Genomic DNA, 108,289 nt, shown 5'->3' on the forward strand with positions numbered 1-108,289 from the left:
TATAAAATAGTTTTTATTGTATTAAAGTGCCAAAACATAAAAAATATAAATGAAGCATCGCTGTAATTGTATTTACCCAAAGAATAAAGCAGTTACCAATTTTACCACACGCGGAACGGAATAAAAAAACAAAAAGTAATTCCTGAATTCCTTGTTTTTGTTCATTCGGTCTCACAAAAATCAGAATAGAAAGCGATCAAAAAAGGTCATGTGCCTGAAAATGGCACCAATAAAAACATCAGTCCGTCCTGCAAAAAATAAATAAAACCAATTCTTCACATGCACATGTTGATTGTTTTTCATCCTGCCTACCAAGATCACAGTAAGGCTCGGCGCACATTTATCCTGTGCTCTATGCTGAGTTCTTACACCGGGGTTTCTGTGTAAATCTCTGAAATACATGATTCAGACAGATCCCCTGGTGGAAAATTCCCTATATTGAGGCTGATGGAGGCACTGTGGGCGACATAGGACCTCTGATCTAGCGATGTCCATCTTTTTCAGATTGCATAAAAGTGCCGTTGGCCACAGTTTTGTACACTTCTGAAAAGGACTCAGCTGAACAGAGGCCACTATATATCCATTCACTATAATGAGGCAGCAGAGTAAATCTGCTGCCTCATTATAGTGAATAGATCTTTCAGGGGTTTCATCTGAATCAGGGCCTCCATCAGGGCATTACTGCCCTGACTGTTGTATGGGGCCCGATGACCAGAGGGGGCCCGATGACCAGAGGGGGCCCGCATCAGGCCCCGCCTCTTCTGGTCATTGGGCCCCAGCGGCAGGATTCTGCCGGTGCAGAAACTGAACCTGCGTCCGATACACAGGTTCAGTTAAACTCTATTGCAGTGCAGGCCCGGGTCTGCACGGCAATAGTTAAAAGCCGCCAGCCAATCAGAGGCTGGCAGCTGACATCAGCGTGCATGTCGCTGGCGTATGGTGTAATTGTCATTCGCCGGCGAGTGCACGCTTCAACTGCATTTAGGGAACATCGCCAAAGGAGTGTGGCAAGGTAGGGGGAAAGGGTTTTTTTTGTTTTTATTGAAAGCAGCAGGGGGGCAGGATGGGAGACACAGGGGGCAAGAATGAAGACATGGGGCAGGATGGAGACACGGGGCAGGATTATGGGATAGGATGGAGGCAGATGGGGCAGGATGGAGACTGATAGGGCAGGATCATGGGGCAGTATGGAGTCACATGTTTCAGGATCATGGGGCAGAATGGAGACATGGGGCAGGATGGAGACGCATGGTGCAGTATGGAGACATGGGACAGATGGAGCAGGATCATGGGACATCACATGGGGCAGAATGGATACTAATGAGGGCAGGATGGGAGAACATATGGGGCCAGGATGGGAGAACATATGGCTGAAGCCAGGAATGAGACACACTGGGGCCTGTATGGGTAATGTTATTACTATAGGGGCTAATTAAGGGATATTATTACTGCAGTTGTATATTTATTTTATTTTTTGAGGATAATGTTTTAAATGAGGGGTGGTTGTGTTACTGTGCAGAGCGACACTGTCACCTTTTTTTTCTTCATCTGATGTGTAGAATTTGGGGAAAAAATTAAGTAATGTGTTCTGCAAGCGGTGCTCTAGATAACTGTGTTATTTCCTGCAGAGATGAGCCCTGGCTGGAAGAAGTGATGGCTGTCTGTGCTGGATGAAGATGAAAAGCAAAGATGAAGGACTTTACCTAGAGACGTCACTGGTGAGTCAGTGTGTTACCTGTACACTGACACTATACACTGTATACTATATACAGTGATCATGTGTACAATGTCACCAGTGATCACTGTATTACCTTTACACTGACACTATATACAGAGCTCCTGTAACAATTATAGTGGAACACGCAGGATTCTCTTGGCTTGAGACAAATAAGCAGCAGACCCAAATATAGTGATAAGTCTGTATTATTCAAAACAAACACTGGTGCAAAGCGTGAGCAAATTCAAAACACAGCAAATAAGGTGAAATCAGGATAAGTTCCTTGCAGCTCGGCTGCAGGCAGAGTCAATATTCAAACGCACAAACGTGGGTGCAGCATGTGCACAACAGTTCAAGTGGACGGCAAACTGGGTCCTTCTTAGGAATGGTTTGTTTGCAGCTTTACTGCAGGCAACGTCTTATGAGCGTAGCACTTTCTGGGGAAATGCAGATCATAAGACACAGTTCATACCAGGGCTGGCAGTATTAGGAAAGAGTTCGGAAGCAGTGCAGAGCTTTGAGTCCAGAAACAGTCAAATAAACTAGCAGTGGAAATCAAACAAGATTAGCTGTAGCAGGATGAGCTTACATGTCCAGCAGGCAGGAGAAGAATGGGGAGTAATGCAGGAGAACCTCTGAGAGCTGAGAAGGTTAGCTGAATAGGCGGAGTCGGAGTATCTGGAGAGGGGAAGTCTCTTGCAGCACAAACCAGGGATTCAGGCAGATTACACAAGTAAGGAGTATGAAGCAAGCCAGGCTTATAAAGACAGGGAAGTCAGATCACATGAGCAGATTTGAGGCAGCAGACGCCATCTTGGAAAATGGCAATAAAACACCACAGATAAACAAGGAATCCAGAGTCCTTACAGCTCCTGTGTATAATGTCATTGATCACTGTATAATCTGTACAATATATACAGCGCTCGTGTGTATAATGTCCCTGTTGTTTACTGTATAACATGTGCACTGATACTGTATACACTGACACTCTACACTGTATACTTTATACACTGATCCTGTGTACAATGTCACCAGTGATCACTATTACCTTTACACTGACACTATATACAGAGCTCCTGTGTATAATGTCATTGATCACTGTATAACCTGTACACTATATACAGAGCTCCTGGGTATAATGTCACCGGTAATCACTGCATTACCTGTACACAGACACTGCATACTAAGTACAGATCTCTTGTGTATAATGGCACTTATGGTGATAGTATTGGTTTTTTTTTATTAATGATCAGTATTGTAGTATTCAGTCACTATGTGGTGGTAATATGTCATCCAGCCATGGTGTGGTGGTATTTGTTCCTTGTATGTGCTGTTATTTGGTCACTATGTGGTGGTAATATGTAGTCTGGTCATGGTGTGGTAGTATTTGCTCCTTGTATGTGCTATCATTTGGTCACAATGTGGTAGTAATATGTGGTCTTACTCTAAAGGCCCTTAGAGAAAGCCTGTTCCCCCGGCGAAACGCGTGTCAGGGACCTATCCCCAATGATAATAATCACAGAACATATGGCACTTAATCATTAGCCACTGCACGCTGTCATCAACCGCTAGTTCTCTGTCTGAGACTCTGGGTCAGAACAACAGGGATCGTGTGCGTATTTTCATTGCCGCATGGTCTCTGCAATGTGAGATGTGCAGTGAATGGAATTAAGTGTGGAATGCCAGCACACTCTGCCTCTAATTAAACACACTTACTGAGAGCGGTGGTTAATGATCCGCTTTATTGTGTGTTAGCACAATCAACATACTGCTCCCAGACAAATTACCTGATGGTCTCTCTCATCTATATCTTCCAGCTGATCTTAGACCTCCGGTAGTGTACATACAGTGTCTCTGTTTAGGGCAGTTAACACTCCATTTAGTGGCTATGCTACAATTATATGGCTGTATTGCCAATGCTCTTCCTATATGCAATAATCTATGAGGAGGAGATTACCGGCAATTAATTTTGTTACAGCCTATATTCACACTTGCAAACTGTTGTGTGTTAATAGGAGTGCATGAGTTGCATCCCAATTGCCCATATAAAATAAGGGGACAAATAATATGATAGTCACTTTTAGTGCATATAATAAATCTAAATCCAGCATATCATTTAGGGTCAAAGCTGTGATATCATTTATAATATTTCTCTGTGACTTATCATTGGGGAATCAGTGGATCATGGTGGTGTTTATAGTATAGCTCATCACACACTATGATCCAGTATACATCGATGTATGTATGTACCATATATTTCATTTAAATAATAATTTTATACATGATTCATAAAGATGAATTTTGGGCACCACATTTTAAAAAAGACATCAACAAACTGAGCAAATTCAGAGTAGAGTGACCAGAATGGTGACCGGTCCGCAAACCCTGTCCTAATGAGGAACGGTTACAGGATTTGGGAATGTTTAGCTGGCAAAAGAGAAGATTGAGAGGAGACTTAATAGCTGTCTACAAATATCTCAAGGGCTATCACATTGTAGAAGGATCATCTTTATTCTCATTTGCACAAGGAAACACTAGAAGCAATGGGATGAAACTGAATGGGAGGAGACACAGATTAGAAATTAGAAAAAACTTTTTGACAGTGAGGGTGATCAATGAGTGGAACAGGCTGCCAGGAGAGGTGGTGACTGGTGAGGTCTCCTTCAATGGAAGTCTTCAAGCAGAGGCTGGACAAACATCTGTCCTGCTTTGAGCAGGGGGTGGACCAGATGACCCAGGAGGTACCTTCCCACTCTAACATTCTATGATCCTATTATTAAATTTTATATTCACTTTCCCTTTCCCCTTCCCTCCCTAAATTATTTTTTCTTCATTGCCCAATGGTATAAAAGTCTGTGACACATGTGGTGTTAATATAATCACTGCACCCCTATATGAATTGATTGAGATGTTTAATTGGTAAAATGGGGTCACTTATGGGGGGTTCGGATGTTCTGGCACCTCAGGGGCTCTACCAATGTAGCATAGCACCCTCAAACAAGTGCAGCAAAATCTGCACTGTAATATGGCACTAGTTCCCTTCTGAGCACTCGGGACAGCTGCATAGAAATACATGCAGCCGCATGCTCTGCTCCCGAGTGGCGGGTATTGAAGCGAGAGACTTGTGTGAGTTTCTCGCAAGTGTGACCTCGGCCTAACACAGATTTTGTGTGTGTGTGTCTTTATTTAAGGCCAGGATCACACATGCGAAAAACTCGGACGAGTCTCGCATCTTAATACCCGACACTGGCGCCGGCACTCAGGAGCGGAGCGTGCAGCTGCATGTATTTCTATGCAGCTGCATGCTCCGCTCCCGAGTGCCAGTTGCAGTGCCGGGTATTAAGATGCGAGACTCGTCCGAGTTTCTCGCTTGTGTGATCCATGTATCTATTATCTATTTATCTATCGATATATCTATCGATATATCTATCTAGCTATCTATCTATATATAGATAGATATATCGATAGATAGATACCATAGATAAATATGATAGATGGATACGATAGATCCATAGATAGATATGATAAGATAGATGGATACGATAGATAGATAGATAGATAGATAGATAGATACGATAGATATCTATCGTATCTATCTAGCTGTGTGTGTATATTCTTTAATGGAGTATGTAAATGAAGAGGTTGGACAAGAAATGACATCACAATTCTTTTTTCTGTATATATTTAGCTTACAAAAACAAATCCGCATGAAAAACGCATCAAAAACACAGGTGACCTACCAGTGACCTCAGGTGCAGATTTGGTGCAGATTTTACCTGCGTCAAATCCTGATGCAATCCAGACTGTGGAAACGTACCCTAACCCTTGTGAAAGTAAAAAAAAAAAAAAAAAAAAAAAAAAGGTCTAAAGGAAAGTTTTTGTGAAAGGAAAGTAAATGCTTTTCCTCCCACATTAGAACAATTCCTGTGAAGCATCTGAAGGGTTAATAAACTTGTTGAATGTGGTTTTGAGTACCTTGAGGGGTGCAGGTTTTAGAATGGTGTCACTTTGGGGTATTTTCTGTCATATAGGCCCCTCAAAGTCACTTCAAATGTGAGGTGGTCCCCCCAAAAAATGGTTTTGCAAATTTTGTTGTAAAAATGAGAAATCGTTGGTCAACTTTTAAACGTTATAACTTCCCACAACCATGACTGAAACGGGAATGGTGGCAGGGAGAATAAAGATCATTTTCTTCCCGGTGCATTTGGATGCGTGCAGGCGCCGGATAGCATCATAATGCTGTTAACCTGCAGATTACCCGCATATCTGCAGGTGACAGGTTCCCTTTAAGGAGGAACAATAAGAGGAGAAGAATAATAGAAACATATGCACCTCTTCTGCATTCTTAACTCCCCTCTGGTTTGGGCTTATAAAGTGCCATGTAAAAGTTTGGGCACCCCTGGTCAAAATTACTGCTATTGTGAACAATGAAGAAAGTTGAAGATGAAATGATCTCGGGTATGTGCACACGTTGCAGATTTGCCTGTGGAATTTTCTGTGCAGATTCTGCATCTCTTGGCAGAAAACGCAGGTAAAAATCCACGTGGATTTGATGAGTTATTGATGCAAATTTTCACTGACAGATTTCAGTGACGGCAGAGTAGCGGTTGAAGCTGGGGAGTGAGGACCCGCCTCCCTGGCTAAAGACAGGTATTTTGGCTAAGTTTCAAAGCGCTTTATTTTGGGAATACTTGAACCAAAAACTAAAAGAGCCACCTTGTTAGAATGCAGTATTACTCCTGCACAAAGTGGCTCTTTTAGCTTATAACGGCTGGAGGGGGTGACAGTGGCCCTTTAAAGATATCAAATGTAAATTTTTGGTGAAGAATTAACAACAAGTGGAAAACAATTGTGAAGTTGAACGAGATTTATTGGTTATTTTACATTTTTGAAGAAATTCAAAAACTGAAAAGTGGGGCGTGCAATATTATTCGGCCCCTTTACTTTCAGTGCAACAAACTCACTCCAGAAGTTCATTGTGGATCTCTGAATGATCCAATGTTGTCCTAAATGCCTAATGATGGTAAATATAATCCACATGTGTGTAATCAAGTCTCCGTATAAATGCACCTGCTCTGTGATAGTCTCAGGGTTCTGTTTGAGGCACAGAGAGCATCATGAAGACCAAGGAACACAACAGGCAGGTCTGTGATACTGTTGTGGAGAAATTTAAAGCCGGATTTGGATACAAAATGATTTCCAAAACTTTAAACATCCCAAGGAGCACTATGCAAGTGATCATATTGAAATGGAAGGAATATCATGCCACTGCAAATCTACCAAGACCTGGCCATCCCTCTAAACTTTCATCTCAAACAAGAAGAAGACTGATCAGAGATGCAGCCAAGAGGCCCATGATCACTCTGGATGAACTTCAGAGATCTACAGTTGAATTGCGACAGTCTGTCCATAGGACAACAATCAGTCATACACTGCACAAATCTGGCATTTATGGAAGAGTGGTAAGAAGAAAGCCATTTCTCAAAGATATCCATAAAAGGTGTTGTTTAAAGTTTGCAACAAGCCACCTGGTAGACACACCAAACATGTGGAAGTAGGTGCTCTGGTCAGATTAAATCAAAATCGAACTTTTTGGCAACAATGCCAAACGATCGGTTTGGCATAAAGGCAACACAGCTCATCACCCTGAAAACACCATCCCCACTGTCAAACGTGGTGGCAGCATCATGGTTTGGGCCTGCTTTTCTTCAGCAGGGACAGAGAAGATGGTTAAAATTGATGGGAAGATGGATGGAGCCAAATACAGGACCATTCTTGAAGAAAACCTGTTGGCGCCTGCAAAAGACCTGAGACTGGGACAGAGATTTGTCTTCCAACAAGACAATGATCCAAAACATAAAGCAAAATCTACAGTAGAATGGTTCACAAACATATCCAGGTGTTTGACTTGCCCATTCTATGTCCAGACCTCAATGCAATCGAGAATCTGTGGAAAGAGCTGAAAACTTCTGCACAAACGATCTCCATCAAACCTCACTGAGCTCGAGCTGTTTGCCAAGGAAGAATGGGCAAGAATTTCAGTCTCTCGATGTACAAAACTGATAGAGACATACCCCAAGCGACTTGCAGCTGTAATCGCAGCAAAAGGTGGCGCAACAAAGTATTAAGTTAAAGCGGCAGAATAATATTGCACCCCCCACTTGTCAGTTTTTGAATTTCCACAAAAATTTAAAATAACCAATAAATTTTGTTCAACTTCACAATTCTGTTCCACTTGTTGTTGATGCTTTACCAAAAATTTACATTTGGTATCATTATTATTATTATTTATTTATATAGCACCATTGATTCCATGGTGATGTACATGAGAAGAGGTTACATACATGTTACAGATATCACTTAAAGTAAACAAACTAACAATGACAGACTGATACAGAGGGGGAGGACCCTGCCCTTGCGGGCTTACATTCTACAGGATTATGGGGAAGGAGACAATAGGTTGAGGGTTGCAGGAGCTCCGGTGTTGGTGAGGCGGTAGCTTCCATAGTGATGAGGAGGCAGCGGGGTCAGTGCAGGCTGTAGGCTTCCCTGAAGAGATGGGTTTTCAGGTTCCGTCTGAAAGATCCCAATGTGGTTGATAGTCAGACATGTTGGGGCAAAGAATTCCAGAGGATGGGGGATATTCGTAAGAAGTCTTGGAGGCGATTGGATGAGGAGCGAATAAGTGTGGAGGAGAGAAGGAGGTCTTGGGAGAACCGGAGATTACGTGAGGGAAGATATCGGGAGATTAGTTCAGAGATATATGGAGGAGACAGGTTATGGATGGCTTTGTAGGTCAGTATTAGTAATTTGAACTGGATACGCTGAGGGAATGTGAGCCAGTGAAGAGTTTAGCAGAGGGGGGAAGCAGAGGAGTAGCGAGGAGAGAGATGAATTAGTCGGGCAGCAGTTAAGGATGGACTGGAGAGCTGCAAGGGTGTTAGCAGGGAGGCCGGAAAAAAGGGTGTTGCAGTAGTCAAGGCGGGAGATGATGAGGGCATGCACAAGCATTTTAGTAGATTAACGGTTGAGGAAAGGACGGGCTCTGGAGATATTTTTGAGCTGGAGGCGACAGGAGGTGGAAAGAGCTTGGATGTGCGGTTTGAAGGACAGGGCAGAGTCGAAGGTTACTTCGAGACAGCGGACTTCCGGTACGGGGGAAAGCATGATGTCATTGATTGCGATAGATAGGTCAGGTAAGGAAGATCTATGGGATGGAGGAAAGATGATGAGTTTAGATTTGTCCACATTGAGTTTGAGGAAGCGAGAGGAGAAGAAGGAGGATATGGCTGATAGGCACTCTGGGATTCTGGACAGCAGAGCGGTGACATCTGGGCCAGAGAGGTAGATCTGAGTGTCATCAGCATAGAGGTGGTACTGGAATCCATGGGACTTTATGAGTTGTCCCAAGCCAAGTGTATAGATTGAGAAGAGTAGGGGTCCTAGAACATAGCCTTGGGGGACTCCAACAGAGAGAGGATGGGATGAGGAGGTAGTGTGGGAGTGGGAGACACTGAATGTGCGATTGGAAAGGTACGAGGAGATCCAGGATAAGGCGAGGTCTTTGATGCCAAAGGAGGAGAGGATCTGTAGTAGGAGGCAGTGGTCAACTGTGTCGAAAGCAGAGGACAGGTCTAGAAGGAGGTGTACAGAGTATTGTCCATTATCATTTGGCGGTAAGTAGGTCGTTAGTGATTTTGGTCAGGGCTGTCTCAGTTGAGTGATGGGGCGGAAACTAGATTGTAGATTGTCAAAGAACAAGTTAGATGAGAGCTGGGAGGAAAGTTCAGAGTGGACGTGCTGCTCCAGGAGTTTGGAAGCGAATGGTAGCAGTGATATTGGGCGATAGCTGGACATAGCAGTTGGATCGAGGGTTGGCTTTTTAAGGATAGGCGTGATTGTGGCATGTTTGAAAGCAGAAGGGAAGGTGCCAGAAGATAGTGATAGGTTGAAGAGGTGGGTTATGGATGGGATAAGTGTGGTGGTGAGGCTGGGGAGGAGGTGGGATGGTATGGGGTCGAGCGCACAGGTGATGAGGTGCGATTTGGAGAGGAGACAATTAAGCCCCCCTTCAGTGATGTTGGATAGGGAGGTTATGGGGTTTGGGCATTGGTCTGGTATACAAAGGGGTTGTGGTGGTTGAACAATGAATGCTTGAAGCATGATATGTGGGAAAAGGTTGAAAAGTTCCAGGGGGCCGAATACTTTCGCAAGGCACTGTATAGATAGATGGATAGATATATCTATAGATAGATGGATAATACCAAGCCCGATGTTTAGTAATAAACATAATAATAAAATGGTACAAAAAGAGTTAAATAAAGACACACACAAAATCTGCGTTAGGCCGGAGTCACACTTGCAAGAAACTCGCACAAGTCTCTCGCATCAATACCCGGCACTGCCGCCTGCACTTGGGACCGGAGCGTTCAGATGCATAGAAATACATACAGCCACACACTCCGGTCCCGAGTGCCAGCGGCAGTGTCGGTTATTGAGGTCTAAGACTCGTGCGATTTTCTCACAAGTGTGACCCTGGCTCTAAATGCAATATGTTTAATTTAAAAAAAAATTGAAAAAAAAATTGGCGTGGAGAGAGAAAGCCAGTGACTGGGGGCCGATGTTTATAGCCTAGGAAGGGGTTAATACCCATGGATCTTCCCAGGCTATCAGTCCATCTCAAAGTCCTAGTTTTATAGGTGACAGGTCACTTTGGTACTTAATTCAACATATTTCATAATGGTGAATACGAAAAACAAGAGAAGGGAAATTAGGAAAGTAAAAAAGGTTATCTTTATTGGTAACATTAACATCTAAAATAATTTAAAAAGACAGGGTAATAGGCCTCCAACTAGGAGGGGGATGGTCTGCAGCAGAATAATGTTATATATTACTATTGCAAATATATTGCTGGTGACCCTTGTTAGATTATGCTGGTACATATATAAAGAAATACCCCACATGTGTATGAGAAGCAGCCAGGGATAGAAAGAGGGGGAGAGGAAGGAAGGGCACACTTGGTAAGGACAATATGATTTATTGTTTTCTGCTACCAAGTTGTGCAAGGGCAATATTGAATGCTGCTCAAAAAGGAGGGAAGGTATATGGTTATACTTCAAATTATTCACCAGTGTGAGTAGTACCAGAATCAATATTCATAACAGGTTCATCCTAAAAAGTCTCTGAGGCATCCTAATGTATGATGCAGTTAGGTGAGGAATTTTTACCTACTTTAATGGATGCCAGAGATTGTGCTGCAATGGCTGGTATGTGAGGAGTTAACTGCTGCAGAACATTCCCCTTGCCCGACGAGCCCAGTTTCGCTGTGTAGCCTCTTCCGGGGGCAGAAAACTATACCATATTGTCCTTAACAAGTGGCCCCTTCCCTCCACTCCTTATCCTCCTTCTATCCCTGGCTGCTCCTCATACACATGTGGGGTATTTCTTTATATATATACCAGCATGATCTAACAAGGGTCACCGGCAATGTAATTGTAATATATAGCATTGTTCTGCTGCAGACCATCCCCCTCCTAGTTGGAGGCCTATTACCCTGTCTTTTAAAATTATTTTAGATGTTAGTTACCAATAAAGATAGCCTTTTTTACTTTCCTAATTTGCCTTCACTTCTTTTTCATATGGTATTCACCATTACGAAATATGTTTAATTATGAATATCTGCCTGCAGCAGTATATTTAGCCTTTACTGGCTATTAAAATAGGGCGACCACCAAAAAAATGACGTGTGGTCCCCCTATAAGTAATAGCCAGAAAAGGCTATGCAGACAGCTGCGGGCTGATATTCATAGCCTAGGAAGGGACCGTAGATATTGCCCCCACAGCTACAAACACCAGCTCACAGCCACCCCAGAAATGGCGCATCTCTAAGATGCGACAATTCCGGCACTTAGCCTCTCTTCCCACTGCAATGTAGCGGTGGCATATGGGGTAATATTTGAGGGGGTGATGTCACCTTTGTATTGTAAGGTGACATCAAGCCAGCTTAGTAATGGAAAGGCGTCAATAATAGTGATGAGCGAGTATACTCGTTGCTCGGGTCTCCTCGAGCATGCTCGGGTGATCTCCGAGTATTTGGATGTGCTCAGAGAATTCGTTTTCATCGCCTCAGCTGCATGATTTACGGCTGCTAGACAGGCTGAATACATGTGAGGAATGCCTGTTCGTTAGGGAATTCCCACATGTTTTCAGGCTGTCTAGAAGCCGTAAATCATGCAGCTGAGGTGATGAAAACTAAATCTCCGACCACATCAAAATACTCAGAGATCACCCGAGCGTGCTCTGGGAGACCCGAACAACAATGCTACTCGCTCATCACTAGTCAATAAGACACCTATCCATTACTAATCCTATAGATGTTAAAGGGTTAAATAAAGACTCAGCCAGAATAAAGTATTTGAATGAAATAAAACACTACACAGTTTTGCCATCTTTATTGTTACACCTAATTCCTGCAATGCACTCGATCTCCTGTAAAAAAATAAAATAAAATAAACCAACACAAATACTCCCTGGTCCGATAAGGTCCGGTAAAAAATGACTGTCCCACGACGATCTCCTCAAAAGGGCTGTCACATCAGAAGATGTGGCCACTCTACAGGGCCTCCAGTGACACACTGATAGGAGACAATGGGTCCTGCAGTGTTATCACTGAGGGTTCAATGAGTTCAGGCTCTCACTTTTCGGCACTGCTGCGTGAGAATTTTCCCACACAGCGGTGCCGAAAGTGACAGCGACCTCTGATGGAGGAGTGATACAGTCTGGGAGGATACCTGCCATCATTGTATCATCGGAGCCCCTGGAGAGCGGTCACATCTGCCGATGTGACAGCTCTCCACGGTAGATCATGGTGGGACACTCGTTAAATGGATTACATCGGAACAGGGAGTATACTGCTGGTTTATTTTATTTTTTACAGGTGATCGAGAGCATCGGGGATTTGCTGTATGGTGAGTATATACTGTATGTACTGTATGCATGTGTGTACTGTCTGTGTATATGTTTTTGTCTTTTTTACACTTGAACACAGTAGCCGGATGATTGGATTGCTACTGTCGCATCTTCCGTCTAGCTGTCACTGTAGCAGGAATAGCCGCATGGGACTAGTTGTCCCATCGGACGATGCCTGCCTACGTGCAGACCCATGCACACACACACAGATAGACGCAAACACCCGCACACAGACACACACATCTTCACACACAGTCTCCGCCCACACACTCTTCCTCCTCCCTATCTGCAGTGTTTCTCGCACGCAACTCCACAGCAAAACCGCAGATCTTTGTAAACCTGCGGATTTGACTGAATCAATGTAAGTCAATGTGTGCAGAAACGCTGCAGATCCGCAAAAAGAATTGATATGCTGGGCGCATGCGCGGACTTTAGCCGAGTCGGTTATGGCAGGCTGAGCTCCGCTTCCCAAATAGCCGCTAACACCCTATAAAGCGCCGAAATCTCAGCGAAAGATACAGGCGCGGCTGAAACTCACCACCGAGAACTGTAAGGACGAATATGCCGAAGAAAGGAAGTGCGAACCAGGCAGCAAACCGCACTATAGAAGAGCTCCTCATGAATAGCAGCGTGGGCAAGATGGCCGCCGCAACAGCTTCTCCCTCTGCCTCACACGCAGCGGTGTCCGGCGGAACGATGACAGAGGACCCCAGCGTAGCAGGTGAAGCGATTGTCCCCACGGCAACGTTAATTAAAACTCTGCAGGAAACATTCCGCTCTGAACTAAAATCGGCAATGCATAATGTCACTACGCAATTGCAGGAAATACTGCAGCGCACATCTAGTCTGGAGGATAAAATGGAGGCTACGACTGAGGCCCTAGAAGAAGATCAAGAGACTATTAAAGCCCATGCTGAACGCATAACAGACTTAGAAATTAAATGTGAAGATTATGAGAACCGTTCTCGTAGAAGCAACATACGCATTAGAGGGCTCCCAGAATCCATAGTAGCCCTTAAAGATACAGCAGCTGTACTATTCAAAACGCTACTCCCAGACACAGATCCTGTACTACTTCATATCACAAGGATCCACAGAGCCTTGGGCAAGTTAAGAGCAGCAGAATTCCCCAGAGATGTTGTGCTTAAAATGCACTATGAGGAGTCAAGGGACCTAATTTTGGCTGCAACTAGAGAATTGACATCATTACCTGGACTACCGAATTCAGTGCGGTTATATGCGGACTTGTCTCCGGCCACGCTTACCAGGAGAAGGTCATTAAAACCAATTACCGCCGCATTACAGGCGATGCATGTTAAATATCGATGGGGATTCCCGTTCGCTTTATTATTTACCCACAATAATGAGTCGTTTGTATGTAGATCTCTGGAGGAGGGGAAAAAAACCCTTGAACGTGCTGGAATTCCTATTACGGAGGTCGTGCCACCCTTGCCACAGAGGAGAACACGTCCGCAGAGAGAGTGGGTTCAGATCCCTAGAACCAGGAGCCAGAACGCTCGGATCACCTGATCTTAGTACAAACTTGTATTGAAAAGACTTCTACACAAAGAGCCACGGATGCGTAATGTTGATGCACCAAACTAATATCTTGCACCTGCAGTTGTTTATTAGCAGCATTAAATTGCTGAGGTTAGGTGTTGAGTATAGTTGCGAACCCTAAGCTGTATAAGACTTACCCTTTTAGCACACTATTGGACTGCCTTGCTGTTTTAACTTTTTATTTGAAAAGGGTAATATTTAGCAAGGGTTAGGCTGTTGGGACTCAACACATGTTGCCTACCTGGGATGATTCTTGGGACTCCTTTTATTATGGTGCCCCAGAACATCACCTTGAAAGGGTATTTAACCCGTTCGTTTAAATGTTATTTGTACTGTATATTTGTCTCCCCCTGTATTGTCCGCACCCTTATGTTTTTTCACAGGCTTGTATGTATCTCAATGATCTGCTTAGACTGGAACCGACTTTCAGACAAAATAGCGCACCAACGTTGTAGAGCACTGATGACGCACGGTAAAGTAATATATAACAATGTGTAGAATTATATCTCACAATGTGCATGGATTCAACTCACCTATGAAGCGTAGAAAAGCATTTATAGATTACCGCAAACATACGCCAGATATTATATGCCTACAGGAGACTCATTTCTCCAACACTTCTAGCCCTAAATACTTTGACCCTAGCTACTCTCGTTACTATCAAGCAAACTGGGAACATAAAACTAGAGGAGTAGCTATACTTCTTAAAAATAGTGTAGCATTTCAGATTGACAATACTATTGTAGACCCCAATGGCAGATTCATAATCCTTCACGGTACTTTACAAGGACAAAATATCTGCATAATAAATAGCTATTTACCCGCTACAACCCAAACTACTGTATTTAAACTAATACTATCTAAGATATCGGGGATAACCTTCCAACATCTAATTTGGTGTGGAGACTTCAATTTTACCCTAAACCCAACCTTGGATTGCACAGCAACAAAACGATCGGATATTACTGGGAGGGATAGACGGAAGATAAACAGATTACTGAGCGAATACAGACTAGTTGATGTGTGGAGAGAGATGAACAATAATGCGAAAGGCTACACTTTTTTTTCTAATGTTCATAAATCCTACTCGAGAATAGATATGCAAATAACAACGGCCAACACGTTACCAGGGGTTTTGCTATCTCGCCACATTCCATCTTCTTGGTCAGATCATGATGCGGTTTTTTCGGTATTTAAGTTTAATACAAATTCATCAAAACTTTTTAGATGGAGACTGAATGAGTCGCTTTTGACAGACCCAGAGATCGTTACTAAAGTTAGTGACGACCTTAAGACTTATTTTCAAACTAATGTAAATGAAGAATCATCTCCGGGGAATATTTGGCAAGCGCATAAAAAATATATCACTGGCACCCTAATCAAACTAGCGTCAATTAAGAAGAAGAATAGATCAGAGCTCCAATCTAAATTAGAACATAGGTTACTAAACCTTGAACAAGCAAATCAACAGCTCCCTTCACGATATCTGATTAAGCAGATACAGGATGTCAAACTCCAGTTAAATGCAGTCCTTACTCATAGAACAGAACGTGCTCTGGCATGGACAAAAGCCTCTTTTTATAGGCAAGCAAACAAACCAAGTAGACTACTAGCACGTCAATTGCGTCAAAAAGAAACTTTAAATACTATATACTCTATTAAAAGCAGTGATGGCAGCATCTCCGCCCACCCTGAAGCTATCTATAGAGAATTCCATAAGTTTTACCAAAAACTGTACTCTCCCCCCAAACCCTCACCACCACATCTTCTGCAATCTTTTCTACAGCACCTCTCACTCCCTAGGTTACACGAATCATCTTCTCAACTCTTACAATCAGAGATAACAAACGAAGAAGTGCAGAATACAATTCAGAAATTGAAAGCTGACAAAGCCCCGGGACCTGATGGTCTCACAGCACCATATTATAAAAAATTTAAAGAAATTCTCATACCACACATTACAAAATTTTGTAACGCTTTATTAAACGGAGCTCAAATGCCCCCAGAATTCTATGTAGCACATGTTGCAATGATCCCCAAACCAAAAAAAGATCACTTACTAACTAAAAATTATAGACCCATCTCACTTCTCAATGTTGATTTAAAACTATTTACATCTATTATTACAGAAAGAATTAATAGAATACTCCCCTCTCTCATACATAGAGATCAGGTAGGCTTCATACCAAGAAGGCAAGGGCCAGACAACATAAGAAGAAACTTAAATATCATACATTCAGCGAATAATTCCCAGCAGTCTACTATGCTTTTAGCATTGGACATAGAAAAGGCCTTTGATTCCGTCTCATGGTCGTATCTATTTAAAATTCTGTCGGTGTTTGGCCTACCCCATAAATTGATCAACTGTTTATCTTTACTATACGACAGACCAACCGCATATCTTAAGCTTCCATCCCTACACCCCACGCCGATAAATATAATGAGAGGAACCAGGCAGGGCTGTCCACTTTCACCAGCTTTATTTGCACTAGCGATGGAGCCCTTGGCTGAGGCCATAAGAAGTAAATCAGACATTTTAGGTCCAACTAACCTAGGGGAACAGTATAAAGTCAGTTTATTTGCTGACGACTTACTTTTGTCCCTTACTAATCCCCATACAACCCTTCCAAATCTATTTTCACTACTTCATGACTTTGAGATAGTATCAGGACTTAAAATTAACATTGAAAAATCGGAAGCTTTATTTATGAATACATCAGAAGAAATACAATCACACTTAGTGTCACAATTCGGCTTTGAGAAAAAAGATCATTATTTAACATATTTAGGGATTAACCTTACAACTAATAAATCTACGTTATATAAATGGAACTACACCCCCCTGATAAAGAATTTTCAAAGGGATCTAACTAATTGGTCATCGCTATCACTATCGTGGTTAGGAAGAATAAATGCTATCAAAATGGTTTCCCTCCCAAGGTTTTTATATTTATTCCGCTCCCTACCCATACCAGTGCCCGCCAGGGTTTTACGTGACATACACACTATGATCTCCAGGTTTATATGGCAAGGGAAAAAACCAAGGATTAAACAACAAATTATGTTCATGAACAGGAAAATTGGAGGATTTTCCCTGCCTAACTTCATAAACTATTACAAATCTGCCCAGATTGCTCAGCTGACCAGAATATGCACAGCAGTAGACAGGCCTAGATGGGTCCACCTAGAGTCGTTCCTATTAAAACCCTACTCTCTTTTGGGATTGTTGTGGGCTGAAGCGAAATTACCACGTCATATCTCCATTATAACACCTTTTGCAGCCCAATCATTACTCCTATGGAGAAAAGAGAGATTTAAGACTAAGCTGCAAACTAAGAACACTCCATTAAATTCACTATTCAATAATGCAATGTTTCCTCCGGGACTTGACCCGCGTCCCTTCTCCTGGTGGATCTTGAAAGGTCTAGTTACAATAAAACATCTTTGCTCCCCATTTAATGTTGCCCTGACCAGACAGGAATTTATCCAAAAACATGGACCCCCACTCAGTGAGATGTTCCGCATGAATCAAATCTTTGATTTTGTCAAAAAGAGTGTGTCAGGAAGAATCCCCTTCAAACTAACTGGATTTGAGCAAAAATGTTCAAGCGACCCCTTGGGGAGAGGAGTAATTTCTTTACTGTATTCTTCTTTTGTCACTACACAAACAGAAAACAAACTTAAATTCATGCGGCAGTGGGAGGAGGACCTGGGATTTGAAATGTCCCTAGAAGAGTGGCAGGGCTGTTGCGACATTTTATCAAAGGGTTCTCACCAAGTGTCTATGGTTGAATCCTCCCTCAAGGTACTCCACAGAACATACCAGGTACCCACGAGACTCCATGCCATTTTTCCCCAGATATCAGATAAGTGTTTTAGAGGCTGTGATGCTTCTGGTGACATGAGACATATGTGGTGGACATGTCCGGTGGTGGCGAGTCTGTGGCGGGAAGTGAAATTGTTGGCTGATAAGATGTACGGAAAAGAGATGCCACAGAGCCCGCAGACGTTTCTACTTGGACTGAAGCCATCGGGAATGTCCAGAAATCTATATAAGCTGATAAATATGATGGGAATGGCAACCAAAATACACATAGCGTCAAAGTGGAAAACTTCCTCACTCTCATTGTCCCAGGTTAAAGATAGAATGAACACTATCATGATATACGAACGTATTCAAGCAACGAGAACTGACAGCTGGAACTCCTTTTTCCAAACTTGGTCCCCATGGCTAAACTTAAACCCTGGAGATCAGGTGATGCAAGCTCTTGCACTTTCTCCCTGAGGTATTCTATAGCGTCTTCTGGATGGATTGAATCATTGTGCCCCCTCCCCCCCTTTTTTTTTTTTTTTTTTTTTTTTTTCTCTTTCTTTTCTTCTTCTTCACCTCTTCTTTCTCAGTGAGTTGTAAACACAACATCAGTCGTTGTTGGTAATGGCCTAGGCTTTTTGCTACGAAGGAAAATCGTATTAAAGTGTACTTATAATACTACAACCCTAATGTACTTACCCTCATGTTCCTGTCTTGTTTTGGTCTTGTCTAAAACTGAAATGTACAAATGTTTTCTATTTGCTATAATATTTACTGGTTGATTACGGCACAACCATTTGTGCTCTCAAAACCCCCTTGTTGGGAGTTTTTCATAATGATGTGTTATTTGTATTTGAACTTGAAATAAAAATTTATTGAAACAAAAAAAAAAGAATTGATATGCTGCGAAAAATAAAACACTGTGAATCCGCGCATTTTTTTCCGCAGCATGTGTGCACACCAATTGTCAATTTCCCATTGACCAACATTGGTGGTGCACTACACTGCGGATTTGATGCAATTCCGCACGTCCAAATCTTGCAGATTATAAGACGCTCCGGATTATAAGACGCACAAAAAAAACAGCAAAAAGGCAGAGATGCTTACCTGCTTAGGCCTCCAAACAAATGCATTATCAGGATGCAGAGGACCCATGTGGTTAAGATGGCGGCAACACAGGTGCAGAATTACCGATGAGGCAACCACTCACAACCTACCAAACTAATGGAGGGGGTGGTTGCTTGGCATATCACTGCACAAAAAGACTAAATACCTCACATATTTTTTTTAATATATGTGTTTTTTGCACTTTTTTTCGGGGTGCAATTGGGCCCATTTTGTCTTGTAAACTGTGGTGTCTGTTCACATGGGGTGCATTTGGATAGCGCTGGGCAGCCCGCCTGATCTAATAAAAGGGTGTCACTACTAGGCTGGTAACCTGGATGTTGTGCATCTCCATTGTGTGAACAGCGCCACATACAAGTCTTTTTTGTGCAGTGATATGCCAAGCAGCCACCCCCTCCATTAGTTTGGTAGGTTGTGAGTGGTTGCCTCATCGGTAATTCTGCACCTGTGTTGCCGCCATCTTAACCACATGGGTCCACTGCATCCTGATAGTGTATTTGTTTGGAGGCCTAGGCAGGTAAGCATCTCTGCCTTTTTGCTGTTTTTCAGATTTTTTGGAGGATCTCTGAATCCTCTTTTTGTGCTATTGCTGTTTAGGATTATAAGACGCACCCCAAATTTTGAGGAGAAAAATAAGAATTTTATTTTTTTTAATAAAATGGTGGTGGTTCTTATAATCCATGCGTCTTATTGCTTACCGGGGTGGTGGCTGTGGTCAGCGGGGTCAGTGCTGGAGGAGGCAGGAGCGGGGTGACGCCGCAGGCTGGGATGAGGGGGTGTTCGATGTGCAGCGCGCCGCTACGGGTGTCTGGTGCCGCTGTGGGGGTCTCCGGTGCCGCTGCAGGGGTCTCCGGTGCTACGTGGGAGTCTCTGCTGCTGCACGAGGGTCTCTGGTGCTGCAGGGGATCTGCCAACATTTTGTGAAAGGCCAGAGCCCCCCCGCAGTTCCATGGTTTCCTGTGTGGTAAACTCCAGGAAAATGGCCGCGGGGGGGAGGCGCATGCACTGATGGAGATCTCGGGAAAATTCCACTTTGAAATTTGATGGAGGATCAGTGATGATCTGGGGATGCTTCAGCAAGGCTGGAATTGGGCAGGTTGTTATTTGTGAAGGACATATGAATCAAGCCGCATACAAGGTTATCTTGGAAAAACAGTTGATTCCTTCTGCTCAGGCAATGTTCCCCAACTCTGAGGACTGTTTTTTCCAGCAGGACAATGCGCCATGCCACACAGCTAGGTCAATCAAGGTGTGGATGAAGGACCACCACATCAAATCCCTGTTATGGCCAGCCCAATCTCCACCCCATTGACAACCTCTGGAATGTAATCAAGAGGAAGATGGATAGTCACAAGCCATGAAACAAAGAAGAACTGCTTACATTTTTGTACCAGGAATAGCATAAGGTCACCCAAAAGCAGTGTGAAAGACTGGTGGAAAGCATGTCAAGACGCATGAAAGCTGTGATTAAAATTCATGGTTATTCCACAAAATATTGATTTCTGAACTCATCCTGAGTTAAAACATTAGTATTGTTGTTTCTAAATTATTATGAACTTGTTTTTTTCTTGCATTTTTTGAGGTCTGCAAGCAATGCATGTTTTTGTTATTTTGACCATTTATCATTTTCAGAAAATAAATACAAAATTTATTGCATGGAAATTTGGAGACATGTTGTCAGTAGTTTATAGAATAAAAGAGCAATTTACATTTTACGCAAAAATATACCTATAAATAGAAGAATCAGACAAAATGAAAATTTTGCCAGAGATGTATGTATATATGTCTATATACACTGCTCAAAAAAAAATAAAAGGAACACTCAAATAACACATCCTAGATCTGAATGAATTATATATTCTCATTGAATACTTTGTTCTGTGAAAAGTTGAATGTGCTGACAACAAAATCACACAAAAATCATCAATGAAATTGAATTTATTAACCAATTCAAGCCTGGATTTGGAATGATACTTAAAATCAAAGTGGAAAATCAAATTACAGACTGGTCCAACTTCAGTGGAAATGCCTCAAAACAAGGAAATGATGCTCAGTAGTGTGTATGTGGCCTCCACGTGCCTGTATGACCTCCATACAATGGGCATGCTCATGATGAGGCGGCGAGTAGTCTCCTGAGGAATCTCCTCCCAGACCTGAACTAAAGCATCCGCCAACTCCTGGACAGTCTGTGGTGCAACGTTACGTTGGTGGATGGTGTGAGACATGATGTCTCAGATGTGTTCAATCAGATTTAGGTCTGGGGAACGGGCGGGCCAGTCCATAGCTTCAATGCCTTCGTCTTGCAGGAACTGCTGACACACTTCAGCCACATGAGGTCTGGCATTGTCCTGCATAGGAGAAACCCAGGGCCAACCGCACCAGCATATGGTCGCATAAGGGGTCTGAGGATCTCATCTCAGTACCTAATGGCAGTCAGGCTACCTCTGGCGAGCACATGGAGAGCTGTGAAGCCCTCCTACGAAATGCCACCCCACACCATTACTGACCCACTGCCAAACCGTTCATGCCGAAGGATGTTGCAGGCAACAGTCACGTCTGTCACATGTGCTCAGTGTGAACCTGCTTTCATCTGTGAAGAGCACAGGGTGCCACTGGCGAATTTGCCAATCATGGTGTTCTGTGGCAAATGCCAAGCGTCCTGCACGGTGTTGGGCTGTGAGCACAACCTCCATCTGTGGACGTTGGGCAATCAGACCATCCTCATTTAGTCAGTTTCTAACCGTTTGTGCAGACATTTGCACATTTGTGGCCTGCTGGAGGTCATTTTGCAGGGCTCTGGCAGTGCTCCTCCTGTTCTTTCATGCATAAAGGCTGAGGTAGCAGTCCTGCTGCTGGTTTGTTGCTCTCCTACTGCCCCCTCCTCGTCTCCTGGTGTACTGGCCTGCCTCCTGGTAGCACCCCCAGCCTCTGGACACTACGCTGACAGACACAACAAATCTTCTTGCCACAGCTCGCATTGATGTGCCATCCTGGAAAAGCTGCACTACCTGAGCCACTTGTGTGGGTTGTAGAGTCCGTCTCATGCTACCACGAGTGTGAAAGCACAACCAACATTCAAAAGTGACCAAAACATCAGCCAGAAAGCATTGGTACTGAGATGTGATCTGTGGTCCCCACCTGCAGAACCACTCCTTTATAGAGGGTATCTTGATAATTGGCAATAATTTCCATCTGTTGTCTATTCCATTTGCACAACAGCATGTGAAATTGATTGTCAATCAGTGTTGCTTCCGAAGTGGACAGTTTGATTTCACTGAAGTTTGATTTACTTGGAGTTATATTCTGTTGTTTAAGTGTTCCCTTTACTTTTTGAGCAGTGTGTGTGTGTATATATATATATATATATATATATATATATATATATATATATATATATATATATATATATATATATATATATATATATATATAACTTTAGGCATTTTTAAAATTTAATTTAAGCCACTCTTCCTTCTACCTGTTAAATGTTCCTGTTGCCATTGGCTGCAACACAACACCAAAGCATTGATGCACCTCATGCTTAATGGTTGGCGAGATGTTCTCTGCCGTTTTTTCTCCACACATACCTTTGATCATTTTGGTCAAACAGTTCTATTTTCACCTCATTGGTCTACAGGCTTGTTTAGATGTTCTTTTGCAGCTGAATTTTATGGTGAGGGCCCAGGAGAGGTTTTCTTCTGATGACTTTTCCATAAAGGCCATATTTGTGCAGTTGTCCATGTACCACAACTCCAGAGTCTGCTAAATCTTTCTGAAGGTCTTTGCAGTCAAGCTGGGGTTCTGATTTGCCCCTCTAGCAATTCTACGAACAGGTCTCCACTGTTCCTGTTTATTTCCATTTCTTAATTACGTTTTGAACTGAAGAAAGGGCAACTTTATTCTTATAGCCTTCTCCTGCTTTGTGGGCCTTCACCATTTTTATTTTACATTTTTATTGCTTACAAGAATCCATGGCTGCTATTTTTTGCGACACAGTTAGGCTAGGTTTTTATAAAGCTGGGAAATTTGCATCACCTGGACTTTCCTAATAATGATAGTGAATAAGCCATAACCCTTAAAGGCTAATTAAGTTCTGAAACCTTGGTCAAAGTTATCTCATCACACAAATCTCCAGTTGTGCTCAATATTTTGCATCGGCCCATTTTCCTATTTGCATTTTTTAAATTGTAAAAAATGATTATTTTTTTTTCCTAAAATGCAAAGGAAGTGTGTCATCTTTAGCCCTTTGAGAGATTATTTAATCTTCAACTTGCTTAACTGTTCACAACAACAGTAGTTTTAACCGCGGGTGCCCAAACTTTTACATGGCACTGTAAATACCAATATAAAATACTGTGATCAAATACTGAATGTTTTAACTTGACCTGTATGTGAGAATTGAGGGCAAATTTTCAGTCCTAGAGGAGGAAAAACGCCGATTTCTCTGATAAGATATATTATAAAGTTTGTTATTTTTGCTTGTATTATTCATTTATGAATAGAAAAGTGTTTAGATGCCTTGGTTTCTACTGACTGCTGCATCCAAGTAGTTAAAGTGGGTTTTCATCTTTTTATTATTATTATTATTCATGCCCCAAAGTGTGATCCCAAACTAATGCTCAGCACATATTCATCTCTCCCCTAACCCAACCGGACGTCTGCCCTTATGGAATAGTTATGAGCTGCAGGCAAATAGCGGCTGCTCAGAGGTTGCAGAAGGCACATTACACAACAATGTCACATCACTCCTGGGAATAGTGGCGCTGATATAGCTGGAATGGCGCTGCTGTGAGAGGCGAGTACACACTGGTTTTAGTGGAGTCCTGTAGCCGACAACCATTGTAAAACTTCACCACCTTGTCTGTATAAGGGTATGTGTCCACGTTCAGGAAACGCTGCGTTTTTGACGCAGCTTTGAGCCGCAGCGTCAAAAACGCAGCGTCCAGATGTTACAGCATAGTGGAGGGGATTTAATGAAATCCCGTCTCCACTGTGTATTAAAAAACGCATGCGGAATTCCTGCAAAAACGCACATGCAGTGCGTTTTTTCAGAACGCAGCATGTTGCTACAATGAGCAAAACACGCAGGAACACCGCAGGTGACCTCAGGTGCATTTTTGGTCAGGATTTTACCTGCATAAAATCCTGACCAAAGCCTGAAGCAAACCTGAACGTGGACACATACCCTAAAAGCTTCGTCTAAGGGTATGTGTCCACGTTCAGGATTGCATCAGGATTTGGTCAGGATTTTTCATCAGTATTTGTAAGCCAAAACCAGGAGTGGGTGATAAATGCAAAAGTGGAGCATATGTTTCTATTATACTTTTCCTCTAATTGTTCCACTCCTGGTTTTGGCTTACAAATACTGATGAAAAATCCTGACCAAATCCTGATGCAATCCTGAACGTGGACACATACCCTTAGGGTGCGTGTCCACGCTCAGGATGGCCGGCGTTATCGCCGCAGCGGCAAAGCCGCTCGGCGCTAAGCCCCGCCCCCTTTCTGGGACGCGATGGTGCCGGATGTGTACAGTACACATCCGGGATCATCGCACCCCTCGCCATAGGGCCCTGTGATATGCCTTGAGGGGACGCTGCGTCCCCGCAAGGTGAACGGACATGCTGCGATCTGAAAAGACGCGCAGCATGTCCGGAGTTGCAGGGCCGCCGCGTGCGGGTTTCCACGCATAGTGGACACGGGATTTCAACAAATCCCCTCCACTATGCTGGAACATCTGGACGCTGCGTGTTTGACGCTGCAGCGTCAATCACGCAGCGTTTACTTACCGTGGACACTCACCCTTAGGGTATGTGTCCACGTTCAGGATTGCATCAGGATTTGGTCAGGATTTTATGCAGGTAAAATCCTGACCAAATCTGCACCTGAGGTCACTGGCAGGTCACCTGCGTTGTCCTTGAGTTTTTTCTGCAATGTAAGGACATGCTGCGTTCTTAAAAGACGCGCCGCATGTGAGTTTTCTTGGTTGTGCCGCATGCGTCTTTTACTGCATAATGGAGACAGGATTTCATGAAATCCCCTCCACTATGCTGTAACATCTGGACGCTGCGTTTTTTATGCATGCTGCTCAACGCTGCGTCAAAAACGCAGCGTTTCCTGAACGTGGACACATACCCTTACAATTCCAGCACAGTGGACGGGATTTGTAGAATACTCATTCACACTAACCCGCCCTGCTGTTTTTGAAACCAGTAAAAGGTGTAAATTTCTCTTTGTGGAACTCAGAATTTTTGGATTTTTTGCAGTTTTGCTCCACAGAATTACATTAGATGCGGTAAATCCACAGGATAAAAATGCACTGATATTTTTAGTGAGTGAACTTTGCAAAAAATGCATTAAAATTGCATATTATCTACAAATGACTACATCACTATAGTTCTGTCAAAGCCAAATACATGGAAGTGTGAGAAACTAAGCAGCTTTATATAAAACATGACTGATTGAAAAATAAAGGGTGCACACCTATCACTAGTATATCTGATAAAACACGGGGTGCATGACCTAGTCTGTAGGGAATATAAGTTTTGGCCCTTATCTCACGCCTCACCCCTCCTCCATCCTGGACTTTTAATCTCCACCTGGTCTTTACCACCGCTCTAAGCATTGGTATTGTGCTCAAAACCAAGGACAATCTATGGGCTATTGTAGGCCACATAGAGCAGATCACATTCAGTGATTACTTGTCTGGTTGAATGCCTTGTTTTTCCAGGTTTGCCACACAATTGTCACTTTGACACATTCTTTTTCCCTCTGTTTCTGTATACTGGATTTTTGATATTGTGGGATACTATTCCCATAGAAACAGGGGAACATATTGGAGCATTGGAATTCTTGTACATCTTTATTTGTTTCCCTTATTAGGCTGGCGACAATATTGGCACATTGTGAAATACTACTGCCTTTGCTTATATGTCAATTGTGCATGGCTATATTTTCATGGCTTTATTAGCCTGGAGGGGTGTTGGTTTATTGGTCATATGTATATGTGTTTTTTAATGGTTTTAACATTGTTCTGTCTGAGGTGTTAATAAAGGTCTGTTTCATTTGGTTTATATATTGTGGATGTGCATACCTTTATCAGTCTAGTCTTTTTTTGTTCGATACTTATATAAAACATGACACATGAAAAAAGAGACAAAATCCAAAGAAAAAAGGCTATAAAAAGAACATCACTTAATGGGTGCAGAAAATCTGCAGCATCAAAAACTCTCCAAATGCTCAATGTGAGCACACAGCCTTAGTGTCTCCTATGCACCAGACCAAAGTGCCACTCCTGCCCCCAGTCATTATATGGCAGACACCAGACCAGAGCACCACTCCTGCCCCCAGTAATGACATGGCAGACACCAGAGCACCACTCCTGCCCCCAGTCATGACATGGCAGACACCAGAGCGCCACTCCTGCCCCCAGTCATGACATGGCAGACACCAGACCAGAGCACCACTCCTGCCCCCAGTAATGACATGGCAGACACCAGACCAGAGCGCCACTCCTGCCCCCAGTAATGACATGGCAGACACCAGAGCGCCACTCCTGCCCCCAGTCATTATATGGCAGACACCAGACCAGAGCACCACTCCTGCCCCCAGTAATGACATGGCAGACACCAGACCAGAGTGCCACTCCTGCCCCCAGTCATTATATGGCAGACACCAGACCAGAGCACCACTCCTGCCCCCAGTAATGACATGGCAGACACCAGAGCGCCACTCCTGCCCCCAGTCATGACATGGCAGACACCAGACCAGAGCACCACTCCTGCCCCCAGTAATGACATGGCAGACACCAGACCAGAGCACCACTCCTGCCCCCAGTAATGACATGGCAGACACCAGACCAGAGCGCCACTCCTGCCCCCAGTAATGACATGGCAGGTACCAGACTAGAGCGCCACTCCTGTCCCCGGTCATGACATGTGTGCCCCCCTTCTGCCCCCGGCCATCACTTGACAGTCACAGGTTTATAAAGTAATCTGCACTGACATCCCCAGACTGTGAAGAAATCAATTAAAAGGGAACAGACATGTTCCTTGTTGGAATTGGGGATAATTTATAGCACTTTCTGGTGTAGATTATAGGAAATTTGATAGGCTGTGTTCGGGCTCAGAACGGCTTTGTCATGTTAACTGAGCTGAGGTGTATGCGCCACACCCACAAAAAAGAAAATAGAAATTAAAATCATCCTTACGTTTCAAAAAAAATCGAAATTATTTTTTTTGCAATAAATTTTTGCATGACTCCGCTCCAGACATAAGCGACACGCAGCCTCACGGCACTGACATTTACACAACGCACAGCTTTTCCCCTGTACACAATGCGTAGCTTCGCCCTATACATCACGCATACAAATGGTTCAACTTTATACACACAAAGATCAATCCCCGTACACACACAACTCCGCTCCGTACACCTCGTACACACCCGGCTCTGCTCCGTACACCTCGTACACACACGGCTCCGCTACATCCACCCTGTAAAGTAAACCCCTCCTGACCTCACACAGAAACTTCCCCTCATCCAGCACCATGACAACCAGCACAGCAGAGTCCTGCATACACTGAGGCCCCTGATCATGTGACCCCCTGACTCCTCCCCTCCTGTGACCTCATCCCAGGTCCTGTGCGCACAGAACAGCCATATATGTGGTGTGCGGCTCTGCAGGTGGAGGTAGGTGCTGGGGATTCCCCATTACTAAGAACTATAACGCTTTCTTCCCTCTCCTCTGATAGATACATATGACCCAACTATTAAGAACCGGAAGTCAGGAAACACATATTGCTCCCATAGTATATTGCTCCTGTCTGACACACAGTATAATGTCCCCACAGTGCCTCCATCCCCCATATACAGTATAATGTCCCCACATTGCCGCCACCCCCCATATACAGTATAATGTCCCCACATTGCCGCCACCCCCCATATACAGTATAATGTCCCCACATTGCCGCCACCCCCCATATACAGTATAATGTCCCCACATTGCCGCCATCCCCCCACACAGTATAATGTCCCCACAGTGCCGCCATCCCCCCACACAGTATAGTGTCGCCACAGTGCCGCCATCCCCCCCACATACAGTATAATGTCCCCACAGTGCCGCCATCCCCCCATATACAGTATAATGTCCCCACAGTGCCACCATCCCCCCCACACAGTATAATGTCCCCACAGTGCCGCCATCCCCCCACATACAGTATAATGTCCCCACAGTGCCGCCATCCCCCCATACACAGTATAATGTCCCCACAGTGCCGCCATCCCCCCACATACAGTATAATGTCCCCACAGTGCCGCCATCCCCCCACATACAGTATAATGTCCTCACAGTGCCACCATCCCCCCACATACAGTATAATGTCCCCACAGTGCCGCCATCCCCCCACATACAGTATAATGTCCTCACAGTGCCACCATCCCCCCACAGTATAATGTTCCCACAGTACCGCCATCCCCCCACATACAGTATAATGTCCCCAGTGTTGCCATCCCCCCATACACAGTATAATGTCCCCACAGTGTCGCCATCCCCCCATACACAGTATAATGTCCCCACAGTGTCGTCATCCCCCCATACACCGTATAATGTCCCCACAGTGCCACCATCCCCCCCATACAAAGTATAATGTCCCCGCAGTGCCGCCATCCCCCCACACACAGTATAATGTCCCCACAGTGCCACTGTCCCCCACACACAGTATATTGTCCCCACAGTGCCGCCATCCCCCCACACACAGTATAATGTTCCCACAGTGCCGCCATCCTCTCACACACAGTATAATGTCCCCACAGTGCCGCCATCCCCCCACACACAGTATAATGTCCCCACAGTGCCGCCATCCCCGCACACACAGTATAAAGTTCCCACAGTACCACCATCCCCCCATACACTGTATAATGTCCCCACAGTGCCGCCATCCCCCCACACAGTATAATGTCCCCTCACACATAATGTCCCCACAGTGCCGCCAACCCCCTCCACACTCACATTATGATACTATAAGATGCCCCCCACAGTATGGTACCACCCATCCCACCGGCTAATAAATTAATGCCCCCTTCTCCCCATTCCTGATACAGATGACCCCAGGACACAGCACCAACCTCCTGGATCAGTTTCCCAAGTCTGGAGATGTGGCCCCGGGCCGGTGCTATAGATGTATGAGGGGCCGTTATTACCCCAGAAATAGAACTTTTTAGTTCTTTGGACAATGTCACTGTATTTTAGCCTTATATTCTTAATGACACTGTTTTAGGACCCCATTGTTAGGCCCCAGCTGTCATAGCGATATATTAGGGTGTGTTGGTGGGAACAGTTCTCCCCCTCTGTGCGCCTCCGATCAAATAACAAATAATCACATTTGAGAGTCCTCAGTAGTTGATGTATTTTAATGACTGAAAAGATGGGAATAAATAGTCGCTATCCAGACTCCTTCGGTCTCTTCATCAGTTTACAGTATATTTGTTACAATCTTTTCAGTCGGCCATTAAAGGGTATCAACCACTGAGGACTCTCAGGTTTCATGATTTTTCTATCTGCTGTATAACACGGTATATTTTTCCTGTGAGATAAGATGGAGGAGGCTATATCTGTCTCTTTCAGCCTCAGATACATCATGCAGACCAATGATACTGCTCAGGTGATACTGTACTACTGTAGTGCGGTGTATTATTCCTGCCTGTCATGGTAATACTAATGGCCCCATACACATGAGATAACTGTTGGCGGAATGATCATTCGGCTGTTGGCTGTCTCCCCCATACATACAAACATTCATATAGGCGGCTTATGGTAATGTAATTAGTGACGGACTCTGACCCAACATGTTTATACAGCCGTAGTCAAAAATGAAGATGTCGTCCTCATCATTGAGTAGTTATTTCTCATGTCACGTGTAATGAATATCTCCTGCAGTATTGCTAATGCTGATCCCAGTGTCGGTAAATGGGACATGAATTACCGTTATGGAAGATGAGTCTATGGGAAACATATTCAGCAGAAGAGTCCAAGGAAGAAACTGCTTGTTGTGTGTGTGGCCTAAAAGATGTAGGATTTATTAGTAGATGTAAAGAAAAAACTGACTACTGAAAAATCTTAAAATAGTAATAGTCATATTAATGATTCCCCCCCACACAACTCATGGACCACCACTGCTTGGGTTCCCCACCAGTCTCTGTATTTCCTGATCAATCTTAACATGTAATCTCTACAACTAATCCGTGGCTGACACAGTGACCAACATAGCCAGTGATTGGGAGCATGGAGGGAGACGTCTTAAGGTACCTTCACACGAAACGACATTATAACGATATCGCTAGCAATCCGTGACGTTGCAGCGTCCTCGCTAGCGATATCGTTTAGTTTGACACGCAGCAGCGATCAGGATCCTGCTGTGATGTCGCTGGTCGCTGAATAAAGTCCAGAACTTTATTTGGTCGTCCGATCGCTGTGTATCGTTGTGTTTGAAAGCAAAAGCAACGATACCAGCGATATTTTACACTGGTAACCAGGGTAAACATCGGGTTACTAAGCGCAGGGCCGCGCTTAGTTACCCGATGTTTACCCTGGTTACTAGCGTAAAATGTAAAAAAAACAAACAGCACATACTCACATTGCGTCCCCTGCAGTCTGCTTCCTCCTCTGACTCAGCGCCGCAAAGTGAAAGTGAAAGCAGCACAGCGGTGACGTCACCGCTCTGCTCTCACTGTACGGCGCTCAGTCAGTCAGGAAGTGGACGCAGGGGGACGTGAATGTAAGTATGTGCTGTTTGTTTTTTTTAGATTTTACGCTGGTAACCAGGGTAAACATCGGGTTACTAAGCGCGGCCCTGCGCTTAGTTACCCGATGTTTACCCTGGTTACCAGGGGACCTCGGCATAGTTGATCGCTGGAGAGCGGTCTGTGTGACAGCTCTCCAGCGACCAAACAGCGACGCTGCAGCGATCGACATCGTTGTCGCTATCGCTGCAGCGTCGCTTCGTGTGAAGGTACCTTTACTCAGTGTTCAACTTATGTTTCATCTTATGAATTGTGTTCAAAATCACAGTCTAGTATTACTGCATCCGCGCTCATTCAATTGTAAAGGTAAGTGCACACGTTGCGGATTCTGCTGCGGATTTTTCTGCAGCGGATTTGAAAAATCCGCAGTGCAAAACCACTGCGGTTTTCACTGCAGATTTTCATGCGGTTTCTTCTGTGGATTCCTCTGCGGGTTTTCAACTGCACTTTCCTATTGGTGCAGGTTGAAAACCGCTGCGGAATCCGCAGAAATAATTGACATGCTGCGGAAAATAATCCGCTGCGTTTCCGCGCGGATTTTTCCGCAGCATGTGCACAGCGTTTTTTTTTCCCCATAGGTTTACATGGTACTGTAAACTTTGGGAAAACTGCTGCGGATCCGCAGCGTCAAATCCGCTGCGGATCCGCAGCAAAATCCGCAGCGTGTGCCCATAACCTTAACCTTAGTGACCCAGCCAAATTTTACAATTCTGACCGCTGTCACTTTATGTGGTAATAACTTTGGAACGTTTCAACGTATCCCACTGATTCTAAGGGTATGTGTCCACGTTCAGGATTGCATCAGGATTTGGTCAGGATTTTTCATCAGTATTTGTAAGCCAAAACCAGGAGTGGAACAATTAGAGGAAAAGTATAATAGAAACATATGCACCACTTCTGCATTTATCACCCACTCCTGGTTTTGGCTTTCAAATACTGATGAAAAATCCTGACCAAATCCTGATGCAATCCTGAACGTGGACACATACCCTAAGGGTATGTGTCCACGTTTAGGATTGCTTCAGGATTTGGTCAGGATTTTATGCAGGTAAAATCCTGACCAAATCTGCACCTGAGGTCACTGGCAGGTCACCTGCGTTGTCCTTGAGTTTTTTCTGCAATGTAAGGACATGCTGCGTTCTTAAAAGACGCGCCGCATGTGAGTTTTCTCGGGTGTGCCGCATGCGTCTTTTACTGCATAGTGGAGACAGGATTTCATGAAATCCCCTCCACTATGCTGTAACATCTGGACACTGCGTTTTTTATGCATGCTGCTCAAAAACGCAGCGTTTCCTGAACGTGGACACATACCCTAAGGGTATGTGTCCACGTTCAGGATTGCATCAGGATTTGGTCAGGATTTTTCATCAGTATTTGTAAGCCAAAACCAGGAGTGGAACAATTAGAGGAAAAGTATAATAGAAGCATATGCACCACTTCTGCATTTATCACCCACTCCTGGTTTTGGCTTACAAATACTGATGAAAAATCCTGACCAAATCCTGATGCAATCCTGAACGTGGACACATACCCTAAGATTGTTTTTTCATGACATATTGTACTTCATGATAGTGGTAAATTTCTTCGATATGACTTACGTTTATGTATGAAAAAAAGGAAATTTGGCAAAAATTTGGAACATTTTGCAATTTTCAAACTTTTGTGCCCTTAAATCCGAGAGATATGTCACATAAAATAGTTCATAAATAACATTTCCCACATATCTGCTTTACATCAGCAGATTTTTGGAAACATTATTTCTTTTTTTCAGGAAGTTAAGTGTTAAAAGTTGACCAACTTTTTCTAATTTTTCCAATAAAATTTACAGAATAATTATTTAGGGACCACATCACATTTGAAGTGACTTTGGAAGCCTCTATGACAGAAAGTAGACAAAAGTGTCACTATTCTAAAAAATGCACCCCTCAAGGTGTTCAACACCACATTTGAGAAGTTTATTAACCCTTCAGCTGTTTCACGAGAACTGGAGCAATTTGTAAGGAAAATAATATTTAACTTTTTTCACAAAAACTTATCTGTAGATCCAAACTTTTTTTATTTTCACAAGGGTAGCAGAAGAAAATGGACATTTGTTGTGCAATTTCTCCTGAGTATGCCAATACCTCCATGTCGCTTTTGGAGAGCCCCTGATGTGTCTAACCAGAGCAAACCCCCCACATGAGACCCCATTTTGGAAACTACACCCCTAAAGGATTTTATCCAATGGTATAGTGAGCATTTTGAACCCACAGGTATGACACAGACATCATTAGTGTTGAGCGCAAGTGCTTGTTACTCCCAGTCTGCATCGGGTGCTTGGGTATGCACCAACTATCGTGGGTGCTTGAGTGACATGCTAAAGTCCCTCCATGCATGTTTCATGGCTGTTAGATAAACCCAAAAAAACATGCGGGGATCTGCGATACTCTGATCATTCCCGAGCACACGATGCAAACTCGAGTAGTGAGCACTTGCGCTCAACACTAGCTTCATAATTTTTTTTTTTATATATACCTTTGAAAAAACCCCAATTCTAACTCCAAGCCTAACACAACCCTAACCTCTATGATAAAAATAATTCCCTTTTGTTGCCGGGTACCGGACGACAGATCTCTGCAGGCACATACGGCCTCCATATTTTTCCAGAAAGATGACATGGAAGTCCGGGAAACGGAGCAGGAGGGTCTGGAGATGGTATTGGGGGTGGTACGGGGGACCCCATTTCGCTCTTCTCTGATATGTTAGATCATATTAGAGGAGAGAGAAATGAATTGTAAATCAGATTTTTATTTTGGGAAAACTGCGATCATGTGACAGAAGACCGTAAAGAAAGTCCATGGTCATGTTTACTGGATTATCAGGTACCCCCGGTAGCTGATACCCTGGAGATTTTCCGACACTGGGGGGCATTATACCCTTATTTCTCAGCGTTGTTAAAAAGCTTGGGTTGCTTGGGTTTTCCCGAGCACGCTCGGGTGGTCTCCGAGTATTTATGACTACTCGGAGATTAAGTTTTCATCGCCTCAGCAGCATGATTTACAGCTACTAGCCAGCTTGATTACATGTGGGGATTACCTAGCAACCAGGCAACCTCCACATGTACTCAGCCTGGCTAATAGCTGTAAATCATTCAGCTGCCATGATGAAAACTAAATCTCCAAACACTAAAAAATACTCGGAGGTCACCCGTGCATGCTAGGGAAAACCCAAGCAACGAGTACACTGGCTCATCACTAGCGCTGATGAATAAGTACCCTTAACTACCGCCGTTAAAGTGGCAAGTAGAAAAATACACCCCTGTTTATGATGTGTATATAATTCCAAGCAGAAACCAATGGATGACAGCAATACTACAGGTGTATGCCGACACAATAGTCACATTGAATATGCAGGCCAGGAATGAAACAATCATTGTTCCTTATATTTGTGGTGAACAAATAGCAAAACTTAAAGCACACAAGCGCTGATACAAGTAATAGTGCTTACTGCCTTGGTGTAGAGCCTGTATAAGCTGTGTTGGAGGCATTGATCACAGATACGCAGTGATGTTTTCAGGGAGTCTTGGCCGGTGACTCACCATAAACTAAACTGAGCCACGTTTTGGATCATTCGGCATGTGACGTTACACTACTTCTGGAGTACGGATGCTTGGAAGTGCGGTACTTCTCCCTTATTTGTTTCGGAAACACTGCTATTTCCTTTGTCTGAGGGGGAAGAGTTGTTGTTGCTCCATGATATTATGTAGCTCATGGCTCGACCTCATCTTGATATTAGATATAAAAGACAGGTATATAAAAATGTCCCCTCTCCCTCAGAGTAGCAGTCATATACCGGCCCCCAGGCTCACCCACCCACTTCCTGGACCATTTCTCTGCCTTGCTGCTACACTTCATGTCCTCAGAACTACCAACCCTTATCCTGGAAGACTTCAACATCCCCTTTAACAGCCTCACTTCCACATCTGCATCCCAGCTTCTATCACTAACTACCTCTCTAGGCCTCTCACAGCTCTCAACCTCTGAAACACACAAAGACGGTAACACCCTTGACCTGGTCTTTGTCCGGCTCTGTTCAATCTCCTACCTAGATAACTCACCGCTTCCCCTCTCTGACCACAACATTCTCTCTGTCACACTCACAATTCCTTGCCCACCCCAGCGCACTCCTACCTACCACACATTCAGAAATCTACATGCTATTAACCTTCACACACTTTCAGACTCCCTACACTCATCATTTTCCCCAATCTCTTTTTCTTGTCCTGATCTGGCTGCTCATCACTTCAATGACACTTTTAGAAGCACCCTTGACCAAGTAGCTCCCCTCACCCTCAGAACCTCCAAACACAGAGTAAAACAGCCCTGGCTCACATCGCAAACCCGATTTCTCCAGCGATGCTCTAGGAGTGTGAACACTTATGGAGAAAAACACGCACACCAGAAGATTTCATACACTTAAAATTTATATTAAGAACCTGTAACTCTGCCCTTCACCTCGCCAAACAGATCTGCTTCACCACTCTGATCTCCTCACTATCCAACAACCCCAAGAAACTTTTTGACACCTTTCACTCCCTCCTCAGGCCAAAATCACAAGCCCCTATCACAGACATTTGTGCTGATGACCTGGCCTCCCACTTTATAGAGAAAATAGATAACATCCATTAGGAAATCTGCTCCCAGACACCAAGTGCAGTGATTCCCATCCCTCCCTGCATCTCCCCTGGCTCACTTTCCACATTCGATCCCATCACAGAAGAAGAAGTCTCCCAGCTCCTCTCTTCTTCTCGTCCGACTACATGCACCACCGACCTCATTCCCTCACATCTCCTCCAGTCTCTCTCTCCGGTCGTCACAACTCGCCTAATTACAATCTTTAATCTCTCCCTCTCCTCTGGCATTTTCCCCTCATCCTTCAAACACTCTATCATTACTCCATTTCTAAAGAAACCCACTCTCGACCCATCCTGCACAAATAACTACAGACCGGTTTCCAATCTCCCCTTCATCTCTAAACTCTTGGAGCGCCTGATATACTCCCGCCTTATCCGTTACCTCTCCACTCACTCCCTCCTAGACCCTTCACAGTCCGGTTTCTGCCCCCTGCATTCTACTGAAACTGCAGTCATCAAGGAGACCAATGACCTTCTGACAGCAAAATGTAACGGTGACCACTCTGCTCATTCTTCTCAACCTTTCTGCAGCTTTCGACACTGTTGACCACCCCCTCCTACTCTCTAGGCTCCAGTCACTAGGCATTAAGGACACTGCTCTCTCCTGGTTCTCCTCCTATCTGTCTGACCGCTCCTTCAGTGTTCTGTTCTCTGGCTCCACTTCATCTCCTCTTCCTCTCACTGTCGGGGTACCTCAGGGCTCAGTCCTTGGCCCCATTCTCTTCTCCCTCTACACAGCCCCAATTGGACAGACAATCAGCAGATTTGGCTTTCAGTACCATCTTTATGCTGATGACACACAACTATACACGTCATTCCCTGACCTTACCCCCGCTGTACTACAGAACGCCACTGACTGTCTGTCTGCAGTCTCCAACATCATGTCCGCTCTCTATCTGAAACTCAACCTCTCCAAAACTGAACTTCTTCTGCTCCCGCCATCTACTAACCTCCCTAAATCTGACATTTCCCTCTCCGTGGGTGGCACCATAATAACACCCCGGCAGCAGGCGCGCTGTCTTGGTGTTATGCTTTACTCCGATCTCTCCTTCACCTCCCGCATACAATCTCTTGCCCGCTCGTGCCGCTTACACCTAAAGAACATCTCTAGAATCCGCCCTTTTCTCACCATGGAAACAACAAAAACTCTCACTGTCGCCCTAATCCACTCCTGCCTGGACTACTGCAATGCTCTATTAATTGGCCTCCCCCTTACTCGTCTTTCCCCTCTCCAGTCTATCCTTATGCAGCAGCCAGGTTTGTCCATTTAGCTAATCGTTACTCGGACGCGTTCGCTCTTCACCAGTCACAACACTGGCTGCCCATTCATTACAGGATACAATACAAAGTACTTGTTCTCACCCACAAAGCTCTTCACAGTGCGGCACCGCCTTACATCTCCTCCCTCATTTCGTTCTATCGGCCTAACCAACCGCTGCGCTCTGCAAATGACTTTCGACTAACCTCTGCACTAATCCGTACCTCCCACTCCCGACTCCAAGACTTCTCCCGTGCTGCGCCAATCCTCTGGAATGCTCTACCCCAAGAAAATAGGACCATCCACAACTTGCATAGTTTTAGGCGCTCGCTTAAAACACATTTGTGCAGGGCGGCCTACCACGTTCACTAATCAAAGTCATTTTATGTTTGTGTGTGTGTAGCCCATTCACTATCTCATCTACCCCCCACCCCCTGAAGATGGCTGGACCATCATTGTAAATACATCATTGTAAATACACACCTGTACTTTGTATCTCCCCCACCTCATTGTAGATTGTAAGCTCTCACGAGCAGGGTCGTCTTATTTTGCTTTAGTTATTGTATTGTTAACGTTGTTACTTATGACTGTTGAGTTTGCAACTGTTAAACTCTAAAGCGCTGCGGAATATGTTGGCGCTATATAAATAAAGATTATTATTATAATGTAAAAATATACATTTTATTACAAACAATAAAAATCAAAGTAACATATTTGAATAATCTAATAATATATATATAATATAATATATGCTGTCATTTCTTAACCAAACATAATAAAATTCCCTAAGAATGCTATTTTTGGGGGGCTCAAGTATGTCCCTAAAAACAGGGGACCACATATCATTAATGCCTCGTATTAAATCTAAATGTATTTTTAACCTTAATACCATGGATCCCAATGGCTTGAATCATGACATAGAACTTTTTTGCTTTTCAATGACGAAATAAGCATTTGGAACCAGTTTATTCAATTTAGAAATTATTATTTTTTATTATTTGTTGTTAATTTACACACTACAGCATATACTTTTATTCAAATATGACTTCCGGCTTGTGCAGTGATAAGGTGCTCTCCCTACATGCATGTGTGACAGGGGAATCAGAAACTGTATGGTTCCTAACTATGCAAAGAGGAAGGAAGTGGGGGCAGCACCTTATCATAGGGGGGCAGAATAGGTACTGTATAATCGTGCTATTGGAGGCGGGTGGTATGGTAATGGAGACATGAGTCAGAGATTTCTTCCAGGCATCACACACCCTCTATCCTGGAAGAAGTCCTTAGCATACAGAAATAGAATATGATTTTCAACAACAAGACTGCAAATATGAGGCATACTCGTAGGACTAGTTTAACATTTCTATCACCTGTATGCCCATATTAATCGGTCATATACATCCCAGGGGTTGACAGATTCCCTTTAATCATGGGCCCCCATGTGCTTGGTACCCATGCGTTTGGCCCCCATGTCACATCCACAGTAGAAGAAAGAGAGAGAAAAAAGTTCTTCTTACTTGCCTGCAGTCTCGGTGCCACGTGGCGTCCTCTCGCTTCATATCTTACGCAGTTGTTTTAAAATGGCCACTGACCATGGCTTAAACCAAGCATCGCAATGATGGTGATGATAATAGGCCAGATGAAACACTTAGGCTACTTTCACACTAGCGTCGTACGACGCACGTCGCAATGCGTCGTTTTGGAGAAAAAAACGCATCCTGCAAAATTGCTTGCTGGATGCGTTTTTTTCTCCATAGACTAACATTAGCGACGCATTGCCACACGTCGCAACCATTTTTGGTGCGTCGTATCCAGCATTTCCGACCGCGCATGCGCGGCCGGATCTCCGCCCCCTCCTCCCCGGAGCTCACAATGGGGCAGCGGATGCATTGAAAAACTGCATCCGCTGCCCCCGTTGTGCGGCGCTTTCAGAGTATGCGTCGGTACGTCGCATTGCGACGTGCGTCGTATGACGCTTGTGTGAAAGTAGCCTAACTGGGATCAGCAGGGAAAGTATTCCCGCTGTGGAAAACGTTCATTGGTTTTCATTATAGACCTCATGAAATATCGAGAATGATTAGTCCCTTCCGCTACACGGAATGGTACTGTCTGGAGGATCTGAGCAGGACTTTAGGAGTCTTGGGAACTATTCCAGATGTACAGTGTCCATTAAAGATACAACATATATTACCATAGAACCACACTCTTGACTATGCAAAATACAGTGAAAGAGATTCTCTTCCTTCCCCTATTACCCTTCTATGTATTCAGCCTGTCTTTTTCTTTCTCTTATTATTTCCGAAAAATTTGTGTTACAAGGCACTGACGGAGATCTATTTTGTATCTATATATTATTTTAAAAGTTATGCCGACCTTTTGTCTGACAAGTAATATTTGTATATGTACTTTTTGTAATTTACAGTGCCATTGCTGATGTTATATCCTATCCTATGCTATGTTATACTATCCAATGTTATGTTAAAAAAAAATCAATAAAAATTGTTTTTTTTTTAAAAAAAAAATGACCTCTGACCTATCAGAGGCCAGCAGCTGATCTTAATGTGCCCATCGAGGTCACTTTCATGCGGCGCCTGCAACGGGCACACTGACGTCAGCCGCCAGCCTCTGATAGGTCGACGGTCATCTTAACTATTGAACTATTGCTCGGACGAATTTAGTTGAAACCAGCGGTCCTCTTCCACATTCTGTTCAGAGGTCCGCCAAGGACCCGGGGCACACCAGAGAATTCTCTGGTGTCCTGGTGGGCCTATTCGACACTGTGGTAAACGTAATGACCAATCGCAACTGATTATTACTACCTCACTTTTCCTTAATTTTTTTTAGATACCAGTTGGTTGTTTTTTTTCAGCATCCATTTGACCAGTCTTTAGGGGCTGGTAGCTTTAATGCTTTTAGCACAGTGGTTTTTGTTTGGAATTGCATACCTATGTTGACACAGGGATACTGCGACAGAGTGGGGTCAGACGATCGCAGCATCTGATGATACATACACCTGCGGTAGTTAGAACAGCTTCACCGTCCTACTAGCAGTTCTGGCTTTCTTTGCTCTAGTGCTGCAAGGGTTTAAACTTCTGGAGTTCTGAGTTTGTTACTCCCAGCAGGTGTAAGAACCCTCCTCTTTGCTTCTGACCTTGTCAGTGATAGTTACCACTAACTGATTTGGAGTTGAGGTAGAGAGTTCAGTGTTTGAAGTAGGCGGTTGGAGAGTTTTTCAGGAAATTGCTGCATGGAGTTGGTTTGCATGTTTATATCTATTCTCTCCCATTTGGTTTCTTCCTTCCTATTCCTCCTGTTTCCCACTCTGTTGGTGTCATGGCACAGTTGCCAGAGATCTTGGGGCTAGGGTATCCTTCCGTATCCTTAAAGCTAGGGGTGCCATATTAACAAACCTCATTGTTCAGTGACCCTGCATCCCTGTCTTGCAAAGATAACAGTACAATAAACTGTAGGAGCTGATATAAGAGGTAAATAACAACCATTCATCAATTGGCAATTATTAATTCAACCTACAAGAAAAGTCAATAATTCAGACTCTTGACCAACTGAAGAAAGAAACACATACATTCAAAAGTCAACATATAGATAAGTCTATGCCTCCTGGCTTATTGAAAATAAATGTCTGGATAATTAATATTAAATGCTATGTCGTCACTCATTGTCTATTTACCCCTATCTGTTTTGTTAGTGTTTGCCTATACACTTTGACCTCACACCTCCCTAGGTGGGGTTGGAAACAGATAAAGGTAAGATAGCATAGCAAGGTAGGAGACCCCAGCATCTCCACCATCCAGGGGACAGGGAATTTGAGGGACTGGGTATGTTCCCACAGTCCCTTGTCACTGCATGACATATGAGTTCAGGATGAGATAAATGAAAATTCTAAAACACTAAAGCCTCCTCCTCCTGTGTGTAGATAAATAAATTAGCGAGTAGCTGAACGTTTCTGGAAGAGCAACGTTTTACTCTGTACTTTCTCATTAGCAAATGGTTGCTACTTCAATGGTGAAGATAATTGTCCCTGAGACAGACTGAACTTCTCCAGTATCACATGGCACAATGGAAATGCAATATTTTGATGCAATATTATCAGAAATCTGATATCAACAGCATCCACGGATACATCTGTAATCGGGAGACATCATTACTTCTGTGGAGTAAAGCAGCCAGAATTTTCAGCCTTGGGAAGCAACATATATATAATATTAAGTATGTCTACCATCTTTCTGTGCATACAATTAATCATCCTCCTCTCACCTGAGACCCTTTACAATTTCTCCCCCAGAAAAACTCATTGTCAGATCCAGGAGGGACAATGAGACATGTAGACCTTTTCTAATTTCTGCGCTGATCTCCTCCGCCAGAAGGTTCAATCCATAAGACGTTTCTGTATTTAACCCATTTATTTTTGTAATGTTTGTTTGCCATGTATTTAAATCTTATTTCATTTATTTTTACATTTTTAAGCACTGTACTTCATTTTTATATATTAAATCTAAAGCTAAGTTTAATCAGTTTGTTCCTTGCTGTTCTAAACGTACCCAGAACAAAGAAGAAAAGTATAGCTTGTTTTTTTCACCCAGTGTATTCCAAAGTGCAAGAAGTAGCTATTGATGGCTTTGAAAAGTTAGCCGTGCTTGTGAGCTAGTGTGCCACCCAGGGCAGGCGTTCAAAGTGACAAGTGGTGGCTGCAAGAAGTGTGGTGTGGATGTGTGAGATGACTGTGGAGTGCACTTAGGTCATTTTCAGCCAATTGTGGCTGTTGAATGGACAAGTGATTATGACAATTGTGAGTCCCCCTTTTACAATCACATCCAAGTTACGAGTTCACAAAGTGGGTGGTGTTTATGACATTCCAGTTTATATGATCTGAGAATACAACATCTACACGTTCTATCTCCTCATATGTTCCCTTTATTATTGCCTGTAATCGTGTTATTACATGAGATCTTTATGATGTTACATCATCCTCTTCTCCCCATGCAGGTCCCTACAATATTGGATCCTCTCAGTGGAGATATTCTATATATAAGAGAATTTTCCTGATATACCCATCAAGGATGGTTAGTGACAGGGACAAGATGGAGAAGATATTACACCTCACCCTAGAGATCCTCTTCCGGCTTACTGGAGAGGTGAGAAATTATGATGATGTCACATTACATCATTCATATCTGTCGGAATAACAGATGGATAGAACTTAGAGAGGTGAGGACTCTGGAAATGTCTAGTGAGATTTTTTAATGTGTCTCTCCATAACCAGGATTACACAGTAGTGAAGAAGACCTCTAGTGAGCACTGTCAAGCCCCTGTGTCTGAGGCATGGAGAAGACCCCTGAGCCCAATCACGGGGCCTCCACCTCACCCCTTGATGCATGAGAATATCAATGACCAGAAGATCCTACAACTCACATACAAGATGGTTGAGCTGCTGACTGGAGAGGTGACGCTACTAGGAATGATTGGACATTATACAGTAACACTTTAAAGGAATTGGGGGATGACGGTATCATTGTATATTTCAGGTTTCTATAAGGTGTCAGGATGTCACCGTCTATTTCTCTATGGAGGAGTGGGACTATTTAGAAGGACACAAAGATCTATACAAGGACGTCATGATGGAGGTTCCCCAGCCCCTCACATCACCAGGTAATAGACAGGGCTAAATACACATGGCCTATAAATATATGTATGTAAAGAATGAATTCAGTGCCTGTGTTTCCTCTAGTTCTATCTAGTAAGAGGACAACACCAGAGAGATGTCCCCTACCTCTTCTTTCACAGGACTGTAAACAAGAAAACATCCGTGTTCCTCAGGATCATCAGGTAGATGGAGAGAAGGTGTCATGAGATCTTTCCAGTGATGTGTAGATTGCTGTGAAGGTCTTGTGCTTATTTTTTTTTTGTTTTTATTCACCAGTAATATATGTTTAATACTTAAACAAAAAACCATAAGAGGAAAACCTCCACTAACTATAGGCAAAAAACCACCAGTACACAGGCAAAGGTGCTTACCTGTCACGGCCTCTGACCAATTGTACTATCAAGGTGCAGCGGATATCTTTTTGCACTGGTGTACCAAGCGGCCAATCCCTGATTGTAGGCTGGCTGCCTCATCGGTATTATTGCACCTGTGCAGTTGCCATCTTAACTTGGGTCCGCTACACCTTGATAGTGCAATTGGTCAGAGGCCATGACAGGTAAGCACCTTTGCCTGTGTACTGGTGTTTTTATGTTTAATACTTGTCTAATGAGAACAGTAGAGAAGGCAGGATTAGAGGTGATCGTAGATGTGACTTCTCCATATGTCTGTCTTTGACTTTTACAATCTTTGTTTTAGGGTAAAGATCTGACCCATGTTAATACTACAGAGACATATGTGAGGGGTGTTGAGCGGTGCAAAGAGGAGATTCCTACATATGACTACCCAGGTGAGTAGTAACTGCTAAATTCAGAGAAGTCACAGATTCTCCTCAGTCACTGGCTGCCAGTGTTTTATCGGCGGTTTAGTTCGACTTTATCTCCTCCATCCAAAACTGTACCTAATAGTGTGAGCATGTGTGGAGAAATAGGGAGTCGGCTGGCGCCCCAAGTCAGTTAGCCGAAACCGCATGGACCAGGGATCGTCCCGCCTAATTCCTGCTCTCCCAATACACATTGGTATAGCGCTACTCAGACAACACAGTGTAAAGGTAAAACAGTGTGGCAATGCTTTATTGAACCAAAAAACAGTCAGATAACACGTAGAACAGTCCCAGTACAGTACCCAAGATGGTGCACATTACAGAGTCTCACCCTTCTGCTGACTTGCCGGGATAATGGCAGATGTTACGTCAGAGCTCCCAGGGTCAGCTACCCCACCTGTGGTGCACAAACAGAGAGGAGGTATTGACAAGCGTAGGGAGATGACAGCCCATAGAGTTCATACAAGGTCCAAAGCCAGTTGACACGAGAGTCACCACCTAGCTTATCCGAAAATCACCATGGAACAAGACGACCAGACGGTCCCAAACCTGGCTTTCTCGAAACGTATCTATGGTTCAGCGATGGTCACTGGAGCGGATCTGTATCCTTCCAACCGGAGCCGAAAACCCGTAGGTTGTTTCCTATAGAATGATATTCCGTGTCCCACGTGATGGTGCCATGATAAATTGGCTGCTATCCTGCCTCTGGTTCTCTGGATGTTTCCGCAAAATGTCCGGCTGTGTGACTCCCTCTACTCTTTGTGTCTTTTTATACCCCAGGCACGTAACATATTTTTAGATTTTCCTAGTGTCCTTCAGTCCACCCTCACAGATAAGGGAAACAATGGTGACGATAACAAGTAACATTACTTGACCATTCAATCTATTTGCACAGTCTTTCCCTCTCTGCTTTCAAAGTCAACAAACTGGCTCCGTAACACAATGCATAGTTTGCATATCCCCAGACCTCACTATTCATCAAGGATGAGAACACACTATGTTATATCAAATATCAGCTTATAAGTCAATATTCCAGACTCACACAAACAAAAGTCTGTTTTCTTGACCAACCGGAAATCAACACTTAAAGGGAATCTGTCACCCCAAAATTCGCCTATAAGCTGCAGCCACCGGCATCGGGCTTATTTACAGCATTCTGTAATGCTGTAGATAAGCCCCTGATGTAACCTGAAAGATAAGAAAAACAAGTTAGATTACACTCACCCAGGGGCGGTTCCGATTCGTTTCGGGTCCGATGGGCGTCGCGGTCCGGGTCCTCCCATCTTCATACGATGACATTCTCTTCTTTGCTTCCTGCCGTGGCTCCTGCGCAGGTATATTTTATCTGTCCTGTTGAGGGCAGCGTAAAGTACTGCAGTACGCAGGCGCCGGGCCTCTCTGACCTTTCCCGGTGCCTGCGCACTGCAGTACTTTGCTCTGCCCTCAACAGGGCAGATAAAGTACACCTTTGCAAGAGCCGAGGCAGGAAGCAAAGAAGAGGATGTCATCATATGAAGATGGGAGGCACCGGACCGCGATGCCCATCGGACCCGAACTGGAACCGCCCCTGGGTAAGTATAATCTAACTTGTTTTTTTTATCTTTCAGGTTACATCGGGGGCTTATCTACAGCATTACAGAATGCTGTAAATAAGCCCCTGATGCCTGTGGCTCCAGCTTATAGGCGAATTTTGGGGTGACAGATTCCCTTTAAATCCAAAAGCCAACATACAGATCAAAAGTAAATTCTTCATGGTTGTCTACACATGGTTGTTTGGGTAATTAAGATATCATCTGGTTTCTTCACAGCATATAAATAAGAAATTGTACTGAGTCATCGATTGTTGAATCTGCAAGTCCAGAAAAAAAAATTTCCCTCTTATACTCGGGTATATACGGTAATTTACTCTACTAATAAGCCGAGATTTTCAGCCCATTTTTTTAGGCTGAAAGTGCCCCTCTTGGCTTATACTTGAGTCGTTGTCCCAGGGGGTCGGCGGGGTAGGGGAGTGGCGGCTGTCACATACTCACCTGTTCCAGGCGCGGTGTCTACATCTCCGATGGTCTCTGGGCGCCGGCAGCTCTTCCTGTGTTCAGCGGTCACGTGGTACCGCTCATTAAAGTAATGAATATGGACGCATATTCATTACTCTAATGAGCGGGTACGATGTGACCGCTGAATGTAGGAAGAAGCTGCCGGAGACCATCTGTCAGTGAGAAGCTGCCAGGGACCGTGCTGGGAGCAGGTGAGTATAACGGGGGAGGGTGAGCATTGTGCGATATTTACCTGACCCCGTTCCTCCACCAGGCGCCGCTCCAACTTCCACTTCCTCTGCCTGTGACTTTCTGGTCAGAGGGTGCGATGACTTAGTTAGTGTGCGCCCTCTGCCTGAACAGTCAGAGAGCTGGAAGACAGAGCGGCGCGCAGCGGTGGAAGGAGGGCAGGTGAATATTGCAAGTGCCGGGGGCCTGAGCGACGAGAGGTGAGTATGTGATTTTTTTTAATTTTAATCGCAGCAACAGCATATGGTGCATAATCTATGGAGCATCTTATGGGGCCATCAATCTTTATGCCGCATTGTATGGGGCACATTTTCTATCAAGCATCTTATGGGGCCATAATCAACCTTTATACAGCATTGTATGGGGTAAATGTTTCTATGGAGCATCTTATGGGGCCATTATTAACCTTTGGCAGCATTATATAGGGCATATTTTAATATGAAGCCTCTTATGGGGCCCATCATAAACTGTATGGAGCATTATATGGGGCGCATTTTGTATGGAGCATCTTATGGGGCCCATCATGAACTATATGGAGCATTATATGGGACTCCTGATTCAATATGGATATTCAAAAACTCTTAACCTACTGATGTCTCAATTAATTTTACTTTTATTGGTATCTATTTTTATTTTTGAAATTTACCAGTAGCTGCTGCATTTCCCACCCTAGGCTTATACTCGAGTCATGAAGTTTTCCCAGTTTTTTGTGGCAAAATTAGGGGTCTAGGCTTATACACGAGCATATACTGTAAATGTAATATCTTTAAATCTTGTCCACATGTGAATTTATGTACCGTAACAGCAGAGTTTTCCGTTATCCTGACTTTTCAGTTTGTGAGAAAATATCCGTCTAACTTCAAAGAAGTTCACAATAAACTACAGTAAAATACATTATACTTATGTCATGATATATCTCTAAGATGTGTGTAGTAGATGGCTCTAATGACTCCATGTCATGAATTTCATGTTTTCGATCCCAAGGAATGAAAATTACAAGTGTATAGTCTTTCTTAAAATGAGGAGCACTAATGCTTTTTCTACCTTTCTAGTCAGGACTTATAGTAGCTCCAATAGTTCATCATAAATAATGCACTAAACCGGAGTTGCACTCATGTTGAAAAGTTCTCTCTAAATCTAATATATAAAGCTGAATGTGTGTATGTATGTATGTATGTATGTGTGTGTGTATGTCCGGGATTGGCATCTGAACCGTCGCAGCTACAGCCACAAAATTTTGCACAGTCACACGTCTGGACCCCGAGAGCGTCATAGGCTATGTTGTGAGGCGAAATTTTAACACCGCGCGTTCCAATTCACCAAACAAGTTTGCCCCTATCTACATAATGGGGAAAAAATGAAAGGAAAAGTGTTGGAGGCAAATTAACAGCTGCCAGATGTGAACAAGGGGGACTTAAAGAATGAGAGCGATGGCGCCAAAGAGTATATACTGTACAGTTGCTAAGGTGGGGCCCCGACATGGGATAATCACCACACCACCACGGGGATATGAACACACACACAAAATGCGCCACACACTACCACGTGCTCGAACACATATATCACCCTCAGCACACATTTCACCACACATACACCAACCTCGCCACATAAAAGTCGAAACACAAAAGTCGCCGCTCAAAATGCGCCACGCGCAAAACTCTCCACATGCAAAACTCGCCACACGTGCAAAACTCACCTCATGGAAAACTCGCCACACGCAAAACTTGCACACGCAGAAAAATTGCCACATGCACAAAAGTTGCAACACATGCAAAAGTTGCCTCACACAAAACTTGCACATACTCAAAAGGCACCACACATAAAACTCGCCACGCGCAAAACTCGCCATGCGCAAAACTTGCTGCACACAACTTGCTACACTAACCTGTCACATGCAACTCGACACACAAAAAGTTGCTACACGCATGTCGCCACACAAAACTCATCTCACAAAAGTCGCTACATGCATGTCGCCACACGCAACTCAACACACACAACTTGACACACGAAACTCGCCCTAAAACACACACAAGTCTGGTATTATCCTTCAAAAATAAAAATCTGATTAATAAGCAGACAAACTACAAGAGCAACAAATGTACCATATAGGAATCCGGCAGCTGTCAGTCACATGACCAGTCTATTATGTGTATGTGTGAGCTAATATATACTGCCAGGGGGTGGGCTTACTGTTGGCTGGGGATTTATCAGGCTGCCAATTTAGCTTACAAATACTGTGGTAAAAATACTGACCAAATAACGTGTGAACGAGGGCTAATACAGGAGGAGATGACATACAGATATATACTATATACAGGAGGAGATGACACACAGGTATATACTATTTACAGGGGAGATGACACACAGGTATATACTATATACAGGAGGAGATGACACACAGATATATACTATATACAGGAGGAGATGACACACAGATATATACTATATACAGGAGAGATGACACACAGGTATATACTATATAGAGGAGGAGATGACATACAGGTACATACTACATACAGGTATATACTTATACAGGAGGAGATGACACACAGGTATATACTATATACAGGAGCAGATTACCTACAGGTATATAGTATATACAGGAGGAGATGACATACAGGTATATGCTATGTATAGGAGGAGATGACATACAGGTATATACTATATACAGGAGGAGATGACACACAGATATATACTATATATAGGTGAGATGACACACAGGTATATACTATATACAGGAGATTACATACAGGTATATCTAATATATAAAGCTGAATGTGTGTATGTGTGTATGTCCGGGATTGGCATCTGCACCGTCGCAGCTACAGCCACAAAATTTTGCACAGTCACACGTCTGGACCCCGAGAGCGTCATAGGCTATGTTGTGAGGTGAAATTTTAACCCCGCGCGTTCCAATTCACCAAACAATGTTGCCCCTATCTACATAATGGGGAAAAAGTGAAGGGAAAAGTGTTGGAGGAAAATTGACAGCTGCCAGATGTGAACAATGGGGACTTAAAGAATGAGAGCGATGGCGCCAAAGAGTATATACCGTACAGTTGCTAAGGTGGGGCCCCGACATGGGATACTCACCACACACGGGGATATGAACACAAACACAAAATGCGCCACACACTACCACGTGCTTGAACACATATACGACCCTCAGCACACATTTCACCACACACACACCAACCTCGCCACATAAAAGTCGAAACACAAAAGTCACCACTCAAAACTCGCCACGCGCAAAACTCGCTACATGCAAAACTCGCCATATGCAAAACTAGGCTCACGCAAAACTCGCCACACGTGCAAAACTCACCTTATGGAAAACTCACCTCATGCAAAAATTGCACACACAGAAAAATTGCCACATGTACAAAAGTTGCAACACATGCTAAAGTTGCCTCACACAAAACTTGCACATACTCAAAACGCACCACACATAAAACTCGCCACGCGCAAAACTCACCATGCACAAATCTTGCTGCACACAACTTGCTACACTAACCTGTCACATGCAACTCGACACACAAAATGTTGCTACACGCATGTCACCACACAAAACTCATCTCACAAAAGTCGCTACATGCATGTCGCCACACGCAACTCAACACACACAACTTGACACATGAAACTCGCCCTAAAACACACACAAGTCTGGTATTATCCTTCAAAAATAAAAATCTGATTTAATAAGCTGACAAACTACAAGAGCAACAAATGTACCATATAGGAAATACGGCAGCTGTCAGTCACATGACCTGTCTATTATGTGTATGTGTGAGCTAATATATACTGCCAGGTGGGCTTCCTGTTGGCTGGGGATTTATCAGGCTGCCAATAGCAACCAATCACAGCTCAGCTTCTATTTTGCTACAGTTAATTAATCTGAGCTCTGATTGGTTAATATAGGCAACAAAGACATTCTCAGTATAACAAAGCTAATATATGTTGTGAAATGCTTCTATTAGCTTAGTTTTTGCCTTTTAATAATTACATTTCTATCTATTTGTTTTGTGGTTTTTGCGTGCAGAATAAATTTTTGTTAACACATTCTATTTTGCTAACAGCAGTCATTAACCCGGGCGAAGCCGGGTAGTACAGCTAGTGTCTAATATTTCTTTAAAAAAAAAAAAACAACAACTCCTCAAACATAAAATATTTCCCCCACAATAGGTTAGGTTGCCAAGTACTACCATGTCACATACGCTAATTCAGTGATACACAACATTTTTTGCTCTAAGGGCCACATTGCCATACTGAACCAATCCCAACGGCCACAAAAAAAGTAATGAGGTACATACATGAATACATCTCTAGAACCACCATCAGTACATTAATACATCTCCAGAACCAAGTTTTGAGTATTTGAGGAGAATTTGGAGAGTTTCTACTCCCAAAAATATCAGTATGAACTTAAACTGAGTTTTTGCAGCAAAAATTGATACATCCTCCTCATAATCTCAAATCTCTAAGTTTTGAGAATTTTTAAGTTTAATCATAGCCATAATGCAGACTATAGATTGTTGCATGTGTAAAAGATCAGAATCTGTACATGCATGCAACTCCATAACCATTGTCAGTACATGAGTGCAACGCTAGAACCATCGTCAGTACTTGACTGCAGTGCTGGAACCATTGTTAGTGCATGAATGCAGTGTCAGAACCACTCTCAGTACATTAATGCAGCATCAGACCCACAGTCAGTACTTGAAAGTAGAGACAGAACCATTGTCAGTACATGAATGCAGCTCCATAACCATCGTCAGTACAAGAGTGCAACGCTAAAACCACTGTCAGTACATGACTGCAGTGCTGGAACCATTGTCAGTACATGAATGCAGAGCCAGAACCACCATCAGTACATGAAAGCAGAGCCAGAACCACCGTCAATACATGAATGCAGACCCAGAACCACCATCAGTGAATGGATGCAGAGCCAGAACCACCATCAGTACATGAATGCAGCACCAAGCTTAGTACAGTGACCAATTGTAATTACAGGTCAGTCCCATATATAATTGTACTGCTTGAACCTACAATTCTCAGTATGTCCTTAACAATGGTAAAAAAAATTAAGGGAGTTATCAGCCAACGTCAGACTGCGGACCATACAGAAGCTGCAGTACAATTAAAATGCAGGGAGGATCACAAACAAACATTTAAATCAAGGTACCTTGTAGGGGATATCTTCTCTGATTGAAGTTGTTCACATTAAGTTTGTTTCCATGTAGTACAGACACCATGGTGACATTTTACGCCCAGAGCTAGTCTTTTCAGACTTGTTTCTTCTTTGTCCTCAGCAGCACTTCTTGACACAGTGTCCTTAGAAATAGAAGCATCATTATACTGCCCCATAAACATAAAGATCTCCCATGCTGCGCCAATGAATATAATATTTTAATCTCACTTTGTTTCCTGCAAAAAATATCTCCCCTCACTGCCACAAAACAAACACATTTCATCCTTGGCTCCTCTTTGAGCGTTTACCGATGCCCGCCATGTCCTCGTCACCTCAGCGGCCAGGCTCCATCAGCAGTGTGATGAGCTTAGTAGCATGCTGACCTCATCAAGCTAATGCACATCAGAGCAGACAAGCACTCTGCTGGTCCTGTCCCTCTGCCACAGTGTTCAAATCTATTCATGTCTAAAAGCCGCAAATACATTTTAATATAGGAAGAAGGATGCTGCTTCTCCCAGTCAGCTTCGCGGCATGCACAACATCCTTCGGTGCGCCGTATGCGGTCTGCAGGGCATATGTTGTGCAGGCCTGCCCTAATTACTCCAAAGATGACCCAGGTTTTGTCTACAGTAGTTATTGCACAGCGATTCTGTACTGTAAGAGCAGTGAGACAATGAAACGCTCTGACCAGTAGCGTAGCTACCGGGAGGGCAGAGGGTGCGGGCGCCTGGGCCCGGTGCTCTGAGGGGGCCCACCCGGAGCTACGCTACTGAAACTGTATCGGCGCGCGCAGCAGTGGCCCCCCGCTCGTGATCGGAAGATCAGCTGTACCGGCATTTAGCCGATACAGCTGATCGCAATGATGGGAGGAGCGCTGCGTTACTTCTCCTATCATCCCCCTGTCAGTGTCTACGTCTGACGTCGCCGACACTGACAGCGGGTGCGATGACGTCACTGCCCGGCGAACGCTGTCAGGAGATCAGCTGGAGCAGCGCATGAACCAGGAAGAAGAGAGGTGAGTATTTTTTTTTATTTTTTTTTATGGGTGTTGCTGCCTTATTACAGGGTCTGCCTATGGGGAACTGCCGCCTTATTACAGGGTCTGCCTATGGGGATCTGCCACCTTATTACAGGATCTGACTATGGGGGGGCTGCCTCATTACAGGGTCTGACTATGGGGATGCTGCCTTATTACAGGGTCTGACTATGGGGGTGCTGCCTTATTACAGGGTCTGACTATAGGGGTGCTGCCTTATTACAGGGTCTGACTATGGGGGTGCTGCCTTATTACAGGGTCTGACTATAGGGGTGCTGCCTTATTACAGGGTCTGACTATGGGGGTGCTGCCTTATTACAGGGTCTGACTATGGGGGTCTGCCACCTTATTACAGGATCTGACTATGGGGGGGCTGCCTCATTACAGGGTCTGACTATGGGGATTGTTGTGAATTTGCTTTTTGCTCCCTCTAGTGGTTACTAGTTTTTTGACTCTGGTTTTTCTGTCATTCCTTTTATCCGCACCTGGGTCGTTAGTTAGGGGTGTTGCTATATAAGCTCCCTGGACCTTCAGTTCAATGCCTGGCAACGTAGTTATCAGAGCTAGTCTGCTGTGCTTTTGTCTACTGATCCTGGTTCCAGTTATATCAGCTAAGTCTGCCTTTTGCTTTTTGCTATTTGTTTTGGTTTGTATTTTTGTCCAGCTTGTTCCTAATCTATATCCTGACCTTTGCTGGAAGCTCTAGGGGGCTGGTGTTCTCCCCCCGGACCGTTAGACGGTTCGGGGGTTCTTGAATTTCCAGTGTGGATTTTGATAGGGTTTTTGTTGACCATATAAGTTACCTTTCTTTATTCTGCTATCAGTAAGCGGGCCTCTCTGTGCTAAACCTGATTCATTTCTGTGTTTGTCATTTCCTCTTACCTCACCGTCATTATTTGTGGGGGGCTTCTATCCAGCTTTGGGGTCCCCTTCTCTGGAGGCAAGAAAGGTCTTTGTTTTCCTCTACTAGGGGTAGCTAGATTCTCCGGCTGGCGCGTGTCATCTAGAATCAACGTAGGAATGATCCCCGGCTACTTCTAGTGTTGGCGTTAGGAGTAGATATATGGTCAACCCAGTTACCACTGCCCTATGAGCTGGATTTTTGTATTCTGCAGACTTCCACGTTCCTCTGAGATCCTCGCCATTGGGGTCATAACAGTTTGCCAGGCCAGTATTAAATGTTTAATGCATTGCAGAAGAGGGATTATAAGAAAGAAGATTCTGAGTTTTTTTTTTTTTTTTTTTCTTCTTCCCCTTTACCTCAGAGTGGCTATGCTTGCTGCAGACATGAATGTCCAGACCTTGATTACAAGTGTGGACCAGCTGGCTACTCGTGTGCAGGGCATACAAGACTATGTTATCAGAAATCCTAGGTCAGAACCTAAAATACCGATTCCTGAACTGTTTTCCGGAGACAGGTTTAAGTTTAGGAATTTCGTGAATAATTGTAAATTGTTTTTGTCCCTGAGACCCTGTTCATCTGGAGATTCTGCTCAGCAAGTAAAAATTGTTATTTCGTTCTTACGGGGCGACCCTCAGGATTGGGCTTTTTCGCTGGCGCCAGGAGATCCGGCATTGGCTGATCTTGATGCGTTTTTTCTGGCGCTCGGTTTACTTTATGAGGAACCCAATCTTGAGATTCAGGCAGAAAAGGCCTTGCTGGCTATGTCTCAGGGGCAGGACGAGGCTGAAGTGTATTGCCAAAAATTTCGGAAATGGTCCGTGCTGACACATTGGAACGAGTGTGCATTGGCCGCTAATTTTAGAAATGGCCTTTCTGAAGCCATTAAGAATGTTATGGTGGGTTTTCCCATTCCCACAGGTCTGAATGATACTATGGCACTGGCTATTCAAATTGACCGGCGGTTGCGGGAGCGCAAAACCGCAAATTCCCTCATGGTGTTGTCTGAACAGACACCTAATTCGGTGCAATGTGATAGAAAAACCGCAAATTCCCTCATGGTGTTGTCTGAACAGACACCTGATTTAATGCAATGTGATAGAATCCTGACTAGAAATGAGCGGAAAATTCATAGACGCCGGAATGGCTTGTGCTACTACTGTGGTGATTCTACACATGTTATCTCAGCATGCTCTAAACGTATAGCTAAGGTTGTTAGTCCTGTCACCGTTGGTAATTTGCAACCTAAATTTATTCTGTCTGTAACTTTGATTTGCTCACTGTCATCTTATCCTGTCATGGCGTTTGTAGATTCAGGTGCTGCCCTGAGTCTCATGGATCTCTCATTTGCTAAGCGCTGTGGTTTTACTCTTGAACCATTAGAAAATCCTATTCCTCTTAGGGGTATTGATGCTACACCATTGGCAGCAAATAAACCGCAGTATTGGACACAGGTTACCATGTGCATGACTCCTGAACACCGCGAGGTGATACGTTTCCTGGTTTTACATAAAATGCATGATTTGGTTGTTTTAGGGCTGCCATGGTTACAGACCCATAATCCAGTCCTGGACTGGAAGGCTATGTCAGTCTCAAGTTGGGGCTGTCGTGGTATTCATGGGGATTCCCTGCCTGTGTCTATTGCTTCTTCTACGCCTTCGGAAGTTCCGGAGTATTTGTCTGATTATCAGGATGTCTTCAGTGAGTCTGAGTCCAGTGCACTGCCTCCTCATAGGGACTGTGACTGTGCTATAGATTTGATCCCAGGCAGTAAGTTTCCTAAGGGAAGACTGTTTAATCTGTCGGTACCTGAACATACCGCTATGCGTTCATATATCAAGGAGTCTCTGGAGAAAGGACATATTCGTCCGTCTTCTTCCCCTCTTGGTGCGGGATTCTTTTTTGTGGCAAAAAAGGACGGATCTTTGAGACCTTGTATTGATTATCGGCTTTTAAATAAGATCACTGTCAAATTTCAGTATCCTTTACCGCTGTTGTCTGACTTGTTTGCCCGGATTAAGGGTGCCAAGTGGTTCACCAAGATAGACCTTCGTGGTGCGTACAACCTTGTGCGCATTAAGCAAGGTGATGAATGGAAAACCGCATTCAATACGCCCGAAGGTCATTTTGAGTACTTGGTGATGCCTTTTGGGCTCTCCAATGCGCCTTCAGTTTTTCAGTCCTTTATGCATGACATTTTCCGGAAGTATCTGGATAAATTTTTGATTGTTTATCTGGATGATATTTTGGTTTTTTCTGATAATTGGGATTCGCATGTGGAGCAGGTCAGGTTGGTCTTTAAAATTTTGCGTGAAAATTCTTTGTTTGTCAAGGGCTCAAAGTGTCTCTTTGGTGTACAGAAGGTTCCCTTTTTGGGGTTCATTTTTTCCCCTTCTGCTGTGGAGATGGACCCAGTCAAGGTCCGAGCTATTCTTGATTGGACTCAGCCCTCGTCAGTTAAGAGTCTTCAGAAGTTCTTGGGCTTCGCTAACTTCTACCGTCGTTTTATTGCTAATTTTTCTAGCATTGTGAAACCTTTGACGGATATGACCAAGAAGGGCTCCGATGTAGCTAACTGGGCTCCTGCTGCCGTGGAGGCTTTCCAGGAGTTGAAACGCCGGTTTACTTCGGCGCCTGTTTTGTGCCAGCCTGACGTCTCACTTCCCTTTCAGGTTGAGGTGGATGCTTCGGAGATTGGGGCAGGGGCCGTTTTGTCGCAGAGAGGCCCTGGTTGCTCTGTTATGAAACCTTGTGCCTTTTTCTCTAGGAAGTTTTCGCCTGCCGAGCGAAATTATGATGTGGGCAATCGGGAGTTGTTGGCCATGAAATGGGCATTTGAGGAGTGGCGTCATTGGCTCGAGGGTGCTAAGCATCGTGTGGTGGTCTTGACTGATCACAAAAATCTGATGTATCTCGAGTCTGCTAAACGCCTTAATCCGAGACAGGCCCGCTGGTCATTGTTTTTCTCCCGCTTTGATTTTGTTGTCTCGTATTTACCAGGTTCAAAGAATGTGAAGGCCGATGCTCTTTCTAGGAGCTTTGTGCCTGATGCTCCTGGAGTCGCTGATCCTGTTGGTATTCTTAAAGATGGAGTTATCTTGTCAGCTATTTCTCCGGATCTGCGACGTGTGTTGCAGAGATTTCAGGCTGATAGGCCTGAGTCTTGTCCACCTGACAGACTGTTTGTCCCGGATAAGTGGACCAGCAGAGTCATTTCCGAGGTTCATTCCTCGGTGTTGGCAGGTCACCCGGGAATTTTTGGCACCAGAGATCTGGTGGCCAGGTCCTTTTGGTGGCCTTCCTTGTCAAGGGATGTGCGGTCATTTGTGCAGTCCTGTGGGACTTGTGCTCGAGCTAAGCCTTGCTGTTCTTGTGCCAGCGGTTTGCTCTTGCCCTTGCCTGTCCCGAAGAGACCTTGGACACATATCTCCATGGATTTCATTTCTGATCTTCCGCTATCTCAGGGCATGTCCGTTATCTGGGTGATATGTGATCGCTTCTCCAAGATGGTCCATTTGGTTCCCTTGCCTAAGCTGCCTTCCTCTTCCGATCTGGTTCCTGTGTTTTTCCAGAACGTGGTTCGTTTGCACGGCATCCCTGAGAATATTGTGTCAGACAGAGGATCCCAGTTCGTTTCCAGGTTCTGGCGATCCTTTTGTAGTAGGATGGGCATTGATTTGTCGTTTTCGTCTGCTTTCCATCCTCAGACTAATGGACAGACGGAGCGAACCAATCAGACTTTGGAGGCTTATTTGAGGTGTTTTGTCTCTGCTGATCAGGACGATTGGGTGACATTCTTGCCGTTGGCTGAGTTTGCCCTTAATAATCGGGCTAGTTCCGCCACCTTGGTTTCGCCTTTTTTCTGCAACTCTGGTTTCCATCCTCGCTTTTCTTCGGGTCATGTGGAGCCTTCTGACTGTCCTGGGGTGGATTCTGTGGTGGATAGGTTGCAGCAGATCTGGAATCATGTGGTGGACAGCTTGAAGTTGTCACAGGAGAAGGCTCAGCGCTTTGCCAACCGCCGCCGCGGTGTGGGTCCCCGACTACGCGTTGGGGATTTGGTATGGCTTTCTTCCCGCTTTGTTCCTATGAAGGTCTCCTCTCCCAAATTTAAACCTCGTTTTATTGGGCCTTACAAGATATTGGAAATCCTTAATCCTGTATCTTTTCGTCTGGATCTTCCTGTGTCGTTTGCTATTCACAATGTATTTCATAGGTCCTTGTTGCGGCGGTACATTGTGCCTGTAGTTCCTTCTGCTGAGCCTCCTGCTCCGGTGTTGGTTGAGGGCGAGTTGGAGTACGTGGTGGAGAAGATCTTGGATTCTCGCCTCTCCAGGCGGAGGCTTCAGTACCTGGTCAAGTGGAAGGGCTATGGTCAGGAGGATAATTCCTGGGTGGTCGCCTCTGATGTTCATGCGGCCGATTTAGTTCGTGCCTTTCATGCCGCTCATCCTGATCGCCCTGGTGGTCGTGGTGAGGGTTCGGTGACCCCTCACTAAGGGGGGGGGTACTGTTGTGAATTTGCTTTTTGCTCCCTCTAGTGGTTACTAGTTTTTTGACTCTGGTTTTTCTGTCATTCCTTTTATCCGCACCTGGGTCGTTAGTTAGGGGTGTTGCTATATAAGCTCCCTGGACCTTCAGTTCAATGCCTGGCAACGTAGTTATCAGAGCTAGTCTGCTGTGCTTTTGTCTACTGATCCTGGTTCCAGTTATATCAGCTAAGTCTGCCTTTTGCTTTTTGCTATTTGTTTTGGTTTGTATTTTTGTCCAGCTTGTTCCTAATCTATATCCTGACCTTTGCTGGAAGCTCTAGGGGGCTGGTGTTCTCCCCCCGGACCGTTAGACGGTTCGGGGGTTCTTGAATTTCCAGTGTGGATTTTGATAGGGTTTTTGTTGACCATATAAGTTACCTTTCTTTATTCTGCTATCAGTAAGCGGGCCTCTCTGTGCTAAACCTGATTCATTTCTGTGTTTGTCATTTCCTCTTACCTCACCGTCATTATTTGTGGGGGGCTTCTATCCAGCTTTGGGGTCCCCTTCTCTGGAGGCAAGAAAGGTCTTTGTTTTCCTCTACTAGGGGTAGCTAGATTCTCCGGCTGGCGCGTGTCATCTAGAATCAACGTAGGAATGATCCCCGGCTACTTCTAGTGTTGGCGTTAGGAGTAGATATATGGTCAACCCAGTTACCACTGCCCTATGAGCTGGATTTTTGTATTCTGCAGACTTCCACGTTCCTCTGAGACCCTCGCCATTGGGGTCATAACAGGGGATGCTGCCTTATTACAGGGTCTGACTATGGGGGTGCTGCCTTATTACAGGGTCTGACTATAGGGGTGCTGCCTTATTACAGGGTCTGACTATGGGGGTGCTGCCTTATTACAGGGTCTGACTATAGGGGTGCTGCCTTATTACAGGGTCTGACTATGGGGGTGCTGCCTTATTACAGGGTCTGACTATGGGGGTGCTGCCTTATTACAGGGTCTGCCTATAGGGGGGCTGCCTTATAACAGGGTCCCTATAGGGTTGCTGCCTTATTACAGGGTCTTACTATGGGGGCTGCCTTATTACAGGGTCTGGCTAAGGGGGTCCTGCCTTATTACAGTGTCTGCCTATGGAGGCTGCCATATTCTATAGAGTCTGCCTATTGGGAGTGCATTATACTATATTGTGGACTATTTGGTGCATTATGCTACTGTATATGGAGGCTATCTAGGGGGCCATCATACAGTATGGAGATTACAGTGTGGGGGTCATTATACATTGTTGGAGCCATCAAACAGTTTGGAGGCTACTAAGGAGTCAGTATACTGTGTGGGTGGTACTATACAGTGTGGGTGCATTATACTGTGTATAAGAGAGCATCATACTGTGTATAGGGAGCTGTACAGGGTGGAGACTCGGGACTTTATTAAATGTAAAGTGGGCACTTATTGTTATAGGGGAACTCAGGTTACTGTGGCTATCAAAGGGGCACACAGGGCATTATTACTTTCTAGGGGCAAAATATGGGCAGTATTTTCTAGGGCACTTGCACCCGGCATTACTATATTATACAGGGGTGCTTTAGAATTTAGAGGGCACGGAGAATCACACAGCAGGTGCAGTAATAGGGACACATATGGCAGCAGCGGCTCAGTATTGGGATATCAGGGGCAGTAATAGGGACACAAACGGCAGCAGCGGCTCAGTATTGGGATATCAGGGGCAGTAATAGGGACACATACGGCAGCAGCGGCTCAGTATTGGGATATCAGGGGCAGTAATAGGGACACAAACGGTAGCAGTGGCTCAGTTTTGGGGTATCAAGTGCAGTAATAGGGACACATGCGGCAGCAGGGGCTCAGTATTGGGGTATCAGGTGCAGTAATAGGGACACATACGGCAGCAGCGGCTCAGTATTGGGGTAGCAGGTGCAGTAATAGGGACACATACGGCAGCAGCGGCTCAGTATTGGGGTAGCAGGTGCAGTAATAGGGACACATAGGGCAGCAGCGGCTCAGTATTGGGGTATCAGGGCAGTAATAGGGACACATACGGCCGTCACGGACCACCCCCGGCACATTAACCCCCGGCACACTGCGATCAAACATGATTGCAGTGTTCCGGCGGTATAGGGAAGCATCGCGTAGGGAGGGGGCTCCCTGCGTGCTTCTCTGAGACCCTTGGAGCAACGCGATGTGATCGCGTTGCTGCGAGGGTCTCTTACCTCCTCCTCCCTGCAGGCCCGGATCCAATTTGGCCACGGGGCTGCATCCGGGTCCTGCAGGGAGTTGGCTTCACAGCGCCTGCTCAGAGCAGGCGCCGGGAAGCCTCCCTGCTGTTCATGTCAGATCGCTGATCTGTCACAGTGCACAGCAAAGTGTCAGATCAGCGATCTGTCACTTTACTGTGATGTCCCCCCTGGGGCAAAGTAAAAAAGTAAAAAAAAAAAATTACATATGTGGAAAAAAAACAAACAAAAAACTAAATAAATAATAATAATAAAATAATATTGTTCCAATAAATATATTCCTTTATCTAAATAAAAAAAAACAATAAAAGTACACATATTTAGTATCGCCACATCCGTAACGACCCGTCCTATAAAACTGTCCCACTAGTTAACCCCTTCAGTGAACACCGTTTAAAAAAAAAAAAAAAAAAAAAAAAAGGCAAAAAACAACGCTTTATTATCATACCGCCGAACAAAAAGTGGAATAACACGCGATCAAAAAGACGGATATAAATAACCATGGTACCACTGAAAACGTCATCTTGTTCTGCAAAAAACGAGCCGCCATACAGCATCATCAGCGAAAAAATAAAAAAATTATAGTCCTCAGAATAAAGCGATGCAAAAATAATAATTTTTTCTATAAAATAGTTTTTATCTTATAAAAGCGCCAAACATAAAAAAATGATATACGGTAAATGAGGTATCGCTGTAATCGTACTGACCCGAAGAATAAAACTGCTTTATCCATTTTACCAAACGCGGAACGGTATAAATGCCCCCCCCCCCCCCAAAAGAAATTCATAAATAGATGGTTTTTGGTCATTCTGCCTCACAAAAATTGGAATAAAAAGCGATCAAAAAATGTCATGTACCCGAAAATGTTACCAATAAAAACGTCAACTCGTCCCGCAAAAAACAAGACCTCACATGACTCTGTGGACCGAATATGGAAAAATTATAGCTCTCAAAATGTGATAACGCAAAAAATGTTTTTTGCAATAAAAAGTGTCTTTTAGTGTGTGACGCTTGCCAATCATAAAAATCTGCTAAAAAAACCACTATAAAAGTAAATCAAACCCCCCTTCATCACCCCCTTAGTTAGGGAAAAATAAAAAAATAAAAAAAATGTATTTATTTCCATTTTCCGGTTAGGGGTTAGGGCTACAGTTAGGGTTGGGGCTAAAGTTAGGGTCAGGGTTTGGATTACATTTACGGTTGGGAATAGGGTTGGGATTAGAGTTAGGGGTGTGTCAGGGTTAGGGGTGTGGTAAGGGTTACCGTTGAGATTAGGGTTAGGGGTGTGTTTGGATTAGGGTTTCAGTTATAATTGGGGGGTTTCCACTGTTTAGGCATATCAGGGGCTCTACAAACGCGACATGGCGTCCGATCTCAATTCCAGCCAATTCTGCGTTGAAAAAGTAAAACAATGCTCCTTCCCTTCCGAGCTCTTCCGTGTGCCCAAACAGGGGTTTACCCCAACATATGGGGTTTCAGTGTACTCAGGACACATTGGACAACAACTTTTGGGGTCCAATTTCTCCTGTTACCCTTGGGAAAATACAAAACTGGGGGCTAAAAAATAATTTTGCCATCATACATGACGGCACCACGAGAGAGGGGATCCGCCCATCAAGGACAGGAAACCTTCAAGATAAAATGGGCGGCTCCTCTCTCCACATCAGTTGGTTTCCTGTCCTTGACGGGGAACCCTCAAGATGGAAGACTTCTGATGAAGACAGAAGAGGATGACGGGATCTAGGTCGGGTGGATTTGGGCAGGCGCTGGTTTGCTGCACCCGTCACCAGGTACCCGTAGTCGCCTCGGGGGTCAATGTATACCATGCCCCCCCTGAGCGAAGTATGGCCACAGCCCACGAGGCGAACGCCCGGGTGAAGATCCTCCACGGGGACCGCAGGCACGCCCCCCCCCTGTCGAGTAGAAATCCTGCTGTCCACGGGGGTCACCCTTTGGTGCCCCCCCTGTTGACCAAAAGGTGGCCATGCAGCCCGTGAGGCACATCAGTGCCCAGGCTAGGTAAGCTCCTCGGTGGGTTTTGGGGCCCTCCCTGTCGAGCGTGATGAAGCAGGTCTCCCCCCTTGCCTCCTTCCCCCTTTCTGGCGGTACCTGATGCATGGAGTGCGGCATGGAGCGGTGTCCGGCTAAGAGGACATCTGACGCTGGAGGTGTGTGCGGCGCTGCCTTCTGGAGTCGCGGCACTGTGAGCCCCTTCTCAGCCGGCGTTGGGTGCCGAAAACGGTGGGTACGCGCATGCGCACGTTACCCGGCCGCAGCACTCGGAACTTTTCTCAGGGGCTAAGGGACAGGGGGACCGAAAAAGGCGGCGCACACCGGAAGTGATGCGCGCGCCTGGAGCACAATTCAGCAGCGCGCACTGGAAGTAAGTCCGGGTGCGCGCACAGGGCTCTGGCAGAGGCAGGATCAACCAGGTAAATGGTGGTTTACAAAGCGCGCACCGGAAGTGGTTGCCGGGTGCGCGCTGGCATGATTATTCAGCGCAGGCATTGCGCTAGCGACGGCAGGATCAACCAGGTGATTGATTGCACATAGAAGCACTGGAAGTGGTGCAGGCACGATCAACCAGGTATTCATTCAGGACAGGTGCGATCATACACCTGATCACTGAAGCAGCCAGTAAGGCAGGATCAACCAGGTGATTCATTAGAAAAAAAAAAAAAAAAGTGAATCTATTTAAACAAGCCAGAAACGCTGCCCTGTGTCACTAAAACCAGGCCAGGTTGAAGGTGACTACTCTTGCTAAGTGTTAGTGTGTATGATGGAGAGTCTTTCACCAGAGCATTTGATGCCACAGCAAGAGATGCAGGAGAGGCGGTCTCGCTCAAGCGAAAAGAGCCAGTCCCGCCGTGGCAGCAGCAGAAGCCGCTCGGACATCGTACGGACGGATCGCCGTGCCAAGGAGGGGTCCCTAGTCTCAGTGAGAGACACGGAGAAATCCAGCCAACCTCCGGATCCGGTACCCGTACTTTGAAAGCGTCCGAGTGGTGAGTGATCTACGAGAAAGTCCAGCACGCTAATGTCTGTTCTTTTCTCTTCTCTTATCTCCGTCTCTCCCCTCTCTTCTTACATACATTGCGGGGTGGAGTATAGGAGGTCCCCAAAAAGAGTAGAGGAAAAACTAAAAATAAGGAGTGCCCCTTATGTAAAAAGCCCTTGAAGACATCTTGGGGTAAAAGACTGTGTCAGGAGTGTATCAACCAGACTGTGGCGGAGGAAACACCCTCCTTTACGGACAGCCTAAGGTCCCTGATTCAGTCCGAAGTCTCTAGACCTGTAAACGCATTACAGACAGCTGACACAGATGCCAGATCTAGGGACAGATCCAGCCCTTCAGTAGGATCCCAAAGAGATTCCTCGGGGTCAGAGCAGGATTCAGATACAGCCCGCTGCTCTGATAGTAGCTCAGAGGAAGAAGACATCTTTCCAGCATAGGCTACGGATAGGCTTATTAAAGCTGTTCGCTCTGCCATGGGGCTGGTAGATGAGAAGGCCAAAAAGACAGCCCAGGAACTTATGTTCAGTGGCCTACAAAAGAAAAAGCGGAGGTCATTCCCTGTTAATGAGCAGCTACAAGAACTAATTAAAAGGGAATGACAAAAACCAGAAAAAAGGTCCCAGTTAACCACCTCCCTAAAAAGAAGGTACCCTTTTGAAGAGGAGGCGTCCTCATCTTGGGACAGAGCCCCAAAAATTGACGTGGCGGTCTCCAAAGTTGCCAGGAAATCCTCCCTGCCATTCGAGGACCTAGGTTCTCTAAAAGAACCTCTGGATAGGAAGGTGGACAGTTCCCTGAAGACAGCTTGGGAAGCCTCAGCAGGAGCACTAAGGCCAGCTATCGCGGCCACTTGTGTAGCCAGATCCCTTAAAATCTGGATAGACAACCTGGAGGAACAGGTAGAGCAAAAAGTTCCCAGGGAAACTATCCTGGAGGCAATACCAACTATGAAAGCAGCGGCGGTGTTTCTAGCTGAAGCATCAGCGGACTCGGCTAGGCTGGCAGCAAAATCAGCAGTGTTAGCCAACACAGGACGCCGTGCCGTATGGCTTAAATGCTGGCCAGGAGATACTCAGGCGAAGATGAAGCTCTGCTCTTTGCCTTGTGAGGGGAACTTCCTTTTCGGACCGGCTTTAGACGAGGTATTAGAGAAAGCCGGGGATAAAAAAAAAGAACTTTCCAAAACAGCCATTTCAGCCCTTTCGGAGAGGTCAAAAATTCCGGAGGCAGCAGTACAGAGACCGAGACAGGAGCAACCTGGACAAGCGACCCAGGGGAGGAAAGGGCTTCTATTTCGGCAAGTCCCCCAGAGACACCAAAAAACCCTCCCAGTGACGGTCCTTCTCAGGTGGGAGGGAGGCTCTCTCACTTCCTTCCAGCCTGGGAGAGGATCTCATCCAGCATATGGATCCGGCAGATCGTAGGATCAGGCCTAAAACTAACATTTCACCATTGGCCTCCAAGAAGGTATATGCAGACCCCGGTACAATCCTCTCAGGAGAAACAAGACAGTCTGGAAGGAGAAGTAACATCACTCCTAGACAAACACGTCTTGAAAGAAGTTCCTATAGAGGAAAGGAGGGAAGGATTTTATTCCCCTCTTTTTCTCATAAAAAAACCAGACAACTCCTGGAGGACAATAATAAATTTTAAAAGGCCTCAACAAATTTCTTGTAATACCATCGTTCAAGATGGAGACCATAAAAGCAGCGGTGAAACTTCTCTATCCCCAGTGTTACATGTCCGTCCTCGACCTCAAGGACGCTTATTATCACGTCCCAATCAGACAACAAGATCGTCGGTTTCTTAGAGTGGCAGTCCAGATGGGGTCCCAGCTGCGTCACTTCCAGTACAGGGCTCTGCCCTTTGGGATAGCAACAGCCCCATGGGTATTGACAAAGCTGATAGCAGAGGTCGCGGCACATCTCAGGGAAAAAGACACTCTGATAATACCCTACCTGGACGACTTCCTGATAGTGGGGAAGAACTTTTCTCACTGTCAGGAACAGGTCAGGATAGTGATGGACACTCTTCAGACACTGGGATGGCAACTAAATCTCAAGAAGTCCAAGCTAGAGCCAGCTATGGTCCAGAATTTCCTGGGGATAACGGTAGACTCCGTGGCACAGGAGTGTCGCCTCCCAGAAGAAAAAGAGGAAAAAAATCAAACAGATGATTATGGCCACTTTTAAAAAAAACGGAAATGACTTTAAGAAGGGCCATGTCGGTGTTGGGGTCCCTAACCTCCTGCATACCGGCAGTAAAATGGGCCCAGTTCCATGCAAGAGAACTGCAATGGTGCGTGCTGCAGAACGACTGGGAACTTCAGGGGCAGTTAGAGCAGAAGCTCACTCTCCCACTCTCTGTGCTCCAATCTCTCAGATGGTGGTTACAGATAGAGTCATCCCCGAGGGGAGTTCCCTGGACATTCACAGCCTCCAAGGTGATCACAACAGACGCCAGTCCATGGGGGTGGGGAGCTCACTCAGACACACTATGGGTCCAAGACCCCTGGGCTCAAGAGGAGAAAGATCTATCCTCAAACGAGTGGGAGCTTCTAGCAATAGTAAAGGCGCTAGAGAGGTTACTTCCTCACTTGGCAGGGCATCATGTGAGAGTCCTATCGGACAACCGAACAGCGGTCGCATACGTGAACCACCAGGGAGGCACCCACTCTCGGGCTCTGATGCACGTAACCACAAGACTCATGTCTCTAGCCGAAAGGCACTTCCTGTCATTATCGGCCCTGCATATCCGAGGTGTGGACAACATAAAGGCAGACTTTTTAAGCAGGAACCACTTGAGGCAAGGAGAATGGTCCCTAAAAAAGTCCGTTTTTCAACGGATAGTACACATGTGGGGAAAACCCAAGGTAGACCTCTTTGCCTCAAAAGTCAACAAGAAAGTCCAAAAGTTCTGCTCCCTGAACCCAGAAGACAGGCCGTTGGCAGTAGACGCCTTCAGCATAGAATGGACGTCAGGACTCCTGTATGCCTTCCCACCGATATGTCTAATCCCAGTGGTTCTGAGGAAGATCAGGGAAGACAAGGCCAGGGTAATTGTCATAGCTCCCTTCTGGCCGAAAAGACCGTGGTTTTACTGGCTGAGAGTGATGTCAGTGACGGACCCGTGGTTTCTCCCGGAAGACCAGGACCTTCTAACACAGGGTCCCTTCAAGCACCCGCAGAACTCCGGGCTTCATTTGACAGCCTGGCTTTTGAGCGGTCGTTACTAGAGAAAGAAGGGTTCTCAGCTGGGTTAATATCCACCTTGCTCAGCAGCAGAAAACCGGTAACGACCAAGATCTATGGGAGGATATGGAAGAAATTCCTGTCCAGCTCAGGGCCAATACGGAAAGGGGAGGTCCCGATAGTGGCAATACTGGAGTTCCTGCAAAAGGGCTTAGATCTGGGGCTAGTTGTTAGTACCCTCAAAGTACACATTTCAGCCTTAGCAGCCCTATTTAACTGTGACCTGGCAAGTAATAGGTGGGTGGTGAGGTTTGTCCGAGCCTGTAGTAGAGCTGACTCTGTTCCATCTCCTACTCCTCCACCATGGGATCTAAATCTAGTGTTAACAGCCCTGACGGAAAGCCCCTTTGAGCCGTTAAATACAACTTCTGATAAAATACTAACATTAAAAACAGCTTTGTTAGTGGCCCTTACATCGGCCCGTAGGGTGGGGGATTTACACGCGTTGTCAGCTGACCCCCCTTACACACAAATCATGGACGATAGGGTTGTATTAAAATTAGATCCGGCATATCTCCCCAAAGTGGTATCGAGATTTCATAGGGCTCAGGACATAACCCTACCCTCTTTCTGTCCCAATCCCAGTAACAAAAAAGAGGAGAGACTCCATTGCCTAGACGTTAGGAGATGTATCCTACAGTATAGCTAGATGGGTGAGAGAGGCCATTATTCTAGCGTATAGTAGTGCAGGCAGGGTTGTTCCACAGGGTCTGAAAGCCCACTCCACGAGGGCCATGGCGACATCATGGGCGGAGAGAGCAGATGCTACCATCGACCAAATCTGTAAGGCGGCCACTTGGTCCTCTCCGTCTACGTTTTTTAAACATTATAGGCTAGACCTATCTGCTACCTCTGATCTCACATTTGGGAGAAGAGTGTTACAAGCAGTGATCCCTCCCTAAAGAGAATACAATCTCTGTAACTCTCTCGTGGTGCCGTCATGTATGATGGAAAAACACGGGTATTACATACCTGGTAATGTGTTTTTTCATGAGACATGACGGCACCCTTATATTCCCGCCCTTTTGATCACGTCATTAGTTGGGTGCATTTTTAGCATTATTTGTATTATACACTCCCTGGGGTATCGGTGAATAGAACCGTATAGGATGTATTATTTATGTGTACACTAATCAGCGGAGTTCCTCTCGTACTCTGTAAACAACTGATGTGGAGAGAAGAGCCGCCCCTTTTATCTTGAAGGTTTCCTGTCCTTGATGGGCGGATCCCCTCTCTCGTGGTGCCGTCATGTCTCATGAAAAAACACATTACCAGGTATGTAATACCCGTGTTTTTGTGGAAAAAAAGGATTTTTTTATTTTCACGGCTCTGCGTTATAAACTGTAGTGAAACACCTGGGGGTTCAAAGTTCTCACAACACATCTAGATAAGTTCCTTGGGGGGTCTAGTTTCCAATATGGGGTCACTTGTGGGGGGTTTCTACTGTTTAGTTACATCAGGGGCTCTGCGAATGCAACGTGACGCCTGCAGATCAATCCATCTACCGTATATACTCGAGTATAAGCCGACCCAAGTATAAGCCGACCCCCCCTAATCTTGCCACACACAAACTGGGAAAACTTAATGACTTGAGTATAAGTCTATGGTGGAAAATGCAGCAGCCACCAGTAAATGTCAAAAATAAAAATAGATACCAATAAAAGTAAAATTAATTGAGACATCAGTAGGTTAAGTGTTTTTGAATATCCATATTGAATCAGGAGCCCCATATAATGATGCTCCATACAGTTCATGATGACCCCATAAGATACTCCATACAAAATACACCCCATATAATGCTGCACAAATGCTGATTATGGCCCCATAAGATGGCTCCATACAGTCATTTGCCCCATGTAATGCCCCATATAATGCTAATTATGGCCCCATAAGATGCTCCATACAGTCATTTGTCCCATGTAATGCCCCATATAATGCCGATTATGGCCCCATAAGATGCTCCATACAGTCATTTGCCCCATGTAATGCCCCATATAATGCTGATTATGGCCCCATAAGATGCTCCATACAGACATGTGCCCCATGTAATGCCCCATATATTGCTGATTATGGCCCCATAAGATGCTCCATACAGTAATTTGCCCCTTATGCTGTTGCTGCAATAAAAAAAAAAAAATCTCATACTCGCCTCTCGTTGCTCAGGTCCCCGGCACTTGCTATATTCACCTGCTCCCTGTTCCGCCGCCGCTACGTTCCCCTGTCCACTGCACTAACTGCTCAGGCTGAGGGCGGCACACACTAATCGCGTCACCGCGGCCGGCGGCGGTGGAACGGGGAGCAGGTGAATTTCGCGCACTGCTTATACTCGCCTGCTCCTGGCGCGGTCCCTGGTTTGCTTTCCCGGCGCCGGCAGCTTCTTCCAGTAGTGAGCGGTCACATGGTACCGCTCATTACAGTAATGAATATGCGGCTCCACCCCTATGGGACTGGAGTCCATATTCATTACTGTAATGAGCGGTACCATGTGACCGCTCACTACAGGAAGAAGCTGCCGGCGCCAGGAAAGCAGGGACCGTGCCAGGAACAGGTGAGTATGCTTAGACCTCAGCCACTCCACCTCCCCTGCCGACCCCTGGGTATGACTCGAGTATAAGCCGAGAGGGGCAATTTCAGCCTAAAAAAATGGGCTGAAATTCTCGGCTTATACTCGAGTATATAAGGTAAGTCTGCATTCCAAATGGCGCGCTCCTTCCCTTCCGAGCTCTGCCATGCGCCCAAACGGTGGTTCCCCCCCCATATATTGGGTATCAGCGTACTCAGGACAAATTGGACAACAACTTTTGGGGTTCAATTTCAACTGTTACCCTTGGAAAAATACAAAACTGGGTGCTAAAAAATAATTTTTGTGGAAGATTTTTTTATTTTCACAGCTCTGCGTTATAAACTGTAGTGAAACTCTTGGGGGTTCAAAGTTCTCACAAAACATCTAGATAAGTTCCTTGGGGGGTCTAGTTTCCAATATGGGGTCTCTTGTGGGGGGTTCTACTGTTTAGTTACATCAGGGGCTCTGCAAATGCAATGTGACGCCTGCAGACCAATCCATCTAAGACTACATTCCAAATGGCGCTCCTTCCCTTCCGAGCTCTGCCATGCGCCCAAACGGTGGTTCCCCCCCACATATTGGGTATCAGCGTACTCCGGACAAATTGGACAACAACATTTGGGGTCCAATTTCTCCTGTTACCCTTGGGAAAACACAAAACGGGGGGCTAAAAAATAATTTTTGTGGGAAAATTTTTATTTTTTATTTTTACTGCTCTACATTATAAACTTCTGTGAAGCACTTGGTGGGTCAAAGTGCTCACCACATATCTTGATAAGTTCCTTAGGGGGTCTACTTTCCAAAATGGTGTCACTTTTGGGGCGTTTCAATGTTTAGGCACATCAGTGGCTCTCCAAACGCAACATGGTGTCCCATCTCAATTCCTGTCAATTTTACATTGAAAAGTCAAACGGCGCTCCTTCCCTTCCGAGCTCTCCCTTGTGCCCAGACAGTGGTTTACCCCCACATATGGGGTGTCAGCGTACTCAGGACAAATTGTACAACAACTTTTGGGGTCCAATTTCTTCTCTTACCCTTGGGAAAATAAAAAATTGGGGGCGAAAAGATAATTTTTGTGAAAAAATATGATTTTTTATTTTTACGGCTCTGCATTATAAACTTCTGTGAATTACTTAATGGGTCAAAGTGCTCACCACACATCTAGATAAGTTCCTTTGGGGTCTACTTTCCAAAATGGTGTCACTTGTGGGGGGTTTCAATGTTTAGGCACATCAGGGGCTCTCCAAACGCAACATGGCGTCCCATCTCAATTCCAGTCAATTTTGCATTGAAAAGTGAAATGGCGCTCCTTCTTTTCCGAGCTCCGCCATGCGCCCAAACAGTGGTTTACCCCGACATATGGGTATCGGCGTACTCAGGACAAATTGTACAACAACTTTTGGGGTACATTTTCTCCTGTTATCCTTGGTAAAATAAAACAAATTGGAGCTGAAGTAAATTTTTTGTGAAAAAAAAGTTAAATGTTCATTTTTATTTAAACATTCCAAAAATTCCTGTGAATCACCTGAAGGGTTAATAAACTTCTTGAATGCGGTTTTGAGCACCTTGAGGGGTGCAGTTTTTAAAATGGTGTCACACTTGGGTATTTTTTTATCATATAGACCCCTCAAAATGACTTCAAATGTGATGTGGTCCCTAAAAAAAATGGTGTTGTAAAAATGAGAAATTGCTGGTCAACTTTTAACCCTTATAACTCCCTAACAAAAAAAAATTTTGGTTTCAAAATTGTGCTGATGTAAAGTAGACATGTGGGAAATGTTACTTATTAAGTACTAGATTGTGGCCCGATTCTAACGCATCGGGTATTCTAGAATATGCATGTCCCCGTAGTATATGGACAATGATGATTCCAGAATTCGCGGCAGACTGTGCCCGTCGCTGATTGGTCGAGGCAACCTTTATGACATCATCGTCGCCATGGCAACCATTATGACATCTACGTCGATACTGTGCCCGTCACTGATTTGTCGAGGCCTGGCGGCCTCGACCAATCAGACGCGGGATTTCCATTATGACATCATCGTCGCCATGCTGTGCCCGTCGCTGATTGGTCGAGGCCTGGCGGGATTTCCAAGACAGACAGACAGACAGACAGATGGAAAAACCCTTAGACAATTATATATAGATTGTGGCCCGATTCTAACGCATCGGGTATTCTAGAATATGCATGTCCCCGTAGTATATGGACAATGATGATTCCAGAATTCGCGGCAGACTGTGCCCGTCGCTGATTGGTCGAGGCAACCTTTATGACATCATCGTCGCCATGGCAACCATTATGACATCTACGTCGATACTGTGCCTGTCGCTGATTGGTCGAGGCCTGGCGGCCTCGACCAATCAGAGACACGGGATTTCCAGGACAGACAGACAGATGGAAAAACCCTTAGACAATTATATATATATATAGATTTTGTGTGACATATCTCAGGGCATAAAAATTCTTTTTGTGTGACATATTTAAGGGCATAAAAATTCAAAGTTGGAAAATTGCAAAATTTTCAAAATTTTTGCCAAATTTCCATTTTTTTCACAAATAAACGCAGGTAATATCAAAGAAATTTTACCACTATCATGAAGTACAATATGTCATGAGAAAACTATGTCAGAATCACCAGGATCCGTTGAAGCATTCCAGAGTTATAACCTCATAAAGGGACAGTGGTCAGAATTGTAAAAATTGGCCCGGTCATAAACGTGCAAACCACCCTTGCGGGTAAAGGGGTTAATGGTTGATTCACTACTAAATTTCAAGAAGGGTCTGGATGCCTTTCCTCAAAAATGTATTACAGTTTATGGGTACTAGATTCTGTGATGGGACGTTGATCCAGTGAACTAGTCTGACCAGCGATTTTTCATTTTTTCAACAAATTTTACAAAACCATTTTGTTTAGGGACCAGCTCACATTTGAAGTGACATTGAGGGGTCTATATAAGAGAAAATATCCCAAAATGACATCATTCTAAAAACAGCACCCTTCAAGGTACTCAAAACCACATTTAAGAAGTTTATTAATCCTTCAGGTGCTTCACAGGAAAGAATGGAATGTGTAAGGAAAAAATGAACACTTACTTTTCTGTCACAAAAATTTTCCTTTAGACCTATTTTTTTTTTACTTTCGCAAGAGTAACAGGAGAAAATGGACCATACATTTTGTTTTGCAATTACTCCTGAGCATGCCGATACCCTATATGTGGGAGAAATCTACTGTTTGGGCGCAGCACGGCAGAGCTTGGAAGGGAAGGAGCGCCATTTGACTTTTTGAATATAAAATATGCTGGAATAATTAGCGGTTGCCATGTCGTATTTGGAGAGCCCCTGATGTGCCTAAACAGTGGAAACCTCCAACAAGTGACACCATTTTGGAAACTAGATCCCTTAGGGAACATATCTAGATGTGTATTGAGCACCTTGAACTTACAGGTGCTTCACAGAAGTTTATAACGTAGAGCCTTGGAAATAAAAAAAAAATTAATTTTTCCAAAATAAATCTTTTTAGCTCCATATTTTGCATTTTCATAAAGGTAACAGGAGAAATTGCACCATACAGTTTGTTGTGCGATTACTCCAGAGCATGCAGATACCCCATATGTGAGGGAAATCTACTGTTTGGGCACACGGCAGGACTCAGAAGGGAAAGAGCGCCATTTGACTTTCGGAATGCAAAATTGGCCACTGATGTGCCTAAACATTGAAACCCCCCCACAAGTGACCCCATTTTGGAAACTACACCCCTCAAGGAATTTATCTAGATGTCTGGTGAGCACCTTCAACCTCCAGGGGCTTCACAGAATGTTATAATATTGAGCCGTCAAAATAAAAAAATAAAAAAAAAACATTTTTAACACAAAAATGCTATTTTCCAGTCCACCACCTGACAGCACCATTGGAGCGGTTAAAAGGACCCTCCCCACTCCACCCACCAGTGTTTTCTCCTACGCCTCATTGGGGGACACAGACCGTGGGTGTTATGCTGCTTGCCACTAGGAGGACACTAAGTAATACAAAGAAAGTTAGCTCCTCCCCTGCAGTATACACCCTCCTGCTGGCCCTCAGCTAACCAGTTCTTGCTTAGTGTCTGTAGGAGGCACTTGGGTCTTTTTTCCCAGACCCCAACTTTATTTTAATTTTTGATTTTTTAATTTTATGTAAATTTTTAATTTTTTATTTAACGGAGTGAAGGGGGCGACGGGTCCTTTTTTTCATAAGGTCCGCTCTCCCCCGAACCAACAACAGGCGAGCACGGCGAGTATACCTCCCCGTCCCTCTCCTGCGACGTATGGCGCACGAAAAGTTTGCGCCAGGGCAACGGTTCCTCTTTGGTCCCGATTTCCCCCAACCCCCTCCAGGACCCTGCATTACAGCAATGTAATCTGGAGAAGAATGCAGTCCGGAGGGGATGTTGTGCCGCAGCCCCCCTCTGCTACAGCAGCGTGATGCATCAGGGGCCTCTCCATCCCCATCCAGGGTGCATGGATTGAGTTCACATCCTCACAGAAGCGCCCACACACCTGTGAGAACCGGGACAATGGCGGCTGTAAGTACCTTCAGGGGACTCCCCCCTGCTCCCCCTTAGCGGCAGCGATGCGGTCCGGGTCCCCAGGGAGAGGCACCGCCGACCGGGGGTCGGTGGTGCTCGGCGGCGCTCGTCGCGGCCGCCGCCGCACATCGTCGGCAGGCCCAAATAAATTTAGCCCCCGGCTTCTTCAGCCGGAGTAGGCCGCAGTGGCCTCTATGGGGCAGGCGCCGGCGGTCCTTGCGGCAGAGCCCCTGGAGAGTGGCGCCGGCGGTCGGGGAAGCGTCGCTCCGTTGCGGCCGCCGCGCATCGCCAGGCAGGCCGAAAATTTAGTCCCCGGCTTTTCAGCTGGAGTAGGCCGCAGTGGGCAGATCCCTCCCACGGCCAGAACCCCGCCCCCTATATCGGCGCTTCTCGTCTGGGACGAGAGGCGCCCTGCAGATCTCGGGGGCCATTCTTCCTCACGCTGACTGCGTGGAAAATGCGGTCCTGGGGGTGCCACTGGCCGGTACGCCAGCGGCAATCATTCGGCGCGCGGCCCGCCGACGCGCTCCACAGGCAGGCTCCATAAATTTAGTCCCCGGCTTTTGCAGCCGGACTAGGCCGCAGTTGAAATGCCTTCATGGTCCCGATGGGCTGAACTTCGTGGATGTACAGAAGCCCCCCTCCATGGTCCGGGCAGCCCCCACTGTCCCACCACTGTGAAAGCGGATGGCACAAGGAGGCGGACGGTTCCTCTCCACCTCCCTAACAAAAGGGATGATGGATTGAGGTTTATCTCTCTATCCCTGTACCGTCCACGCTGCAATACCCGACATCCGCGGCGGCTCCATGCCGGGACGCGCACCGTTGGTAAGTGGATCCTGCCAGCGATGGGCTTCTGCAGCGGGATATTCACAGGCAGTCTCAGGCTTCCCTGTGGCCACCTCCCTGAGGTAACGCTCCAGCCGGCTAAAAAATTTAGCTCCCGGCTTCGGCCGATGTGTAGTCCGCACCGCAGAAGCGCACTGTGTCGCCTCAAGGCGGCTTAGCCTTTTTTCCTGGCGTTTTTTCACCTGACGCGGAAGCGCTCAATTTTCTCGAGCAACGGGTGACCACCCCTAACTTCTACGCTGACGCCGGCTGCAGAAATTTACGCCCCGGCTGGGGCCTATTCATGGAAGTCTCGAGGCTCTGCCCACGTCGTGCCTGTGGCTCCGCCCCCTGAATTGGCGCTTCTCGCTCGCTGCGAGATTTTACCTAAACCCGCATAACCAGTATTCCTGGTCTTAAAGTCGCACGACCAGTATTCTCTGGTCTTAAAGGCACGTGACCAGTATTCCCTGGTCTTATAGGCACGTGACCAGTATTCCCTGGTCTATAGGCACGTGACCAGTATTCCCTGGTCTATAGGCATGTGACCAGTATTCCCTGGTCTTAAGGGCACGTGACCAGTATCCCCTGGTCTTAAAGGCAAGTGACCAGTATTCCCTGGTCTTAAAGGCGCATGACCAGAATTCCCGGGTCTTAAAGACACGGGACCAGTAAGTATCCCCGGGTCTTAAACGCACACGTCCAGCATTCCCTGGTCTTAAAGGCACACGACCAGTATTCCCTGGTCTTAAAGGCACACGACCAGTATTCCCTGGTCTTAAAGGCCCACGACCAGCGTTCTCTGGTCTTAAAGGCACACGACCAGCATTCTCTGGTCTTAAAGCCACACAACCAGTAATTCCTGGTCTTAAAGGCACATGACCAGTTTTCCCTGGTCTTAAAGACACACGACCAGTATTCCCTGGTCTTAAAGGCACACGACCAGTATTCCCTGGTCTTAAAGGCACTCGACCAGTATTCCCTGGTCTGGAGGGCACCATGACCAATCCGAAATTGGTCATAAATGAGGAGCCCTCTGCCGCTGATCCCAGTTTATCCCAGTGTAACAAGTTCCCTCAGTCTAAACTCCCTCGTAGAGCTTTTGCCATCCAGTCCGGATATGCGATTCACTGGACAGAAGCCTCTACGTGGGACGCTATGCCTGGTCTGATTTTTAAGGGCGACAGGCACTTTAAAGGGCGCCGGTCTCCCCACACCATCAACAGACGGGCACACGAAGGTCCAGGCCTAACGCCAAACAACCTGTCCTGTCCACCCGGAGACCTGAACTCTGTGGATGTACAGAGGCACCCTTTTTTCGGGCGTCTGAGCACCCCCTCTGCATCACCACTATTTAACAGAAGATGCAAGTAGGCGAATGTTCCCTCTCCACTTCCTTGTTAAGAGGATGGTGGATCGAGGCTCCTAATTTTTAACTCTGCAATGACCTGCTGGAAGCAGCGGCGCATTCTGTCACTCGGCAGATTAACCGGGTACAATCCCCTGTGGTTTACCTACCAGTATCCCTGCCCGATATGTCCTCAATTAAAAATACCACGATCTGTCAAATAGCACATCTGGTTTGTTCCGTTTGGCAGCTACGGGTCCAGCCCTTTAACCTCCCTATCCGCCGCATGGATTGCTAGAGCAACGGTCTCCTGCTGGAGTCCTTAACTACTTTGATTCACACCAGTATCCCTTTCCTGAAGACAGTTCAGCTGGTCAATCATATTTTTGAGCGGGAGACTAACGAAGAATCGTACGTTCCCGCAGCCCCGACCAACAGTGAAAGGGCTGTCCAGGACAGTCTAGATCTAAGGGATCTTGGTTCCTAAAAAGGGGAACGAGAAGTAGGACCGATCCCGGACCTCAAACTTCTAACAATCTTTTCACAAGGTTCTTTTTCTTCGAATGGAGTCTCCTCCGCTCAGCCATTACTTCAACAAAAAAGGTGCAGTTTCTGGCATCCATCGACATTCGGGATGCCTAACCTCTTCAAAAATTTCTTTGCTTTTCCATTCGTGAACAGCATTTAAGTCACGACCTTGTCCTTCGGCTTGCTACCGCACCCAGGGTGTTCGCAAGGGTCATGGCGGCTGTCATCTTGCACCTAGAGGTGTGGCCGTCCTACCCTGTTTGGCCGACTGTTTACCCGCCCTTGCAGGACTACGCTAAGTCGTCTATATCAGAGGTCCCCAACCTTTTTTGCACCAGGGACCGGCTTTAAGCAAGACCAGTTTTCCATGGCCCGGTGGGGGTGGGGCAGGGGCGGGGCTTTGGTCATATGGGGGTGGGGTTATGGAGGGATGGAGCTTAGTGCATACTTATCATATAATTATGACATTTATAATGAGAATGTGATTCAACTTACCATAGGTTCAGAATGAGTGGGAGCACCATGCTTGTTTCCCTGGTGCTTTGCACCATTATTGCCCCATAGCTGTGCCATACAGTGCTCTGCACCGTTTATTATTGCCCCATAGCTGTGCCATACAGTGCTCTGCACCGTTCATAATTGCCCCATAGCTGTGCCATATAGTGCTCTGCACCGTTCATAATTGCCCCATAGCTGTGCCATATAGTGCTCTGCACCGTTCATAATTGCCCCATAGCTGTGCCATACAGTGCTCTGCACCATTATTGCCCCATAGCTGTGCCATATAGTGCTCTGCACCATTATTGCCCCATAGCTGTGCCATATAGTGCTCTGCACCATTGCCCCATAGCTGTGCCATACAGTGCTCTGCACCATTATTGCCCCATAGCTGTGCCATATAGTGCTCTGCACCATTGCCCCATAGCTGTGCCATACAGTGCTCTGCACCATTATTGCCCCATAGCTGTGCCATATAGTGCTCTGCACCGTCCATTATTGCCCCATAGCTGTGCCATATAGTGCTCTGCACCATTATTGTCCCATAGCTGTGCCATATAGTGCTCTGCACCATTATTGCCCCATAGCTGTGCCATACAGTGCTCTGCACCATTATTGCCCCATAGCTGTGCCATATAGTGCTCTGCACCGTCCATTATTGCCCCATAGCTGTGCCATACAGTGCTCTGCACCATTATTGTCCCATAGCTGTGCCATATAGTGCTCTGCACCGTTCATAATTGCCCCATAGCTGTGCCATATAGTGCTCTGCACCGTTCATAATTGCCCCATAGCTGTGCCATATAGTGCTCTGCACCATTATTGCCCCATAGCTGTGCCATATAGTGCTCTGCACCATTATTGCCCCATAGCTGTGCCATACAGTGCTCTGCACCATTATTGCCCCATAGCTGTGCCATATAGTGCTCTGCACCATTATTGCCCCATAGCTGTGCCATATAGTGCTCTGCACCATTATTGCCCCATAGCTGTGCCATATAGTGCTCTGCACCGTCCATTATTGCCCCATAGCTGTGCCATATAGTGCTCTGCACCGTCCATTATTGCCCCATAGCTGTGCTGCTGCTGCTGCAATAAAATAATAAAACACATACTCACCTGTCTTGCTTGCAGCTCCTCGGCGCCATCTTCCCGGCGTCTCTCTGCACTGACTGATCAGGCAGAGGGCGGCGCGCACACTATATGCGTCATCGCGCCCTCTGCCTGCAGTCAGTGCGGAGAGACGCCGGGAAGATGGAGACAGCGCCCGGCGTGTGGAACGAGGACAGGTGAATATGTAATACTTACCTGCTCCCGGCGTCCCGCTCCTTCTCCCGGACAGCTGGTCTTCGGTGCCGCAGCCTCTTCCTCTGTCAGCGGTCACCGGCACCGCTGATTAGAGAAATGAATTATGCGGCTCCGCCCCTATGGGAGGTGGAGCCGCCTATTCATTTCTCTAATGAGCGGTCCCACGTGACCGCTGAACAGGGGCGCCGCGGACCGGCTGAAAAACCCCAACGGCCCGGTCCTGGTCCGCGGACCGGCGGTTGGGGACCTCTGGTCTATATCACTTGCGATACCCTCTCACCTGGGCTGGTGGCTAGACTTAGACAACTCCTCATTTCCAGCCCAGCAGATATCCTTCTTTGAGGATGATCCAGTATTCTTCCAGAAGGGTGGTAAATCTTCCTCCAGACAAGGTCATGGTTTTTCAACAGGGAGCTCGCGCTCTTGCTCACTCATCCCCTCATTTCATTCGATTTGCTGGGAGGGTTCCAAAAAAAAAAAAAAAAAAAAAAAACGGAGACGACAATGGAAGCAGTTTCCTTCGCTCCGTTAGTTTTCAGCAAGTCAAGCAGCCTTTCAGACGATAGTCTCTGAGCTCCTTCTTCATCCGGAGTTTTTTCTTCCGGTTCCATGGTTACTGGTAACTTCCAATGCCAGTCCTCTTCTCCCGATCATTGCTCTGGAGATCTCAAGGGTAGTCCTATAGTAGGTCCACTCCTTATGGCGGGTCAACCCATCCGAATTCAATTTGACAACGCCACGGCTGTGTCATACGTCAATCATCTAGCGAGTATCCACGTTCAAGCACCATGGCCAAAGTACCTCACATGGGCCGAGATCTATCACTCGGTGATCTTGGCAGTACATATCCCAGGAGAACTCTGGGCTGCGAACATATTTAGCCATCAGGGTTTCACCTCAAGTGAGTGGGAACTTCACCGGAAGTATTCCATCAGACCCGCCTTCACTGGAGCTCTACAGTTGTAGTTCGGATGGCGTCCTGACTGATCGCCTGTGTACTGGAGTTTGTTGGTCGGCCTCGAGATCCAGAAGCCTTCGCACTGCATGCTCCGGTTATTCCGTGGTACCAGTTTCCACTTCCGAAAGCTTTTCAGAAGCAGAAAGGGCCCCAGTGGTCCTCGGAAATCCGCACTGACCACGTCAGTTCGCTTGCGGAGCTGGTAGCTTTCTGTCTTTCTGCAACAAAACTGCAAGTAGGGACCACCTCGCAGGATGTTTTTCACATGTAGTTCTTCCCTATTGCATACCGTTAGATCATTGGGATCTATTCTATTAGGGAAGGTTGCTTCCTTTTCTCTCGGCGATATCCTCATCCTGACGAGTCTTCGGGCTAACGGGTCTTTTCAGATTTTTTTCTCTTATTCCCTTCAAGGCAAGGTTGTCCTCAAGCCTTCCCTGTCCCTAGTTACCAAGGTGGTATTGTATTACTACTGTCATGAGGGCATAGTTCTTCCCTCATCTCTTTTGGCACCACTCCACAAAATGGAATGAGTTCCCCATATTCCGGACGAAGCGAGTGCTCTGAGTAGGTACGTCTTGAGGACGGCGTCCTTCCGAAGGTTGGACACTGTATCTTGGGTTTCCTAACAGTAAGAGGAAGGCTTCCTGACGTTTACAGGAAGGGTTTGGCCGTCTCCATCGGCCATTTAGCCTGGTGTATTCCTTCACCATCCAGGAGTCCTTCCGTGTTAGATGACAGCCTATCTCCCTGTCTATCGTGGGTTATAGGCACCAGGCGTCAACAAGACACGCCTGCAAGCTTGCGGATTCGTCCAGTCCGTATGCATTCTTGAAGCATTATAATTCCCAGACTTCCACAGATGTGACTCTGGGCAGGCGGACTCTGCAGGCCGCGGTGGCGCACTTGTACGTAGCAGTTACACAGGGCCTGATCTGACGTTGTCCCCACCCAGGGACTGCTTTGGTACGTCCCACGGTCTGTGTCCCCCAATGAGGCGTAGGAGAAAAGGAGATTTTTGTTTACTTACCGTAAAATCTTTTTCTCCGAGCCAATCATTGGGGGACACAGCTCCCACCCTGGTATTGGCTTATGCTTGTTTGTTTATAATCCGATATGCTATACTCTCATATATAATATGACATGCTGTAAGCTAATATGTTGTTACTGATCTCCTACTGCTTTTTACACCGAACTGGTTAGCTGAGGGCCAGCAGGAGGGTGTATACTGCAGGGGAGGAGCTAACTTTCTTTGTATTACTTAGTGTCCTCCTAGTGGCAAGCAGCATAACACCCACGGTCTGTGTCCCCCAATGATTGGCTCGGAGAAAAAGATTTTACGGTAAGTAAACAAAAATCTCCTTTTTCCTGTCCCACTGCGGATAGGAACGGCAAGCGTGTCCTCCGACGGTGCTGTGCAGATGGTGGGGATCGGGGGGCCCAGCCTTTCCCTTCCTCGCCGCAAGATATCTGCGGCTGATACCTGCTATGGGGGGACCCTCAGCCTCCCCAGTGTAGCGCTGCTCCTGGGGTCGGGTCCGCTTCCTCCTCATTGGGGGCTCTCGGTCCGTGCGCCTGTCTGCCGGGGGGGTGAGTGCGGCGGCCGCTTCCAGCAGGCAGCCGGTTCCAGCATGCGGCCGCAGCTTCTCCAGCGACCGCTTCCAGGCGACCGCTTCCGGGTCCAGCGGGCGCGTCACTTCCGGCCTCGACGGCCGCGTCACTTCCGGTCGCGGCCAGCATGGAAGATGGCGCCGGCAGCAGCTCCGGCCTCGGTGAGGGGCACAGCGCGGTCACCGCAGTGGCGGTAAGGAGGGCAGGATCGACCAGGTAAAACCTATATAAACTCACTAAGGGGGTCTGTATGCCGCCGGCCATCCTGACAAAGGAGCACTCGGCTATACGTTTAAGGTTATCTTACTATGGAGGAGACTGCCAGACCTGAGGGGACTGACCAGCTTCAGGGGCACGTGAGTGGGCTATGTAAAAGCCATACCACAAAGCTCACCCCTCCCCCTGCTTCCCTACCTAAGTACCCCACATGTATCTCTATTCTAGGCAGAGCCTCCCATTCCCACAGCCGAAAGGAAAAAATCTGGGAAAAATAAATGCCCAATATGTGCCACTAAGTTTCCAGAAAATTGGCAGAAACCATTGTGCAAATCGTGCACATCCAAAATTGTGGGTGATGAGCGAACGGCGCTACTATCCAGTATGAGGATAATGATTCGGCAGGAGGTTCAGGCTTCTATCTCAAGCTTGAATCTTCCCCAGGCAACTCAGTCAGAACCACAGACTTCACGGAAGAGACCAAGGGAGTCTAGCCCCTCTTCCGAGGGAGAGATTTCGGAAGATTCTGACCAGGAACGGGTTGTTGAGCAGAGGGAATAGATATCTCTTCTCGGCGGCAGACACAGAGGAACTTCTTTATGCTGTACGTAACACCATGCAGCTACAGGACACGCCAGAGGAAACCTCAATCCAGGATGAGATGTTCGGTGGATTACATGCCCAAGTGACAAAAGTTTCCCGTCAACAACCACATCCGTTCCATGATCCTGGAAGAATGGTAGGAAGCGGAGAAGAGACTAGTGATACCCAGAGATTTTAAACTTCGTCTGCCCTACAATCCAGAGGACATTAAAGTGTGGGATGAAGTCCCCAAGATTGATGTCCCGCTAGCTAAAGTAGCGAAGAAGACCTCAATCCCATTTGAAGACTCCTCCGCATTAAAGGATCCTATGGATCGTAAAGCGGACAGTTTGCTAAGGAGAACTTGGGAATCCTCCGCAGCAATAATACGGGCCAATATATCCGCAACATCGGTAGCCCGGTAAATGCATTTATGGATTAACGATTTGGAGGATCATCTTAAAGCCAAGACTTCCAGAGATGTTATCCTTAAATCCCTGCCGTTGCTTAAACTAGCAACGGGCTTTATGGCGGACGCTTCGGCGGAGTCTGTATGCTTCGCGGCTAGAAGCGAGTCTTTGTCTAACGCGGCCAGAAGAGCCATATGGCTAAAAACCTGGTCAGGTGATCTTCAGTCAAAAAATAAATTGTGCGGAATCCCATTCTCAGGAAATAAAGTATTTGGGCCTATTCTAGACGACATCCTAGAAAAAGCCTCAGATAAAAAGAAGGGGTTCCCTGAGGAAAATAAAAAAAAGTACCAGCCCTTTCGTAGAGCCCGACCTAGTCAGAGGACAGACTACAGGGGGAAAGGGAAGACTGGGAGGTGGTCTTATCCCAAGGGTGGAAAGGGTAGAGATTCCATCTTCCCAAGTGCAGGTGCAACAAAACCTAATAAATAACATCAAGGTGGGTGGTCGGTTACAAAAATTTCTAGGGGCTTGGCAGAAAGTATCCCAGAATCCTTGGATTCTGCAGGTGATTGCTCAGGGATACAAACTAGAGTTCTCCAGCAGTCCCCCAGAAAGATTTGTGATAACCCGACCATGTCCGCTCTCAGACTCCTTCATGTGGACAAACATCCAGGAGTTGTTATTAAAGGCGATTATTCCAGTCCCCATCCCAGAAAGAGGCAAAGGCCATTATTCCCATTTGTTTTCAATAAAGAAACCGTCTGGGGACTCCCGGACGATCATAAATTTAAAACCACTAAACAGATGGGTCCGGTACAAAAGATTCAGGATGGAATCTATAAAATCCACAACGCCTCTTATAGACAAGGACATGGTGATGTGCACCTTAGACCTAAGCAATGCGTACTATCATGTCCCGATACACGCTTCTTACCAAAAATTCCTGAGGTTCGCCATAATGAACAAGGGGATAGTACATCACTTCCAGTTCAGATGTCTCCCCTTCGGGCTTGCTTCGGCGCCCAGGATATTTACCAAGCTGATGTCAGAAGTTGTGGCCTATCTAAGAAACCAGAATGTGACCATAGTACCATATCTGGACGACTTTCTGATAATGGCGAAATCAGTGAAACTCCTCAGAATAGACTGCAACTTCACTCTTTCCATCCTACAGGATCTGGGGTGGATTGTGAACTGGAAGAAATCCTGCCTGGTCCCAAATTCCAGAATAAAATTTTTGGGGGTGATGTTAGATTCCAATCTAAGAACATCTTTTTTTACCAGAAGACAGACAAAAGGCCTTGATCAGGCACATTCATCAATTCAGAAGAAGTACCCCCTCCATAAGAGAGGCAATGAGGATACTCGGCTTCATGACAGCTTGCATACCCTGTGTGAAATGGAGCCAATTCCACTCGCGGAAGTTACAGAGAGAAGTCCTGGGATCCTGGAACAGGAAACAGAGTTCCCTAGACAGGAAGATGGTTGTGTCTCCAGCTGTAAAGAAATCCCTAACCTGGTGGACCAAACTGGAAAACCTGAGGAAGGGAGTTCCTTGGATACTCGATCCCTGTGTTACGGTTACCACAGACGCCAGTCAATACGGATGGGGCGGTCACATAGGAAGAACATACTATCAGGGAGAATGGACTCCTCAGATTGCCGCAAGATCTTCAAATTTCAGGGAGCTGTATGCAATCTGGAAGGTGCTGTACCAGGCCCAGTCACTGGTCTGGAACAAACACGTAAGGATACTGTCCGACAATGTCACAGCAGTGGCGTTCCTGAGACACCAAGGACACCGAAGCATCCACCACTGCAACACTTAGCAGACCAGATTTTCAGGTGGGCAGAAAAATCTGTCAGATCCATCTCTGCAGTTCACGTGGAAGGCGCCAAGAATCAGGTAGCAGATTTCCTGAGCAGAACGTCTCTACATCCTGGAGAATGGGAACTAAACCCAGAAGTATTCTGCAGTCTGTGCCAAAAGTGGGGAACACCTCAGGTGGACCTCTTTGCCACCAGGTCAAACACAAAGACCAGAGCATTTTTTTCGCTCAATCCTTTCGACGGAGCCACCGCAGTAGACGCCTTGTCTCACTACTGGGGAGAAGGTCTCCTGTACGCATTTCCGCCTCTTCCTCTGATACCGAAGACACTCATGAAGATACGAGAAGAAGGAGCAACCATAATCCTGGTGGTTCCTTTTTGGCCAAAAAGAAGCTGGTTTTCTCTGCTATCCAGAATGTCAACAGAAAAAACAGTCTTATTTCTGAACAGACAGGACCTTCTACTTCAGGGTCCGGTGTTCCACAAAAATCCAGACTCTCTTCACTTATCTGCTTGGATCCTGAACGGCAAACCTTAAGATCCAGAGGCCTGTCAGAAGATGTCATTATCACACTCCAGGCAAGCAGAAAGCCGGTGACTTCGGCGATTTACAACAAAATCTGGAAGCGGTATTGTTCCTTTTTGGGAGGTGGTCCTGTGGATACTTCAAAACCAGACATTCCCAGAATCCTCGATTTCCTGCAACTCGGATTTGACAAGGGCCTTCGGCCTAGTACTCTAGAAGTACAGATTGCAGCATTTAGTGTCTTTTTTGATACATCGCTAGCCTCACATCCCTGGATAGCAAGATTTTCCAGGGCCACGCAGAGAATAAGACCACTTGTGAGGAAATCAACTCCTCCTTGGGACCTAAACCTGGTTCTTAACACTTTGTGTAAAACCCCGTACTTGTTGTCAGAAGATATGAACATAGCCAATCTCTCCTTTAAGACTGCCTTCCTAATTGCCATCACGTCAGCTAAAAGGCTGGGGGAGATGCAGGCTCTTTCCATCCAGAACCCATATCTTCAGGTCTTTGACGACAGAATAGTCTTTAAACTTAACCCAGCTTTCCTCCCCAAGGTAGTATCCTCTACCAATATAAATCAGGAGGTAATCCTTCCTTCATTCTGCCAACACCCTAGAAACGCTAAAGAAGGGGTCTACCATAACCTTGACGTTAGGGAGACTGTGCTAAAATACCTGGGGGCGACGGAAAGTTGGAGACAGGACACTAACTTGTTTATTCAGTACGGTGGTCCAAATAGGGGTTGTAAAGCAGCAAAATCAACCATTGCTAGGTGGATTAAAAACATGATTAGCCTAACATATACAGACCAAGGGAAAGATCCCCCGGATACTCTTAGGGCCCATTCAACACGAGCTATCTCTACATCATGGGCAGAGAAGGGGGGAGCCTCAGCTGAGCAGATCTGTAGGGCGGCGACTTGGACTAGTCTTTCTACCTTTGCTAGACACTATAAATTAGATGTCGTATCAGACCAGTTAGCTTTTGGTAGAAAAGTATTACATGCAATAGTCCCACCCTAGTTAAACATCCTTTGGTATTTCTCCAATGGTGCTGTCAGGTGGTGGACCGGAAAACGGTAATTAGTTCTTACCGGTAATTGTATTTCCAGGAATCCACCTGACAGCACTACTAGTTCCCTCCCACTGCAAGCTTATACTACTGACTAATGTGATGTAACATTGGTGTATAATTGATAATAAACTCTCTTTTTGCATCCATCCAGATGTGGTACTTAGAAAATCACTGGTGGTTGGAGTGGGGAGGGTCCTTTTAACCGCTTGTTCTGTCCCACTGAGGGTAAGAAGGACGTCCTCCAATGGTGCTGTCAGGTGGATTCCTGGAAATACAATTACCGGTAAGAACTAATTACTGTTTTAGCCCCCACTTTTTTACTTTCACAAGGGTAGCAAGAAAAAATGGATGCCAAAGTTTGTTGTGCAATTTCTCCTGAGTATGCCAATACCCAGTATGTGGTGAAAAACTACTGTCTAGGAGCACGGCAGGGCATGAAAGGGAAGGCGCGTTTTGCTGTATTGGTTTGAGGGGGCCATGTCACATTGACAGAGCCCCTGAGGTGCCAGAACAGCAGAAACCCCCATAAGTGACCCCATTTTACAATCTACACATCTCAATGAGTTCATCTAGATGTGCAGTGATCATATTGACACCACAAGTGTGTCACAGAATTTGATACCATTGGGTAGTGAAGAAAAAATGATTACATTTTTACCGCAAAAATATTGTTTTAGCCCCAGATTTTACATTCTCACACTTGGAAATGGGTAAAAGTGGTTCAAAATGTGTTACACAATTTCTGCTGAACTTGGCAATACCCTATATGTGGCCGTACAGTACTGCTTAGCCACACAGCAAGACTCTAAAGGGACGGAGCGCTGTTTGACTCTTGGAGAACAAATTATTATAGAATAGTTTCCAGACTCTATATAAAGAACTCCTAAATGCCATAAAAGCAGAATCCCCCCTCAAGTGACCCCAGTTTGGAAATTATACCCCTTTAGGAATTTATCTACAAGTGAAGTGATGATTTTGACTCCATGGGTGTTTTCCAGAAACAGGCAGCAGTGGATGTTGCGGAGTGAAAAATGAACCAGTACACTGTAGTGACCAGTACGTTGCAGTCACCAATACGTTATACCTAGCTCGTGCTTCTGGATACGTGCACCAATAAATTAGGCAGGCTCTCATCACTACAGAAATGCCAAACATGTGGATGATATATGTGGTTTAGGTACACTGTGGGGCTCAGAAGGGAGAGGGGCATTTGAATTTGGGAGCACAGAATTTATTTTAGGGGGATAAGAAACCATAATGCTTTTCCAGAGCCTTTGTACTAGAAGTAATGTGGAAACCCACTATATTTCCGTTAACAGATGACGGACCAGAGTGAGGACTTGCTTTTTTGTGGATTGAGTGGAAGCTTTTATTGGGAACATTTTCTTGGGATCACATTTATCTGGCGCTCTAGGCTGAGCACTTACTTTGGGGTTTCTATCTAAATCTTTGAGTGACGTGACAGATGAAACCCCCGATCCATTCACTATAATGAGGCAGCAGAGTTACTCTGGACTCCGTCTGGCCTCTGTTCAGCGGTGTCCTTCAGTTGTGCACAAAACTGGCTGACTGCGCTTTTATGTATGACTAAAAAGACAGACACCGCCGGATCACAGGTCTTATGGCGTCCACAGTGCCTCCATCTGCCTCATTATGGGGAATCTTCTGCCGAGGGTTCCGTCTGAATCACGTATTTCAGAGATTTACACGGAAACCCCGGTGTAAGCAGAGAGCACAGGATAAATGTGCGCCAAGCCTTACTGCGATCTTTGGGAGGCAGAATGCAAAAAATCAACAGCATGTGAAGAATTGGTTTTATTTATTTATTTTACGCCGTTCGTCATGTAGTATAAGTGATTAGGCGACTTTATTCTTCGGATCAGTGCGATTACAGCGAGACCAGATTTATAGCGAGTTTTAATGCTTGGCTGAGTCACATACTAAAAGACGCTTTTTATTGCAAAAACAAGTTTTTGCATCACCAAATTTTGAGAGCTATACATTTTTCATATTTCTGCCGACAGTCATGTGGCAGCTTGTTTTTTGCGGGATGAGCTGACATTTTTATTGGTACCCTTTCGGGCACATGACATTTTTTGATCGCTTTCATTTCTGATTTTTGGGAGACAGAATGATCAAACACCAAGAATTCAGGAATTGGTTTTTTTTTAAATTTCAATGACGTTCCATGTGTTGTAAAATTTATAAGGCCGCTTTATTCTTCGGGTTAGTACGATTACAGCAATACTACAGTTCATTAATTTTTTTTACGTTTTGCCGCTTTTTCACAATAAAAACTATTTTACAGAAAAAATAATTGTTTTTGCATCGCTTTATTCTGAAAGCTATGACTTTTTTATTTTTCCGCTGTTGGAACTGTATGACTGCTTGTTTTTTGCGGGACAAGATGAAGTTTTCAGCAGTACCATTTTTATTTTGATATGACATTTTGATCGCGTTTTATTCTACTTTCTGTTTGGAGGCAGGATGAAAAAGCAAGGGTTTATGGGCCGTTTTTTTTTTCTTTTTACGGTGTGCACTGAAGGAGTGAACAAGTGTGACCGTTATATAGGTTTGCTCGTTCCGGATGCGGCGAGACCAAATATGTGTACTTTTTTGTTATATATACAGTTATATGAAAAAGTTTGGGCACCCCTATTAATCTTAAGCTTAATGTTTTATAAAAATTGTTTTTTTTGCAACAGCTATTTCAGTTTCATATATCTAATAACTGTTGGACACAGTAATGTTTCTGCCTTGAAATGAGGTTTATTGTACTAACAGAAAAATGGGCACCCTTATCATTTTCTTGTTTTAAATACTCCTACCTACTTTTTACTGACTTACTAAAGCACTTTTTTTGGTTTTGTATCCTCATTGAGCTTTGAACTTCATAGCCAGTTGTATGCAATCATGAGAAAAGCTACTTAAAGTGGCCACTTGCAAGTTGTTCTCCTGTTTGAATCTCCTCTGAAGAGTGGCATCATGGGCTCCTCAAAACAACTGTCAAATGATCTGAAAACAAAGATTATTCAACATAGTTGTTCAGGGGAAGGATACAAAAAGCTGTCTCAGAGATTTAACCTGTGAATTTCCACTGTGAGGAACATAGTAAGGAAATGGAAGAACACAGGTACAGTTCTTGTTAAGGCCAGAAGTGGCAGGCCAAGAAAAACATCAGAAAGGCAGAGAAGAAGAATGGTGAGATCAGTCAAGGACAATCCTCAGACCATCTCCAGAGAGCTGCAGCATCAACTTGCTGCAGATGGTGTCACTGTGCATCGGTCAACTATACAACGCACTGTGTTTTTTTGCCGCCATGCATAACGCCTTTTTGTATTACCAAACAACTCAATCTTGGTTTCATGAGTCCACAGGACCTTCTTCCAAAAATAAATTGGCTTCTCCAAATGTGCTTTTGCATACCTCAGCCGACTCTGTTTGTGGCGTGCTTGCAGAAACGGCTTCTTTCGCATCACTCTCCCATACAGCTTCTCCTTGTGCAACAGTGTAATTATTCCTCTGCATGAATGCCTGAGTAGATTTGGAGCGGTGTTTTGGATCATTGTCTTGCTGAAAGATCCATCCCCTGCGTAACTTCAACTTTGTCACTGATTCATGAACATTATTGTCAAGAATCTGCTGATACTGAGAGGAATTCATGCGTCCCTCAACTTTAACATGATTCCCAGTGCCGGCATTGGCCACACAGCCCCAAAGCATGATAGAACCTCCACCAAATTTTACTGTGGGTAGCAAGTGTTTTTTTTGGAATGCTGTGTTTTTTGGCCGCCATGCATAACGCCTTTTTGTATGACCAAACAACTCAATCTTGGTTTCATCAGTCCACAGGACCTTCTTCCAAAAAGAAATTGGCTTCTCCAAATGTGCTTTTGCATACCTCAGCCGACTCTGTTTGTGGCGTGCTTGCAGAAACGGCTTCTTTCGCATCACTCTCCCATACAGCTTCTCGTTGTGCAAAGTGCGTTGTATAGTTGACCGATGCACAGTGACACCATCTGCAGCAAGTTGATGCTGCAGCTCTCTGGAGGTGGTCTGAGGATTGTCCTTGACTGATCTCACCATTCTTCTTCTCTGCCTTTCTGATATTTTTCTTGGCCTGCCACTTCTGGCCTTAACAAGAACTGTACCTGTGTTCTTCCATTTCCTTACTATGTTCCTCACAGTGGAAATTGACAGGTTAAACCTCTGAGACAGCTTTTTGTATCCTTCCCCTGAACAACTATGTTGAATAATCTTTGTTTTCAGATCATTTGACAGTTGTTTTGAGGAGCCCATGATGCCACTCTTCGGAGGAGATTCAAACAGGAGAACAACTTGCAAGTGACCACTTTAAGTAGCTTTTCTCATGATTGCATATACCTAGCTATGAAGTTCAAAGCTCAATGAGGTTAACAAAACCAAAAAAAGTGCCTTAGTAAGTCAGTAAAAAGTAGGTAGGAGTATTTAAAACAAGAAAATGATAAGGGTGCCCATACTTATGCACCTGTCAAATTTTGTTTGAATGCAGATTGCACATTTTCTGTTAGTACAATAAACCTCATTTCAAGGCAGAAACATTACTGTGTCCAACAGTTATTAGATATATGAAACTGAAATAGCTGTTGCAAAAAAAACAATTTTTATAAAACATTAAGCTTAAGATTAATAGGGGTGCCCAAACTTTTTCATATGACTGTATATATATATGTATCTATTTGACTTTTTTACTTAGTCCCTGTATAGGACATCAATTTTTACTTGTCTAATCACAGGTTTCTTACAATGCAATACACATGTATTGCATTGCAAGAGACCTGTGAGTTTTACACAGTCAGATTGCTTGAGACTCAGCTGCAGGCTGAGCCTTAGAAGCCACCATAGCTGGAGGTCATCATGTGACTTCCAGCTGCCATGGCAACGCGGGAGCCCCCATGATGTGATCAGATCTCATCAAGGGGGGGCCTCGGAGAGGTGAGTATAGCAGGGGGCTCCCTCTGCTATCTTCTAAATGCTGCGATCGCGGCATCTAGAAGATGGCAAAGGGTTAACATCATTGGGACCTAATCTAATCAAGTCTTGATGATGTCTACTGGCAGAGCAACGGCTCTGCACAGGAATCACAGCACTTGCAGGACCCTGAGGGTCCTAAGCACTGCTAGACCACCCATCGTTCTTAAAAGTCGGCGCTGCACAGAGTCCTGCTAACGCCGACGTTTATGTACAATGGGCGGTCATAAAGCGGTTACATTTTTAACTTTTTGATTTGGTAAATTATTTAATTTTGCTACATACCTTGCAGTTTTTTGGGCTATTTTCGAAATGTTATAAAAGTATAATTCAGACAAATTTATTAAAAAATAATTGTTATTTTTGGCAGGTGACTGCAGCAAGAGATCAGAGGGACAAGTGACATCTTCAATTTTTAAATCAGATGACCTTGATATCACTCAAGATATAACTGATGTCTATACCACTATTCCAGAAATACAGTCAACCTTTCACAGCAAATATCTATCTGATTCTTCACATACTTTTAAGAAAAATAAAAGTCACGAAAGTGGAGTAAACAATCTAACTGCTCTTACCGCAAAGCCATTTTCAAGTGTAGAATATGAAAAAAGTTTTTCCCTCAAAACGAAATTAGAGCTTGCTGGACAAAAAGGTGTTCATGCATGGAATAAGTCGTATTCATGTTCAGAATGTGGGAAACATTTTAACAAGAAATCACATCTTATTAGACATCAGAGAATTCACACAGGGGAGAAGCCATGTTTGTGTTCAGAAGGTGGGGAATGTTTTGCAAAGAAATCACAATGTGTTACACTTAAGAGATCTCACACAGGGGAGAAGCCATTTGCGTGTTCAGAATGTGGGAAATGTTTTGCATTCAGATCATATCTTGTTACACATAAGAGAACTCACACAGGAGAGAAGCCATTTTCATGTTCAGAATGTGAGAAATGTTTTGCAAATAAATCAGTTCTTGTTAAACATCAGCGAACTCACACAGGAGAGAAGCCATTTCCATGTTCAGAATGTGAGAAATGTTTTGCAAATAAATCAGTTCTTGTTAAACATCAGCGAACTCACACAGGAGAGAAGCCATTTCCATGTTCAGAATGTGAGAAATGTTTCACAGACAGATCACATCTCGTTACTCATCAGAGAATTCACACAGGAGTGAAGCCATTTTCATGTTTAGAATGTGGGGAATGTTTTGCAAATAAATCAGTTCTTGTTAAACATCAGAGAATTCACACAGGAGAGAAGCCATTTCCATGTTCAGAATGTGAGAAATGTTTTGCAGACAAATCACATCTTGTTACTCATCAGAGAATTCACACAGGAGAGAAGCCATTTTCATGTTTAGAATGTGGGGAATGTTTTGCAAATAAATCAGTTCTTGTTAAACATCAGCAAACTCACACAAGATAGAAGCCATTTCCATTTTTAGAATGTGAGAAATGTTTTGCAGATAGATCACATCTTGTTACTCATCAGAGAATACACACAGGATAGAAGCTCTTTTCATGTTCAGAATGTGAGAAATATTTTACCAACAAAAGGAATTTTACTAGACATCAAATACAGTTATATGAAAAAATTTTGGCACCTCTATTAATCTTAAGCTTAATTTTTTCTAAAAATTGTTTTTTTTTGCAACAGCTATTTCAGTTTCATATATCTAATAACTGTTGGACACAGTAATGTTTCTGCTTTGAAATGAGGTTTATTGTACTAACAGAAAATGTGCAATCTGCATTCAAACAAAATTTGACAGGTGCATAAGTATGGACACCTCACCAGAAAAGTGACATTAATATTTAGTAGATCCTCCTTTTGCAAAAATAACAGCCTCTAGTCGCTTCCTGTAGCTTTTAATGAGTTCCTGGATCCTGGATGAAGGTATTTTTGACCATTCCTCTTTACAAAACAATTCCAGTTCAGTTAAGTTTGATGGTGGCCGAGCATGGACAGCCCTCTTCAAATGATCCCACAGATGTTCAGTGATATTCAGGTCTGGGGACTGGGATGGCCATTCCAGAACAGTGTAATTATTCCTCTGCATGAATGCCTGAGTAGATTTGGAGCGGTGTTTTGGATCATTGTCTTGCTGAAAGATCCATCCCCTGCGTAACTTCAACTTTGTCACTGATTCATGAACATTATTGTCAAGAATCTGCTGATACTGAGAGGAATTCATGCGTCCCTCAACTTTAACATGATTCCCAGTGCCGGCATTGGCCACACAGCCCCAAAGCATGATAGAACCTCCACCAAATTTTACTGTGGGTAGCAAGTGTTTTTCTTGGAATGCTGTGTTTTTTGGCCGCCATGCATAACGCCTTTTTGTATGACCAAACAACTCAATCTTGGTTTCATCAGTCCACAGGACCTTCTTCCAAAAAGAAATTGGCTTCTCCAAATGTGCTTTTGCATACCTCAGCCGACTCTGTTTGTGGCGTGCTTGCAGAAACGGCTTCTTTCGCATCACTCTCCCATACAGCTTCTCGTTGTGCAAAGTGCGTTGTATAGTTGACCGATGCACAGTGACACCATCTGCAGCAAGTTGATGCTGCAGCTCTCTGGAGGTGGTCTGAGGATTGTCCTTGACTGATCTCGCCATTCTTCTCTGCCTTTCTGATGTTTTTCTTGGCCTGCCACTTCTGGCCTTAACAAGAACTGTACCTGTGTTCTTCCATTTCCTTACTATGTTCCTCACAGTGGAAATTGACAGGTTAAATCTCTGAGACAGCATTTTGTATCCTTCCCCTGAACAACTATGTTGAATAATCTTTGTTTTCAGATCATTTGACAGTTGTTTTGAGGAGCCCATGATGCCACTCTTCAGAGGAGATTCAAACAGGAGAACAACTTGCAAGTGGCCACTTTACATAGCTTTTCTCATGATTGCATACACCTGGCTATGAAGTTCAAAGCTCAATGAGGTTACAAAACCAAAAAAAGTGCTTTAGTAAGTCAGTAAAAAGTAGGTAGGAGTATTTAAAACAAGAAAATAAGGGTGCCCATACTTATGCACCTGTCAAATTTTGTTTGAATGCAGATTGCACATTTTCTGTTAGTACAATAAACCTCATTTCAAGGCAGAAACATTACTGTGTCCAACAGTTATTAGATATATGACACTGAAATAGCTGTTGCAAAAAAAAAATTTTTTATAAAACATTAAGATTAAGGGTAAGTTTACACAGGACTTTTTTGCTGCGTATTTTTGCTGCGTTTTTTATGCTAATTTTTAGCTGCTTATAGATGCGTTATGGTGCGTTTTTTCATGCTTTTTTTGTCTTTGTGCATGATAATAAAGTTGAGTGACCCCAGAGAAAAAAAAACTGCTTCCTGTAGAACCACCCATATTCCACTGTGAGTAGAAAATGGAGACTGAACAGCCATTGCGATTGAGAAGGACGCGTCCATTGCGACTAAGAAGGCCATATAGGAAGCTACTACTGCTGAAAATTATCCATGATCAATTGCAACATTTAAAGTATACATGTGACATATACATGGCATTGGTATGTGATTAGTGTGACTTGTACCAACGCCTGTGAAAAATAGTTACGTTCTGCCCTGTTCCCAGGCACTGTGATCATGTTTTTCTCAAAACATTAATGCTCATCCTCCTATACCAAGACATGGCTAACACCTCGCTACCAGAAACTCCCTCACAATACACCACTACCAGGACACCTCACAATAGCTCACTGTCACTATGGACACTTTACTAACCACACCCCTAAGCTCTTGGCTGTGAGATCACTTCCTGCTGGCCATTATTTTTCTGCACAAAAAATGCAGCAAATAATGCTACATGCGTTTTTGCAGCGTTTTTTCCATCACCCATTCAAGTCAGTGGGTGAAAAAACGCTGCAAAAACGCAGCAAAAACACTGAAAGAAGTGACATGCCCTATGTCCAAAAAACGCAGCAAAGTAGAAAATACTGATCAAACAAAAAAACAATGTGAGTGCATGAGATTTCTGAAATCTCATAGGCTTTGCTGGTACTGTAAAAAAACAGCTGAATATTAGCATAAAAAAAGCAGCAAAAATACACAGCAAAAAAAGTCCTGTGTGAAGTACCCTAATAGGGGTGCCCAAACTTTTTCATATAACTGTATCTCACAAAGGGAGAAACCATTATCATACCTAGAATATGGGAAATGTGTATTTAAAAATGAAATTAAATGCAATATTCCTTTGAATATTTCACAGTTACATATATATTTACTATATGAAGAAGAGTATTTCAACCCCTTCCCTTATATCTAAAAAAATCCAGTATTTTCTCCTGCCTTTTCTTTATAACTCTCAACCTCCGCCATCTGCGATTCATCAGTCTCTTCAATCTCCGTGTGTGAAAAGTCTTTAACTTTTCTATACTATAATAATAAACATGTTCATATTGTAAATTACTATTTACATGTATGATCCATTCCTTCTTTGTTGTAGCATCTGTGTTATCCAATCCAATTAAAATAAAATGTCTCCCTGTCCCCGCCTCGCTTATTCAAATTTGTAATGCTGGGGTAAGATTATCTATTCAGAGACCTCATGCACAGAAATTATTAGTGCTACTGCAGCATCACATATTTTATGCAGAAGAATAGCGTGAAGTTTAAGCGGGCAAAGAACAAAGACCACCTGGCTTGTTGAGGGTTAAGTTGCTGTGCGGATTGCAGATAGGCAAGGTTGTTGTAATCAGTGTATATAACCACAAGGTGTATCGCTCCTTCAAGCAAGTATCGCTACTCTTCCAGACCCAGCTTGATTGCGAACAGTTCTCTATAGCCAATAGAGTAATTGCATTTCAATGCAGAGAAGGTCTTACAGAAGGTCACCATGCGACCGGATGAAGACTTCTCAGTAAGAACAGCCCTGGCCACTGAGGAAGAAGCACCCAACTCCAGAAAGAATTGTTTGTTATGGTTTGGATGATGCAGCACAGGAGCCGAAGAGAAAGCCTGCTTCATGGATACAAAGGCGTCTTCTGCTTTCGGGTGAGAACAGAAATAGGAGCAGTCCAGAAGGAAAAATGCAAAATAAATTGGTGATAGTAATTTGTGAACCTGCGAAACTGATGGATAGCATTGAGACCGTCGGCGGGGCCACTTCGGGACAGGGTATACCTTCTCATGATCCATCTTCAGGCCAGTCTCAGAAACTGTACCCAAGAAATAGAAGGGAGGTCTGCGCGAAGATGCATTTTTTATATTTGGCATACATACGGTTCATACTTAACCTTAGCAGAACCTGGTGAATGTCCCTCCTGTGTGTTGGTAGATCAGGAAAGAATACCATAATGTCGTCTAGGTACACTGCCACAAATGTAGAGGAGGTCTCGGAAGATGTCATTTACCAGTTCTTGGAATACAGCTGAGGCATTACAGAGCCCAAATGGCATAACACAACACTCGTAATGGCCGTCGCAGGTCTTAACCCCTTTCCGACATGCGCGGTTCTAGTACTGCTCTGCGGGAGTTGCGTTCCCACAAACAGCAGTACTAGTACGGTGCCCCGATCCTGGGGCCTCACGCTGAGGCAATTAGGTGCAGGTGTCAGCTGTATGTGACAGATGACACCACCCCAGCAATGCCCACGATCGGTGCTAGCACTGATCGTGGGCATTTAACTTCCCTGATGCCGCTGTCAGTTGTCATTTGAAATGACTTTAGTTTTGTGCCATTTCTGTGATCTGCTTTTTTTTTGCCAGGGGTTGTAGTTTTGTAAAAGCCAAATACATAGAAGTGTGAGAAACTAAGCAGCTTTATATAAAACATGACACATGAAAAAGAGACAAAAGCCAAAGCAAAAATGCAATAAAAATACCAATGGGTGCAAAAAAACTGCAGCATCAAAAACTCACCAAATGCTCAATATGAAAACACAACCTTTGTGAATCCTATGCACCAGACCAGAGCGCCACTTGTGCCCATAGTAATGACATGGCAGGCACCAGACCAGAGCGCCACTCCTGCCCCGGTCATGACATGCGTGCCCCCCTCCTGCCCCGGCCATCACATGACAGTCAGAGCTTTAGGGTATGTGCACACGTTGCGGATTTGGCCCTGCGGATCCGCAGTAGTTTTCCATGCAGTGTACAGTACAGCGTTTCTGCACCCATTGACTTCCATTGTGTCAGGCCAATCTGTAGCAAACCCACAGCAAACCCGCAGATTTAAAAAATATCTGCAGTTTTGCTGCGGTTGTGGGTGCAAGAAACGCGGCCCGGGAGGAGGAAAGTGTGTGGGCGAAGTGTGGGTGGTGACTGTGTGTGTGTCTGTGTGCGGGCGGGGTCTGCATGTCTGTAGCTCGGGCGGGCTGTCCGTGGGTCTGCGGGGAGTCTGTGGGGCTGTCCGGGGAGTCTGCGGGGCTGTCCGGGGGTCTGCGAGCTGTCCGGGGATCTGCCGGGGCTGTGCGAAGGTCTGCTGGGGCGTCTATGGGGCTGTCCAAGGGTCTACGGGCTGTCCGGGGGTCTGCCGGGCTGTCCGTGGATCTGCCGGGGCTGTGCGGCGGGGTCTGCGGGCTGTCCGGGGGTCTGCCGGGGCTGTGTTATTGTGTGTGTGTGTAGGCATCGTCCGATGGGACTATAAGTGTTGAATGTAAAAAAAAAAAACAACACATACAGTACATATATAGTTCATACTCACCATCTACACCTAATCCCCAAAGCCATTGCTCTCCTGAAAAAAAATTAAAATAATAAACCAACAATATACTTCCTGTGTCCGCCGTAATCCAATTAATACGATTGTCCCACGACGATCTCCCATGGAGAGCTGTAACATCAGCTAATGCGACCGCTCTCCGGGGGCCCCGGGGTACAATGACGGAAGGTATGCTCTTGCACTGTATCCCTCTCCCGCTGTGATTACAGTATAGTTCATACTGTCACTTGTGGCACAGCTGCGTGGGAAAATTCTCACGCAGCAGTGCCATAAAGTGAGAGCAATAAACTAAAGTTACCTCTTCAGTGATGCACTGCAGGAGCCATTGTTTCCTGTCAGTGTGTCACTGAAGGTCTATAGAGCTGTCACATCTCCTGATGTGACAGCTCTATAGGGGAGATCGTCGTGGGACACTCGTTATTAAATGGACTGCATCGGACAGGGAGTGTACGGTTGGTTTATTTTATTTTTTTTTCAGACTATCGAGGCCGTCGCAGGTCTTAACCTCTTTCCGACATGCGCGGTTCTAGTACTGCTCTGCGGGAGTTGCGTTCCCACAAACAGCAGTACTAGTACGGTGCCCCGATCCTGGGGCCTCACGCTGAGGCAATTAGATGCAGGTGTCAGCTGTATGTGACAGATGACACCCCCCCAGCAATGCCCACGATCGGTGCTAGCACTGATCGTGGGCATTTAACCTCCCTGATGCCGCTGTCAGTGACAGTGGAATAGAGAAGTATCGTGTACGGAGGGGGCTCCATTAGGACAACCCGATGTGATTGCATTATCCTGATGGTCTCCATTGAGACTCCCTGCTCCAAGATGGCCGTGGGGTCCATCCGTGTCCAGCAGGGAAGGTGGCTTGTGAGTGCCAGCTGAGAGCAGGTACTGGCATGCCTCCTTCCCTGCCTGTAAGATTCTGATCTGATACTCTGCAGTACAGTATGCTAGATCAGCGATCTGATGTAATACAGTAATGTCCCATCTTGGGACAATGTAAAAAAAATATATATATTACAAAGTATAAAAATATTTTTTTACAAATCCGTAAATAAAGAAAAAAAATAAGTTTTCCAAAACATTTATTTAAATTAAAAAAAAACAATAAAAGTAAACATATTTTGTATTGCCCATCTAACGACCCGCTCTATAATACTGTTCCTCTAGTTAACCCCTTCATTGAACACCTTAAAAAAAGGCAAAAAACAATGCTTTATCATCATGACGCTGAACAAAAAGTGCAATAAAACGCAATAAAAAAAGATCTAAATAAAAATTGTACCACTGAAAACATCATCTTGTCCCTCAAAAACCAAGCCACAATACAGCTCCATCAGCAGAAAATAAAAATGTTATAGCTCTCAGAATAAAGCGATGCAAAATATATTTTTTTTTAAATAAAATTAAATAATTAAATGAATAATTAAATAAATTAAATCATTTTAAATAAAATTGTTTTTGTGTAAAAGCGCCAAAACATAAAAAAAAGTATAAATAAGGTATCGCTGTAATAGTACTTACCCAAAGAATAAAGATTCGTTATCAATTTTACCACACGTGGAACAGAATAAAAAAAAAAAGAAGCAATTCCTGAATTGCTGGTTTTTGTTCATTCTGTCTCCAAAAAATCAGAATAGAAAGCGATCAAAAAAAGTCATGTGCCTGAAAATGGTACCAATAAAAACATCAGATCGTCCGGCAAAAAAAAAATAAAACCAATTCTTCACATGCTGTTGATTTTTTCATCCTGCCTCCCAAAGATCGCAGTAAGGCTTGGTGCATATTTATCCTGTGCTCTATGCTGAGTGCTTACACCGAGGTTTCCGTGTAAATCTCTGAATTACGTGATTCAGTCCGAACCCTTGGCAGAAAATTCTCTATAATGAGGCAGATGGAGGCACTGTGGATGCCATAGGACCTGTGATCCAGCGGTGTCCATCTTTTTAGGATTGCATAAAAGTGCCGCTGAACAGAGGCCACTATATATCCATTCACTATAATGAGGCAGCAGAGTAAATCTGCTTCCTCATTATAGTGAATGGATCTTTCAGGGGTTTCATCAGAGAATTAAATGGAAACCCCAAAGTAAGTGGTCAGTGTAGAGACCCAGATAAATGTGATCTCTAACATAATGTAAAATGTTCCCAATAAAAGCTTCGACTCAGTCCACAAAAAAAGCAAGTCCCCACTCAGATCTGTCATCTGTTAACGAAAATATTGGGGGACTTCCATGTTACTGGTAGCACAAAGGCTCTGGAAAAGCTAAATGGCTCTTCGCTCCCCAAAAGAAATTCAGCACATTCTCCACTCCCAAATCCAAATGCCCCCTCTCTTCTGAGGCACAGTGTGCCCAAACAACATTTAACGCCCACAAGTTTGGAATTTCTGTAGTGATGAGAGCCCACCTAATTTACTGATGTGTACGCCCAGGTCATGCTTCTGGAGACAATTAAGGCTAGGTTCAGATTGCGTTAGTGCAATCCATTTAGCGCGAGCGCTAGCGGATTGCGCTAACGCAATGTCTTTTTCGGGGCCACGTTCAGGGGTCGCGTTAACGTCCCCGCTCTCGCAGATCCCCGATCTGCGAGAGCGGGGAACGGACCTCTGGCGCGCGGCGGACGCTGCTTGCAGCGTCCGAGGCGCGCTACAAAAGACCGGCACATCGCTAGCGCGTGCCGAAAATGACATGCGCTAGCAATGCGCTCTAACATTGCCGGCAATGGGAGCGCTAACGGACGCGGTGCACGGCGTTAATTTCGCCGTGCAACGCTGTCCGTTAGCGCTATCCCATTAACGCAATGGGAACCTAGCCTTACTGGTGACTGCAATGCACTGGTCACTACAGCGTACTAGTCCCTACTAGTGATGAGCGAATATACTCGTTACTCGAGATTTCCCGAGCACGCTCGGGTGTCCTCCGAGAATTTTTTAGTGCTCGGAGATTTAGTTTTTATTGCCACAGCTGAATGATTTACATCTGTTAGCCAGCATAAGTACATGTGGGGGTTGCCTGGTTGCTAGGGAATCCTCACATGTACTTATGCTGGCTAACAGATGTAAAACATTCAGCTGCGGCAAGAAAAACTAAATGGCGCTCCTTCCCTTCCGAGCACTGCCGTTCACCCAAACAGTAGATTTCCCCCACATTTTGGATATCAGCATGCTCAGGAGAAATTGCATAACAAAATGTATGGTCCATTTTCTCCTGTTATCCTTGCAAAAGTAAAAAAAAATAGGTCTAAAGGAAAATTTTTGTGAAAGAAAATTAAATATTTATTTTTTCCTTCCACATTCCAAAAATTCCTGTGAAGCGACCTGAAGAGTTAATAAACTTCTTGAATAAGGTTTTGCAAATTTTGTTGTAAAAATGAGAAATCACTGGTCAACTTTTAACCCTTATAACTTCCCACAACCATGACTGAAACCGGAATGGTGGCAGGGAGAATAAAGATCATTTTCTCCCCGCTGCATTCAGCTGCGGCAGGCGTCGGATAGCATCATTACGCTGTTATCCTGCAGATTAACCCCATATCTGCAGGTTAACAGTGTTATTTCTGGTGACAGGTTCCCTTTGAGGGTATGTGCACACGTCCGGATTTCTTGCAGAAATTTCCTGAAGAAAACCGGAAATTTTCTGCAAGAAATCCGCATTTTTTTTTTTTTTTTGCGGTTTTTTTTCCGCGTTTTTTTTTCCGTTTTTTTTGCCTTTTTTTAGCATTCTGCAAGCGTAATTAGCTTGCAGAATGCTAAAGTTTTCCAAGCGATCTGTAGCATCGCTTGGAAAACTGACTGACAGGTTGGTCACACTTGTCAAAGATAGCGTTTGACAAGTGTGACCATCTTTTTACTATAGATGCTGCCTATGCAGCATCTATAGTAAAAGATAGAATGTTTAAAAATAACAAAAATGGTTATACTCACCTGCAGGCATCCGTTCCTATAGATGCCGGTGTGATTCAGGACCTTCCATGACGTCGCGGTCACGTGAGCGGTCACATGACCGGTCTCGACCAATCACAAGACAGCGACGTCATTGCAGGTCCTTCACCGCACACCAGCTATAGAAACCGAAGCGGCAGCATGCAGCGGAGAGGCGGGAAGACATCGAAGGTGAGTATATGACTATTTTTTATTTTAATTCTTTTTTTTTGACCAATTATATGGTGCCCAGTCCATGGAGGAGAGTCTCCTCTTCTCCACCCTGGGTACCAACCGCACATAATCTGCTTACTTCCCGCATGGTGTGCACAGCCCCGTGCGGGAAGTAAGCAGATCAATGCACTCCTAGGTGTGCGGAATCCCCTGCAATTCCGCATTTTAATGAACATGTTGCTTTTTTTTCCGCGATGCGATTTTTTCGCGGAAAAAAAGGCTACATTTGCACAAAAAATGCGGAATACACTGAAAATAATGGGAGGCATATGTTAGCGTTTTTTTTGCGTTTTTATCACGTTTTTATAGCGAAAAATACTGAACGTGTGCACCTCTTCTGCATTCTTCACCCACTATTGGTTTTGACTTATAAAGTTCCATGTAAAAGTTTGGGCACCCCTGGTCAAAATTACTGCTATTGTGAACATTTAAGAAAGTTGAAGAATAAATTATCTCTAATAGGGCTACAATTAAAGATAACACATTTCTTTTCTATTTTCAGAATTGAGTGATTCCATAATTTTTCCCCTAAGCTTGGTTAAAAAAAGTAACCATTACTGACTATCACATTTTTTGTTCTTGATTTCTTTTAGTGTTTATTAAAGCCAGAAAGTTGTCATTTGAAATGACTTTAGTTTTGTGCCATTTCTGTGATCTGCTTTTTTTTTGCCAGGGGTTGTAGTTTTGTAAAAGCCAAATACATAGAAGTGTGAGAAACTAAGCAGCTTTATATAAAACATGACACATGAAAAAGAGACAAAAGCCAAAGCAAAAATGCAATAAAAATACCAATGGGTGCAAAAAATCTGCAGCATCAAAAGCTCACCAAATGCTCAATATGAAAACACAACCTTAGTGTCAAAGGGAAAAAAAAGATTAATTAGCAGGAGATTGCAAAGTAAGGGGTCTAGCCCATTTTGGCTCTCATTGAAGAGCTGGAGGAAGGTGAGTTTAAATACTCCTTTTCATTTTGGTGCTGGTGCTGTGTGGCGGCCATTGTTGCTGTGGCTTTGTGGGGCGGCGCGGTCTGGAGTCTTGGGGGCTCAGTCTCGCAGCATGGGTGCTGTGGGGCAACAGGCCGTTCGCCCTGCTGGTGCATGGCCGCTGCGGCGGTGGTTGCCGCACGGCTCCGCTCCGTCGGACAGGCAGTGTACGGTTGGTTTATTTTATTTTTTTTCAGACGATCGAGGGCGTCACAGGAATTAGGTGTGGCTGTAAGAATGGTGAAATTAAAAATATTAAAATAATTTTTTCTGGCTTTGTCTTTTTTTAACTCTTTCACTACTATAGGATTAGTAATGGATAGGTGTCTTATTGATGCCTCTCCATTACTAACTGGGCTTAATACAATACACCTTACCTTAATACACCTTACAATACAAAGGTAACATTAATCCCTTATTACCCCATATGCCACCGCTACAGGGCAGTGGAAAGAGAGGGGCTAAGTGCCAGAATTGGCACATCGTACAGATGCGCCATTTCTGAGGCGGCTGCGGGCTGGTGTTTGTAGCCGGGGGGGCAATATCCTTGGCCCCTTCCTAGGCTATGAATATCAGCCCACAGCTGTCTGCGTAGCCTTTCTGGCTATAAAATATAGGGGGGACCCCACATCATTTTTTTTTCATTATTTTAATAGCCAGTAAAGGTATGCAGACAGCTGCGGGCTGATATTAATAGCCTAGGAAGGGGCCATGGATATTGCCCCCCCCCCAGGCAACGAAAACCAGCCCAGAGCCGCCCCAGTAAGGGCGCATCTGTACGATGCGCCAATTCTGGCACTTAGCCCTTCTCTGGCTACAAATATTGGCCCCCAGCCGACGGATTTCCCCCTCTAGCACAGAAAATTGCATGGGAGCTCACGCCATTTTTTTCCCGCTTTTTTTTTTTTAATGAAACATTGTTCATTAATAAACATTGGCCTTGCTATTATACATCTATGCATATATCTATATATATACATAGGGATATATACATAGATATCCATCTATAGATAGATAGATACACAGTGCCTTGCAAAAGTATTCGGCCCCCTGGAACTTTTCAACCTTTTCCCACATATCATTCTTCAAACATAAAGATACCAAATGTAAATTTTTGGTGAAGAATCAAGAACACGTGCAACACAATTGTAAAGTTGAACAACATTTATTGGTTAGTTTTAATTTTTGTGAAAATTCAAAAACTGAAAAGTGGGGCGTGCAATATTATTCGGCCCCTTTACTTTCAGTGCAGCAAACTCACTCCAGAAGTTCATTGTGGATCTCTGAATGATCCAAAGTTGTCCTAAATGCCTAATGATGATAAATATAATCCACCTGTGTGTAATCAAGTCTCCATATAAATGCACCTGCTCTGCGATAGTCTCAGGGTCCTGTTTGAAGCACAGAGAGCATCATGAAGACCAAGGAACAGAACAGGCAGGTCCGTGATCCTATTGTGGAAAAGTTTAAAGCCGGATTTGGATACAAAATGATTTCCAAAACTTTAAACATCCCAAGGAGCACTGTGCAAGCGATCATATTGAAATGGAAGGAGTATCATACCACTGCAAATCTACCAAGACCCGGCCGTCCCTCTAAACTTTCATCTCAAACAAGGAGAAGACTGATCAGAGATGCAGCCAAGAGGCCCATGATCACTCTGGATGAACTGCAGAGATCTACAGTCTGTCCATAGGACAACAATCAGTCATACACTGCACAAATCTGGCCTTTATGGAAGAGTGGCAAGGAGAAAGCCATTTCTCAAAGATATCCATAAAAGGTGTTGTTTAAAGTTTGCAACAAGCCACCTGGGAGACACACCAAACATGTGGAAGAAGATGCTCTGGTCAGATGAAACCAAAATCGAACTTTTTAGCAACAATGCCAAACGATGTTTGACGTAAAGGCAACACAGCTCATCACCCTGAACACACCATCCCCACTGTCAAACATGATGGTGGCAGCATCATGGTTTGGGCCTGCTTTTCTTCAGCAGGGACAGGGAAGATGGTTAAAATTGATGGGAAGATGGATGGAGCCAAATAAAGGACCATTCTTGAAGAAAACCTGTTGGAGTCTGCAAAAGACCTGAGACTGGGATGGAGATTTGTCTTCCAACAAGACAACGATCCCAAACATAAAGCAAAATCTACAATGGAATGGTTCACAAATAAAGGTATCCTGGTGTTAGAATGGACAAGTCGAAGTCCAGACCTCAATCCAATTGAGAATCTGTGGAAAGAGATGAAAACTGCTGTTCACAAACGATCTCCATCAAACCTCACTGAGCTCGAGCTGTTTGCCAAGGAAGAATGGGTAAGAATTTCAGTCTCTCGATGTGCAAAACTGATAGAGACATACCCCAAGTGACTTGCAGCTGTAATTGCAGCAAAAGGTGGCGCAACAAAGTATTAAGTTAAAGGGGCCGAATAATATTGCACGCCCCACTTTTCTGTTTTTGAATTTCCACAAAAATTTACTATAACCAATAAATTTCGTTCAACTTCAACACAATTGTTTTCCACTTGTTGTTGATTCTTCACCAAAAATTTACATTTGGTATCTTTATGTTTGAAGCATGATATTGTGGGAAAAGGTTGAAAAGTTCCAGGGGACCGAATACTTTCACAAGGCACTGTATCTATAGTGGGTGGTCCAAAAGTAGGTGGACAGTATGTGTAATAGGGATATGAAGGGGGAGATTTATCACACATGGTGTAAAGTGAAACGGATTCAGTTGCCCTTAGCAACCGATCAGATTCCACTTTTCATTCTTCGCAGACTCTTTGGAAAATGAAAGGTGGAATCTCATTGGTTGCTAAGGGCAACTGAGTCAGTTTCACTTTACACCATGCATAGCTCCCAACCGTCCATCATTGTGCGGGACTGTCCCGGTTTTGAGCCTTTGCCCCGCTGTCCAGCACGGGATGCTCTGCTTCCCGCAGACAGCAGGATCGACACGCCCCCTTGTGTTAAGCCATGCCCCGGGCCCTTACCCTTCCATATGGCTGCCTGCTTTCTGCACACAGGACCTGTGATGAGGTCACAGGAGGAGAGGAGTCAGGGGTCACATGATCGGGACCTCCGTGGATTGCAGGACTCGGCTGTGCTGGTTGCCAACTTGCCACATGTTGCTGCAGGATGAGGTAAGTAATGCTTTGTGTGGGGTCAGGAGGTGTACAGTGTGGATGTAGCAGAGCCATGTGTGTATGAGGTGTATGGAGCAGAGCCGTGTGTGTGCGAGGTTTAAGGAGCGGAGCCGTGTGTGTATGAGGTGTATGGAGCGGAGCCGTGTGTGTATGAGGTGTATGGAGCGGAGCCGTGTGTGTATGAGGTGTATGGAGCAGAGTCGTGTGTGTACGAGGTGTATGGAGCAGAGCCGTGTGTGTACGAGGTGTATGGAGCAGAGCCGTGTGTGTACGAGGTGTATGGAGCAGAGCCGTGTGTGCATGAGGTGTATGGAGCGGAGCTGTGTGTGTATGAGGTGTACAGAGCAGAGCTAAATGTGTACGAGGTGTACTGAGCGGAGCCGCGTGTGTACGAGGTGTACGGAGCGGAGCCGTGTGTTCAAAGTGTACGGAGCGCAGCCACGCGTGTAGGAGTAGCTATGTGTGGCCATTATATGGTACGAAGTATCATGTGTGGCCAATATACAGTATAGAGCATCATGTGGGGCCATTATACAGTATGGAGCATCATGTGCGGTCATTATACAGTATTGAGCATCATGTGGGGTCATTATACAGTATGGAGCATCATGTGCTGTCATTACAGTATGGAGCAACATGTGGGGCCATTATACAGTATGGAGCATCATGTGCAGCCAATATACAGTATGGAGCATCATGTGCGGTCATTATACAGTATGGAGCATCATGTGCGGTCATTATACAGTATTGAGCATCATGTGGGGTCATCTATATATATAAGAGGCATCGTGATTACTCGCTAATCCTGTCCCCTGCACAGTAGCTCTGCCACCACATCACCACACATAATCCTGCACCCCACCCCATTACCACACATAATCCCGCCCCACCACATTACCACACACAATCCGCACATCACCACACACAATCCCGCCCCCCACAAATCCCGCCCCCCACCACATCACCACACATAATCCCGCCCCTTCAACACATCACCACACATAATCCCGCCCCCAACACATCACCACACATAATCCCGCCACATCACCACATAATCCCGCCACCCCACCACATTATTACACATAATCCCGCCCCCCACCACATTACCAAACATAATCCCTCCCCCCACCACATTACCACACATAATCCCGCCCCCCACCACATTGCCACACATAATCCCGCCCCCCCACCACATTACTACAGATAATCCTGCCCCCACCCCATTACCACACATAATCCCGCCCCCCCACCCCATTACCACACATAATCCCGCCCCCCACCCCATTACCACACATAATCCCGCCCCCCATATCACCACACATAATAGTGCGGTCATTATACAGTATGGAGCATCATGTGTGGCCATTATACAGTAAGGAGCACTGTGTGGCCATTATACAGTATGGAGCATCATGTGCAGTCATTATACAGTATGGAGCATCATGTGCGGTCATTATACAGTATGGAGCATCATGTGCGGTCATTATACAGTATGGAGCATCATGTGCAGTCATTATACAGTATGGAGCATCATGTGCGGCCATTATACAGTATGGAGCATCATGTGCGGTCATTATACAGTATGGAGCATCATGTGCGGTCATTATACAGTATGGAGCATCATGTGCGGTCATTATACAGTATGGAGCATCATGTGTGGCCATTATACAGTATGGAGCATCATGTATGGTCATCATACAGTATGGAGCGTCATGTGTGGCCATTATACAGTATGGAGCACTGTGTGACCATATTTTTTTTGTTTATAATTATTGTATATGAAACAGTGTGATCAGCAGTGCTAAATGGGTGTGGTTGGGACGTGGATATGGGTGTGACTAATTATGAATGGGTGTGGTCAGAGGCGTGGCCTAAAATTTGCCGCGACGCGTGTTGCGCGCCGCAAACTTTGTCCCTCTTTCCCATCTTCAAAAGTTGGGAGGTATGACCATGTTTGATAAATCTCCCCCTTCATAACCCTATTACACATACTGTCAACCTACTTTTGGACCACCCTGTATATATATATATAATATATATTATGTGGATATATCTATAGATATAACTATGGATATATCTATAGAAAGGCATAAAAAACGCTCAGATTTTTACCTTGCGTTTTCTGCTAAGAGATGCGCATTCAGTGCAGAAAAATCCGCAGACAAATCCGCAACGTGTGCACATACCCTTACGCCGGGGTCACACTTGCGCGTGCAATGCGAGAAACTCCTGCATCAATACCCAGCACTGCCGCCCGGAGCGTTCAGCTGCATGTATTTTTATGCAGCTGCACACTCCAGTTCCGAGTGCTGGCGGTAGTGCTGGGTATTCATGCGCGAGTTTCTCGCATTGCACACGCAAGTGTGACCCCGGCCTTATAAAGTCATCTGCACTGACATCCCCAGACTGTGAAGAAATCAATTAAAAGGGAAAGTGTTTCTTGTAGGAACAGGGGATAATTTATGGCACTTTCTGGAGTAGATTATAGGAAATTTTATTGGCTAATTCCCCTTTCACACATCAGTTTTTTGCCATCAGTCACAATCTGTCGAATTTGGAAATAAACGGATCCGTAGCAGACTCTGACAAACTGATGCGACGGATCCGTTTTTTTCAATGGATCCGACTAGGGGGCTGGCTAAAGGATCCTAAAAAAATTAGAGCATGCTCAGTTAAAAAAAAAAAAACGGAATCTGTCGCTGGATTCCATCATTTGACGGATCCGGCGCCCATAGGCTTTCATTCTAACATACGACAAACAGTGACGGATCCATCGCTGTCTGTTTTTTCGATGGAGACAAAAACGTTACTTTGTCCTTTGTCTCCGGCCTCCGGACAATTTTCAACGGATCCGGCGAACGACGGATGAAACGGGAGGCCATCCATCACAATCCGTCACTAATACAAGTCTATGAGAAAAAAACGGATACGGCAGCATCATTCGCTGAATCTGTTTTTTTCTAAATTTGATGGATTGCGACTGATGGCAAACAAAATGATGTGTGAAAGGGGCCTACGTGTGCGGGCTCAGAACGCCTTAGGCTGCTTTCACACATCAGTTTTTTGCCATCAGTCACAATCCGTCGAATTTTGAGAAAAACGGATCCATCGCAGATTGTGAAAAAGTGATGTGATGGATCCGTTTTTTTCACCAGATTTGACTAGCTGATCCAGCTTATTGTATCCTAAAAAAATCAGAGCATGCTCAGTTAAAAAAATCAGATTCCGTAGCCGGATTCCATTATTTGACGGATGCGGCACCATATACTTTCATTCTAGCAAACGACGGAGGGGGTTGGATCCGTCGCTGTCCGTTTTTTCCACGGATACAAAAAACGTTACTATGTCCATTTTCTCTGGACGCCAGATAAACAATTTTCAACGGATCTGGCAAAAAATGGATGAAACATGAGACCATCCGTCGCAATCCGTCGCTAATACAAATCTATGAGAAAAAAACAGATCCGACGGCAACTTTTGCCAGATCCGTATTTTTCAAAATTCGCCGGATTGTGACTGACGGCAAAAAACTGATGTGTGAAAGAGGCCTAAGTCATGTGCAGTGAGCTGAGGTGTATGCGCCACACCCACAAAAAGAAAATAGAAATTAAAATCATCCTTACGTTTCAAAAAATTATACACCTCGTACACACGGCTCATCTCTGTACACCTATGGCTC

The 108,289-nt window shown here is 45.0% G+C and overlaps 1 protein-coding gene across 1 annotated transcript; it reads left to right on the forward strand.

The window, feature by feature from the left end:
- Nucleotides 1-41,906: 41,906 nt before the first annotated feature.
- Nucleotides 41,907-92,745, forward strand: LOC143766168 (uncharacterized). Its single transcript, XM_077253635.1, has 6 exons — nucleotides 41,907-42,054; nucleotides 42,183-42,362; nucleotides 42,445-42,568; nucleotides 42,648-42,745; nucleotides 43,260-43,350; nucleotides 90,016-92,745. Exons 1-6 carry the CDS (start codon nucleotides 41,980-41,982, stop codon nucleotides 91,071-91,073), a joined length of 1,626 nt encoding a protein of 541 aa, XP_077109750.1. The 5' UTR covers nucleotides 41,907-41,979; the 3' UTR covers nucleotides 91,074-92,745.
- The last annotated feature ends 15,544 nt before the right edge of the window (nucleotides 92,746-108,289 follow it).

The sequence above is a fragment of the Ranitomeya variabilis genome, chromosome 4, assembly GCF_051348905.1.
Source record: "Ranitomeya variabilis isolate aRanVar5 chromosome 4, aRanVar5.hap1, whole genome shotgun sequence".
Lineage (NCBI taxonomy): Eukaryota > Metazoa > Chordata > Amphibia > Anura > Dendrobatidae > Ranitomeya > Ranitomeya variabilis.

Bases quoted from the DNA above. Each gene is read 5' to 3' on its own strand.
- LOC143766168 (XM_077253635.1), top strand. From the start codon at position 41,980: ATGGTTAGTGACAGGGACAAGATGGAGAAGATATTACACCTCACCCTA. The intron at 42,746-43,259 runs GTAGATGGAGAG...TCTTTGTTTTAG, and splicing joins GTGTTCCTCAGGATCATCAG to GGTAAAGATCTGACCCATGT. The intron at 43,351-90,015 runs GTGAGTAGTAAC...TATTTTTGGCAG, and splicing joins TCCTACATATGACTACCCAG to GTGACTGCAGCAAGAGATCA.